Below are 136,577 nucleotides of genomic sequence, written 5' to 3'. Positions count from 1 at the left end.
AGGGGTAAAGTGACTATGCATAGATAATAAACAGTGAGTAGCAGCGTAAAAAAAGGGTGTCAATGAAAATAGTCAGGGTAGCCATTTGATTAACTGTTCAGCAGTCTTATGGCTTAGGGGTAGAAGCTGTTAAGGAGCCTTTTGGACCTAGACTTGGCGCTCCGGTACCGCTTCCCATGTGGTAGCAGAGAGAACACTATGACTTGGGTGGCTGGAGTCTGACAATTTTTAGAGCCTTCCTCTGGCACTGCCTGGTATAAAGGTCCTGGATGGCAGGAAACTACCCTCTGCAGCGCCTTGCGGTCGGATGTCGAGCAGGTGCTGTCACGACTTCAGCCGAAGTCGGCTCCTCTCCTTGTTCGGGCGGCAGTCGGCGGCCGACGTCACCGGCTTTCTGGCCATCGCCGCTCCATTTTTCATGTATCCATTTGTTTTGTCTGGTTCCCTGCACACCTAGTTTTCATTCCCCATTCAATCTACATGTATTTATTCCTCTGTTCCCCATCATGTCTTTGTGAAAGATTGTTTGTGTTACGTGTTTATTGTTGACGCACCAGACTGGTTTGGTTTTTCCGTGATATTTCACAAAGATGTTTATTGTTAAACATAATTCTTGTGACTGTTTTGTGCATTTTGCACTTTTGCCTCAATAAAGTGTGCGCCTGTTCACAAAATCTCTGCTGTCCTGCACTTGACTTCGCTACCAGTACGCACACACCTGACAGGTGCCATACCAGGCGGTGATGCAATCAGTCAGGATGCTCTCAATGGTGCAGCGGTAGGACCTTTTAAGGATCTGAGGACCCATTCCAAATCTTTTCAGTCTCCTGAGGGGGAATAGGCATTGTCGTGCCCTCTTTACAACTGTCTTGGTGTGTTTGGACCATGATAGTTTGTTGGTGATGTGGACACCAAGGAACTGGAAGCTCTCAACCCGCTCCACTACAGGTCCTTAGCTTAGTGATGAGCTTTTTGGGTACTATGTTGTTGAACGTTGAGCTGTAGTACATGAACAGTATTCTCATGTAGGTGTTCCTTTTGTCCAGGTGGGAAAGGGCAGAGTGGAGTACAGTAGAGATGTGTCAAGAAGCAGTGCGTCTTGGTTGGGTCATGTTTTGGAGGACGCATGGCTCTCGACCTCCGCCTGTCCTGAGTCCGTACAGAAGTTGCAGCTATGAGACAAGACTGTAACTACCAATTGGATACCACTACATTTTGGAGAAAAAAGGGTAAAATAATTTTCAATTAAAAAAAGTTAATATGTGGAATGTATTTTCTTCTTAAAATGCGTTTGATCCAATCAGTTGGGTTGTGACAAGGTAGGGGTGCTATACAGAATTTAGCCCTATTTGATAAAAGACCAAGTCCATATAATGGCAAGAACAACTCAAATAAGGAAAAAGAAACAACAGTTCATCCTTACTTTAAGACATGAAGGTCAGTCAATGCAGAAAATGTCAAGAACTTTGAAGGTTTCAGGTGCAGTCAGAAAAAACATCAATCGCTATGATGAAACTGTCTCTCGTGAGGACCGCCACAGGAAAGGAAGACCCAGAGTTACCTCTGCTGCAGAGGAAAAGTTCAGTAGAGTTACCAGCCTCAGAAATTGCAGCCCAATTAAATGCTTCACAGAGTTCAAGTAACAGACACATCTCAACAGCAACTATTCAGAGGAGACTGCGTGAATCAGGCCTTCATGGTCGAATTGCTGCAAAGAAACCACTACTAAAGGACACCAATAAGAAGAAGAGACTTGCTTGGGCCAAGAAACACGAGCAATGGACATTAGACCAGTGTAAATCTGTCCTTTGGTCTGATGAGTCCACCGCCGTGTCTTTCCAATTTGTAAGTCGCTCTGGATAAGAGCGTCTGCTTAATGACTTAAATGTAAAATGTTTGTGAGACACAGAGTAGATGAACGGATTATCTCCACATGTGTGGTTCCCACCGTGACGCATGGAGGAGGAGGTGTGTTGGTGTGGTGTGGCTTTGTTGGTGACACTGTCGGTGATGCATTTCAAATTCAAGGCACACTTAACCAGCATGGCTACCACAGCCATCCCATATGGTTTGCACTTAGTGGGATGATCATTTGTTTTTCAACAGGACAATGACCCAACACACCTCCAGGCTGTGTAAGGGCTATTTGACCAAGAAGGAGAGTGATGGAGTGCTGCATCAGATGACCTGGCCTCCACAATCACCCGACCTCAACCCAATTGAGATGGTTTGGGATGAGTTGGACCGCAGAGTGAAGGAAAAGCAGCCAACAAGTGCTCAGCATATGTGGGAACTCCTTCAAGACTGTTGGAAAAGCATTCCTCATGAAGCTAGTTGAGAGAATGTGAAGAGTGTGCCAAGCTGCCATCACGGCAGTGTCTACTTTGAAGAATCTCAAATATATTTTTTGGTTACTACATGATTCCATATGTGTTATTTCATAGTTTTGATGTCTTCACTATTATTCTACAATGTAGAAAATAGTAAAAATAAAGAAAAACCCTAAAATGAGTAGGTGTGTCCTTTTGACTGGTACTGTATATCTATCGATCATGGTTTACAAGACACCTGTCTGATTCACGCTGAGTGGACTTATCCATTGTGGAGGCCTTGGGAATGGCACAGTCCATCAGTGTAAGACGTGCTACTGAAATTGGATATGGTTATATTACATAAGAACAATAGTGCAACACTAATAAAAATAATATTATTTTATAACAAATGTGCTTTCTCCCTCGGATATCGGTCGCTGTTCACGGTTCTGAAACACATCAGTCCGCTGTTAACTTGGTGCCTTTTCTTAGACCATGTTGCTATATGCATAATAGAAAAGTTAACCAGCATATTGGTGTTGAGAACAATGCTGCGGAGGCAGCAGTAGAAAGAGGAGATGAGAAAACAGCCCTTGCATACGTGTCATGTAAAGAGAGCAAGGGTTGAGGGAATAGGGAATATTTTTCGGTAACAGAACCTTTCAGTCAGAAATAGCTGTAATTATGTTGCAGCTTCAGCAACATGGACAGAACAATAAAAAGTTTTGTCATTCGTGTTCCCTCTCTGGCCTCTAGGTCACCAGGCTGCTCGTTATGGCACACAACTGTCACCATCGTTATGCGCACCTGCGCATCATCAGACACACCTGGACTCCATCACCTTCCTGATTACCCTCCCTATTACCTTCCCTTTGGTTCCTTCCCCAGGCGTTATTGTTTCTGTTCAGTGTCATGCCTGTGCTTGGTTTGTGTTTCTTGTTTTGTATTTAGTTGTGTTTATTTATTAAAACACTCACTCCCTGAACTTGCTTCTTGACTCATCAAAGTTACAACTTTGATGTTCTGTGGTGGTCGCTGCAGCAGGGAGGAGAGAGCGACAACGGGTGCTAGTCACAGTCACTTGCTGTCTTTTTTTTTAACACAGCAAGTCTGACTCCGGCACAATGAAAGAAATTGCTGGTCGGACTCCCTCTAGTAATTTGTGTGTCTTAATTATTTATTCAAACCGTGTGCTTAAAGCATCAGACAAGCTCACTGAATATAGTACATAGGATGTGTCAATATACAGTATAGAAAAATAAAAAATGTAAAACGATTGGTCAAAAGAACAGACTCTTGGCCGACCAAGATTTATTTTAGTTGGAGACAGCCCTACTTCAGTGTTGCTTGCCTTGAAGCGTGCATAGAAGTAATTTAGCTCATCTGGTAGGTTCGTGTTACTGGGCAGCTCGCGGCTGGGCTTCCCTTTGTAAAGCGTAATCGTTTGCAAGCCCTGCCACATCTAACAAGCGTCAGAGCCGGTGTAGTGTGATTCAATCTTAGTCCTGTATTGACGCTTTTCCTGTTTGATGGTTCGTCAGAGGGCAAAGCGGGATTTCTTATAAACTCCGGATTAGTGTCCCACTCCTTAAAAGTGACAGCACTAGCCCTTATACAGCTCGTTGAGTGCGGTGTTAGTGCCAGCATCGGTTTGTGGTGTTAAATAGACAGCTACAAAAAATATAGATGAAAAATCTCTTTGTAAATAGTGTGGTCTACAGCTTATCGTGAGATACTCTACCTCAGATGAGCAAAACCTCGAGACTTCCTTAATATCACAGATCGTGCACCAGCTGTTATTGACAAATAAACGCAGACCACCACCCCTCGTTTTACCGGAAGTAGCTGTTCTGTCTTGCCGATGCACGGAAAACCCAGCCAACTATATATTATCCATGTTGTCGTTCAGCCATGACTCGGTGAAACATAAAATATTACAGTTTTTAATGTCGCGTTTGTAGGATTGTCTCGAACGGAGCTAATCCAGTTTATTCTCCAATTATTGCACGTTGGCCAGTAGGATGGATGTTAGAGGCGGGTTACCCACTTGCCAACGAATTCTCACAAGGCAACCGGATCTGCGGCCCCTGTATCAGTGTGGATTGACGGAATTTGGGCCTGGTCCAGGAGCAGCAGTAAATCCTTTGCGTCCGACTCATTAAATAAAAAATCTTTGTCCAGGTCGAGGCGAGTAATCGCTGTTCTGATATCCAGAAGTTATTTTCATTCATAAGAGACGGTGGCAGAAACATTTTTTACAGAAGAAGTTACAATCAATACGAAAATCTGGACAGAAAATGCATTGTTTGTCATAACACAACCCCACCTTGGACAATGTGACAAGTGGTCCATCAACACCCACTCCTCATGCCTCATTGTTTGTTCTTGTTTCCCAATCAACAGCTACTTACCTGAGGAGTGGGTTTTGAAGGTTTACAAGTATACAACAAGTCTGCACTAGTACATTATTATGACAACGCAGATAAGGTGAGATAAATCTCAGGAACATGGATCCTTCGCAACATGGATCCTGTTTCTCGCTATTTCACTCTCTGTGAACCTTCCATGGTTCAGGAATGGAGGAATGTTCATAGTGACTCCTGCAGGCATCGAGCTCTGGATCAAGAAGCCTTTGTCTGCCAAAATCATGTCTCCAGACGTGAAGATCTTCTCAAACCCCGACTTCTTGGCAATGGCTTTGTCCGACACAGATCCTAAATACAGATCACTGCTGTATGTTATCACTGCATTAGGTGAAACTCCCAGGAGTAGCTTGAAGGAGTGCATTGAATGGTACACAGAATAGGTTTGCTTCTGCAGATCCATCGGACTTGGAGTAGCAACTTCTATATCAGTACAGTCAGCAGTTTCTGCTCAACTCTTGAAAAGACGCAGGCAAGCACGTTTGGTTCTTCACCCGACTTGAAACAGTCTTCATGATGCTAATGAAAAAAAGCTTGTTGATCACGTGAATGAAAGGGATGGTAACATTTATGACAGTGCTTGCACTACAACAGAATTGTTGAGCCAGATGCAAGTTGGTGTAGTTCTGATGCAACTTCAAAAGCACCATAAACACTTGATCCTCAAATGACAGCATCTCGACTCTTCACTTGGCAAAGTAAATGCAGTATTTGTAACGTTCCAAGTATTCAACAACAATGTTGAACATGTCTTTGACTGGAAGTCCTGTTTCCATCCTAAGTACTTTATCAGACAGCTGTGATGCTGAATACCTATTGCAGGTATACAGCTTATTCTCCTGTAGAACCTTCAACTGCGCTAATCTTTCCTCAAAATGCACCTCAGTGAGAACGTTCTGCAATTGTACAGACAACAGCCTCCTACATTCTTCAGTGGCTGAGAGGCCTTGAACTTCATCGTCTGCCATGGTGGATGTGTCTGGATCTCCTTCTTCTGCCATGGTGGATGAGTCTGGATCTCCCTCTTCTGCCATGGTGGATGAGTCTGGATCTTCCTCTTCTGCCATGGTGGATGAGTCTGGATCTTCCTCTTCTGTCATGGTGGATGAGCTACCTTTTCTGGTAAATACAAGGCCATTTTTCTTTCCCAACGGAAAAAGGCAGCTGCAGACCCGAGTGTTGTCACTGGGTTTCCGGTCCGTCCATCTGAAAGAAGAAAAAAAAGTTACTTTTACTAGCTAGTTAGGTTGATTACTGAAATGGTAACATCTATAATTAAATAACCCACAGACTTGACTGTAGTAATGGTAAAATATACTGGGCTTTGGTCTATCTGCACATCTAAAATCCTACTATGTGGATGGGACATTTCTGCTGGGATGGAGGAATTATCTGGAATACTCAACTAGTTGATCAGCACAGTCTAGGGTACTATTTGCCCGAAGAGATGAAATATTGCGATGAGCTATACGACTGTACTTCTGATTCTAAATCTCAAGAGGAAAGTTAAAACCCTCAGCCATAAGGTCACTGATGAGGACCAACAGTGATAGATAGTTAACATTAGCTCACCGTTCATGTAGTCAGACTTTTCTAAGTGGTGACATGCTAGCTAACCAACTATCCTTGCCATGGTGCCGGCCTAACGTTAGCGAGCAAGTCTGACTACATGAACGGTGAGTTAACGTGAACTAGCTAGCTAAATATCCCTTCCCAGGTGGACTAACATTAGCTAGCATGTCACCACTTGTAAAAGCAGATGGCTAGTTCGCTAAAGATTCAATAAAAAGGTCACAACAGTCATTGTTAGCCTATGCTGGTTTTCTTTGTACTTTTAAGGAAGGTAACGTGCATTGTACGTGTAACTACAGTCGGTGGGTATCTAGCTAATTTTCATAAGCACCTAGTTAACCACAGATCTTTGGCCTAACCAAAACTGCTCGTTAGCAGCTAGCAAACAGGGCTTACCTTATCACACGGCTCCAGCAATGCCTCTCGATTACAGATGTTGAAAAAGCGACAATAAGAAATAAGGTCATTTGAAAAATTGAAACAAGTATACACAAGAGAAACACAATATCAATTAATTACCTGAGAAACTAAAAAGGCTATAATATCTAATTGAAAGGTTACATGCTACTTGTCAATGAGTTTGCATTGAGAAATGTGCCTTGAGGGATTAAAAAAAATACAACTAAAAATATTTCACCTTTATTTAACCAGGTAGGCCAGTTCAGAACAAGATAAAGAAAAGCAGTGCGATAAAAACAACACAGAGTTACACATGGGATAAACAAATGTACAGTCAATAACACAATAGAAAAAAGAAAAATCTATATACAGTGTGGGCAAATGTAGTAAGATTAGGGAGGTAAGGAAATAAATAGGCCATAGTGGCGAAATAATTACAATTTAGCATTAACACTGGAGTGATGCGCAGATGATGACGTGCAAGTAGAGATACTGGGGTGCAAAAGAGCAAAAATAAATAACAATATGGGGATGAGGTAGTTGGGTGGGCTATTTACAGATGGGCTGTGTACAGGTGCAGTGATCGGTAAGCTGCTCTGGCAGCTGATGCTTACAGTTAGTGAGGGAGATGTAAGTCTCCAGCTTCAGTGATTTTTGCAATTCATTCCAGTCATTGGCAGCAGAGAACTGGAAGGAAAGGCGGCCAAAGGAGGTGTTGGCTTTGGGGATGACCAGTGAAATATACCTGCTGGATCGCGTGCTACGGGTGGATGTTGCTATGTTGACCAGTGAGCTGAGATAAGGTGAGGATTTACCTAGCAAAGACTTATAGATGACCTGGAGCCAGTGGGTTTGGCAACGAATATGAATCGAGGGCCAGCCAACGAGAGCATACAGGTTGCAGTGGTGGGTAGTATATGGGGCTTTGGTGATAAAACTTATGGTACTCTGATAGACTACATCCAATTTGCTGAGTAGAGTGTTGGAGGCTATTTTGTAAATGACATTGCCGAAGTCGAGGATCGGTAGGATGGTCAGTTTTACGAGGGTATGTTTGGCAACATGAGTGAAGGATGCTTTGTTGCGAAATAGGATGCCGATCCTAGATGTAATTTTGGATTGGAGATGCTTACTTTCAACATAAGTGCTTAAGGAGAGTTTATAGTCTAACCAGACACCTAGCTATTTGTAGTTGTCCACATATTCTAAGTCAGAACTGTCCAGAGTAGTGATGCTAGTCGGGCAGGCGGGTGTGGGCAGCGATCGGTTGAAAAGCATGCATTTAGTTTTACTAGCATTAAAGAGCAGTTGGAGGCCATGGAAGGAGTGTTGTATGGCATTGAAGCTCGTCTGGAGGTTTGTTAACACAGTGTCCAAAGAAGGGCGTAGAGACTGCCAGAGGTCCGGACAACAGGCCCTCTGATTTGACACACTGAACTCTATCTGAGAAGTAGTTGGTGAACCAGGCGAGGCAGTCATTTGAGAAACCAAGGCTGTTGAGTCTGACGATAGGAATGCGGGGATTGACAGAGTCGAAAGCCTTGGCCAGGTCGAATGAGGTACGTCTGCACAGTAATGTCTTTTATCGATGGCTGTTATGATGTCATTTAGGACCTTGAGCGTGGCTGAAATGCACCTATGACCAGTTCGGAAACCAGATTGCATAGCGGAGAAGGTACGGTGGGATTTAAATGGTCGGTGATCTGTTTGTTAACTTGGCTTTCAAAGACTTTAGAAAGGCAGGGCAGGATGGATATCAGATATCAGCTGATGTACGAAGGGCTATATAAATACATTTGATTTGATTTGATTTTTGATTTGATTTGGATATAGGTCTGTAACAGTTTGAGTCTAGAGTGTCTCCCCCTTTGAAGAGGTGGATGACCGCGGCAGCTTTCCAATCTTTAGGGATCTCAGATGATACGAAAGAGAGGTTGAACAGGCTAGTAATAGGGGTTGCAACAATTGCAGTGGATAATTTTAGAAACAGAGGGTCCAGATTGTCTATCCCAGCTGATTTGTAGGGGTCCAGATTTTGCAGCTCTTTCAGAACATCAGCTATCTGGATTTTTGTGAAGGAGAAGCGGTGGGGGGCTTTGGCAAGTTGTTGTGGGGGCTGCAGAGCTGTTGGCCCAGGGTAGGGGTAGCCAGGTGGAAAGCATGGCAAGCAGTAGAGAAATGCTTATTGAAATTTTCGATTATCGTGGATTTATCGGTGGTGACAGTTGTTCCTAGCCTCAGTGCAGTGGGCAGCTGGGAGGAGGTGCTCATATTTTTCATGGACTTGGTTCCTAACTTCCCTGAAAAGTTGCATATCGCGGGGGCTATTCGATGCTAATGCAGAACACCACAGGATGTTTTTGTGCTGGTCAAGGACTGTCAGGTCTGGAGTGAACCTAGGGCTGTATCTGTTCTTAGTTCTACATTTTTTGAATGGGGCATGCTTATTTAGGATGGTGAGGAAAGCATTTTTAAAGAACAACCTGGCATCCTCTACTGACAGGATGAAGTCAATATCTTTCCAGGATATCCGGGTCAGGTCGATTAGAAAGTCCTGCTCACTGAAGTGTTTTCGGGAGCTTTTGACAGTGATGAGGGGTGGTTGTTTGACCGCGGACCCATTACGGACACAGGCAATGAGGCTGTGATCACTAAGATCCTGGTCTAAGACAGCAGACCTGTATTTAGAGGGCAGGTTGGTCAGGATGATATCTATGAGGGTGCCCGTGTTTACGGATTTAGGGTTGTACCTGGTAGGTTCCTTGATAATTTGTGTGAGATTGAGGGCATCTAGCTTAGATTGTAGGATGGCCGGGATGTTAAGCATATCCTGTTTGGGATAGGGGGCAGTATTTTCACGGCCAGATGAAAAAACGTACCCGATTTAAACTGGTTACTACTCTTTTGCGCAGAAACGAGATTTGGATAGGAAACACTCTGAAGTTTCTAAAACTGTTTGAATGGTGTCTGTGAGTATAACAGAACTCATATGGCAGGCAAAAACCTGAGAAAATTCCAAGCAGGAAGTGGCCTGTCTGAGAATTTGTAATTCTTCTTATGATTCTCTATCGAAACTACAGTATCTGTGGGGTTACGTAGCACTTTCTAAGGCTTCCATTGACTCTCTAAAGCCTTCAGAAAGCGGATTGAGGCGTCTTCTGTCTCTGGGCAGAGTATAGCAGCTCTGTTTGTCAGTGGTCTTCCTGGTGACAAAGAGATTGGATATGCGCGTTCACGTGAGCACGCTGTTTTTTCTTTTCCTCTTTGAATGAATACACTATTGTCCGGTTGGAATATTATCGCTATTTTACGAGAAAAATACAAAAATGTTTTATTTTAAACAGCGTTTGACATGCTTCTAAGTACGTTAATGGAACATTTAGAATTTTTTTGTCTCGAAATGCGCTCGTGCGTTACCCTTTGGATAGTGACCTGAACGCACGAACAAAACGGAGGTATTTGGACATGACTGTGGATTATTTTGAACAAAAACAAAATGTATTGTGGAAGTAGCAGTCCTGGGAGTGCATTCTGATGAAGATCAGCAAAGGTAATACCATTTTTGTAATAGTAATTCTGAGTTTAGGTGACCCCGAAGTTGGCGGATGTCAAAATAGCTAGCCGTGATGGCTGAGCTATGTACTCAGAATATTGCAAAATGTGCTTTCGCCGAAAAGCTATTTTAAAATCTGACATAGCGATTGCATAAAGGAGTTTTGTATCTATAATTCTTAAAATAATTCTTATGTATTTTGTCAACGTTTATGATGAGTAATTTAGTAAATTCACCGGAAGTTTTGGGTGGGAATGCATGTTCTGAACATCACATGCCAATGTAAAAATCTGTTTTTGGATATAAATATGAACTTGATTGAACAAAACATGCATGTATTGTATAACATAATGTCCTAGGAGTGTCATCTGATGAAGATCATCAAAGGTTAATGCTTCATTTAGCTGTGTTTTGGGATTTTGTGATATATATGCTTGCTTGGAAAATGGCTGTGTGATTATTTTGGTCTATGTACTCTCCTAACATAATCCAATGTTTTGCTTTCGCTATAAAGCCTTTTTGAAATCGGACAATGTGGTTAGATTAACGAGAGTCTTATCTTTCAAATGGTGTAAAATAGTCGTATGTTTGAAAAATTGAAATTATTGAATTTTTTAGGTTTTTGTATTTCACGCCATGTGATCCCATTGGCTGTTGGCTAGGGGTTCCGCTGGCGGAACGGGGTTCCGCTAGCGGAACGCCTAGATGTAAGAAGATATCCCAGTTTAGGTCACCTAACAGTACGAACTCTGAAGATAAATGGGGGGCAATCAATTTGCATATGGAGTCCAGGGCACAACTGGGGGCTGAGGTGGATCTATAAGTGGCAACAGTGAAATACTTGTTTCTGGAAAGGTGAAAAGTAGAAGCTCGAACTGTTTGGGCACAGACCTGGATAGCATGATAGAACTCTGGAGACTATCTCTGCAGTAGATTGCAACCCCGCCCCTTTGGCAGTTCTATCTTGGCGGAAAATATTGGGGATGGAAATTTCAGAATTTTTGGTGGCATTCCTAAGCTAGGAATCAGATACGGCTAGGACATCAGGTTGGCAGAGTGTGCTAAAGCAGTGAATAAAACAAACTTAGGGAGGAGGCTTCTGATGTTAACATGCATGAAACCAAGGCTTTTACGGTTACAGAACTCAACAAATGAGAGTGCCTGGAGAATAGGTGTGGTACTGGGGTCTACAGGGCCTGGGTTAACCTCTACATCACCAGAGGACAGAGGAGGAGTAGGATAAGGGTATGGCTAAAGGTTAGAAGAATGTAGTGCGTTGGGAACAGAGAATAAAAGGAGCAGATTACTGGCCGTGGTAGAATAGATTTAGGGCATAATGTACAGACAAGGGTATGGTAGGATGTGAGTACAGTGAAGGTAAACCTAGGCATTGAGTGACGATGAGAGAAGTTTTGTCTCTGGTGGGACCAGTTAAGGCAGGTGAGGTCTCCGCATGTGTCGTGGGTGGGGCAAAAGAGCTATCTAAGGCAAGGTGAGTGGGACTGAGGCATCTACAGTGAAATAAAACAATAAGGACTAGCCGAGAGCAGTAGACAAGGCATATTTACATTAGAGAGAGGCATAAAACATTCACAGGTGTTGATCGGGAGAGATAAAACAACAACGGGTGAATGGCGATGAATGGGCAGAGCGAGTCAGTTAGGTACATACATGACCTGAGTTCGAGGCTGGGGCCGACAGATAAACAAAATGAGGTACAATGTTATTGAAACAGTCCAGGGGGCATCAGCTGTGTAGCCGAGTGATCATAGGGTCCAAAGAACAGCAATAGATGAGTCAGTGAGCCGTTCAGTCGTCAGTACTACGCTAGGCGAGTGGTAGACCCGGCGCTTAGAAAGCTTGCGGGCCGGGGTGAGAAGATGGGTCTTCGGCGACATCGCAACGGAAAAGACAGTTGAGACCACATCGAGTGACCACGTCGCAGACCAGTCATGATGGATTGGCGGGGCTCCGTGTCGACAACGAAGGGTCCAGGCCAATTGGCAAAAGAGGTATTGTAGCCCTAGATTTAGCTGGTATATGGGCTTAGCTCGTGGCTAGCTCAAGGCTAACTGGTGCTTGCTTCGGGACAGAGGCGTTAGCTAACAGTAGCCACTCAATAGCAGCTAGCTAGCTGCGATGATCCAGTGTAATGATCCAGAGCGGCAGGAATCCGGTGATGTGGTAGAGAGAAGCAGTCCAATATGCTCTGGGTTGATATCACGCTGTGCAGACTGGCATGTATTGTCCGAGCTAAAGCTGGCGGTGTTTTAGCTAAAAGCTGAAGACCGCTAGCCGTGGCTAACAAAGACTTGTAACTAGTTAGCTGGCTAGCTCCTGACGGAGGTTCCAGTTATAACCTCCTCCCTGACGGAGGTTCCAGGAATAAAAATAGCAGATCCGTACCACATTGGGTGAGGCGGGTTGCAGGAAAGTATATTTAGTTCGTAGATAGAAAGTGAGATTAAAATGTATACGAGAAAAATTTTAAAAACGTCTATTACACGGGATAAGACGAAGACAAACACAACAAACGACCGACTGCTACGCCATCTTGGATGACGTCAAAGCTTGAGACAAGATGTGTAGTTCTGACAGAATGATCTGGATCTGTATGATAGCCACATTAATGGCTAATTAGCATTTCGTTTTTGGGGGATAGTTACAGGCGAATATATGGATAAAAGTTACCTTGACCGAGAGAGATTTGCACAGCTATCAAAACATCATGCCAGGGTAAGCCTACACGAAACACAAACCTTATATGATTTTGGTCGCCAGCTGTACAGTATTTCCTCAGACACATTGGTGCGGCTGGCTTCTGGGTTAAGCAAGCAGAGTGTCAAAAAGCAGTGCGGCTTGGCAGTGTCGTGTTTCGGAGGACGCATGACTCTCGACCTTCACCTCCCCCGAGCCCGTATGGGAGTTGCAGCGATGGGACAATTGGGGAGAAAAAGGGGTAAAAATTACAAAAAAATTAAAAATACTCTTTGCCATGGAGATGTGTCGCGCTGAATGAGGCAATTGCTGGTCACACCAGATACTGACTGGTTTTCTGATCCACACCCATACCTTTTTTTAAGCTATCTGTGACCAACAGATGCTTATCTGTATTCACTGTCATGTGAAATCCATAGATTAGGGCCTAATACATTTATTTAAATTTACTGATTTTCTTATATGAACTGTATGTAACTCGGTAAAATCTTTGAAATTGTTGCATGTCGCATTTATATTTTTGTTCAGTATATGTTTTTTTACTTTCAAATGACACTAGATGACTGTGATATGAACTGTGAGCTGTGAGTTTCTCTGTGGCTCTGATAAGATGCAGACCTACTGGACTTCTAAATGGATTTGAGAAATGGACATATCAGTGTGGCAACTCTGAAGAATCAGAAAGGATAGCTTTTAATGTATTCAAATCAAAATGCCATGGATGGGATGCCTCCACATGAGCCCTGAAAAATATATTTTCCTCACTTTATGGGTTCATATATTAAATGTATGATGAAAACTTTATATCCCTACATTTGACGGCTAGTATAAAGACCCTGTGTGTGTTTGCCAAAATCCTTAAAATATATCCTTATTCATTGTGTTTCGGTAATTACCCCCATTAATCTTACCGTATACTTCCCAATCGAAACAGTTTGCGCATTTATGACGAAATTGGCAAGTTTTTGTTCATTTTGGCCTTTGCAAGGTTTTTTCGGCTGTTTGTGCACAAATTTTTTTCTCGAGGCAAGTCGAAATTCGGTAGCCGAAGTCTACGCCCCTTCGTCTGTGATTGGTCAACAGTAATTACTCCTAGTAGGAGTGGGAACTATTGATGGGAAGTGTTTCCTGTCACGAGAGATGGCTAGTTTTCATGCACATTCTTCCACTTGAGAAATACTGCACCAAACATATTAGTTCGATGCAAAATTGCGTGACTAAGACCTCTTTTGCAAAACCGTGTAACGGTTGTCGTCGGGAATAGAGGACCAAAACGCAGCAGGAATGTGGATGCTCATCTTGTTATTTATTTTAAAATAAAGAGAACACCAAAATAACAAAAATGAAGAACTCACAAACAACAAAATAGTCTTGTCACGCTCACACAGGCAAAACAAGAAACAATCTCCCACAACACCAAACCAAACAATTACCCATATATAGGACTCTCAATCAGAGGCAACGAGAAAGCACCTGCCTCCAATTGAGAGTCCAACCCCCCATCAACCTAAACATAGAAATACAACAAACCAGAAAGAACATAGAAATACAAAACATAGAACATAGATCAAAACCCGGAAATAATAAATCAAACACCCTACTACATAAATCACCACCCCGAACCACATAAACAAAATACCCTCTGCCACGTCCTGACCAAACTACAATAACAAATAACCCTTATACTGGTCAGGACGTGACAAACCGTCAGTTTATGACAGATTTCTTGTTTTATCTCAGATTTATTTTGACTGTTTTGAGGAAGTGTATACTGGCTATAAGAGGGACAAACAATAATATTGTCGCTTCTTTCTAGTATTTCAAGCAAAGTCTTTTAGGGTAGTATGTGAACCACAGATGTTTGCTTCGCCTAGCCGGTATCGGCTAGGAGCAAACCGAACCTATGTATGCGGATGCCTTATCAAACTCAATGGATCCCATTTATGAAGCACCTTTTGTTTAAGAATCTTTTACATATTGGGGTTAACTCACATCTCCCACTACTTAATGTATATGTATGTGGGAGACAACATTTCTGTTCTGCTGCATCAAAATGCTATTTGAGTAGATGTGTAGGGAACATTTAAACTCAAACCACTGTTTGCATCTATTTACTTAAAATTGTTAAATGTCTGTGTTTGAATCACTTTGGTAATATAATAGATTATTTGTCTTTAGGTCCGAAGATCATGGAAACGGTAGGACAACATTTTGAGGGGATGTCGGGCACTGGGAAATCTATATTTTCAGCTGGTACAGATGAGGTTGTTGTTGGAGCAGATAAACTAACCATTACAGGTATGTGGACATTTCACACTATTCAGGAAGACAGTCCAACTTTGTTGAATCATAAAACATCCTATGCTAGTTGTGTCTGATGTAACTAAGGCATGTGGCATACATAATGTATCTGCATACTGATTCACATGTTACCATAAGAACATAATCTAAATTGGGCAGCGCTCCTACATTTATGTTCCACAGGATCTGATGGTGCTCTTTGTGAACATTCCATAGAGACATCCCTGGTCAGGGCAGAGCCTTCCAAGGACTTGAGGTAACTTTGAAACTTTGACACGTAATGGGAGTTTTTCCTGATCATAGGGGAGAGAGGCCTTTGCTTTTCTTGTATTGTTAAATTAGACTTCTGATAATATTGTCATCTCTTTGGTAAACACATACCTTAAGTGATTAAAGAGAATTGGACGTTTTACAATTACCATAAATATCACACAGCAGGGCAACATTTCCAAGATGTCGTCTCTCCTCAATGTAAATGTCCCAGGCTGCAACACAGGTTTAACAGGAACAACAGTCCCCTGCGCTGGGGGTTCTGAGCAGCATGTGCCTCCTGTGCCATTTTTATTTCTCCCTCCAGCTTGGTTCACCCCAGTATGTGGCCCTCAGAATGCACAGTGCTCTGCTCGTTCTCTCCCTCAGCATACAAAGTGTCCTACCTTATAACGATTCTAAATCCTAATGTCACCCACTCCATGTAGTGCCAGTGGGTGGGAGTAAAGACTGTTCTCTTGTGTACATGAGTGGGCAGACCAATAAGTTGGAACTTATGTATTCAGAGGCTTTACTGTTGATGTAAAGAGAACACTTAAAGCTTTTTTAGAAATAAGGGAATCCAATTTACATATTTAATTAAGATAAGAGGTATCAGAGGGGTATTAAGATGGTTTCTTATTTGGAGGGATCCAGGGGTCTCATAGCAACAGCTTGGAGATGCTGGGTATAAATAGCCCTGTCATTAGCTCATATTGTTTGGTGAAAACCCCAGTGAAGTTGCCCACAGTTCTTCCAGCCTCTGCAAACTAATGCAATTCAAATATGTTCTGAATTCTAATTGATAACATACTTGAATTAATTTTCATGTATAATTAATAAATGTTCTAAACTGCCAATGTTTGGATTTGCTGCTACCTAAAGTCTTATTGTTGCACATGCAAATAATTCACAAGTCCTATTCCACCTTGTAAGTGTGAAGTATGCACCAATTGTCCATTCTCTTATTATCATATATTTTATTGTATACCCCATCTTTCTGTGTGGTCAGGCTAGAGGCCCCCACCCGTACCCTCCACCTGGATGCTCCAAAGGGAGTCCATATCAAAGCAGTGACCGGCAGTGCCCAGGCAGTGTCCAGAATGGACATCTCTCTACTCTCTATGGATGGAGTGGTAAGAAAGGCTGGGGGTAACACCACTAAATCTAGGATAGCATACACGGCAACACTTTACTTCAGTGTCCTGATTACAATACTTATTACACTGTAATTATTAATGTATTTGCATTGGAATAAGGACACTGTAAAGCAGTGTTTCCAAATATATGTCTTACTGTTAGAAAAATAAATACATCAACTGTCTTCTTTTAATTCAATGTGCCCAAACAAATAATGAATGGTGCATCATAGTGTGTAGGCTATCAGTTTAAATGATTTCTCCCATCCAAGCATGCACTGACCAACTGGCAAGTATCTTCACTGACATTTTCAACCTGTCCCTGTCTGAGTCTGTAATGCCAATGTGTTTCGAGCAGACCACCATAGTCCCTGTGCCCAAGAACACTCAGGTAACCTGCCTAAATGACTACCGACCCGTGGCTCACAACAACACCATTATCCCAGAAACCCTAGACCCGCTCCAATTTGCATACCGCCCCAACAGATCCACAGATGATGCAATCTCTATTGCACTCCACACTGCCCTTTCACACGTGGACAAAAGGAACACCTATGTGAGAATGCTATTCATTGACTACAGCTCAGCGTTCAACACCATAGTGCCCTCAAAGCTCATCAATAAGCTAAGGACCGTGGGACTAAACACCTCCCTCTGCAACTGGATCCTGGACTTCCTGACGGGCTGCACCCAGGTGGTAAGGGTAGGTAACAACACATCCGCCACGCTGATCCTCATCACGGGGGCCCACTCAGGGTTGCATGCTCAGTCCCCTCCTGTACTCACTGTTCACTCATGATTGCACGGCCAGGCACGACTCCAACACCATCATTAAGTTTGCTGATGACACAACAGTAGTAGGCCTGTTTACTGACAACAACGAGACAGCCTATAGGGAGGAGGTCAGAGACCTGACCGTGTGGTGCAAGGACAACAACCTCTCCCTCAACATGATCAAGACAAAGGAGATGATTGTGGACTACAGGAAAAGGAGGACTGAGCACACCCCCGTTCTCATCGACGGGGCTGTAGTGGAGCAGCTCCTTGGCCTCCACATCACCAACAAACTAACATGGTCCAAGCACACCAAGACAGTCATGAAGAAGGCACAACAAAACCTATTCCCCCTCAGGAGACTGAAAAGACTTGGCATGGGTCCTCAGATCCTCAAAAGGTTCTATATCTGCACCATCGAGAGCATCCTGACGGGTTGCATCACTGCTTGGTATGGCAATTGCTCGGCCTCCGACTGCAAGGCACTTCAGAGTGTAGTGCGTACGGCCCAGTACATCACCGTGGCCAAGCTTCCTGCCATCCAGGACCTCTATACCAGGTGGTGTCAGAGGAAGGCCTAAAAAATTGTCAAAGACTCCAGCCACCCCAGTCATAGACTGTTCTCTCTGCTACCGCACGGCAAGCGGTACCGGAGCACCAAGTCTAGGTCCAAGAGGCTTCTAAACAGCTTCTACCCCCAAGTCATAAGATTCCTGAACAACTAATCAAATGGCTACCTAGACTATTTGCATTGCCCACCCACCCCCCCCATCTACGCTGCTGCCACTCTCTGTTATTACCTATGCATAGTCACTTTAATAACTCTACCTACATGCACATATTACCTCAATTACCTCGACTAACCTGTGCCCCCGCACATTGACTCTGTACAGGTACCCCCTGTACATAGCCTCGCTATTCTTATCTTACTGCTGCTCTGTAATTATTTGTTACTTTTATTTGTTACTTTTTTAGGTATTTTCTTAAAACGGCATTGTTGGTTAAGGGCTTGTAAGTAAGCATTTCACTATAACGTCTACACCTGTTGTATTCGGCTCATGTGACAAATATTATTTGATTTGATTTGATTCTGCAGTTGATTCTGGATGCTGAGATGGTGCGAGGTTACCTCTGTGTGGATAGGGAAAGAAAGGAAGTCCTGGGGAGCAGCTGTATGAAGTGTGTGTGTGCTGATGGGAGACTGTACCGGTCCAAGGCTGGTCACACTTCCATCTGTCATGACAACAGTCACAAGTGTTAACAGAACACACTCCATTATCTACCTGGGATCGGCTTTATAAAGAATATCATCATAGATATACAGTCTTGCCTGAAATGTATGCAAAATGCCTTTTTAGAAAAATGTGAAAGTTCAGAAGTACTTTTTAATAAAGAAGCATTTGTCCATTTCAAGAGTTTTTTCTCAGCGTCGTATCTAAAACAATGTACATGCATGGTGATCGACTCTAGTGGCCACTTAATATGGCAACCCAACTCTGTTGCTTGTTTTGCCTGGGAAAAGTTGAATGAATTTGATCAAGCAGTGTACAGATGTGAAAATCGTTCACAATGTTCAGGGGGATGAATTCGATCATGCAGGGTGTACAGATGTGAAAATCGTTCACAATGTTCAGGGGGATGAATTCGATCATGCAGAGTGTACAGATGTGAACATTGTTCACAATGTTCAGGGGGAACTTGATGTGCTAGTATCTGGTGACGTCAAGGCAGGCAGCAACATAATAATGATGGGACACGATATACTCTAGGAACCCATTATGGAATAAAGGCTGTTGCCTGCATACGTCAGGTCTGACAGATATCTACCTCTTTTTATGTATTATTTTATTTAACCTTTATTTAACTAAGTCATTTAAGAACAAATTCTTATTTACAACGACGGCCTACACCGGCCAAACCCTTGACGACGCTGGGCCAATTGTGCGCCGCCCTATGGGACTCCCAATCATGGCCGGTTGTGATACAGCCTGGAATCGAAGCAGGGTGTCTATAGTGACGCCTCAAGCACTGAGATGCAGTTCCTTAGACCTCTAAGCCACTCGAGAGCCTATGTAGGCCTACTTAATATATCATTGAACATTGGATGTATCAGAAGATGGACCATTTAATCGCATTATTATGAGCGTGGGTGGTATGAAAGTATTAGCCTATTGATTCTGATCCAGGTATTGGCAGAAAAATGAAATTTTTACCTAACTCTGAGACAAAATGGTTAACATGGAGTGGAAGCTAAAAAAGATTCTGTCCCTTTTACTGGAGCTGATTATTTTGTGCTATTTGGAAAGGCATGTTTTTCATTTACACATTTACGAATGGAGTTTTTCATTTGTTGTAGTGCATCTGAAGTTTGAGTGATGCCCTTGGGCAGCTTCATGGAACAGCAGAGGAGGATAGAGAATGCAGTCAATGGGGTCCTGGACAGGAGCTATCTATAATGAGTAGTAAAACTTGATATATTCTGTCAATATTATTGATACAACCAGTTATGCTATTGTATAAAGTGCATTCGGTAAGTATTCAGACCCCTTGACTTTTTCCACATTTTGTTACATTACAGCCTTATTCTAAAATGTATTTTATAAAAATAATCCTCATCAATCAACAGACAATACCGAATAATTTCAAAGCAAAAATAGGAGTTTCTCCCATTCTTCTCTGTAGATCCTCTCAAGCTTTGTCAGGTTGGATGGGGAGCGTTACTGCACATCTATTTTCAGGACTCTCCAGAGATGTTCGACTGGGTTCAAGTCCGGGCTCTGGCTGGGCCACTCAGAGATTTTCTCCGAAACCACTCCAACGTTGTCTTGGCTGTGTGCTTAGGGTCATTGTCCTGTTGGAAGGTGAACCTTTGCCTCAGTCTGAGGTCCTGAGCACTCTGGATCAGGTTTTCATCAAGGATCTCTCTGGACTTTGCTCCGTTCATCTTTATTCATTTGAAAAAATGTAACCCCCTTTTTCTCCCCAATTTTGTGGAATCGAATTAGTAGTTACAGTCTTGTCTCATCGCTGCAACTCCTGTACGGACTCGGGAGAGGTGAAAGTCGAGAGCCGTGCGTCCTCCGAAACACAACCCAAGCAAGCCACACTGCTTCTTGACACAATGCCCACTTAACCCGGAAGCCAGCCGCACCAATATGTCGGAGGAAACACCGTACACCTGGTGACCGTGTCAGCATGCACTGCGCCCGGCCCGCCACAGGAGTCGCTAGTGTGCGATGGGACAAGGACATCACTGCCAGTTAAACTCTCCCCTAACCCGGACGACGCTGGGCCAATTGTGCGCCGCCCCATGGGTCTCCCTGTCGCGGTCGCCTGCGACAGAGCCTGGACTCAAACCCAGAATCTTTAGTGGCACAGGTAGCCCTTAGACTACTGTGCCACTCAGGAGGCCCCTGCTCCATTCATTTTTGCCTCGATCCTGACTAGTCTCCCAGTCCCTGCTCTGAAAAATATCCCGACAGCATGATGCTGCCACCACCATGATTCACCGTAGGGATGGTGCCAGGTTTCCTCCAGATGTGACGCTTGGCATTCAGGCCAAAGAGTTCAATCTTGGTTTCATCAGACCAGAGAATCTTGTTTCTCATGGTCTGAGAGTCTTTAGGTGCCTTTGGAAAAACTCCAAGCGGGCTGTCATGTGCCTTTTACGGATGAGTGTCTTTCGTCTGGCCACTCTTGTCACGCGGAATGACGCTGGAGAGACGAAGCAGGTACGGGGAGTAAACATTTAATGAAGAACGGACATGGCACGAGACAGAACAGCGTCAAAGACTAAAACTAAAGACAAAAAACAATCAATGCAGCAGCAGGGAACAGAGCAAGGGAACAGACAAATATAGGGGAGGAAATTAACATGTGATAAGTGAGTACAGGTGAGTCCAGTAACGCTGATGTGAGTAACGAGGGAGGGCAGGTGTGAGTGATGGATGGCAGGAGCGTGTGATCCAGGGTAATCTGGCACCCTCAAGCGCCAGGAGAAGGGAAGAGCGGGAGCAGACGTGACAGTACCCCTCCCTCTTGGGACACCACCCGGTGTCCCACCTGGGCGGACCGGCCAAGACATAGGCGCTGGGCAAACCGGTATGGGCGTGTGAGCCCAACGAACCGGCAGGAGCATGAGAGCCTGGCGAGCAGTCCGAGGCAAGACGACTGACGATCCCGCTGAGGAAGCCCGAAGATCCAGCGGAGCATGACGTGGGATGGAAACCTGCCAAGCCAACTGAGGCAACGAAACCTCTCCAGCCAGCCAGGGCGTGAAAGCCCGACGGGCTGGCTGAGGTACCCCCGGTTCCATCGGCGGCGGAATCCATCCCGACGTCACAAACAAAACAAACAAAACACTCCTGGACCGGTTGGGCGCACAAAAACTGACGATCCGGCTGAGGCCCGATGTGGGATGGGCATCCTCTGAGCCAACCGGGGCAAGGAAACCTCTCGAACCAGCTAGGGCGTGGAAGCCCGACGAGCTGGCTAGGCATCCCCGCTTCCATCGATGGCGACCCAGAGCCACTGCCACCATTCCAACCGGAACGCCAGTACTCCTCGATGCTTCGTAGGTTGGCTGCTGCATTCTGTCACGTGGAATGACGCTGGAGAGATGAAGCAGGTATGGGGAGTAAACATTTAATGAAGAACGGACATGGCACGAGACAGAACAGCGTCAAAGACTAAATACAAGGACAAAAACAATACAATGAAGCAGCAGGGAACAGAGCAAGGGAACAGACAAATATAGGCTAGGAAATGAACATGTGATAAGTGAGTCCAGGTGAGTCCAATAACGCTGATGCGAGTGACGAGGGAGGGCAGGTGTGAGTGATGGATGGCAGGAGCGTGTGATGCAAGGTAATCTGGCGCCCTCAAGCGCCAGGGGAAGGGAAGAGCGGTGGCAGACGTGACAACTCTACCATAAAGGCCTGATTGGTGGAGTGCTGCAGAGATGGTTGTCCTTCTGGAAGGTTCTCCCATCTCCACAGAGGAGCTCTAAAGCTCTGTCAGAGAGGCCATCAGGTTTTTGGTCACCTCTCTGACTAAGGCCCTTCTCTCCCGATTGCTCAGTTTGGCCGGGCGCGAGCTCTAAGAAGAGTCTTGGTGGTTCCAATGTCACGCTTGTTGAAATGAGTGGACCAAGGCGCAGCGTGCGTAGAGTTCCACATTATATTTAATCGTAAAACTTACAACAAAACAACAAAGAATATAACAAACGTGCAGTCACAGAGCGCACAAAGCACTAACCAAAACAATATCCCACAATGCAGGTGGGAACAGGGACTCCTTAAGTATGATCCCCAATTAGAGACAATGATAATCAGCTGCCTCTAATTGGGAACCATACTCAAACCCAAACATAGAAATATAATTGACTAGAACACACCCTAGTCACGCCCTGACCTACAACACCATAGAGAACCAAGGGCTCTCTATGGTCAGGGTGTGACATCCAAACTTCTTCCATTTAAAAATGATGGAGGCCACTGTGTTCTTGGGGACCTTCAATGCTGCAGAAATGTTCTGGTAACCTTCCCCAGATCTGTGCCTCGAAACAATCCTGTCTCGGAGCTCTACATACAATTCCTTCGACCTCATGGCTTGGTTTTTGCTCTGACATGCACTGTCAGCTGTGGTACCTTATATAGACAGATGTGTGCCTTTCCAAATCATGTCCAATCAACTGAATTTACCACAGGTGGACTCCAAGTTGTAGAAACATACCAAGGATGATCAATGGAAACAGGATGTAACTGAGCTCAATTTCGAGTCTCATAGCAAAGGGTCTGAATACTTACTGTTTTTTATTTTTAATAGATTTGCAAAAATTTCTCAACCTGTTTTTGCTTTGTCATTATGGGGTATTGTGTGTAGATTGCGGAGGAGTATTTTTATTTAATCAATTTTGAATAAGGATGTAACGTAACAAAATGTGGATAAAGTCAAGGGGTCTGAATACTTTCTGAAGGAACTGTAAATATAATGAATGTCTTGTCACGTACTGTGTTGACATGCCACATTTAACCTATCTCATACGTAGTATCCTATTTATGTTTTGAATTAAATATTAATGCATAAGCTACTATATTTGTGCCAAGTATTCAAACTTTCTTACACAGCTGAACACTATGCACTTTCCAATCAGACACAGGTGGTTTAAACTCCTGGCAGTCAGACCAGCACAAAGTAAGTTGCTGTAGCTTCTCAAATGTTGATGGCCATCCGGTTCCATTGACTGCATCTGAGAACCCCCAGAATATGAGAAGGTTTGTAGCATGCCTCTATGCAAGTTGTCTCTCTTTTTCTCACAGCCACTGTCAGGGAATTCCCAACTTCCATATCACCACCTCCCAATCAGCTGGGTCTCCTGTATGTGTGTGGGCTAATCCCCACAGGAATGTGGATTTGGCTACAGGGTGGGTGCCTGCTTTGTGCCCTGTAGACCTGGCAGCTACGAAGAGGAGGCAGGAGGGCAAAAATGCAAGTCGTGTCTATCATGTGCCCACGCTATGTCTTCTCACTACAGCCTCCAGTTGTGATTGAGCGGCATTTCATTCATAGTGACGATTAAAAAACAAAAGCAATTTCTAGGCCAGCACAAGTAAGTTCTTGCATATCCTGAAGTATCTTACCGTAGCTTGTACTTCCAAGCTAACCCCTTGATGATGCCCTGGCGGTATGTACTAAAGGGGTTTTGGCACAGAACAGTGTTAAGATTAGATCAGCATGTGACCTTGTTTCAATAGGTTGTCCTCTATCTGAACTGATGAGCAGGAAGGCTTTGGGGAAACAGAGACAACCAGACTCACGCTGCATCTTTGGCTCCGAGAAGCCACTATTAAAGACAACTTATGAGAGAGCATTCACTGCCTCACCGAAAGACAAAATATACACATGCCAACACACACAGTAGCCTACAAACACATGTAGACACACACATTGAACCCACACTCAATTACAAATCTGACTCATCCCACACTTAAAAAGACATCTGCATGGCATACTTTGAGAAAATGGGTGTCATAACTGTTCTATTATTAAAGGTGTGGGTAGGCAGGATTGCACCTAAGGATAAACAGTGCGTGTGTATTTGCGTGTTTGCTGTTCAGGCAGGAGCAGGGTGAACCTGGTGCCCCTTTCAGCCATGGTTTCGTCCAGCCCCAGGGACACGGTCCTGGCTGTGGTCATCTCTAGTGCCCTGGCCTCTGTCCTGCTGGCCCCTGTGCCATCTACTGAAAGAGACAGTTGGAGAAGAAACTTCATGGTAACCCTGCCTCAATCAAAGATTCTCCCTCATCCCCCTTGTGCTGACAAAGATTGTCATCATGTGAAACAAAGTATAATGTAGATATTATGCTGTTTTTATACCATGCTAAATATGTATTGCTATAAACACTTATTGTGGTACACTTATAGTTTTGCACTAAGGTGGTAGCTGCTAAGACGCTGAGTTCCCCAGCTTTGAGCATATTCAGGCCCATCAGGTATCACATAAAGCACAGCCGTACCATGGCATGGCCGTAACTTTTGCTATTTTGTTCTGTTGTTAGCCTGGGCTTTCAGGGGACATTTCACTGTTATTCTTGACCGATATGGACATGGAGCCAAATCCTAACTTGAGATCAGTGCATAACTTGAATTTCTGCACTTCACATGTCCCCTCGACATCAATAAATCTGCATTTTCCTGTCGCAAGGTCAAATGAAGCTGTTCCCCTATTCTCTGAGGAACCTTGCAGCACTGAGCACAGCAGTGGTTTCTTTCTCCACTGTTCTCAGAACAGCAATGGAATGGCCACATATCCTGCCTGAGAGTCACAGAGAAGACCCCTAATGCCAGTGAGATGAACCATGACCCTTTCCAATCTGACGTGGAAGTGGTAGAGGTGTCTGATGAGGAATTTACCCTAGAGCAGGGCTCTCCAACCCTGTTCCTGCTCACTCCAACCCCAGTTGTAACTAACCTGATTCAGCTTATCAACTAGATCATTATTAGAATCAGGTGCGATAAAATAGGGCTGGAGCGAAAACCTAAAGATCTGGGATTCACTAAACAAACTGTACTGAGTAGGCCTAAAAGCAAGGTCCGTTTCTTCATGAGTATAACATTTGATATGTTGACTGTGTCTTAATAGACTTGTGGTTATGTGACATGACAACTGCTCAACCTGACAGAGACATGACTTGCTGGTTTCAAAAGCCATTAAAACCTGTAATTTTCTGCTTCTGTTATTTTCCTCATACAGTATATTTCATTGACATTACCAAAATGAGCAGGCCGGGGTCTGATATAGTATACGTTTAAAGCTAACATCTGCAAAAGTTGAAACAGCGCCACTGGGCACACAAGGTGCATTTGTTATTGTTTTTTTTAAACGGGGCAGAGGCGCATCCTGCCTCTTGGTAAAAAATTATTATATTACATACTCTGCTGTTCTTTCACGCATGCAATGATATGCAATGACGCCTGTGTTTGTCATTTGAAGTAACGTTTTTGTTGTTGCAATATTGCATGTTTCACCACTACGGATTTCAGCTTTAAATTTGACCAATTATCTTGGAATGTGTCTTTTCGGAATCATCTGTAACGTGTATGTAAATACATTCTAAATCTTGTAATTTAAAAGAATGAATATGACATGTTTATGACATTGTCATGAAGGCATAACGAGCAGGGTGTCAAGTGTTACCCATTGTTTTAATGGTGGTTTTTAGTATGAGGGAAAACCAGAGAATAGAGTAGAGCTCTTGGAGAGGCTAGCACAGTGCCAGATGCCTCTTACTGCTCCAGTGAGTCTCATTTATCTGCAGCCCCTCCAGACCCCCTGACAGACAGACAACCCACACACCTTCCATCCCCTTATCCTCCATGTCAAAACACTGGCAGCCCCACAGCTCTTTCACTTGTTTCAAGAATCCAGCTGCTGTCGGTCTGACTCATAAAAGGAGTATTCAAGAATGATTTATTCAATAGCTTAAACCCTTAGCTAGAGTAATGAGGTGATCTCCTACCACACGAGGACACTAGTTGTTCAGATGGCAAATGACAGTAGACAACACAATATGGGGTTGGCACTGGCAACATGCAGATTTTATAAGGGTTCATTATTCACATTGGGATAAGGATGCATCACAAGTCATAAAATACAATATTATACACACTTCATTCCGTCATGCTCACTAGGACACTGCAGCGGAATTGCACTTAAATTTGTATATTAAATATCAATTTATTTCAGTCCACCATTCAGTCATTACGCACTTCCATTCTCTGCATCTGAGGCTGTTTCTCAATACATCCTTTACTAGTCAGGTAATAATGCAGCCATTATGACTTCCATCATATTACTATCGCCTATCCAGAAAGGGATAGTGTGTCAAAAAAGGCTTCTTGAAAGTATTGAGATGCAAGTCTCCAGATGTGAAGATTAAATAAGGACACTGAGTGATAGGTACGTGTGTGTGGGACGGGTGAATCTCAAAAGTCCTTCCTTAATTCCTTGTGTCCTCTTCTTGCCTGCTTAAACAAGTCAGAGGGAAGTGGAGACAGAGGACGTAAGCATTCGAGGAAGGACTTTTGATATTCGATTTGTGTGTAGGATGAGGTAAGTGGAGAGGGGCACTGCCCCTAATTTCCGGTGGTAATTCGCCATAGGTAAAATACAAAAGTAGGATCCACTCATGAGGAATCATCACAGCAGGTTACAGAGTCTGTGTCCAGGTCAACTACTAGAGCGTCCACTAATTCTTCAATGGTAGGGGACCTCTGAAGCATGCCTACAAACCATGGAACAGGCCAGAAGAGAGGGAGAGATTTAGATACAAAGGACTTACAAGGACTTCTATGAAGAACCTTGTTTGGAGGATAGAAAATCTTAATTTTTTTTGTGTTCTTTATCTATTGTTTTAACTCTGAGTCTTTGTGTTTGAGTTCATTCATATTACAGAAATTAAACTAGATGTAATCATGCTAAATTGGCATGTAATACACCATTGATTAGCTGTGCTTGTTCTGTATTGTAACAGATCTCAGCTTGGGCTATACTCATGTCATGCTGACAGCTACTAAGGGGTTCATTCCCCGTGATGCATGTCAACACTCTCAGAGTCTGATCGAGTAACCACGGCAATTAAAAATGAAAGCGCTGCCATATACAGTGGCAAGAAAAGGTATGTGAACCCTTTGGAATTAACTGGATTTCTGCATAAATTGGTCATCAAATTTGTTCTGATCTTCATCTAAGTCACAACAATAGACAAACATAGTGTGCTTAAACTAATAACACTGTAACGAGTGTCGTGTGTGGAGGACCAAGACGCAACAGGGAAGTGTATACACATCTTCTCTTTTTAATATATAAGAAGGAGAAACAAAATAAACACGTATACAATTAACAGAAACGACACTAACAGTTCTGTCAGGTGACAAGCACAAAACAGAATACAACTACCCACAATCCACAATACAAACACACCCCTAATTTTAGGACCTTCAATCAGAGGCAACGATAGACAGCTGCCTCCAACTGAAGGCCCCAACACCAATTAACTAAACATAGAAATACAAATGACTAGACAGAACATAGAAATAAACTAACATAGAACACTAACCAAAACCCTGGACTAATAAATCAAATACCCCTCTCTACATGGACACATACACACAACCACCCTGAACCACATAAAACAAATACCCCCTGCCACGTCCTGACCAAACTAAACACTAACAAATAACACCTTTACAGGTCAGAACGTGACAAACACACAAATTTGTGTATTTTTCTTGTCTATATTGAATAGATAATTTAAACATTCACAGAGTAGGTTGGAAAAAGTATGTGAACCCCTAGGCTAATGACTTCTCCAAAAGCTAATTGGAGTCAGGTTTGCAAAAGTGCATCTGGACGTTCCACAGTGCTTCTGGCAAAATATTCTGTGGACAGATGAAACTACAGTTGAGTTATTTGGGAGGAACACATTTAAGAATGTGAAATGTCAGAATAATAGAAGAAAGAATAATTTATTTCAGCTTTTATTTATTTCATTGTAACGCTCGTCGTTAGATGGAGAAGTGGACCAAGGCGCAGCGTGGTAAGAGTTCATGATTCTTTATTTCACAACACACTCAGACAAAATAACAAAAGCCGAAAAAACGAAAGCGCACAGTTCTGTCAGGCACAGATGCTAAACCGAAAACAACCTCCCACAAACAAAGGTGGAAAACAGGCTGCCTAAGTATGATTCTCAATCAGAGACAACGATAGACAGCTGCCTCTGTTTGGGAACCACACTGGCCCAAAAACAAAGAAACCCGAGTCACACCCTGACCTAACCAAACATAGAGAATAATAAGGATCTCTACGGTCAGGGCATGACATTCATCACATTCCCAGTGGGTCAGAAGTTTACATACACACAAATAGTTTTTGATAGCATTGCCTTTAAATTCTTTAACTTGGGTCAAATGTTTCGGGTAGCCTTCCACAAGCTTCCCACAATAAGTTGGGTGAATTTTGGCCCATTCCTCCTGACAGAGCTGGTATAACTGAGTCAGGTTTGTAGGCCCCCTTGCTCGCATACGCTTTTTCAGTTCTGCCCACAAATTTTCTATAGGACTGAGGTCAGGGCTTTGTGATGGCCACTCCAATACCTTGACTTTGTTGTCCTTAAGCCATTTTGCCACAACTTTGGAAGTATGCTTGGGGTCATTGTCCATTTGGAAGACCCATTTTCGACCAAGCTTTAACTTCCTGACTGATGTCTTGAGATGTTGCTTCAAAATATCCACATCATTTTCCATCCTCATGATGCCATCTATTTTGTGAAGTGCACCAGTCCCTCCTGCAGCAAAGCACCCCCACAACATGATGCTGCCACCTCCGTGCTACACGGTTGGGATGGTGTTCTTCGGCTTGCAAGCGTCCCCCTTTTTCCTCCAAACATAACGATAGTAATTATGGTCAAACAGTTCTATTTTTGTTTTATCAGACCAGAGGACATTTCTCCAAAAAGTACGATCTTTGTCCCCATGTGCAGTTGCAAACCATAGTCTGGCTTTTTTTATGGCGGTTTTGGAGCAGTGACTTCTTCCTTGCTGAGCAGCCTTTCAGGTTATGTCGATATAGGACTCATTTTACTGTGGATATGTAATGGCTGTCGTCGGAAGGAGTGGACCAAAGTGCAGCATGGTACGTGTTCATGATTTTTATTATCAAAAACACTCAAACAAAAATAACAAAACGAAAAGCCAACAGTTCCGTCAGGTACACTATACAAAACGGAAAACAACTACCCACAAACACAGGTGGGAAAAAGGCTGCCTAAGTATGATTCCCAATCAGAGACAACGATAGACAGCTGCCTCTGATTGGAAACCATACTCGGCCAAAACAAAGAAATAGATAGCATAGAATGCCCACCCCACATCACACCCTGACCTAACCAAACAGAGAAAAACGGATCTCTCATGTCAGGACGTGACAGGATATAGATACTTTTGTACATGTTTTCTCCAGCTTATTCATAAGGTCCTTTGCTGTTGTTCTGGGATTGATTTGCACTTTTTGCACCAAAGTACATTCATCTCTAGGAGACAGAACGCGTCTCCTTCCTGAGCGGTATGACGGCTGCGTGGTCCCATGGTGTTTATAGTTGTGTACTATTGTTTGTACAGATGAACGTGGTACCTTCAGGAGTTTGGAAATTGCTCCCAAGGATGAACCAGACTTGTGGAGGTCTACAATTTTTTGTCAAGCAAAAAGGCACTGAGTTTGAAGGTAGGCCTTGAACTACATCCACAGGTACACCTACAATTGACTCAAATTATGTCCAGTAGCCTATCAGAAGCTTCTAAAGCCATGACATCATTTTCTGGAATTTTCCAAGCTGGTTAAAGGCACAGTCAACTTAGTGTATGTAAACTTCTGACCCACTGGAATTGTGATACAGTAAATTATAAGTGAAATAATCTGGCTGTAAACAATTGTTGGAAAAATTACTTGTGTCATGCACAAAGTAGATGTCCTAACCGACTTGCTATAGTTTGTTAACAAGACATTTGTGGAGTGGTTGAAAAACAAGTTTTAACGACTCCAACCTAAGTGTATGTAAACTTGTTCCGACTTCAACTATATATGCGTATATATATATATATATATATATATATATATACACATATATATATATATATATATATATATATATATATATATATATATATATATATATATATATATATATATATTATATATGCATTCCGGAACCTCAAAGCTCGCAAGGTCACCCCCCCACCTCACTTTTTGTTCTGGCCTCTTACAATTTACAAATTAATCTTTTTTCAGCAGTAGGCTGAATCAGCTAAATCAGGGTCACACAGTGTTTCTTAGTAACAAAAGTATACACCTCACACACATGGTTATGGTCTTAAAAAATAGGACACCTGTACCATGTCAGATATAGAGATGAAATGTATTACATTTTCAGTTTGCATCCCAATATTACACTTATATAAATAACAGATGACTGAAATATAACAAAACCGTTTGACATAGAAACACTGGCTTTTTGGCTGTTAAAAATAAATAAAAAATAATGTGGTTTTATTTATGAAAAATATAAATAGCATTCCAGAAAAGGGTTTAAAGCACTGTTAATAGCCTATGTATTAAGGTTGTATTAAGATTATACCTGCCATTTACTATTGTATTTATTTTGTCCTTTTACGTTCTGAACACCACACACCCTTAAAATGCATTAGCCCATACACTGTGCTGTGCTGTTCCTGCTGTATATGAATCAGCATCATTAAACCATCTCAACTGGAATCGTACCTGTCTGTCATCTGTGCCGTTACAAGCACCTGGGAAAGAACACATTAAGTGCTAAGAAAACCCTGTAGATCTGATATAATTGGATGGTAAGACTTACATCCAGCCAACCAGAAAAAGCATTTCAGGCATTCTTGAAAGTAAGGAAAGAAACATTATACAAATAATGTCAAAAATTAAACAGTTAAATGTTTTTCTTTTCAAAACAGTAGGCATTTAGAATGGAATGTAGAGTGGAGCTGTATAGGTACAGAATGACATCACCTGCCCTGCATACCTTCAAAATTATTTGCCAATCATCATTAATTTGAAAACACAGTTTCATAATTTCTCGCAATAAATAAAGTTTGACAAAAGAAAAATCCACCCCTGTTGAACAGATACCATTTTTGTTGGGGGTGGGGTTGCAATCTACTACAGAGATAGACTGCAGAGTTCTGTCTTACTATCCAGGTCTGTACCCAAACAATTCGAGCTTCTACTTTTAAAAATCCACTTTTCCAGAAACAAGTCTCTCACCATTGCCACTTGCTATAGACCACCCTCTGCCACCCTCTGCCCCCTATCTATCTTCAGAACTCATGCTGCTAGGTGACCTAAACTGTGACATTCTTAACAATCCGGCCATCCTACAATCTAAGCTTGATGCCCTCAATCTCACACAAATTATCAATGGACCCACCAGGTACAACCCCAAATCCGTAAACACGGGCACCCTCATAGATATCGTCCTAACCAACTTGCCCTCCAAATACACCTCTGCTGTCTTCAACCAAGCTCTCAGCGATCACTGCCTCACTGCCTGCATCCGTAATGGGTCTGCGGTCAAACGACCACCCCTCATCACTATCAAACACTCCCTAAAACACTTCAGCGAGCAGGCCTTTCTAATCGACCTGGTCCGGGTATCCTGGAAGGATATTGACCTCATTCCGTCAGTAGAGGATGCCTGGTTATTCTTTAAAAGTGCCTTCCTCACCATCTTAAATAAGCATGCCCCACAATTTTTTTTCTCACCAGGAATAGATATAGCCCTTGGTTCTCTCCAGACCTGACTGGAGCACAAAAACATCCTGTGGCGTTCTGCATTAGCATCAAATAGCCCCCGTGATATGCAACTTTTCAGGGAAGTCAGGAACAAATATATACAGGCAGTTAGGAAAGCTAAGGCTAGCATTTTCAATCAGAAATTTGCATCCTGCAGCACAAACTCAAAAAAGTTCTGGGACACTGTAAAGTCCATGGAGAAAAAGAGCACCTCCTCCCAGCTGCCCACTGCACTGAGGCTAGGAAACACTGTCACCACCGATCAACCCACTATAATTGAGAATTTCAATAAGCATTCTTCTACGGCTGGTCATGCTTTCCACCTGGCTACCCCTACCCCGATTAACAGCCTTCCACCCCCCACAGCAACTCACCCAAGCCCCCCCATTTCTCCTTCACCCAAATCCAGATAGCTGATGTTCTGAAAGAGCTGCAAAATCTGGACCCCTACAAATCAGCCGGGCTAGACAATCTGGAGCCTCTCTTTCTAAAATGATCTGGCAAAATTGTTGCAACCCCTATTACTAGCCTGTTCAACCTCTCTTTTGTATCATCTGAGATTCCCATAGATTGGAAAGCTGCTGCGGTCATCCCCCTCTCCAAACTGCTACAGATCTATATCTATCCTACCCTGCCTTTCTAAGATCTTCAAAAGCCAAGTTAACAAACAGATTACCGACCATTTCGAATCGCACCGTACCTTCTCCGCTATGCAATCTGGTTTCAGAGCTGGTCATGGGTGCACCTCAGCCACGCTCAAGGTCCTAAACGATATCATAACCACCATCGATAAGAAACATTACTGTGCAGCCGTATTCATCGACCTGGCTAAGGCTTTCAACTCTGTAAATTACAACATTCTTATTGGCAGACTCAACAGCCTTGGTTTCTCAAATGATTGCCTCGTCTGGTTCACCAACTACTTCTCTGATAGAGTTCAGTGTGTCAAATCGGAGGGCCTGTTGTCCGGACCTCTGGCAGTCTCTATGGGGGTGCCACAGGGTTCAGTTCTCGGGCCGACTCTCTTCTCTGTGGACGTCAATGATGTCGCTTTTGCTGCTGGTGATTCTTTGATCCACCTCTATGCAGACGACACCATTCTGTATACCTCTGGCTTTCTTTGGACACTGTGTTAACAAACCTCCAGACCAGCTTCAATGCCATACAACTCTCCTTCCGTGGCCTCCAACTGCTCTTAAATGCAAGTAAAACTAAATGCATGCTCTTCAACCGATCGCTGACTGCACCCGCCCGTCCAGCATCACTACTCTGGACGGTTCTGATTTAGAATATGTGGACAACTACAAATACCTAGGTGTCTGGTTAGACAGTAAAATCTCCTTCCAGACTCACATTAAACATCTCCTATCCAAAATTAAATCTAGAATCAGCTTCCTATTTCGCAACAAAGCCTCCTTCACTCATGCTGCCAAACATACCCTCGTAAAACTGACCATCCTACCGATACTCGACTTCGGCGATGTCATTTACAAAATAGCCTCCAACACTCTACTCAACAAATTGGATGCAGTCTATCACAGTGCCATCCGTTTTGTCACCAAAGCCCCATATACTACCCACCAGTGCGACCTGTATGCTCTCGTTAGCTGGCCCTCGCTTCATACTTGTCGTCAAATCCACTGGCTCTAGGTCATCTACAAGTCTTTGCTAGGTAAAGCCCCGCCTTATCTCAGCTCACTGGTCACCATAGCTGCACCCACCCGAAGCACGCGTTCCAGCAGGTATATCTCACTGGTAGCTCTGTAAAGCCAATTCTTCCTTTGGCCGCCTCTCCTTCCAGTTATCTGCTGCCAATGACTGGAACAATTGCAAAAATCACTAAAGCTGGAGACTCTTATCTCCCTCACAAGCTTTAAGCACCAGCTGTCAGAGTAGCTCACAGATCACTGCATCTTTACATAGCCCATCTGTAAATAGCCCATCCAACTACCTCATCCCATACTGTATTTATTTATTTTTCTTGCTCCTTTGCACCCCAGTATCTCTACTTGCACATTCATCTTCTGCACATTCTACCATTCCAGTGTTTAATTGCTATATTGTAATTACTTCGCCACCATGGCCTATTTATTGCCTTACCTCCCGTATCCTACCTCATTTGCACATGCTGTATATAGACCTTTCTACTGTATTATTGATTGTATGTTTGTTTATTCCATGTGTAACTCTGTATTGTTGTATTTGTCGAACTGCTTTGCTTTATCTTGGCCAGGTCGCAGTTGCAAATCAGAACTTGTTCTCAACTAGCCTACCTGGTTAAATAAAGGTGAAATATAAATAAATTAAAAACAGGTCCCCAAGAACATAGTGGCCTCCACCATTCTTGAATGTAAGAAGTTTGGAACCACAAAGACTCTTCCTAGAGCTGGCCACCTGGCCAAACTGAGCAATCGGGGGGAAAGGGAGGTGACCAAAAACCTGTTAATCACTATGACAGAGCTCCACAGTTTCTCTGTGAAGATGGGAGAACATTCCAGAAGGACAACCATCTCTGCAGCACTCCAACAATCAGGCCTTCATGGTAGATTGACCAGACTGAAGCCACTCCTCAGTAAAACGCACATGGCAGCCCGCTTGGAATTTGCCAAAAGTCACCTAAAGGACTCTCAGACCATGTGATCAAGATTATCTGGTCTGATGAAACCAAGATTGAACTCTTTGGCCTGAATGACAAGCGTCACGTCTGGAGGAAACCTGGCACCATCCCTACGGTGAAGCGTGTTGGCGAAAGCATCGTGCTGTGGGGATGTTTTTCAACTGCAAGGACTGGGTGACAGGATCGAGGGAAAGATGAATGGAGCAAAGTACAGAGAGATCCTTGTTGAAAACCTGCTCCAGAGCGCTTAGGACCTCAGACTGGGGCGAAGGTTCATCTTCCAACAGGACAACGGCACTAGACACACAGCCAAGACAACAAAGGAGTGGCTTCGGGACAAGTCTCTGAATGTCCTTGAGTGGCCCAGCCAGAGCCCGGACTTGAACCTGATCTAACATCTTTGGAGAGGCCTGAAAATAGCTGTGCAGCGACACTCCCCATCCAACCTGACAGAGCTTGAGAGGATCTGCAGAGAAGAATGGGAGAAACTCCTCAAATACATGTGTGCCAAGCTTGTAGTGTCATACCCAAGAGACTTGAGGCTGTAATCGCTGCCAAAGGTGCTTCAACAAAGTACTGAGTAAAGGATCTGAATACTTGATATTTCAGTTTTAGATTTTTAATGCATTTGCAAAATGTTCTAAAAACCTGTTTTTGCTTTGTCATTATGGGTTATTGTGTGTAGATTGATGATGAACAAAGAAGAAAACGACTTAATCAATTTTAGAATAAGGCTGTAACGTAACAATGTGGAAAAAGTCAAGGGGTCTGAATACTTTCCGAATGCACTGTATATATTTCCGGATATCTGACACTTCATTAGATATAAGGAGTAAACATGCTCCAGATACGCATGTCCTTAATTTCATATACAGAGCTACGATATTCTCCATAATGGGACAGTTTTTACATGCATCCAATCCGGACCTCAGAAATCTCCCTGCTACCGTGAGTCAAGGCACGCACCTGATGTGTGTACCCCGTCTACATATTTTTAGAATATTTTAAGTCCGGAAAGGGTATGTGTCAGCATACTGACATATCTAAGCCTTTATTCTTTATTCCAAAGTGGTAGGCCACACAAACTCACAGAACAGGACTGCCGAGTGCTGAAGTGCGTAGCGTGTAGCACTACTGTCCTCGGATGCAACACCCACTACCGAGTTCCAAACTGCCTCTGGAAGCAAGGTCAGCACAAGAACTGTTCGTCGGGAGCTTCATGAAATGAGTTTCCATGGCCGAGCAGCAGCACACAAGCCTAAGATCACCATGTGCAATGCCAAGCATCGGCTGGAGTGGTGTAAACTCGACCCCAAGGGACTCTGGAGCAGTGGAAACAAATTCTCTGGAGTGATGAATCACTCTACACCATCTGGCAGTCTAACGGACAAATCTGGGTTTGGCGGATGCCAGGAAAATGCTACTTGCCAGAATGCATAATACCAACTGTAAAGTTTGGTGCAGGAGGAATAATGGTCTGGGGCTGTTTTTTTTTGGTTCGGGCTAAGCCCCTTAGTTCCAGTGAAGGGAAATTTTAACACTACAGTATAAAATGACATTCTAGACACTTCTGTGCTTCCAACTTTGTGGCAACAGTTTTGGGAAGGCCCTTTCCTGTTTCACCATGACAATGCCCACGTGCACAAAGCGAGTTTCATGCAGAAATTGTTTGTCAAAATCGGTGTGGAAGAACTTGACTGACCTCAACCCCATCGAACACCTTTGTTATGAATTGTAATGCCGACTGCGAGCCAGGCATAATCGCCCAACATCAGCGCCCAACCTCACTAATGCTCTTGTGGCTGAATGGAGGCACGTTCCCACAGCAATGTTCCAACATCTAGTAGAAAGCCTTCCCAGAAGAGTGGAGGTTGTTATAGCAGCAAAGGGGGACCATGATTTTGGAGTTTGATGAGCAGGTGTCCACATACCTTTGGGCATGTAGTTTATTTTCCGAAATGTATCACATCTGTAATCATTCCCTGATCATTTATGTATTCGTATTTCAAAAAAAAGTCATAATTTCAATAAAAATCCTTACATGATATGTAATATTCATACTCGTACACTACCAGTGAAAAGTTTGGACACCTACTCATTCAAGGATTTTTCCTTATTTTTCCTATTTTCTACATTGTATGAAATAACACATATGGAATCATGTAGTAACCAAAAGAGTGTTAAAGAAATCAAAATATATTTTATATTTTACATTCTTCAAAGTAGCCACCCTTTTCCTTGATGACAGCGTTGCATACGCTTGGCATTCTCTCAACCAGCTTCACGTGGAATGCTTTTCCAACAGTCTTGAAGGTGTTCCCACCTGAGCACTTGTTGGCTGCTTTTCCTTCACTCTGCGGTCCAACTCGTCCCAAATCATCTCAATTGGGTTGAGGTCAGGTGATTGTGGAGGCCAGGTCATCTGATGCAGCCCTCAATCACTCTCCTTCTTGGTCAAATAGCCTTTACACTGCCTGGAGGTGTGTTGGGTCATTGTCCTGTTGAAAAACAAATTATAGTCCCACTAAGCGCAAACCAGATGGGATGGCGTATAGCTGCAGAATGCTGTGGTAGCCATGCTGGTTAAGTGTGCCTTGAATTCTAAGTGAATCACAGACGGTGTCACCAGCAAAGCACCCCCACACCATCACACCTCCTCCTACATATGTCACGGTGGGAACCACACAAGCGAAGATCATCCGTTCACCTACTCTGCGTCTCACAAAGACACGGCGGTTGGAACCAAAAATGGCAAATTTGGACTCATCAGACCAAAGGACAGATTCCCACCAGTCTAATGTCCATTGCTGGTGTTTCTTGGCCCAAACAAGTCTCTTCTTCTTATTGGTGTACTTTAGTAGCGGTTTCTTTGCAGCAAATCGACCATGAAGGCCTGATTCACGCAGTCTCCACAGTTGATGTTGAGATGTGTCTGTTACTTCAACTCTGGGAAATATTTTTGGGGGTCGTCACTAGTTACCACTTGCCTGGCTACCCAGACTCCTTGCTCCGGCCAAAAGCTACGCCATGCCCACGGACAATAGTTTCTTCTCTGCAATGAGTCTGGATCAAACACATTCGGGGCCGTCTGATAGGTTCAGAAACCGATGGGTTGGGCCAGAGCCAGAAGACACGTGGGTAACACGGCGGTTTGAAAATTCATCATTGGCTTTTATACTTTGATTGGTGAGAGACGATCTAATCGCTGATTACTTTGTTTTGTACAATGGCCCTCGTGGCAGTCTCAGACTAAAGTATGTAGCGAAAGATAGAGAAGCAAAATAATTCAGTGAGTCAACAGGCTAAGTTAACACAGCCACAAAGTACTAATTATGGCTAAACCCCACCTTAACAATTTATCTTCTTAAAATCAGATTTTACAACTAACTCTAACCTTAACCCGTGAAACTTTGAGTGGTTGCTAAAAGGCGTCCGCATACTTAGGTTCCGTTTGCTCCTAGCAGATCTTGGCTAGGCGAACGTCTGTGCTTGCATACTCCCTTAAAAGACCTTTGCTTGAAAATATGGAAAACAGCTTCAATATTACTGTTTGTCCCTCTTGAGACACCGTAGCAACATAGCCAGTACACACTTCCTCAAAATAGTCAGAATTAATCTAAGATAAATCAAGAAATCTGTAATTAATTTTGACGTTTTTGCTGAGGTGGTCTTAGTCGTGCAATTTTACATCTAACTAACATGTTTGGTGCAGTTTTTCTCAAGTAAAACATTTAGCATGAAAACTAGTCATCTCTCATTGAATGACAACAAACACTTAATTGAAGAATCCCATCCATAGTTCCCACTCCTACTAGTAGTACTGTTGACCAATCACTGACAAAAGGGTTACGAAGGGGTGACTTTAGCTACTGAACTTCGACTTTGTACAACTGAAGACCAAAACAAACAACATCACAAAATTTCATCATAATATATGTGCAAACTGTTTTGACTGCGAAGCATGTGACACGCTTCAATTTTCATCTGGAAATAGAAAGTGGCATATCATTTGAAAGCTACATCACTTGTCTTTTTGGAAATCAAGCTGAAATCATACTGCTGGTGATGTCATAAGAATGCCCCCGCCACAGCAAGGGTCATTTTAAGATGTAATGCTTGAAAATCCATTCAGTCATTTTCGCACAGTGTAGTACAACCCAAACCAGATTTTGCACAGTGGTGGCGCTCTAAACATTTGCAAATTCCCATAGGAACACAGCCGTTTGAAATGCGCAGAGCTTGTGCAATGTGCCATGCCTTCCTTTTTTGTCTTACAGGAATGATATACATATGAGGAGAAAGCTGGAGTTGTTAGTGTGGTATGTCGTTGGTGTGTTGGTCCTTATGATGGTTAAAATATCAACAGTAAAGTATCATTAAACCGACTTTTCAGAACTCTGGTACTGCCAGATTGAGATTTCTATCACCTGGCACATGCGCAAAACCATGTAAACTCCTACAAGATTTAAGGTTTGAAAGTGTGAATCGCGTGCATGTGCATACGTCTTGGGCACGTGCCATTGGTTATTATCAAAAAAATGATGAGCCACACACAGACTCGTGTTTTGAAGTCGGTTTAATAATACATTCCTGTGGATATTTTGTCAAAATAAGGACCAACTGCACAGACAACCAGTAGAATGAGTTCAAATGTAATTTTATTCAACATTCTGGCTTAAGACGAAACAGTCACATTTTTTGCAGTGCTTTGTTTCAGAATGATTACCAAGAATTGGTATCACTGTCTGATTTATTAAGCAATGCACAGTGATCAGAGCAGGATGGGCTCCTCTACTCTGAGTCGGAGACTCATGCTTCAGCATAGGTGCTAAATGCAGTGGGTCCCTCTGTAAAACTATACCCCTATGTTTACTGGGGTCCTATACACATAACGACATGGTATAGAGTGAAATCTTCCCTAAATGTTAATCAAAGATAAGTTTAGTTTTTTTTATCTTGCTGTTTAGGTCAGGAAACATGAAAAGTCAAATCCATATCAACTCCTATTTGCAACCGCTGGGAGTATCTAGCTAGATCAGGGTTTCACAAACTTGGTCCTGTGGCCCCCCTGGGTGCACATTTCGGTTTTTGCCCTAGCACTACAAAGCTGATTCAAATAACCAACTCATCATCAAACTTTGATTATTTGAATCAGCTGTGTTGTGCTGAGGCAAAAACCATAACATGCACCTAGGGAAGGCCCCAGGACCGAGTTTGGGAAACCCTGAGCTAGATCAACATGATTTTATACAAAAATATAAATGCAACATGCAACAATTTCAACGATTTTACTGAGTTACAGTTCATATAAGGAAATCTGTCAATTTATCCACTGGGGAGCCAGGCGCAGCCAATCAGAATTAGTTTTTCACCACAAAAGGGCTTTATAACAGACAGAAATACTCCTCAGTATCATCAGCTGTCCGGCTGGCTGGTCTCAGACAATCCCCACAGGTTAAGAAGCCAGATGTGGAGGTCCTGGGCTAGCGTGGTTACACGTGGTCTGTGGTTGTGAGGCTGGTTGGACGTACTGCCAAATTCTCTAAAACTACATTGGAGGTGGCTTATGGTAGAGAAATGAACATTCAATTCTCTGGCAACAGCTCCTGCAGTCAGCAGTTATACCAATTGCATGCTCCTTCAAAACTTGAGACATATGTGGCATTGTGTTGTGTGACAAAACTGCACATTTTAGAGTGGCCTTTAATTGTCCCCAGCACAAGGTGCACCTGTGTAATGATCATGCTGTTTAGTCAGCTTATTGATATGTCACACCTGTCAGGTGGATGGATTATATTGGCAAATGAGAAATGCTCACTAACAGGGATGTAAACTAATTTGTGCACATAATTTGAGAGAAGTAAGCTTTTTCTGCATATGGAACATTTCTGGGATCTTTTATTTCAGCTCATGAGACATGAGACCAACACTTTACATGGTGCGTTCATATTTTTGTTTAGTATATGTGCTAACCTTTTGTTCTAGGCGTGATACACACTTCTTAATGTACTGAATATATGGTGAGTTTCTTTCTTGCAGCCCTACGGTACTAAATGAGCTATATGTCATATGTTTGCATTGTAATTTCAGAAAATGTCCTTAATATACAGTATCTACAGTAATAGTGGAATGATAGTTTCACAATATTTTTCCCAAACAAATGTTTTGGAGCCACACAAAATTGCATTCTAATGGTGCAGCCTTCTTATTGGTCAACAAAAGATGGACCATCTTTTGCTGTCAAATTGACTGGGGCCAGCAATGGGCAAACATCTTTCAGCCCCAGTCCATTTGACAAGAAATTTGCTAGCCCCAGTTAATTTGACAATCTTTTTTTACCAAAAAGAAGGCTGCACCATTAGAATGCACTTTTGGTTGTGCCCAATAACATTTTTGGGGATGAAATGTTGTGAAACACTAATATTCCACTATTTCTGTAGATATGACATTACAATGCAAAGATATTACATACAGCTCCTTTAATGTATTTGTTCTGTGTCTGAGCTCCCTCACAGTGAGTGTCTTCTGGTTTTTATTTTTTCAATTTGTGTCCAATTAAGACCTAAACAACGAGGTGAGGGGAGTAATTACTAATCAGCCACCTCAATTGATCAATCAAGTAAAAGGGTGGAGTGAAAACAATGTGCCCATGGAATGAGTCTGACAGGAGTCTAATAACCAAATCACTTTTTTTTCATGTCAAGGACAGATACTAGCTGTTGCCATGTCAGTCTCAGAACTGGTATTATTTAGCTACTACATTACATATGTGGTCAGAACTAGCATCTAAAATAAGTTAGTTTTTACATGATTATTTGGATTTACAGTGTATTTCCATCACACAGAGAAAAAACAATTACAACCAAATTTTTATTGGTTTGTTTATACCAATCATTACACAGATACATCTATAAACAACTGATAAAAGAACTGTACACTTGTACTTGATACCTAAACCCCACATGAATATTGCTACTGCTGGTTTGTGTATTTGACAGCTCAAATGGATGTAGTTTCTCAGCATCCAAGGAACCATAATCGTCAGTATATTTCACACTTATGTACGTCTTTAGCTTGGCTAAGAACACAATTCCATTTTTACCATACTCACAATGTACCATTACACACTGCATATAGAAAGTTGAAAACCCCTTTTAATAGCAGCTATACAAATTTATTGCAATGCTATCACAGAACAGAGACAACCAATTACACCCAATGCACAGGCCTGATAGGGAGGAACTCCAGTACTAGGGAATAGGTTTATTAAGCAGAATGGTAAAGAAAAACAATGAGTACAAGAGTTATATGGAACACAGCTTAAACATACTAAAATGTTTTCCTCATTATAAACAATAAAACAAATGTGTTCCCCCTTGAGTTAATTCATCCCCACCACACAATGCAGGTTACATATAACGTCCCTCATATAGCCTATGGAATGTTAGTCTCTCAGACAAGCTCTCTGTTGACTTGACCGGATCCTGTAAACGACGTGCTTGCATGTTCTTGGTGTAGTAACCTGTCCCATTCCCACCCCTCCCCCATATCGAAAATAAAAACCGTTGACATTTACAATGACCGTAATTGTTCCAGAGATGTAAAAACATGGGATGCAATGAAATCCCCATCTCCAATTGTATTTTTTATTTCATAAAAAAATGTGTTTCTACAATCAAACTACTAAAAAACCTGCATTTAGAAAATAGTCGATAAAAATATACCCCTGAATTGTACAAGAAAAAGAGGTACAGGGAGCACTGATAAAAGATGTGGTTTGAGAGATGTTATTCGGCCGCCTCTTCCTCCTCTTTCTGTTCAGGTTCTTCTGGTGCCTAAAATTAAAACATAACGGAATAAAACAGTTGCCAATAGTTGAGAGAACTTATTTATAATTTACATTCATTATCTTATGTTTAAAACAGTATACGGTCATAAACTATCAATTTGATTTGTTTTTCTTGTCCTTATAAGACAAAATCCTACATATCCCAGCAGCCCCTTACCTCTTCCTCAGCTTTGGCTTCTCCATTCTCTGCGGGCACCTCCTTCTCCTCCGGCTCGGTCTTCTTCACCTCTTTAGCCTTCTTGGGCTTAGGTGCTGCCTTCTCCTTCTGTAAATAAATATGTTTAATGGGATAAGACACCGTAAGTCCTTAAATGCAATTAATTCACTATTAAATGTACATTTGAAATGTCTGCACTTCCTCACCTTTGGCTTGGGCTCTGCCTTTGCAATCGCAGGTTTCTGCAATGAAAGATTTGTGATTCTTAGCTGAAATTCTGTTTTTGGGTGCATCTTTAATTAAAGTGTCAATAATGGTGTGTAATACTCACATTTACCAATCTCTCAGATCTCCTCTTAGGCTGAAATATTTCAAAAGAAAATACCAATTATTTACTCATAAAATGGGAGCAACGTTTGACATGGGTTGCTGCTGACCCCTGGTGGCAGAACAATGGAATTGTATTTGAACATTTAAATTCTTACAACCAGCGATCACCTCGATTAAATACAACACACATTATATTTGAGTAAGATGTTTATCACTCACCTCTGCTGCCTCAACATCAGCGTTTGCCTATAATAATAATAATAATAATATGTTAGTGACAGCTCAGCAGGGCAACCGTGTTAGGTGGGTTTTACTGGGGGAGGGGCAGTTTAAATGCCAAGAGTATTAGGGGAATTATGTAATCCAAAAAAGGCGTAGGGAGGTAAGGAAAAGTATTGCAGCGTGTTATGGTCACAGTCTCGATATAACTGCTTATTTTTTCCACTTACGTCACCCACGAACTACCTAATAAACGGATAATAGTGTCAACTTGCTCAGATCATGTTCCCATTGCCTATACCATGTTGTCTGTAATCTCTACGGAGAGGAGGGGAATACCGACTCCGCCTACTCCCGACGCATTCATTCACTCGTGATGAATGGGATTTGCCAGGCACCATGACTGTGCTCGCTACTCCGACCAGACAGTCTACTATGCGTTCCCGCCATTCATTCGAATTTCAAACTCCGAGATCCTCAGCGATTCTCCAAATGGTTACAGAATCTACTAGAATCCCCAGCAACAAGAGCGCCTCTGTGATGTCGACGAATCGCCATTGCATAACCCAGAATTGGCTAGAGCCAACAAAAGGGCACACGTTAATGTAATTAAACCAAATATTTTAACGATGCAGCATGTTACATTAGCGCACTTTAACGTATTTTACCTTGCGTAACTATGAACTTTTATATTGCAAAGTAAGAAAAACGTCGTCAGTGTTCGCCTTGCTCACAAGGGCAGCCATGACACAAGTCTTCGTGCCCTTTTCAAAGCGCCCTAGAAGCAGTCCTCTGCATGTGCATACCGCCCACCGTGCGTTGAGCATTATATGCTACCAACAATTAAGCTATTTTAATTATGCAGCATTTTAATAAGTGTAAATGCAATGTAATCTAAATGTTATGTGCAATAGACTTTGCCTAGTAAAAAAAAATCGGTGTCACCAACTTTATTTCTGCAGAATCGCCATCTTACGACGTAGCTAGCGACCTACACCTCTTTGTCCTTTTATAGGTTAATGTATTTGTAAACAACCACCATGAAGACGTGACAAAACCCCAATTTGAAATTGATCTGATAGAGTAAATATTACGCACCAAACATGTAACCAGTCCTATTTTTCGAAGACTAAAATCACAGCGTGAAAAAGTAGAAAACCCGCCACTTCCCAAATCAAAACAGACCGATACATTTTAAAGTCCTGACTGAACACAGCAGTGCAACAATGTTGCAGCGGAGCGGAACAAAACATGGATATGAGGCTACATTTTATATGCAAAAATAAATGCATTTGTTTCATCTATCAAAGGATATATACAACCAATAAAACATATTCCACTTACTTTGCTCCTTTTAGGCATGGCTGTTTTGCGTATTTGTTCAAATAAAGAGGGAACTGTTCCAAAACGGAGCAAGAAAAATACTGTATGTTGGTATAAGATTCAAACACTACGTTCTATTACAGCTTAGCAAACCTTAATGTTCCATTGGAACAAAAACTAGCTCAAACCGGATTGGATTCTCCCCCTCCCTCCCTATTGAATTCATTATAGCGTCAATCGGACGGACAAGCTACTCTCCGCCCCTGGTAGCCATTGATTGGCTTTAGGAGCCGTCAACACATTTTCAAATCATAGCGAGATACCTGTGTGGATAATTTTACATGGCAATCAGATCTATATGTATTTGTCTTTAGATGAGCAGTCATCAGGGGTAACCATGACACATTTTTGTTTTTCTCCTCTCCATATCGTTTTGCCCATATACCTTTTTTGGCAAAAGGTTAAAACTGCAAGCTCCACATATGGATAGTCCCTAAACTTACACACAGTACCCCTTATTATCAGAATAAGAGGCTACCAACAATGCATTATCTTGATACAGGTATTTTAGGAAAATAAAGACAACAGTCCAACTTCACTAGGCAAAAATATTCAGTAAAAATACCCTGTACCGGGTAGAAAGAGAGGGGTGTGTGCTTCCCTAGCGACAGCTATTGTAAATAATCAAAGGAAAATGGCGACCGGGTAGGTCTGGTTGCTACTGCAACCTTGTCAAAAGGTTGTTACCGTCAATTTCCTCCTATGTGAGTATATAATTCAAGCGGTAACGTTTACAAATTGTAGCCAAGTTTTACCGGTAAAGCTGTGTTCAAACTCTGAAGTTGTGTCGACATGTTTCTCTGTAATAGTCTAGCACAGGGACATAATGTTCGTTCTCCTACTGGGAGAGATTGACAAAGACCCGCAAACATTTAATGGCTGGTGATGGTGACTCAGAGTTTATCTCCCTCTCCAAAACTGTCATCTGCTCTTCAACCTTATGACTATATCCTTCCTGACTCTTTTTAGCACCATAAGCGCTGCAGGCTAAAGAGTAAGACATCTCCGCGATATAAGGGTAAATGCCACATTTGGGAATATATAAAAACGTCATTGATTTTACCGAGTTACAGTTCATATGAGAAAATCTGTCAATTGAATTAATTTCATTAGGCCCAAATCTATGGATTTCACATGATTGGGAATACAGATATATGCATCTGTTGGTCACAGATCCCCCCCCCCCCCCCAAAAAAAAACAATGGGCCTCTGGATCTTGTTAGGGGTATTTTTGTGCATTCAAATTGCCATTGATAAAATGCAATTGTGTTCATTGTCTGTAATTTATGCCTGCCCATACCATGGGGCACTCTGTTCAAAACGTTGACATCAGCAAACTGCTCGCCCACACGGCGCCGTACATATGGTCTGCGGTTGTGAGGCCGGTTGGACGTAATGCCAAATTCTCTAATACGATGTTGGAGGTGGCTTATGGTAGAGAAATTAGCATTTAATTTTCTGGCAACAGCACTGGTGGACATTCCTGCAGTCAGCATGCCAATTGCACACTCCATCAAAACTTGAGACATCTGTGGTGTTGTGTGACACAACTGCACATTTTAGAGTGGCCTTTTATTGTCCCCAGCCCAAGGCGCACCTGTGTAATGATCGTGCAGTTGAATGAACTTCTTGATATGCCACACCTGTCAGTTGGATGAATTGTCTTGGCAAAGGAGAAATGCTCACTAACAGGGATGTAAACAAATGTGTGCATTTTAAAGAAATAAGCTTTTTGTGCATATGGAAAATGTCTGGGATCTTTTATTTCAACTCATGAACATGGGACCAACACTTTACATGTCGTGTTTATATTTTTGTTCAGTGTTGTACACAGAAATCTGGTAAACGACGTCACATGTGGAATGGATGGGCAAGCAGTATGCTGTGTATATCTCATGGGTTAAGTGCTATGACAAAGTGATGTTAATCCAAGGGAGTTTTCCCCATAAGTATAATTTAAATCTTCTCAGATCCACAAACACCAAATCCTGTGTTGACCACAGTAGCCAATAGAATACTGTCCATGTATGTTGCCATTAAATCATTAACAGGAGACGACGCTGGGCCAATTGTGCGCCGCCCTATGGGACAACCAATCACGCCCGGTTATGATACAGCCTGGAATCGAACAAGGGTCTGTAGTGACGCCTCTAGGACTGAGATGCAGTGCCTTAGACCGCTGTGCCACTCGTGACCCCAATCTGCCATGGATTGGTGCTAATTCCTTTATTTTGTGCTAGCAACCTGCAGCTTGATAACATAATGCCCTGTGATGATACCTTACTGCACAGTTCACAGTTTGGGCAAGGCCAGAATGTCATTTTCATTTTATCAGTATCCCTGATTTCCAATGTTTTCTCAATGGGAGTCATACGTTGACAGTCGGCAGAGATGACGCGTTCATATCCATACAATTTCCACGGACAGAAAGTTCAGATGTGTTGAACTTTTGACGGGCCGATGGATACGCAACCATCCGTTTAGAAAAGAGAGCATTTTATACAGCTAGGACAGTATACCATATACCAGGGTATTTGGAAATAGCCACTGGATGTTTTTTCAATACCGTTAACTATTTATTTTAAGTTCAGCTACTTATTAATTAAATACCTGCATTCAACTTGAGCAATAGGTTAGGAGATAAAGCAGATTGCGTTTTTCATTTTGAGTTTACCATAGTTCCCCAGAACAGTTGAGCCAGTCATGTTTGTAAATAGCACAAAGTGGGAGCAGGTCCAACTGTGTATTGACAGGGGTCCTGTTTTATACTGAAAGTCAATTGTTATTTTTGCTTCAATAGAGTGATCAGGGACCTGCAACTATAGTTTTCCTTCACAGAAAATACATTCATTTTCATCAGATGACAACAGAAGTGCAACTCTATTTGGCTGGCATCCACACAAGTAGGCTAAATTAGCTTACAATGAAAAAGCATGGTATTTTTTGCAAAAACTATGCATGACCATACTTCTGTTTATAATAGAAAGAATGTAGCCAGCTACATTTCATAACATTTTTCTCAAAGTTAATCTTGCATTTTTCTCAGAGAAAAGTAGGCTGGCTACACAGAAAAGTACCAGAGAAAATTAGCTACACATAAGTCAGAGTGCTGTCTGCTGACGGAATGCTGTTTGTGAATTCTGGAGAGATGCAACTGAAACACCAAATGAGTCTGATGCTGAGTAGAAATTTAAATAAGAAGCATTTCAGATCTGTGTTTACAAAACACAGCAAGATATTTCTTATGCTTTTTCTTTTTTTCCTGCGTGAAAACTAATTGTTCTGCATTAATGCGTACCCCACGTTTAACTTATGACTTATCTAAGTGGCTGAATTAATAAGGTGACTGGACTTTATGCCATGTTTGAGAAGTCAAAGCCATTTTCAATGCGTTATCTGTACAGCTGCCACTGCTATCTTTTTGATATTCTCCAGTTTTTTTTTCTCCTCTCCGTTCTCGGCTGTGTACTTCTCCCCCATCTTCTCTGAGCAGAGCAGGCAGGCAGGCCCGTTGCCCTAGCGACTCCAGACTCCACACAGACACAGCATGTACACATGCTGCTCCAGAGCCAGTACTCTTCCATTTGCACAATGTCTCTCATTCACTTCTAAATGTCCAAACTCACCAAAAATGATATTTGGTTGCTCCTACTTCCTACCTACAGTACATTTGGAAATTATTGAGATCCCTTCCCTTTTTCCACATTTTGTTATATTACAGCCTTATTCTAAAATGGATGAAATATTTTTTTCCCTCATCAATCTACACACTAGCCCATAATGAGAAAGTGAAAACATTTAGATTTATTTTTTTGCAAATGTATTGAAAATTAAAAACGGATACCTTATTTACATAGGTATTCAGACCCTTTGCTATGAGACTCAATTGAGCTCAGGCACATCATGTTTCCATTGATCATCCTTGAGATGTTTCTACAACTGGATTGGAGTCCACTTGTGGTAAATTCAATTGATTGGACATGATTTGGAAAGGCACACACCTGTCTATATATAAGGTCCCACAGTTGAGAGTGCATGTCAGACCAAAAACCAAGCCATGAGGTTGAAGGAATTGTCCGTAGAGCTCCCAGACAGGATTGTGTTGAGGCACAGATCTGGGGAAGTCTACCAAAACATTTCTGCAGCTTTAAAGATCCCCAAGAACACAGTGGCCTCCATCATTCTTAAAAGGAAGAAGTTTGGAACCACGAAGACACTTCCTAGAGCTGGCTGCCCGGCCAAACTGAGCAATCGGAGGGCCTTGATCAGGGGGTTGACCAATAACCCGATGGTCACTCTGACAGAGCTCCAGAGTTCCTCTGTGGAGATGGGAGAACCTTCAAGAAGGACAAACATCTCTGCATCATTCCACCAATCAGGCCAGATGGAAGCTACTCCTCAGTAAAAGGCACATGACAGCCCTCTTGTAGTTTGCCAAAAAAGGACTCTCAGACCATGAGAAACAAAATTCTCTGGTCTGATGAAACCAAGATTGAACTCTTTAGCCTGAATGCCAAGTGTCACGTCCGGAGGAAACCTGGCACCATCCCTATGGTGAAGCATGGTGGTGGCAGCATCGTGCTGTGGGGATGTTTTTCAGCGGCATGGGGCTGTGAGACTAGTCAGTATTGAGGGAAAGATGAACGGAGCAAAGTACGGAGAGATCCTTGATGACAACCTGCTCCAGAGCGCTCAGTAGTGCATTCAAAAGTATTTAGACTCCTTGATTTTGTTACATTACAGCCTCATTCTAAAATTTATTATATTGTTTTTTTCCCCTCATCAGTCTACACACAATACCCAATAATGACAAAGCAAGACCAGGATTTTTTATTTTGGATAGCTGGCCGCTAGACTAACCCACCAATCAAATTGTTTTTGCTGACATGGGCTAATTGAGTGACTCAGTGAATGACATAACGAGGAAAAACTGCTGATGTGTAAAAGTCTTGCTTGCTTCCCTCTCCTAATTGTATTGTTATTTTTTAGTTTTGGTTAGTTGATCTGCGGGCCTAGAAATGGGCCACCAGTTGCCCATCTCTGTTCTAAAGATGTCACAACAAAAAGCCTCATAAAACAAATATTTGTTTTATATCTCAAGTACACATACAAGTATGCATTGTTCCCTTAACTTCTAGAGATTTGTCAAATTAAATGTAGCCTATAGAATATTTACCATTAAAAACACTTCGTATAATGACACATGGTGGAGGTATGGCCTTGATAATATCACCAATTTTTCCTTCCTTTCTCATAGCTGTTTTAGTAGGCGGGGAAACTCTACTGCACAATTTGCTCCATCTTTCTATAGGGGACTCGGTACATGTATGTTAAAAAGGATGTGGGGAATAAAAATAAGAAAAAAACAAAGGGTTGGGAGGGAGTGGTGGGCAGGAGGGTTTCAGATAAGCACTATGAGTGTTCATTTGGGAGGCCTCTGTCACAGCTGCAGCCTGTTGCCATCGGCCTTCTCTTGCCCTCTCTCCATTTTCTCATTTTCCCGCTCGATCTCTTAAGTCCTTGACAGTAACAGAGGAAGGAAAGGGGCTCCCTTTCAAGAACGTGCCATTTAGCAGCACACCACTTCTACAGACCAGTGGTGACCAAATACGGAACCATTATTTTGTCCGAATGGAACTAATATATACTTGTAGATACTATACCCCATACAGATTTATTTTAAGGGAAGAATGTGCTGAATATTTCTGTTTTCACTGGAGTCAAAGATAATTCTGCCACTCCTCTATCATTTCAAATGTGAAACCTGAGCACAATGGCACAGTGAAATAATTTTATGGAAAAGTTTTCATATCTTTAACCCTAAAGATAGCGCCCTTAAATTAATTGTGATGCAGTAAATGCAGCGATCAGTATGAATACATGGAGGGTTTTAAATTAGAAATCTCTCATAATCCTCAGGATAGAGCTTGAGGTGGATGAAGGAAGGTAAAGGTGACCTTGACGTGAGACACTTCCTGTGGCTTGACCAAAGCTTCTTTGAGGGGCAACACTTCTGCTGACGTCTCCACCCCTTCTAACCAGCTGTCGTACAGTCTCACCTGTTGGCCTTACAGTTCCACTGTGATACATTGTCTCTGTGTCAGAAACCACACTCTGTTATCAGTTTGTTGCCTGAAGTTTGTATTTTTCTCTCTTCCCCCAGTTAATTCCAGAAATGGTCAGCAGGCCACAGTCAAGTAAGGTAAGCGATGTAAACCTGAGATATATGGAGTATAAACTCCTAAAATATATATAATTAAAATTCATTGGTATATTTTCATAGTAGCTAGGCTTATTTCACAATCTTGCAATAGGAAACTACAAATATTTAATAGATGTGGGACTATGGATGATGACGGACAGATGCACAGTCCAATGGGAGCAAGTGGCAGAGAGTGACGTCCTCCAGCTGTCTCTCCCAGGCCGTGCTGATGATGTCTCTGATCTGGAAGTACTATGCTGACCCAGTGACGGTTCTGCCCAGTAAGTGGCTTTTCTCCTCTAGAGCGAATGGTGGCCTTCCCATCTGGTGTAGCAGGTAAGCCAGATTACAGTGCCTGCCCTGAGAGGGGCTCTTAACACCAGGCGGGGTTGCATCACCAATGGCTCCCTATGTAGTGCGCTATTGTATTAATGCTCTTCCAGGGCTCCAGACTGTGACCATATAGTTGTATTTTGTTACCCTTTGACTTGGCAAGTTACATTTTTTGTTGGTCACACTGGTGCGAGCTGTACATTCTACCTGGCCACCTCACTCAAAACGTCTTATTTATTTTGCGCATAAAACCATTATTTGGCCTAACAGTGAAGTGCATGATTCCTGTAATGAAAGTGTCTGCCCTGCTGCTGTGCCTGGTTCACACTTTTACAATCGAGATATATGATATGGCTTTGAAATACGGAGCTGTGCGTTGGTCATTACGAGTGCACTAGGCCTCATTGAGTAGTAGTTTGAACTTGGCAGGAAATCAATTGTGATCAATGCATTGAACTCATTAAAACATTTATACATTTTCCCAAGTGTATAATAAGACATTTACAGATTTTTTTAATTTCACCTTTATTTAACCTCTTTTAACCAGGTAGGCCAGTTGAGAATAAGTTTTAATTTACAACTGTGACCTGGCCAAGACAAAGCAAAGCAGTGCGACAAAAACAACAACACAGAGTTACACATAAACAAATGTACAGTCAATAACACAATATAAAAATCTATTTACAGTGTGTGCAAATGTAGTAAGATTAGGGAGGTAAGGAAATAAATAGGCCATAGTGGCAAAATCATTACAATTTAGCATTAACACTGGAGTGATAGATGTGCAGATGATGATGTGCTAGTAGAGATACTGAGGTGCAAAAATAAATAACAGTATGGGGATGAGGTAGTTGGGTGGGCTATTTAGATGGGCTGTGTACAGGTGCAGTGATCGGTAAGCTGCTCTGACAGCTGATGCTTAAAGTTAGTGAGGGAGATGTATGTCTCCAGCTTCAGTGATTTTTGCAATTCGTTCCAGTCATTGGCAGCAGAGAACTGGAAGAAAAGACGGCTAAATGAGGTGTTGGCTTTGGGGATGACCAGTGAACTATACCTGCTGGAGCAGGTGCTACTGGTGGGTGTTGCTATGGTGACCAGTGAGCTGAGATAAGGCGGGGCTTTACCTAGCAAAGATGGCGGTTATGGTATCTTTTAGGACCTTGAGCGTGGCTGAGGTGCAACCATGATCAGATTGGAAACCAGATTGCATAGTGGAGAAGGTACGGTGGGATTTGAAATGGTTGATAATCTGTTTGTTAACTTGGCTTTCGAAGACTTTAGAAAGGCAGGGCAGGATAGATATAGGTTTGTAACAGTTTGGGTCTAGAGTGTCTCCCTTTTTAAAGAGGGGATGACAGCGGCAGCCTAGCTGATTTGTAGGGCTACAGATTTTGCCGCTCTTTCAGAACATCAGCTATCTGGATTTGTGTGAAGGAGAAGCGGGTGGGGGGGGGTGTGCTTGGGCAAGTTGCTGCGGGGGGTGCAGTGCTGTTGGCCGGGGTAGGGGTAGCCAGGTGGAAAGCATGGTCAGCCGTAGAGAAATGCTTATTGAAATTATCATAGATTATCCGTGGTGACAGTGTTTCCTAGCCTCAGTGCAGTGGGCAGCTGGGAGAAGGTGCTCTTATTCTCCATGGACTTTAGTGTCCCAAAGTGTTTTGGAATTTGTGCTACAGGAAGCAAATTTCTGTTTGAAAAAGCTAGCCTTTTCTATCCTAACTGACTGTGTATATTGGTTCCTAACTTCCCCGAAAAGTTATGTATCGTGGGGGCTATTCAATGCTTATGCAGTACGCCACAGGATGTTTTTGTGTTGGTCAAGGTCAGTTAAGTCTGGAGTGAACCTAGGGCTATATTTGTTCTTAGTTCTACATTTTTTGAAAGGGGCATGCTTATTTAAGATGGTGAGGAAAGCACTTTTTAAAGAATAACCAGGCATCCTCTTGTGACGGGATAAGGTCAATATCCTTCCAGGATACTCGGGGCCAGGTCGATTAGAAAGGGCTGCTCGCTGAAGTGTTTTAGGGAGCGTTTGACAGTGATGAGGGGTGGTCGTTTGACTGCGGACCCAATACGGACGCAAGCAATGAGGCAGGGATTGCTGAGATCCAGGTTGAAGACAGCAGAGGTGTATTTAGAGGGCAGGGTGGTCAGGATGATATCTATGAGGGTGCCCGTGTTTACAGATATAGGGTTGTACCTGGTAGGTTCCTTGATAATTTGTGTGAGATTGAGGGCATCTAGCTTAGATTGTAGGACGGCCGGGATGTTAAGCATATCCCAGTTTAGGTCACCTAACAGTTCGATCTCTGAAGATAAATGGGGGGCAATCAATTCACATATGGTGTCCAGGGCACAGCGGAGGGCTGAGGAGGGTCTATAACAAGCGGCAACATTGAGAGACTTATTTCTGGAAAGGTGGATTTTTAAAAGTACTGTTTGGGCACAGACCTGGATAGCATGACAGAACTCTGCAGAACATCTCTGCAGTAGATTGCAACTCTGCCCCCTTTGGCAGTTCTATCTTGGCGGAAAATGTTGTAGTTGGGGATGGAAATTTCAGAATTTTTGGTTGCCTTCCTAAGCCAGGATTCAGACACGGCTAGGACATCAGTGTTGGCGGAGTGTGCTAAAGCAGTGAATAAAACAAACTGGGGAAGGAGGCTTCTGACATGCATGAAACCAAGGCTTTTACGGTTACAGAAGTCAACAAATGATAGCGCCTGGGGAATGGTATTGGGGGCTAAAGGGCCTGGGTTAACCTCTACATCACCAGAGGACAGAGGAGGAGTAGGATAAGGGTACGGCTAAAGGCTATAAGAACTGGTCATCTAGTGCGTGGTAGAATAGATTCAGGGAATAATGTACAGACCAGGGTATGGTAGGATGTGAGTACAGTGGAGGTAAACCTAGGCATTGAGTGACGATGAGAGAGGATTCGTCTCTGGGGGCACCAGTTAAGCCAGGTGAGGTCTCCGCATGTGTGGGGGTTGGGACAAAAGAGCTATCTAAGGCATTTGGAGTGGGACAGGGCTCTTCAGGGAAATAAAACAATAAGAACTAGCCTAAACAGCAGTAGACAAGGCATATTGACATTAGAGAGAGGTATAAAGCAATCACAGGTGTTGATCGGGAGAGCTAAGACAACAACGGGTAAATGGCGATGAATGGGCAGTGCGGGTCAGTTAGAAACATACAGGACCTGAGTTCGAGGCTGGGGCCGACAGATAAAGAAAATGAGGTACCGCGTTATTGAAACAGGCTGGGGGGGGCATCAGCTGTGTTGCCGAGTGATCATAGGGTCCAAAGAACAGCAATAGGTGAGTCAGGGAGCCGTTCGGTAGTCACTACTACACTAGGCGAGCGGGAGACACGACATTAACAGAATGCATCAATGATTCATATTTCCTGCAACTTTCTAAATAGGCAATGACACAGGAATGCCCCTGTCTCGTCTGTTTGTGTGTCTGTGTGTACTGCGCATATGTCTACCACTGTTGCCGTTGATAACCGTCTTCTGGTAGATGGAGAAAGGCTTTCCCAAATACCTTCTAATTTACTAGAAAGTAGTTTTTGCCTGATTATTTGCATCAATCCATTGGATATTTGTTTAGCAAACTCTACCATCACATGTGCACTACAAACCACTGCAAAACAACAGCCTATTGCTAGTTGCCAGTTGAATTAAAGGGTAATGACACACCAAAATCAACATTTCTTATCTTTTTCCAGACCTAATAAATGGTCTGGGAACTTAAAACATCAAATTGTGTTTTTCTACAAAAAAGTGAGATAAAAATCCTGGAACTGTAACGATCGTCTGAAAGAGGGGACCAAGATGCAGCGTGGTTAGTGCTCATCATTAAATTTATTTACTGAGAACACTTTAGACAAAATAACAAAACGACCAACAGTTCCGTCAGGTGCAAAACACTAAACAGAAATAACTACACACTAAAACCCAAAGGAAAACAGGCTGCCTAAGTATGGCTCCCAATCAGCGACAACGATGTACAGCTGTCCCTGATTGAGAGCCATACCAGGCCAAAACAAAGAAATACAAAAACATAGAAAAAAGGACATAGAATGCCCACCCTAGTCACACCCTGGCCTAACCAAAATAGAGAATAAAACCCTCTCTATGGCCAGGGCGTGACAGGAACAAAACCGAGTAAGTTTAGTTTGGAATAAAAGAAAACACATTTTGGCCAAAAATGTAACCATTTTTATGGGGCCCTAGAGTACCCACTTCATGAGGTGGTGAATTAGTGGCAATTTAATTAGGCCTACAGTACCTTAGTTTGGACACGCATACTAATTCCAGGGTTTTTCTTTATTTTTTACTTTTTTCTACATTGTAGAATAATAGTGAAGACATCAAAACTATGAAATAACACATATGGAATCATGTAGTAACCAAAAAGGTGTTGAACAAATCAAAATATATCTTATATTTGAGATTCTTCAAAGTAGCCACCCTTTGCCTTGATGACAGCTTTGCACACTTTTGGCATTCTCTGAACCAGCATTTATATTAACAGGTGTGCCTTATTAAAAGTTAATTTGTGAAATGTATTTCCTTTTGAGCCAATCAGTCGTGTTGTAACAAGGTAGGGGTGGTATACAGAAGATAGCCCTATTTGGTAAAAGACCAAGTCCATATTATGGCAAGAACAGCTCAAAGCGTGAAGGTCAGTCAATCTGAAAAATTTGAAGAACTTTGAAAGTTTCTTTAATTAAGTGCAGTCACAAAAACCATCAAGCACTATGATGGGAAGATGGCACCGATAGAGATGGCAGCTTCGCTTCTAGTCCTTAGAAAACTGTGCAGTATTTTGTTTTTTTATGTATTATTTCTTACATTGTTTACAGATTCCTTACAGATTCCGTTTTAGGACCACTATTGTTTTCACTATATATTTTACCTCTTGGGGATGTCATTCGAAAACATAATGTTCAATTTCACTGCTATGCGGATGACACACAGCTGTACATTTCAATGAAACATGGTGAAGCCCCAAAATTGCACTCGCTAGAAGCCTGTGTTTCAGACATAAGGAAGTGGATGGCTGCAAACTTTCTACTTTTAAACTCGGACAAAACAGAGATGCTTGTTCTAGGTCCCAAGAAACAAAGAGATCTTCTGTTGAATCTGACAATTAATCTTGATGGTTGTACAGTCGTCTCAAATAAAACTGTGAAGGACCTTGGCGTTACTCTGGACCCTGATCTCTCTTTTGAAGAACATATTAAGACTGTTTCAAGGGCAGCTTTTTTCCATCTACGTAACATTGCAAAAATCAGAAACTTTCTGTCCACAAATGATGCAGAAAAATTAATCAATGCTTTTGTTACTTCTAGCTTGGACTACTGCAATTCTCTACTTTCCGGCTACCCGGATAAAGCACTAAATAAACTTCCGTTAGTGCTAAATACGGCTGCTAGAATCCTGACTAGAACCAAAAAATGTGATCATATTACTCCAGTGCTAGCCTCCCTACACTCTCTTCCTGTTAAGGCAAGGGCTGATTTCAAGGTTTTACTGCTAACCTACAAAGCATTACATGGGCTTGCTCCTACCTATCTTTCCGATTTGGTCCTGCCGTACATACCTACACGTACGCTACGGTCACAAGACGCAGGCCTCCTAATTGTCCCTAGAATTTCTAAGCAAACAGCGGGAGGCAGGGCTCCCTGCCTCTAACCCTATTACAGGGGCTGAGTCACTGGCTTATTGGTGTTCTTCCATGCCGTCCCTAGGAGGGGTGCATCACTTGAGTGGGTTGAGTCACTGACGTGGTCTTCCTGTTTGGGTTGGCGCCCCCCCTTGGGTTGTCCCGTGGCGGAGATCTTTGTGGGCTATACTCGACCTTGTCTCAGGATGGTAAGTTGGTGGTTAAAGATATCCCTCTAGTGGTGTGGGGGCTGTGCTTTGGGTGGGGTTATATCCTTCCTGTTTGGCCCTGTCCAGGGGTATTGTCGGATGGGGCCACAGTGTCTCCTGACCCCTCCTGTCTCAGCCTCCAGTATTTATGCTGCAGTAGTTTATGTGTCGGGGGGCTAGGGTCAGTCTGTTATATCTGGAGTATTTCTCCTGTCTTATCCGGTGTCCTGTGTGAATTTAAGTATGCTCTCTCTAATTCTCTCTTTCTCTCTTTCTTTCTTTCTCTCTCGGAGGACCTGAGCCCTAGGACTATGCCTCAGGACTACCTGACATGATGACTCCTTGCTGTCCCCAGTCCACCTGGCCGTGCTGCTGCTCCAGTTTCAACTGTTCTGCCTGCGGCTATGGAACCCTGACCTGTTCACCGGACGTGCTACCTGTCCCAATGCGGTAGACATACTCTCAATGATTGGCTATGAAAAGCCAACTGACATTTACTCTTGAGGTGCTGACTTGTTGCACCCTCGACAACTGTGATTATTATTATTTGACCATGCTGGTCATTTATGAACATTTGAACATCTTGGCCATGTTCTGTTATAATCTCCACCCGGCACAGCCAGAAGAGGACTGGCCACCCTTCATAGCCTGGTTCCTCTCTAGGTTTCTTCCTAGGTTTTGGCCTTTCTAGGGAGTTTTTCCTAGCCACCGTGCTTCTACACCTGCATTGCTTGCTGTTTGGGGTTTTAGGCTGGGTTTCTGTACAGCACTTTGAGATATCAGCTGATGTAAGAAGGGCTATATAAATACATTTGATTTGATTGTTAGCCCAGAAAACCTGAAGTGTTATTACATACAGCCAGGAATAAATATTGGATATCAGAGAGATGTCGTCTTACCAGCGAATATCCAGTCCCTAGTTAACAAAGCCGACGAAATCAGGGCAAGAGTTGCTTTCCAAAGAGATATTCGGGATTGTAACATACTCTGTTTCATGGAAACATGGCTAGCTTGGGACATGCTGTCGGAGTGAGTACAGCAAACTGGATTTTCAGTGCATTGCGCCAGCAGGAATAAACATCTCTCCGGTAAGAAGAAGGGCGGGGGTGTATATTTCATGATTAACGACTCATGGTGTAATTGTAACAATATACAGGAACTCAAGTCCTTTTTTTCACCTGACCTAGAATTCCTCACAATCAAATGCCGACCGTATTATCTCCCAAGAGAACTCTCCTCGGTTATTGTCACAGCGGTGTGTATCCCCCCACAAGCTGATACCAAGACGGCCATCAAGGAACTTCACTGGACTTTAAGCAAACTGGAAACCATATATCCTGAGGCTGCATTTATTGTAGCTGGGGATTTTAACAAAGCTAATTTGAGAACAAGGCTACCTAATTTCTGTCAGCATATCGATTGCAGCACACGAGCGAGCAACACACTCAACCATTGCTACTCTAACTTCCGCGATGCATACAAGGCACTCCCCCGCCCTCCTTTTGGCATATCTGACCATGACTCCATCTTGTTACTCCCTCCCATAGGCAGAAACTAAAACAGGAAGAGCCCGAGTTTAGGTCTATCCAACGCTGGTCTGACCAATTTGGATTCCACACTTCAAGATTGCTTCGATCACATGGACTGGGATATGTTCCCGGTAGCCTCAGAGAACAACATTGACGTATACGCTGACTTGATGAACGAATTTATAAGGAAGTGTATAGGAGATGTTGTACCCACTGTGACTATTAAAACCTTCCCTAACCAGAAACCGTTGATTAATGGCAGCATTCGCACAAAACTGAAAGCAAGTACCACCACATTTAATCATGGCAAGGCGACTGGCAATATGGCCGAATACAAACAGTGTAGTTATTCCCTCCGTAAGGCAATCAAACAAGCAAAGTGTCAGTATAGAGACAAAGTGGAGTCGCAATTCAACGGCTCAAACACGAGACCTGTGTGGCATGGTCTACAGACAATCACGAATTACAAAAAGAAAACCAGCCTCGTTTACGGACATTGACGTCTTTCATCCAGACAAATTAAACAACTTCTTTGAGGACAATACAGTGACACCGACACGGCCCGCTACCAAAGACTGTGGGCTCTCCTTCTCCGTGGCCGACATGAGTAAAACAGTTGGATGTGTTAACCCTTGCAAGGCTGCAAGCCCAGACGGCATCCCTAGCCGAGTCCTCAGAGCATGCCCAGACCAGTTGGCTGGTGTGTTTACGGACATATTCAATCAATCCCAGTCTGCTGTCCCCGCATGCTTCAAGATGGGCACCATTGTTCCTGTTCCCAAGAAAGCCAAGGTAACTGAACTAAATGACTATCGCCCTGTAGAACTCCTGTCATCATTAAATGCTTTGAGAGATTAGTCAAGGATCATATCAACTCCACCCTACCTGTCACCCTAGACCCACTTCAATTTGCTTACCGCCCCAATAGGTCCACAGACGATGCAATCACCATCACACTGCACACTGCCATATCTCATCTGGACAAGAGCAATACCTATTTAAGAATGCTGTTCATAGACTACAGCTCAGTATTCAACACCATAGTACCCTCCAAACTCATCATTAAGCTTGAGTCCCTGGGTCTTGACCCCCTCCCTGTGCAACTGTGTCCAGTACTTCCTGACCGGCCGACCCAGGTGGTGAAGGTAGGAAACAACATCTCCACTCCGCTGATCCTCAACACTGGGGCCCCACAAGGGTGCGTTCTCAGCCCCCTCCTGTACTCCCTGTTCACCCACGACTGCGTGGCCATGCACGCTTCCAACTCAATCATCAAGTTTGCAGATGACACAACAGTGGTAGGCTTAATTACCAACAACGACGAGACAGACTACAGGGAGGAGGTGAGGGCACTCGGAGTGTGGTGTCAGGAAAATAACCTCGCACTCAATGTCACCAAAACAAAAGAGATGATCGTGGACTTCACGAAACAGCAAAGGGAGCACCCCCCCCTTTCCACATCGACGGGACAGCAGTGGAGAAGGTGGAAAGTTTTAAGTTCCGCGGTGTACATATCACCGACAAACTGAAATGGTCCACGCCCAAAGACAGTGTGGTGAAGAAGGCACAACCGCACCTCTTCAACCTCAGGAGGCTGAAAAAATGTGGCTTGTCACCGAAATCCCTCACTAACTTTTACAGGTGCACAATCGAGAGCATCCTGTCGGGCTGTATCACCGCCTGGTACGGCAACTGCAACGCCCACAACCGCAGGGTTCTCCAGAGGGTGGTGCGGTCTGCACAATGCATCACTGATGGCAAACTACCTGCCCTCCAGGACACCTAGAACACCCGATGTCACAGGAAGGCAAAAAAGATAATTAAGGACAAAAACCACGCGAGCCACTGCCTGTTCACCTCACCGCCATCCAGAAGGTGAGGTCAGTACAGGGGCATCAAAGCTGGGACAGAGAAATAGAAGCTGTTTTTCAATCTCAAGGCCAGATTGATAAACAGCCATCGCTAGCACAGAGAGGCGGCTGCCTACATACAGACTTGATATAAATGGCCACTTTAATGGATCAATAGTCACTTTAATAATGCTACTTTAAGAATGTTTACATATCTTGCATTACTTCTCATGTGTATGTACTGTATCCCACACTATCTATTGAATCTTACCCACTCTGTCACTGCTCATCCATATATTTTATATATTCTTATCCCATTCCTTTACTAGATTGTGTGTGTTTAGGTTTTGTTGTGGAATTGTTAGATATTACCTGTTAGATACTGCTGCACTGTTGGATCTATAAGCCTAAGCATTTCGCTACACTCGCAATAACATCTGCTAACCATGTGTATGTGACCAATAAAATGTGATTTGATTTGATGAAACTGGCTCTCATGAGGACCGCTACAGGAAAAGATCCAGAGTTACCTCTGTTGCAGAGGATAAGTTCATTAGAGTTACCAGCCTCAGAAATTGCAGGCCAAATAGTGCACATAAAGATGAAGGCAAAATAAAAAAACATCTGAATCTTCTGGTGCCCTAATTTTGACTCTCAAATCTAAAGAATTATAGCCTATTTGTTAACCTAACAATCATGACAATCACTGGATTAGGTTGCATATCAAAATATTTTCAATCATGCATTCCTGCTTGGACTTGTTAGATGTAACAACTTATTTATTGAATACCAGTAGTTTATTACACATCTTATAAAGCATTATGAATATTTCTATTGCATGACGCTGTAATTAGGGGTGGGGTGCGACCAAATCATGGTCTGGTGCCATCAACTTAAAAAGTTAGTGGCACCAGTGTCACCAGGGGAAAACAGTAGTCTGGAGCGCTGTATTCAATCCATTCAACTCAATGTCTGTTTTGTTTTAAAAGTCTGACTAGAACTGAGCAAGGATTTTAGCTTCATAGGTGGAGGTTTTCATGGGCTCAATGAGAACAGAATTAATACCAGTTCCCCAAGCTTTAAAGTCATATACACTGAGTATACAAAACATTTTGGGTGGTGGACCATTCTTGATACACACAGGAAACTGTTAAATGTGAAAAACCCAGCAGTGTTGCAGTTCTTGACACAAACCGGTGGGCCTGTCAGCTACTACCGTACCCCGTTCAAAGGCACTTAAATATTTTGTCTTGCAAATTCCCCCTCTGAATGGCACACATACACAATCCAAGGCTTTAAAATCATTCTTTAACCTGTATCCTCCCCTTCATCTACACTGATTTGAAGTGGATTTAGCAAGTGACATCAATAAGAGATCATAGCTTTCACCTGGATTCACCTGGTCAGTCTACAGGGGTCTGAATACTTTCCGAATGCACTGTATGTCATGGAAATGTTCTTGTTTTGTACACTCAGTGTATTTTGTAGAAAATGTTTCCTCGGGTATGTTTAAACCCTAAAGTCTCTGTTTCTCTGAGAACAGCAATACCTATGGATCTTCATAAGTCCCTGCCTGGGAATTTGTCACATTTTCATGGTTTGCATTTTTTAGCTTGATCTGTTACTTTCTGAATCTTGAACGCTTACGTTTAGAAATCAGGTTAGATGACATGGATCTGGTCTCTGAGACTGTATATAACTAGTAGTATAATGATTCTTCATTAACCAGCTCTTGTGCCTGTGTTTCAGATGGTGTTGGAATCCCATGGCGGCTCGTTGTTTGTAACAAGGTAGTGGCTATAATGATCCAAGCAGTGGCTTGACAGCCTGAACTTTACTGTCTACGCTGTGAGACCAAATTATGCAATTGTATACTCTGGGCCTTGATATTTTGTTCATTTTTTTGTGTTGAATGTTTTTGAGAAACTGCACTGTTACATTTTGATAAACCATCAGGATTGTTTTGTAGCATTTTCTTTCTTTGCCAATCCATTCCTCTTCATGAAACTACATCAGACTTCTCAAAGATATCTTATGAACTAAGTCTGGCTTAATAATGGTTACAATGTGTTCCTTTTCTAAATTATTCAAGCCATATCACTCTTTTACCTATATGCAACAGTGTTCTGCTGTGCATCTTTGTTTGTCGGTTGCCTACTTTATAACCCTCTTCCAGAATTATTATTATTTTGACATATCAATAAAAACCTGCAAAACATTATTTGTAGCGGCCATGACAGAAGCGAAACGAGAGTTGTCTTGGGGATGTGGTTTGATGTGGGTGTTTCTTTGCCATTCATTAACAACAAACAAGGGCGGTAACATTAATGTAGTGACAGGTCATCACTTGCATCTATAACCCAAAGTCATAAACCCTGCCCATTTCTACAAATTAGATTTTATACCTAACCTTAACCATACTGCTAACCTTATGCTTACCGCTAAATTTAAATGAAGACTGTGGAATCTGCCTTTGTGGCAATAATAATTTATTTAACTGGTGTAGCGCTTTTCATTACAGAAAATTATCTCAAAGCGCATAAAAAGCAAAACAAACAACAAATGTAAATTGAGATGGTAGAGATCAGTGTTGTAGTACAGGATTTGTCGCGGTGTTGGATACATCTGTACTCGGTCTTGTTTTGGACAGTGAGACCAGCGGATTAAAAAACGAATTATCAGCTTCCATTCAGTCATCACATAAAACCGCTTCGCCAGGCCAAATATATACACTTCTTTCTTGAAACATGAATATCTTAACAACCTTTATATCTAATATAGACATGTTTACGCAGTGGCAAACCTATAACCATTCAGTGTGTGTGACAGGTTCGTGATTCTGAAAGGACAACAACCGTAATACCAGCACACTCGTGTAGTAGAGTGCATTTTTTTGTAAAACACAAAGGGCCAGTGTTGTAGTGGAGGGGTATACGCAGGTATTGCTTACTTTTTTCAGTGGGCATTGCTTATAATCACGTTTTAACCCCTACTGATGCGTATCAAAGTAGTGTAGTGGAGAAATCCTGCGCAAAGTAGCCAACAGAACCGCAAAGCACGTGAAATAAATTCACATGCGTGCCGCACACACCCTAGTTTCAACGGAATATTATCTGCAGGCAGCAATTGTGCAGCTCTCAACTATTTTTGGCATGGAGCAGCTCACAGAAGAATGACTTTGGTAGCCGGTAGGGTAGGAAGGACATTTTAAATTTAGGATATCTACCAGTAAATGCTAACAAAGGAAACAATCGGTATGCAAACCAGGTATTTCAAAAGTTAATCCGAAGTGTTAGTAGGCTATTTGTGATGCCCAATTGTCATCATAAACTGTTTGCATCAGGGGCGTAGACATGGATGGGCCTGGGTGGACAGAGGCCCACCCACTGTGGAGCCAGGCCCTGACAGGCCCACCCAATCAGATTGATGTGGTAAAAGCATTGTCTTGGATTTAGGCCTTAAAATATTTTAAATATTTTTTATAAAAAGTGTTGATTTTGAGTGAAAATCAAAAAAATCTATAGGAAAACTCATAAAAACAGGGTGCCTTTCCTTCACTGGGTGGGCCGTTTGGGAACTTTTTGGCAAAATTAGAGTATACCCACTTCTCCAGGCACCACTGCATAGGGCTGATGGAAAGACAGTAGTCACACACAGCATGATGTTAAAGGATAAGCAGTCCATAAACTCTGACATAAGCCAGTAGGTCCCAATCATAATAATACAAAAACGCAACCATTAAGCATTTCCCAGGCAAAATGTAGAACTATTACTTTCCATTGCAAAAAAACATTTCACTTTTAGCACACACAGTAACCGGTAACCTAAAGTTTAAAGTGGAACTGACAGCGTTTTAACTACTTTGCAGATATGAAACAGACAATCATATCAGTCAAAAATATCAAATTCCCAGTTTATGCTACAAAACCAACTTTATAAGAGGTTCTAAAAATAGACTCAATGTTCCATGACGTACAATAAGGCATTGTTGTCAGAATAGATGGATGCAGTTCAATGCATGATTTAATATAATTCACCAATACATTTCTTGGTAGTCCAAAAAATATTGCTATCAGGTTGTAAATCCCAGCTGGCCTGGTACATTGTTTGCTGCCTCCATTCGGGATGCACTGTTTCAGTTTTAATGTCTTAATATTCTGGACAAAACCGGACGAATGTAGCTAATGCTGGGAATGTCAATACAATCCAACTAGCAAGGGCAATGATCAAAAGTCAGTCATAACCTGGCTAATAGACTAGCGTATCTATTTGTATAGTAAGCTAAAAACACAGAGCCTAACGTTAGCTAGTTAGGAGGATGTCATGTTATGCCAGTGGGTGAGTGACGGACTTTTTCCCCTCATATTGTTTTTCGGTGGCTATACACAGGTAGAGATTCGGGTGCCATTTGGTTAACTAGCAAGAACTTGAAAGACTTTTATCCAGTTAGCATATCTATTGCGTTCGCAAATACACTCTGGCTATGTACTCCGATTTAAGAGCACTCTCGTTTGAGTGTACCAGTGTGCAGAACAACTGATGAATTTACGAACGCGCAACACCAACTGAATATGACCGGTATCAGTAAACGTAGGCAAAAAAAAATCATAATTAGTCAAAAACGCTCTAGATAACATGTAAACAGCCTAACCAGCTCTGCTACAGTGAGTAAAATGGCCGGACTGAGATGTTCTCTAATCTGTGTCTGGAAGTAGCAAGCTAGCCAACTTTAGCTAGTTAGCTTGGGTGCTTGGTTGGGACAAGCATGCATTGGCAGACAAGATGCATAAGGATGAGGAGGATACAATTCCCCATCGATTATCAGTGCAATTTTGACGGCCAACTAGATTCAAAGGTTTGAGAGGGTTTATCTAATGTTCCTTCGTTAGATTTTAGCTCTTCTTGCTCTGGCTAGCATTAGTTGTTGATCTTGTTGATGTGCATAACTGAAGAAGAGAGCCTACCTTTTTCATGGTTGTTTGATCAAGACTGATGTTTTTATTTGGTTTTATTTGCTGCAGTGTCTATTAATGGTCCAAACGCATGGCCATTTTCCCACTATATTGCTATAGGGTTTTCACAAATTCCTTAGTATATGTAATTCCTAAACATTGTAACAATTTATGAAAATGTCCATATCTAAGTGGTTGCTTGTCAGAACATTTAACAAAAAGTGTAATTCTTCCTGGGGGTGTATATGAACAGATTTTAATAAGATTTCATGTTGCTAAAATGCTGTCAGTTCCACTTTAAATGCATCAATGTTTCACACACACACAGTATTTTCGGAAAGTATTCAGACTAGGGATGCACAATATATCGGTGAGCATATCGGAATCGGCCGATATTAGATAAAAATGCCATCATCGGTATCAGCCAGATGTCTAGTTTAACACCGACGTTAAAAACCGATGTCAAAGCTACCGTGCATACCTATATAACGTAGGTACATAGCGTAATGACCCAACGTTAAATTTTGCGCTACATGTGCAACACAGCATTCCTAACCTAGCCCACAATGTCTGCTGTGTGGATCGAGCAGTCAAGTCGAGCAGTCATTTGAAAGAGTAAGAACATTTCAGCGAGACAACTCAAAGGCGAAATCCATTAAAGCCAAGATAACGGAATTCATTGACATTGACAGTCAACCTTTCTCTGTCGTGGGTGATGTTGGCTTTCGCTGATTGGTCGAGCACCGGTACACACTACCAAGTCAGCTATTTTTCAGATGTTTACCAGAGTTACACATTAATAGCGTCACAACATGCATACTATGGAACGCCGTTTGGGTCTTTGTGTGTCAAAAAAGATACAGTAGCACTGTCAAAGCTGTACAAAAAATTCTGCAAACATCGGCCACGAACGATGTGTTTAAAATACCGCGTTGGTAATAAAGCATAATTTGTTCAAACGCAACTTCTGTGGTAGCTAGCTTTAGCTTGGTACCTAACCAGCACCAATATAACCAGCCTGAAAACAATGACCAGTAGAAACTGCAGTCATTTTCATTATTCTTAGCAATGATTTAGGAATCCTTGTGAGTAAGTATTAGTTAGGTTGCCACTTGTTGTTTGCCTATTGAAATTGAACTTCAGTTCATGAAAATAAATGGCTAGCCAGCTACTTAACCCTGTTGCCCAAAGCTAACGTTATAAGCAGCCAGCTAGCTTCACCTGGCTAGTGAGGCTCGACCGGACCGGGTTATGTGTTGTGAAGCTAGCCACAATAAGGAGTTGGCACAATAGTGGAATTTGGGGTTTGCCTTCAAAATATAGTATGTCATTGACAGTGGTGCAAATGAATACAAATAGTAGAATCATGCCATACTTTTATTTTGAAGGTTAACTGCAAAGTCCACTATTGTGGCTAATCCTTATTGTGGTTAGCTTCACATAGATGGGTCCAACCACCATTAATCCAATAAGAACTGTCTTATAAAATAGGGTTATTTTTGATGATGACATCTAGATTGTTGTTTTGTTATGTTTTTGGGGAAGAACATTGTTTGCATCCATGAACTAGCTAGCTTTTTTAATGACCAGCACTGTAGGTGTGTGAGACAACTTTACCGGCGTCATAGTATACGTATCGATGAATCGTTGTGACATATGAAATACGAGTGATTGTCTAATAACTACTTTAAAAATTAATGAAGGCGTTAAATTATTATGTGACTTGCAGTCATATTCAGGTCCTGATTGGTCAACAAGCTTATTTGACGCGTCAAATAGTGTTACTTGACTTGTATCTTTTTTTTACACGCGAAGACTCAAACGGCGTTCCATAGAAATCCTGGTTGAGAAGGAAATGACTGAACAAATGAACAATGAAACAGCACAGGAAGTAAGTGAAAGAAATAGGTTTTGATTATGTTTTACTGGTAATGGGACACATGCGTAAATGCCAACAAAATAACTTTTTGGTGTGTGTGTAACCTTTATTAAACTAGGCAATTTAACTTTACAATGACGGCCCGGACGACGCTGGGCCAATTGTGCGCCACCCTATGGGACTCCCAATCATGGCCAAATGTGATACAGCCTGGATTCGAATTTTTTGTTAGATACTTTTTAGACTACAAATGCTATGATCATATGTTATCCATTTGTTTGTCTTTTTGTATGTTTCTTGTATACCATTTTTTTAATATTTCAGTTAACCAATGATATTAGGCCATACTTGGCCATGATTACAAACACCTGTGTGTCTCTTGACACTATATAAATGACTCATCTCCCAGTGTTTGTGATGATACCCTGATGAAGACAGCTTAGCTGTCGAAACGTTGGTTATTAAAATTTTTGCATCTGAGCTCTTAGAGTGTGCGGCTTTCCTTTATTTTCTAGTGTTCTACTCCGCTAGCCAGCACCTCGCCTTTATAGGTGTGCGTTTCTTTTTTCTAGATTGTTTTGTTACCCAGTTAACAGCACCCTATCGACTAAAAAGCTCTAATACGATGCCGAATGACAATTCTTTTCTTGACACTGGTCACAGACCCAAACAAGATTACTTTGAATATAGCCTAAAGGAGCGTGATCAAATCATTGTTTCGGAGTCCCTTTTTGACATGCCGGGAGGTAATTCTGACCTCTCGAAAGAACTGTTACATTTATCTAAGCGCCAGACGAGAACGCATTTACATATAGTCACTCTTAGTGATTACGTACGTCAAGGCATTATTCCACGGGGACTCGGGTGGCAAAAAGAACCATCATTGGGACAGCGCACAGATGATTTCTGTGAGCGTTGGTGTGCCATCCTGAACAAGTGCTCTATTGATTTAATGACATTAATTGTTGACCAGTTGAAGAAGGATTTTAGTGAAATGGATAATACGATTAAAGACAAACGCACAGCTCTACAAATAGCTGTTAATGATGATGGCATATTCAATGAACTGATGAAAACTAACCAAGCACTCCAGGACAAGCTGTCTACAGAAATAAAGGAACTTAAAATCAAGAAATTCAACCAAGACAAAAAAGACAAGGCCGAGGATAAAGTCTATTTTTGGAGAAACCCTGACAAAGGAGGTCCTGCTCCTCTCCATGGCAGACGCAGGAGGGATGACACTTACTTTGATCCACCCCGGTCTGACCAACACTCTACAACCAGCGCCTCATCAGCTTCCAGTGGCAGTTTTTTATTCAACGAGAGACCGGGCCAACGGAAGGGCGCAGGTGGCCGCAGGCACGCGCATCGACGAGATGCCGCACCCGACGGGGTAAGAAGAAACGACTACCAGAGGGGACCGTTCACACGGTCCCAGAACCCACGGGACTGAGTGTCTTTAATTTATCAAGCAAGATATTGAGCCCTGCCCATGTCACCTTGCTTAATAAAGGGTTATCTTTTGTGCCTACAACACAGTGTAACGATTTTGACGTTAAGGTAGACATGTTTAAGTTTTTTAGAAACATCCGTTTAAGGGAATACTTTAGCTCCCCCAATCCTGATACTTCTATTGAACCAGTAGGTTACTTACCTGTACATACTCCGACTCCTTTTAGAAGCAAGAGTTATTTTGTACCTCCAGCCAATCGCAATCACTCTATTGAGACATATTGCAGACTTGTTGAAAAAGATGTTGCTCATCTCCTTAAGAATAAACAGGACTTCAAATCTTTCCATAATTTATCTAAGGATGAAAAAAAAGCTTTGCTTGATTTACAATCTGATACGTCAGTCCTTATTCGTCCTGCTGATAAGGGTGGGTCGGTGGTACTCATGGATAGGACAGATTATGTAAATGAGTGTCATAGACAACTGCTTGACAACACCTTTTACAAGAAACTCAGAAGTGACCCTACTTCCCAATTTCAGAATACTATCTTTACTGTCCTAGATGGTTATTTAAATTCTGGTCAGATAACCAAAAAATAATATGACTTTCTGGCCATCCAACACCCTAAAATTGCCACTTTCTATACTTTGCCGAAATTACACAAGAATGTTACAAACCCTCCAGGGCGCCCTATTGTAGCGGGCATTGATGCAGTAACGGCCCCTCTATCTACTTTTGTTGACTTTTTTATTAGACCACTCGCAGAACAGCTCCCCTCCTTTGTAAAGGACACCAGCAGTATGATCTCTATCATTGAATCTCTTGATCCTCTGCCTGAGAACACCTTGTTAGTTACTTTTGATGTTGAGTCGTTATACACAAATATTCCACATGAGGGCGTTATTGAAGCCATGGAACATTTTCTTCTGCAACGTGACCCTAATGAGCTACCTTCCAGTGCCTGCATTGTAACGTTGGCTGAAATAGTACTCACACACAACTACTTCATGTTTCTAAATGATTTCTTTATTCAGACGAAGGGTACTGCTATGGGATCTCCCATGGCTCCTAACTATGCTAATTTGTATGTGGGTTACATGGAGAAACAATCCATTTTTAACCCTCTCAAAAATGTTTTCTTGCCTAACATCATTATTTGGAAACGGTATATTGACGATATTTTTGTTCTATGGAGGGGTGATGCAGAACTGCTCCAGTCGTTTTATGCTTTTCTTAACTCCTGTTCTGAACATTTGAGATTTACTATGCAATCTGATACACGTCAAATCAGTTTTCTTGATCTTCTGATCTTGTGTGAAGATAATGTTTTATACACTGATCTTTACAGGAAACCTACTGATCGTAACAGTTTGTTGAGGGCTGATAGTTGTCACCCACTTCCCTTGAAAAATAGTTTGCCCTACAGCCAATTCTGTCGAATCAAAAGAATTTGCATTAAACAATCAGATTTCGACAGAAATATGGCTGAGACTCAGGATAAGTTCAAGGAGAGGGGGTACAACAATGATCAGATTAATATTGCCATTGAGAAAATTCAAAACAAAACGAGACATGACCTTTTTCAAGGTCAGTCTCGCAAAAAGACGCATTCATGCGTTCTTACTACCCGCTATTCAAAGTGCTCTGAACAAATTAAAGGAATCGTTCACAAACATTGGCACATTCTGAAATATGATGATAGTCTTGGTAATGTGTTTTCTGATCTTCCCCTGGTCGTATTCTCGCGGGGCAGAAATCTCAGAGACCAATTGGTACACTCTGATTTACCACCCCAAGATATTCCTGAACAACGCCTATTTGCGCCCATACTGGATGGAAATTACAAGTGTAATGGCTGTGCTCAATGCAATGGCACTTACAAATGTAGATCCTTCAAACACCCCCAAACAGGGAAATCTATCCCAATTAAAGGTGTTATTACGTGTTCCACTAAGGCAGTTATTTACCTTATAACTTGTCCCTGTGGTAAAAATTATGTGGGTAAAACAAAGCGTGAATTAAAAGTACGTATCTCAGAGCACCGTAGCACCATTAGGTGCAAAAACCTGACTTACCCAGTTGCGGCCCACTTTTTGGAGGCAGGCCATTCGATTTCGTCTCTGCGTTATATTGGCATCGAACATGTCACCCTCCCGAGGAGAGGGGGTGACCTTGATAATTTATTGTTAAAACGAGAGGCTGCCTGGATCTTTAATTTAAAGACACTTGCTCCCTTCGGTCTCAACATAGACTTTGATCTGAAGCCATTCTTGTGATTATTGTGATTTTGCCATTGTAATTGTTTGTTAGATACTTTTTAGACTACAAATGCTATGATCATATGTTATCCATTTGTTTGTCTTTTTGTATGTTTCTTGTATACCATTTTTTTTTATATTTCAGTTAACCAATGATATTAGGCCATACTTGGCCATGATTACAAACACCTGTGTGTCTCTTGACACTATATAAATGACTCATCTCCCAGTGTTTGTGATGATACCCTGATGAAGACAGCTTAGCTGTCGAAACGTTGGTTATTAAAATTTTTGCATCTGAGCTCTTAGAGTGTGCGGCTTTCCTTTATTTTCTAGTGTTCTGCTCCGCTAGCCAGCACCTCGCCTTTATAGGTGTGCGTTTCTTTTTTCTAGACAGCCTGGATTCGAACCAGGGACTGTAGTGACACCTCTTGCACTGAGATGTAGTGCCTTAGACCGCTGCGTCCATGTGTGTGTTTAACTGTACTCGAATGCTTAAAAGGCCGCCCAAAAATGTCATATCGGTGCTTCACTAATTCAGACCCTTGCCTTTTGTTAGGTTACAGCCTTATTCTAAAATTGGTTAAAAAATAATATTCCCTCATCAATCTACATACAATACCAAATAATGGGATATCAAAAACAGTTTTTGAAAAATGTGTTCAAATTTTTATATATATATATATATGGGTCTGACTGAAAAATTCACATTCAGTCAGACCCTTTACTCAGTACTTTGTTGAAGAACATTTGGCAGCAATTACAGCTTTGAGTCTTCTTGGGTATGACGCTACAAGCTTGCCACACCTGTATTTGGGGAGTTTCTCCCATTCTTCTCTGCAGATCCTCTCAAGCTCTGTCAGGTTGGATGGGGAGCGTCACTGCACATCTATTTTCAGGTCTCTCCAGAGATCTTTGATCGGGTTCAAGTCCGGGCTCTGACTGGGCCACTCAAGGACATTCAGAGACTTGTCCCAAAGCCACTCCTGCGTTGTCTTGGCTGTGTGCTTATGGTCGTTGTCCTGTTGGAAGGTGAACCTTCGCCCCAGTCTGAGGTCCTGAGCGATCTGGAGCAGGTTTTCATCAAGGATCTCTCTGTACTTTGCTCCGTTCATCTTTCCCTCGATCCTAACTAGTCTCCCAGTCCCTGCCACTGAAAACATCCCCACAACATGATGCTGCCACCACCATGCTTAACCATAGGGATGGTGCCAGGTTTCCTCCAGATGTGACACTTGACATTCAGGCTAAAGAGTTTAATATTGGTTTCATCAGACCAGAGAATCTTGTTTTTCATGGTATGAGCTTTAGTTTCCTTTTGGCAAACTCAAAGCAAACTGTCTTGTGCCTTTTACTGAGGAGTGGTACCGTCCGTTCTTTAGACTAGTTGAGTATCTGGAGCATCAGCATTTTTGGGTTCGATTACAGGCTCAAAATGGCAAGAAACAAAGAACTTTCTTCTGAAACTCCTCAGTCTATTCTTGTTCTGAGAAATGAAGGCTATTCCATATGAGAAAATGCCAAGAAACTGAAGATCTCGTACAAGGCTGTGTACTACTCCCTTCACAGAACAGCGCAAACTGGCTCTAACCAGAATAGAAAGAGGAGTGGGAGGACATGGTGCAAAACTGAGCAAGAGCACAAGTACATTAGAGTGTCTAGTTTTAGAAACAGACGCCTCACAAGTCCTTAACTGTCAGCTTCATTAAATAGTACCCGCAAAACACCAGTCTCAACAGTGAAGAGGCGACTCCGGGATGCTGGCCTTCTAAAACAAGGACATTTCGAAGTGACCCCAAACTTTTGAACGGTGTCTGTGTGGAAATTATGCAGAAAATTACATTAATTGTCAACCTGCAATATTAAAGCTGATCTACCCCCCCTGCTGTGTGTGTGCATATGTATGTGTATGTATATATACAGACATGCATGCATGCATGCATACAGTTGAAGAAGGAAGTTTACATACACTTAGGTTGGAGTCATTAAAACTCATTTTTCAACCACTCCACAAATTTCTTGTTAACAAACTATACTTTTGGCAAGTCGGTTAGGACGTCTACTTTGTGCATGACACAAGTAATTTTTCCAACAATTGTTTACAGTCAGATTATTTCACTTATAATTCACTGTATCACAATTCCAGTGGGTCAGAAGTTTACATACATTAAGTTGACTGTGCCTTTAAACAGCTTGGAAAATTCCAGAAAATTATGTCATGGCTTTAGAAGCTTCTGATAGGCTAATTGACACCTGTGGTTGTATTTCAAGGCCTACCTTCAAACTCAGTGCCTCTTTGCTTGACATCATGGGAAAATCAAAAGAAATCAGCCAAGACCTCAGAAAAAGAATTGTAGACCTCCACAAGTCTGGTTCATCCTTCGGAGCAATTTCCAAATGCCTGAAGGTACCACGTTCATCTGTACAAACAATAGTACGCAAGTATAAACACCATTGGACCACGCAGCTGTCATACCGCTCAGGAAGGAGACGCATTCTGTCTCCTAGAGATGAACGTACTTTTATGCGAAAAGTGCAATTAAATCCCAGAACAACAGCAAAGGACCTTGTGAAGATGCTGGAGGAAACGGGTAGAAAAGTATCGTTATCTACAGTAAAACGAGTCCTCTATCACCATAACCTGAAAGGCCTCTCAGCAAGGAAGAAGCCACTGCTCCAAAACCGCCATAAAAAAGCCAGACTACGGTTTGCAACTGCACATGGGCACAAAGATCATACTTTTTGGAGAAATGTCCTCTGTTCTGATGAAACAAAAATAGAACTGTTTGACCATAATGACTATCGTTATGTTTGGAGGAAAAAGGGGGACGCTTGCAAACCGAAGAACACCATCCCAACCGTGAAGCACGGGGGGGGCAGCATCATGTTGTGGGGGTGCTTTGCTGCAGGAGGGACTGGTGCACTTCACAAAATAGATGCCATCATGAGGAATGGAAATGATGTGGATATATTGAAGCAACATCTCAAGACATCAGTCAGGAAGTTAAAGCTAGGTCGCAAATGGGTCTTCCAAATGGACAATGACCCCAAGCATACTTCCAAAGTTGTGGCAAAATGGCTTAAGGACAACAAAGTCAAGGTATTGGAGTGGCCATCACAATGCCCTGACCTCAATCATATAGAAACTTGTGGGCAGAACTGAAAAAGCATGTGCGAGCAAGGATGCCTACAAACCTGACTTCGTTACACCAGCTCTGTCAGGAGGAATGGGCCAAAATTCACCCAACTTATTGTGGGAAGCTTGTAGAAGGCTACCTGAAACGTTTGACCCAAGTTAAACAATTTGAAGGCAATGCTACCAAATACTAATTGAGTGTATGTAAACTTCTGACCCACTGGGAATGTGATGAAATAAATAAAAGCTGAAATAAATCATTCTCTCTAGTATTATTCTGACATTTCACATTCTTAAAATAAAGTGGTGATCCTAACTGACCTAAAACAGTGAATTTTCACTAGGATTAAATGTCAGGAATTGTGAAAAACATTGTTTAAATGTATTTGGCTAAGGTGTATGTAAACTTCCGACTTCAAGTGTGTGTGTGTGTGTGTATGTATATATATATATGTGTGTGTGTATATGTGTGTGTATGTGTATATGTGTGTGTGTGTATATATATATATATATATATATATATATATATATATATACATACACACACACACACGTGTGTGTGTATATATATGTGTTTGTGTGTGTGTGTGCACACACACACGTGTGTGTGTATATATATATATATATATATATACACACACACACACACACACACACACACACACACACACACACACACACATATATATATATATACACACACACACACACACACACACACACACACACACACATATATATATATATATATATATATACACACACACACACACACACACGTGTGTGTATATATGTGTGTGTGTGTGTATATATATATTTGTTGGTCTGTGGTGTGTAATGAGGAGCAAACAGATGCTGCACTTGACACATTTATTAAATTGCTTATCCCAGTTACTAATAAGCATGCATATTTAGAAAATTACTGTGAAAACGATGAAATCCCTGTGGATTGATGAGGAATAAAAAATTGTATCGTTGAGAAGGATGAGGCAAAAGGAATGGCAAATAAGTCTGGCTGCACAACTGATTGGCACACATACTGCAAATTGAGAAATAATGAGACTAAACTGAATAAAAATAATCTACACTTCGAAAACAAAGATAAATTACATAAATAATGATAGTGAAAATATTTTGAGCACTTTAAATTATATTTTGGGAAAAAAGGCAAACTCCGCTCCATCATTCATTGAGTCAGATGGCTCATTCATTGAGTCAGATGGCTCATTCATCTCAAAGCCAACTGAGATTGCCAACTATTTTAAGGATTTTTTCTTTGGCAAGATTAGCTAAAGTAGGCATGACATGACAGCAACAAACACTGACACTACACATCCAAGTATATCTGACCAAATTATGAAAGATAAACGTTTTTTTTTTTTGTCTGTCAACAATGACAAGCCACCGGGGTCTGACAACTTGGATGGAAAATTACTGAGGATAAAAGCGGACGATATTGCCATTCTTATTTTCCATATCTTAAATTTACCCTACTAGAAAGTGTGCACTCAGGCCTGGAGGGAAGCAAAAGTCATTCCACTACCTAAGAATAGTATAGCCCCATTTACTGTCTCAAATAGCTGACCAATCGGCCTGTTACCAGCACTTAGTAAGTTTTTGGAAAAAACAGATAAAAATACACCTTATGGAACAGCGGGACTGTGAAGCAACACAAACATAGGCACAGACACATGCATACACACAATAACATATGCACTACAGACACACACACACACACATGGATTTTGTGTTGTAGATACCTGGTAGTGGAGTAGGGGCCTGAGGGCACACACTTAGTAGGTTGTGAAATCTGTTGTGAATATATTGTAATGTTTTAAAATTGTATAACTGCCTTAATTTTGCTGGACGCCAGGAAGAGTAGCTGCTGCCTTGGCAGCATCTAATGGGGATCCATAATAAATACAAATCCTTGATGAAAACCTGCTCCAGAGCTCTCAGGACCTCAGACTGGGGCGAAGGTTCACCTTTCAACAGGACAACAACCCTAAGCACACAGCTAAGACAAAGCAGGAATGGCTTCAGGACAAGTCCCTGAATGTCCTTGAGTGGCCCGGACTTGAACCTGATCGAATATCTCTGGAGAGACCTGAAAATGGCTGTGCAGCGACGCTCCCCATGTAACCTGACAGAGCTTGAGAGGATCTGCAGAGAAGAACGGCAGAAACTCCCCAAATACAGGTGTGCCAAGCTTGTAGCGTCATGCCCAAGAAGACTCGAGGCTGTAATCACTGCCAGAGGTGCTTCAGTAAAGTACTGAGTAAAGGGTCTGAATACTTATGTAAATGTGACATTTCAGTTTTTTATTTTGAATACATTTGCAAACATTTCTAAAAACCTGTTTTGATTTGTTGTTATGGGGTATTGTGTGTAGATTGATGAGGGGGAAAAAATGATTTAATCCATTTTCGAATAAGGCTGTAACGTAACAAAACCTGGAAAAAGAAGGGGTCTGAATACTTTCTGAACTCACTATGCAAATCTTCCTCTCACTTTACACTTTAGGGAGAGGCTACCCACAAAAATGCTACAGTTTACTATAGAATACTACAGTACTTACTATAGAATCCTGTTGTAAACTGTAGAATACTATACACTGTATCCCTCTCATGTAGTACTTAGTATAGAATTTTGTAGTATACGTAGTAAGTTGTAAGTACTAACATATTATCCACACACAAAAGAACACTGTGGTAAATACTACAGAAATGTCTGCAAAAACACTACACACTGCAAAAAAAACAAAAAACTATAGTAATTACTACTAATTTGCATTTTTTTTATTAAACCTTTATTTAACCTGGCAAGTCAGTTAAGAACAAATTCTTATTTACAATGACAGCCTAGGAACAGTGGGTTAACTGCTTTGCTCAGGGGAAGAACAATGTTTGTTTTTTTACCTTGTCAGCTCGGGGATTCAATCTAGCAATCTTTCGGTTACTGGCCCAACGCTCTAACCACTAGGCTACCTGCATATACCCTGCCCATTCCCCTCCCCCATATCCCAATTTGTGCCACCCGTAAGTGAGAGACCTACATGCCAAGTATAGACCATATATTTTGTTCCCTATGGTTATATGAAGTAGTACAGGCTCTGAATTCTGTTCAGAACCCATTCCTACCTACATGTTATGGAAAGTATTTTTAATATTTCTCTAGTAAGTTCCCTCAAGGAGAAACCCCCCCACTTCTACATTACGTAAAATCTGTAGTACACTTTCCTGCCAAAACGTGGCGCCACAGATTTACAATAACAGACAGATGGGGTTCTTGTTTCTCCTGCCCACAGAGGAGGCAGGATCCACCAAACGTTGGCCTGTGGGTGACTTTATTTGCTTAAACTTCTGTAAAATCACAAGGAAATCATCTCAGTGATTTTACTTTAGGAAACTTTTTGTGAAATACTGTGGTATATATGATAATTATTAGGATGTAGTTAGCTTTCCTAGACATATTGTGAACAGCATGTAGGGATTCAAAATACGGATTATCTGTGTTTGACTTTCCATTTGTACCAGCCAGGACATGGACTATAAATGCTTGGCTAACTTGTCAGGGAATAAATAGTGTTCTACTTTGCTGTGTAATGACCCTATAGTAACAGACAGCTCCTGAGACATAGAACAGTATCTAGTTGACCTTGTCTTTAAACTTGACCAGATCCCTCCCATCAACACTTATCAATTGTCCATCAGTGCTCCACATGCCACCCCAGTAGGAGTGTGACCTCTTCAGATGGCCTCTGGTTATGATGACACCTGCACTGGGGGGACACCTGTCCAGTGTGATATTGACCTACGTGGTCTTTATAGTTGTTGTTTTACCATACATGTTGCTGACTGCTGGTTGAAGATATAATTGACTGTACCGACTGCATTTACTGATATATAATTTTTTATGTTTAACATTTTTCTCTGTGCCTTAATACTCTGTATTTTATAAGATATGTTGTTTCTGTAATTCTTTCCTATTGTTCAGTGTGATTCCCTACATCTGACGGTGGAGGCTGTCATCTGCCAAGGTTACTGTCAAAAGCACCAGGTGAGGGCATTTGTTTCACAACCTACACTCTTAGAAAAAAGGGTTCCAAAAAAGGGTTCTTTGGCGGTACCCATAGGAGAACCCTATTTGGTTCCAGGTAGTGCTACCCGCAACCAAAAAGGGTTCTACCCAGAACCAAAAAAGGGTTCTTCAAAGGGTTCTCCTATGGGACAGCTGAAGAACCCTTTTAGGTTAGGATAGCACTTTTTTTTCTAAGAGTGTAGTCAAAAGGCCTGGAGAACCCACACACACGCAGGCCTGCATACACACAAACCATGCTTGGACAAACAATGGTATGTTTGTGCATGAATGCTTTCTGGAAGAGGGATTTGGTGATGTAGGCTTGTAACAGGTGAGCATAAAGTAGGAAAAAGGAAAATGTCTTTATGGGTCAGGCCACATGTTGGAAAAACTCAGACTTAAAAAATACCTTAAGGAGTGAACGTTATTTATAATTTATAACAAAAATCTTGTTTTCATCAGACCAGAGCATTTTGTTTCTCATAGTCTGAGAGTCCTTTAGGTGCCTTTTGGCATACTCCAAGCGGGCTGTCATGTGCCTTTTACTGTGGAGTGGCTTCCTCTGGCCACTCTACCATAAAGGCCTGATTGGTGGAGTGCTGCAGAGATGGTTGTCTTTCTGGAAGGTTCTCCCATCTTCACAGAGGAACTCTGGAGCTCTGTCAGAGTGACCTTCTCCCCTGATGGCTCAGTTTTGCCGGGCGGCCAGCTCTTGGAAGAGTCTTGGTGGTTCCAAACTTCTTCGATTTAAGAATGATGGAGGCCCCTGTGTTTTTGGGGGCATTCAATGTTGGAGAGATTTTTTGTTACCCTTCCCCAGATCTCTGCCTCGACACATGGCTTGGTTTTTGCTCTGACATGCACTGTGGGACCTTATATAGACAGATGTGTGCCTTTCCAAATCATGTCCAATCAATTAAATTGCCCACTGATGGACTCCAAGTTGTAGAAACATCTCAAGGATGATCAATGGAAACAGGATCCACCTGAGCTAAATTTAGAGTCTCATAGCAAAGCGTCTGAATGCTTATATAAATAAGGTATCTATTTTTAATATATTTACAAAAAATGCTACAAACCTGTTTTCACTTTGTCAATACGGGGTATTGTGTGTAGATTGCTGAGGACATTTTCTTTTTAAGGCTGTAATGTAACAAACTGTGGAAAAAGTCAAAGAGTCTGAATACTTTCCGGCACTGTATATCACTATGGTTGACAGTAGTGTAATGCCTGGCTTGTGCTCTGCAAATCATTAGTACACATTGTAAACCACTTATCTATCTGTAAGCTCAGAGAGTAGATAAGTGGTAACACACTGTAAACTCAGAGCATAGAGAGGGATAACAATCTGCCCACTGGGCACACAACGTCATTTCAACGTGGAAATGTGGGTAAAATTTGGTTGAGAAGTTGATCATTTATTCACCCACTCAAAAAGGACAAACAGAAGTTTAATTCCCAATGTGTTATTATTATGCTTTCAACCATCTAAAAGCACAATGTCTGATTTTTGGTTTAGCTATCATCTAAATGTGTTAGCACTGCACTTTCAAATGTTTAAACGCACAAAAAAATTCAAATGGAAATACAATGTCAAATATTTTGTATTTATACAGCAAATTAATGTGTTATTACTGTGCTTCATCTAATAACCCAATTACTGTACCTGGATTGCAAAATGCATCCATGAATGTGAAACTAATTTTAAGGTTGAATGAATACTATTACATTAGTTTGTAAGGTACAGTGCCTTCAGAAAGTATTTACACTCCTTGACTTTTTCAACATTTTATGTTACAGCTTAAATTTACAATGGATTACATTGAGATTTGTTGGTCAATGGCCAACACACAACAATATACCCCATAATGTCAGTGTGGTTTATTTTTCTAATTAATAAAAAATTATAATTTGAAATGTCTTGAGTCAATAAGTATTCCACACCTTTAATGGTAACCCTAAATAAATTAAGGAGTACAGATTTGCTTAATGAGTTGCATGGACTCAATAATATAGTGTTTACATGATTGACTACCTCATCTCTGTACCCCACACATACAATTATATGTAATGTCCCTCAGTTGAGCAGTGAATTTCAAACACAGATTCAACCACAAAGACCTGGGAGGTTTTCCAATGCCTCACAAAGAAGGGCACTGTCACGATTGTGTATAGGAACGGACCAAGGTGCAGCGTGAATATCGTTCCACAAATGTTATTATAATGTGAAACTATGCAAGACATACAAAAACAACAAACCGTGACGACAGAGGTGCAACATGCACTAACTCAAAATAATCTCCCATAAACAAAGGTGGGTAAAACAACTACTTAAATATGATCCCCAATTAGAGACAACAATGACCAGCTGCCTCTAATTGGGGATCATCCAAAAACCCCACCATAGAAAAACAGAAACTAGAACCAAGCAACATAGAAAAATAAAATGAGAATAAACCCCCCAGTCATGCCCTGACCTACTCTACCATAGAAAATAAGAGCTCTCTATGGTCAGGACGTGACATTACCCCTCCCAAAAGTGTAGACTCCGGCCGCAAAACCTGAAACCAAAAGGGAGGTTTGGGGGGGGTGTCTAGTGTTGGTGGCGGTTCTGGTGCAGGACGAAGAACCTTCTCATCCCGCGGATCCTCCCGCATCGGAGGCGGTTCTGGTGCGGGACGAAGAACCCTCTCATCCTGCGGATCCGCCAGCATAGGAGGCGGCTCTGGTGCAGGACAAAGAACCCTCTCATTCTGCAAACCCGCCAGCATCGGTCGAGGCTCTAGACCGCCGACCGTCGCTGGAGGCTCCGGGCCGCGGGCCGTCTCAGGAGGCTCCGGGCCGCGGGCCGTCTCAGGAGGCTCCGGGCCGCGGGCCGTCTCAGGAGGCTCCGGGCCGCGGGCCGTCTCAGGAGGCTCCTGGCCGCGGGCCGTCTCAGGAGGCTCCGGGCCGCGGGCCGTCTCAGGAGGCTCCGGGCCGCGGGCCGTCTCAGGAGGCTCCGGGCCGCGGGCCGTCTCAGGAGGCTCCGGGCCGCGGGCCGTCTCAGGAGGCTCCGGGCCGCGGGCCGTCTCAGGAGGCTCCGGGCCGCGGGCCGTCTCAGGAGGCTCCGGGCCGCGGGCCGTCTCAGGAGGCTCCGGGCCGCGGGCCGTCTCAGGAGGCTCCGGGCCGCGGGCCTTCTCAGGAGGCTCCGGGCCGCGGGCCTTCTCAGGAGGCTCCGGGCCGCGGGCCGTCTCAGGAGGCTCCGGGCCGCGGGCCGTCTCAGGAGGCTCCGGGCCGCGGGCCGTCTCAGGAGGCTCCGGGCCGCGGGCCGTCTCAGGAGGCTCCGGGCCGCGGGCCGTCTCAGGAGGCTCCGGACTGGGATCTGTCGCCGGAAGCTCCGGACTGGGAACTGTTGCCGGAGCTCTGGAACGGGAAGGCACACTGGAGGCTCTGGACCGCCGACCGTCGCTGGAGACTCCGGACCGCGGACCGTCGCTGGAGACTCCGGACTGTGGACGGTCGCTGGAGGCTCCGGGCCGCGGGCCGTCTCAGGGGGCTCCTGGCCGCGGGCCGTCTCAGTGGGATCCGGGCCGCGGGCCGTCTCAGGGGGCTCCGGGCCGCGGGCCTTCTCTGGAGGCTCCGGACTGGGATCTGTCGCCGGAAGCTCCAGACTGGGAACTGTTGCCGGAGCTCTGGAATGGGAAGGCACACTGGAGGCCTGATGCGTTGGGCTGGCACAGGTGGTGCCAGATTGGTAACACACACCTCAGGGCGAGTGCGGCGAGTAGGCACAGGACGCAACAGACTGGGCAGGCGCACTGGAGGCCTAGTGCATGGAGCCGGGACAGGTGGCACCAGACTGGTGACACACACTTCAGTGCGAGGAGAAGGCACAGGACGTATCTGAATGAGGACACGCACTCCAGGGAGAGTGCGAGGAGGAGGCATAGGACGTACTGGGCTGTGGAGGCGCACTGGAGACCTGGTGCGTAGAACCGGTGCAGGATATACTGGACCGTGGAGGCGCACTGGAGGTCTGGAGCGTAGGGCTGGCACAACCCGTCCTGGCTGAACGCTCACTTTAGCCCGGCAAATGCGGGGTGCTGGCACAGGACGAACTGGGCTGTGAATGCGCACTGGCGACACAGTGCGTAATGCTGGCGCAGGATATCCTGGACCGAGGAGGCATACTGGAAACCAGGAGCGCTGAGCCGGCACAACCTGTCCTAGCTGAATGCTCACTTTAGCCTGGCAAATGCGGGGCGTAGGCACAGTGCACACCAGGCTATGAATGCGCACTGGAGATACAGTGCGCATCACCGCATAACACGGTGCTTGACTGGTCACACGCTCCTCAGGGTAAGCACACCGGCTCTGCAGCGCTCTCAACGCCAACACCTCTCACCGGAATCTTTCGTCGAGTTCCTCACTCGACTCCCTGACTGGCTCTGGTTCACCCCTCGGCTCCGCCGACCACTCCGTGTGCCCTCCCCCATTTTTTTTTTTTGGAGCTGCCTCTCGGGCTTCCGTTGTTGCCGTGCTAATTCCTCGTAGCGTCGCCGTTCTGCTCTCGCTGCCTCTATCTCCTCCTTCGGACAGCGATACTCTCCTTCCTGCCTCCAGGGTCCTTTCCCGTCAAAGATTTCCTCCCAGGTCCATTCCTCTTTACCATGCTGCTTGGTCCTCTGGTGGTGGGAGATTCTGTCACAATTGTGTGTAGGAACGGACCAAGGCGCAGCGTGAATATCGTTCCACATATTTTATTATAATGTGAAACTATGTAAGACATACAATAAACAAAAACAACAAACCATGATGACAGAGGTGCAACATGCACTAACTCAAAATAATCTCCCACAAACAAAGGTGGGAAAAACAACTACTTAAATATGATCCCCAAATAGAGACAACGATGACCAGCTGCCTCTAATTGGGGATCATCCAAAAAACCCAACATAGAAAAACAGAAACTAGAACCAAACAACATAGAAAAATAAAACTAGAATAAACCCCCCCAGTCACGCCCTGACCTACTCTACCGTAGAAAATAAGAGCTCTCTATGGTCAGGATGTGACAGGCACCTATTGGTAGATGGGTAAACATTAAAAAAGCAGACATTGAATATCCCTTTGAGCATGGTGAAGTTATTAATTACACTTTGGATTGTGTATCGATGCACCCAGTCACTACAACGATACAGGCGCCCTTCCTAATTCAGTTGCTGGAGAGGAAGGAAACCACTCAGGGATTTCACTATGATGCCAATGGTGACTTTAAAACAGTTACAGAGTTTAATGGCTGTGGTAGGGGAAAACTGAGGATGGGTGAACAACATTGTAGTTACTCCACAATACTAACCTAATTGACAGAGCCTGTACAGAATAAACATGTTTGCAACAAGGCACTAAAATAATACTGCAGAAAAAAATGGCAAAGCAATTCACTTTTTGTCCTGAATACAAAGTGTTATGTTTGAGGCAAATTCAATACAACACATTACTGAGTACCACTCTCCGTATTTTCAAGCATAGTGGTGGCTGCATCATGTTATGGGTATGCTTGTAATCGTTAAGGATTGGGGAAAATTTCAGGATAAACATAAATGGAATAAAGCAAAGCACAGGCAAAATCCTAGAGGAAAATCTAATTCAGTCTGCTTTCCCCCAGACACTGGGAGATTAATTCACATTTCAGCAGGAAATTAACCTAAAACAGAAGTCAAAATCTACACTGGAGTTGTTTACTATGAAGACAGTGGCCGTGTTACAGTTTTGACCTAAATCTGCTTGAAAATATATGTTAAGACCTGAAAATGGTTGTCTAGCAATGATCAACAACCAATTTGACAGAACTTGACCATTTTTTAAAAAGAATAATTGGCAACTGTTGCACAATCCAGGTATGGAAAGCTCTTAGAGACTTAACCAGAAAGACTCACAGCAGTAATCACTGCCAAAGGGGTTTTTAACATGTATTGATTCAGGGGATTTAATGCTTATCTAATCAAGATATGTTAGTGTAATATTTTTTTCTAATTTGTTGACAATTTTTTGATGTTGTTGACATTACAGAGTTTTGTGTAGATCGTTGACCAAAAATTATAATTAAATCCATTTTAATCCCACTTTGTAACACAACAAAATGTTGGAAAAAGTCAAGGGGTGTGAATACTTTCTGAAGACACTATAGCCTTAACTTTAGACTATTTACTCTATTACAAAAGTAATAATGAATTGTGTTTGGTTGACAGCGCAACCAAATATTAACATTAAAAAGAGTTGTATCAAATGCTTGGATAGTTTCATCTGAGCCACTGAATTTATCCTATTGTTTAACTTTTATTTTTGGTTTAGTTGGAGGCGTGAATTCAACATGTATTTTGTTGACAAGTTAATAAGCTATTTACTGTATTGTAAAAGTGATATTGAGTTGTGTTCAAATCTAATTTTATTTATCACATGCGGCGAATACAACTGGAGTAGACTTTACAGGGAAATGCTTGCTTACAAACCTTTCCCAATGATGCAGAGTACATTGTTTTTCATTAAAATAAGTAAATAACACCAAAGAAATGAAATAAAATAAAATACACAAGAATGGAGCTATATACAAGGAGTACCAGTACCAGATCAATGTGGAACTATATACAGGGAGTACCAGTACCAGATCATTGTGGAACTATATACAGGGAGTACCAGTACCAGATCAATGTGGAGCTAGATACAGGAAGTACCAGTACCAGATCAATGTGGAGCTATATACGGAGATTACCAGTACCAGATCAATGTGGAGCTATATACAGGAACTACCAGTACCAGATCAATGTGGAACTATATACAGGAAGTACCAGTACCAGATCAATGTGGAGCTATATACAGGGATTACCAGTACCAGATCAATGTGGAGCTATATACAGGGAGTACCAGTACCAGATCAATGTGGAGCTATATACAGGAAGTACCAGTACCAGATCAATGTGGAGCTATATACAGGGAGTACCAGTACCAGATCAATGTGGAGCTATATACAGGGAGTATCAGTACCAGATCAATGTGGAGCTATATACAGGGAGTACCAGTACCAGATCAATGTGGAGCTATATACAGGGAGTATCAGTACCAGATCAATGTGGAGCTATATACAGGGAGTACCAGTAATAGATCAATGTGGAGCTATATACAGAGAGTACCAGTACCAGATCAATGTGGAGCTATATACAGGAAGTACCAGTACCAGATCAATGTGCAGAGGACGAGGTACTTGAGGTAAATGTACAAGGCAGGGTAAAGTGACTAGGCATCCGGATAGAATAATACGAGTAAAATAAAGAACAGAGTAGCAGCAGCAAATGGCAAATGAGGAGTGTAAAAGTGTATGTGTGTGTTTGTGTTGTGTCGATATGCGCGTGTGTGTGCGCATCTGTATTGTTTGAATGTGTGAGGGATTTGTGTGGGAGTGACAGTGTAGTGTAGTGTGGGTGTGTAAGTGAGTGTGTATATGGTGTGTAAATAAAGTCTAGTGGTTGTGTGTTGTGTCAGTGCAAGATAGTTTGGGGACCATTAATTGACTATTTAGCAGTCTGGCCATTTAGCAGTCTTATGGCTTGTCTGTAGAAACTGTCTCGGAGCCTGTTCGTCCGAGAACCGATGCTTCGGTACCATCTGCTGGACTGTAGCAGACTATGGCTTGGGTGGCTGGAGTCTGGCAATTCTCCGGGCCTTCCTCTGACACTGCCTGATATAGAGGCCCTGGATGGCAGGGAGCTCAGACCCAATACTGTACAGGGCTGTCCGCACCACCCTTTGTAGCGCTTTGTGGCCAAGGGCGGTGCAATTGCCAAACCAAGCTGTAATGCAGCCAGTCAAGATGCTCTCGATTGTGCAGCTGTAGAACTTTTTGAGGATCTGAGGGCCCATGCCAAATCTTTTCAGCCTCCTGAAGGGGAGGAGGTGCTACCGTGCTCTTTTTCAAACAGAAATTTGCATCTGGTAGCTCTAACTCCAAAAAGTTTTGGGACAGTGTAAAGTCCTTGGAGAAAAAGAGCGCCTCAGTGCAGTGGGCAGCTGGGAGGAAACACTGTCAACACTGATAAATCCACGATAATTGAGAATTTCAATAAGCATTTCTCTACGGCTGGCCATGCTTTCCTCCTGGCTACCCAAACCCCGGCCAACAGCTCTGCACCCCCCGCAGCTACTTGCCCAAGCCTCTTCTGCTTCTCCTTCACCCAAATCCAGACAGCTGATGTTCTGAAAGAGCTGCAAAATCTGGACCCATACAAATCAGCTGGGCTAGACAATCTGGACCCTCTCGTTCTAAAATTATCAGCCGCCATTGTTGCAACCCTATTACCAGTCTGTTCAACCTCTCTTTCGTATCGTCCGAGATCCCTAAAGATTGGAAAGGCTGCCGCGGTCATCCCCCTCTTCAAAGGGGGTGACACTCTAGACCCAAACTGTTACAGACCTATATCCATCCTGCCCTGCCTTTCTAAAGTCTTCGAAAGCCAAGTTAACAAACAGATCACTGACCATTTCGAATCCCACCGTACCTTCTCCGCTGTGCAATCTGGTTCCCAAGCTGGTCACGGGTGCACCTCAGCCACGCTCAAGGTACTAAACGATATCATAACCGCCATCGATAAAAGACAATACTGTGCAGCCGTATTCATCGGCCTGGCCAATGCTTTCGACTCTGTCAATCACCGCATTCTTATTGACAGACTAAATAGCCTTGATTTCTCAAATGACTGCCTCGCCTGGTTCACCAACTACTTCTCCGATAGAGTTCAGTATGTCAAATTGGAGGGCCTGTTGTCCGGACCTCTGTATATATCAACGATGTCGCTCTTGCTGAGGGTGATACCCTGATCCACCTCTACGCAGACGACACCATTCTGTATAACCCCTTCCGTGGCCTCCAACTGCTCTTAAACGCTAGTAAAACTAAATGCATGCTTTTCAACCGATTGCTGCCTGCACTCGCCTGCCCGACTAGCATCACTACTCTGGATGGTTCTGACTTAGAATATGTGGACAACTACAAATACCTAGGTGTCTGGCTAGACTGTAAACTCTCCTTCCAGACTCATTTTAAACATCTCCAATCCAAAATTAAATCTAGAATCAGCTTCCTATTTTGCAACAAAGCCTCTTTTACTCATACTGCCAAAATACTCTCGTAAAACTGACTATCCTACCGATCCTCAACTTTGGCGATGTCATGTACAAAATTGCCTCCAACGCTCTACTCAGCAAACTGGATGCTGTCTATCACAGTGCCATCTGTTTTGTCACCAAAGCCAGAGCCAGTTTCATCATAACGCTTGATGGTTTCTGCGACTGCACTTAAAGAAACTTTCAAAGTTATTACAATTTTCTGCATTGACTGACCTTCATGTCTTAAAGTAATGATGGACTGTTGTTTCTCTTTGCTTATTTCAGCTGTTCTTGCCATAATATGGACTTGGTCATTTACCAAATAGGGCTATCTTCTGTATACCACCCTTACATGGAACCCAAACCGGCTGTGCGCGTGCGCCATCGTGTATAAATGTATTTTGTCTCCCCACACCAAACGCGATCCCGGCACACAAGTTATAATATCAAAAGAAACTCTGAACCAATTACATTAATTTGGGGACAGGTCGAAAAGCATTAACATTTATGGCAATTTAGCTAGCTAGCTTGAACTTGCTAGCTAATTTGTCCTATTTAGCTTGCTTGCTGTTGCTAGCTAATTTGTCCTGGGATATAAACATTGAGTTGTTATTTTACCTGAAATGCACATGGTCCTCTACTCCGACAATTAATCCACACTTAAAACGGTCAACCGAATCGTTTCTATTCATCTCTCCTCCTTCCAGGCTTTTCTTCTCTTGACTTTGTATTGCGATTGGCAACTTTCATAAATTTGGTGCATTACCGCCACCGACCTTGTTCGTCTTTCAGTCACCCACGTGGGTATAACCAATGAGGAGATGGCGCGTGGGTACCTGCTTCTATAAACCAATGAGGAGATGGGAGAGGCAGGACTTGCAGCACGATCTGTGTCACAAATAGAACTGACTTCTATTTTAGCCCTTGGCAACGCAGACGCTCGTTGGCGAGAGCGAGCAGTGTGGGTGCAATAATTGAATAATATAGATTTCTAAATGTATTTTGCAACGCGAGTAGTGTCGTAAGGGTATTACCTTGTCACAACACAACTGATTGACAGCTTTGCACACTCTTGGCACACCTGTTTTAATTGAAGTGCATTTCAGGTGACTACCTCATAAAGCTGGATGAGATAATGCCAAGAGTGTGCAAAGCTGTCATCAAGGCAAAAGATGGCTACTTTAAATAAAATAAAATATATTCTGATTTGTTTAACACTTTTTTTTGGCTACCACATGATTTCGTATGTGTTATATCATAGTATTGATGTCTTAACTATGATTCTACAATGTAGAAAATAGTAAAATAAAGAAAAACCCTTAAATGAGTAGGTGTGTCCAATCTTTTAACTGGTACTGTAGGTCCTGGATTTCAGGAAGCTTGGCCCCAGTGATGTACTGGGCCGTACGCACTACCCTCTGTAGCGCCTTACGGTCAGATGCCGAGCAGTTGCCATACCAGGCTGTGATGGAACCGGTCAGGATGCTCTCGATGGTGCAGCTGTAGAACCTTTTGAGGATCTGGGGACCCATGACAAATCTTTTTCGGTCTCTTGGGGGGGAAAAGATGTTGTCGTGCTCTCTTCACAATTGTCTTGCTGTATTTGGACCATGATAATACGTTGGTGATGTGGAAACCAAGGAACTTTAAACTCTTGACCCGCTCCACTTCAGCCCCGTCTATGTTAATGGGGGCCTGTTGGGCCCTCCTTTTCCTATAGTCCACAATCAGCTCCTTTGTCTTGCTCACATTGAGGGAGAGGTTGTTGTCCTGGCACCACACTGCCAGGTCTCTGACCTCCTCCCTATAGGCTGTCTCATCATTGTCGGTGATCAGGCCTACCACTTTTGTGTTGTCAGCAAACTTAATGATGGTGTTGGAGTAGTGCATGGCCATGCAGTCGTTGGTGTACAGGGAGTACAAGAGGGGACTAAACACGCACCCTTGAGGGTCCCCAGTGTTGTGGATCAGCGTGGCAGATGTGTTGCAGCCTACCCTTATCACCTAGGGTCGGCCCGTCAGGAAGTCCAGGATCCAGTTGCAGAGGGAGGCGTTTAGTCCCAGGATCTTTAGCTTATTGATGAGCTTGGTGGGTACTAGGGTATTCTACACTGAGCTGTAGTCAATGAACAGCATTGTCATATACAGTAGGTGCTATTTTGTCCAGGTGGGAAAGGGCAGTGTGGAGTGCGATTTAGATTGCGTCTGTGGATCTGTTGGGATGGTATGTGAATTGGAGTTGGTCTAGGGTTTCCAGCATGATGGTGTTGATGTGAGCCATGACCAGCTTTTGAAAGCACTTCATGGCTACCGACATGAATGCTACGGGGCTGTAATAATTTAGGCAGGTTACCTTTGCTTTCTTGGGTACAGGGAATATGGTCGTCTGTTTGAAACATGTAGGTATTACAGCCTCGGTCAGGGAAAGGTTGAAAATGTCTGTGAAGACATTTGGCAGTTGGTCCACGCATGCTTTGAGTACACGTCCTGACAATCCGTCTGGCCCCGTGGCTTTGTGAATGTTGACCCTTTTAAAGGTCTTGCTCACATTGGCTACGGAGAGCATGATCACACAGTTGTTCGGAACAGCTGGTGCTCTCATGCATGCTTCAGTGTTGCTTGCATCGGAGCGAGCATAAAAGGAATTTAGCTCATCTGGTAGGCTCGCGTCACTGGGCAGATCGCAGCTGGGTTTCGCTTTGTAGTCCGTAATAGTTTTCAAGCCTTGCCTCATCTGACGAGCATCTAAGCCGGTGTAGTAGGATTCAATCTTAGTCCTGTATTGGCACTTTGCTTGTTTGATGGTTCGTCTGAGGTAATAACGGGATTTATTAAAAGCGTCCGGATTAGTGTCCCGCTCCTTGAAAGCGGCAGCTCTAGCCTTTAGCTCGGTGCTGATGTTGCCTGTAATCCATGGCTGCTGGTTGGTATATTCCTCAATGCCATATTCCTGTCTGTGCTAGCAGAACAGTCCTGTAGCGTAGCATCCACGTCATCTGACCACTTCCATATTGAGTGAGTCATTGGTACTTCCTGCTTTAGTTTTTGCTTTTAAGCAGGAATCAGGAGGTCATAATTATGGTCAGATTTGCCAAATGTAGGGTGAGGGAGAGCTTTGTATGCATCTCTGTGTGTGGAGTAATGGTGGTCTAGAGTTTTTTTTCCTCTGGTTGCACATGTGACATGCTGGCAGAAATGAGGTAAAACAGATTTAACTTTGCCTGCTTTAAAGTCCCCGGCCACTAGGAGCCCCATGCATTTTATTGTTTGCTTAAGACCAAGTAAGGTCTTAATGGCAGCATCAGTTCGTGGTAGTAAGTAGACGGCTACAAATAATATAGATGAGAACTCTCTTGGTAGATAGTGTGGTCTACAACTTATCATGAGGTATTCTACCTCAGGCGAGCAATACTTCGAGACTTCTTTAATATTAGACGTTTCGCACCAGAAGTTATTGACAAAGACACACACCCCCGACCCTCGTCTTACCAGACGTAGCTGCTCTGTCCTGCCAATGCACAGAAAAGCCAGCCAGCTCTATATTATCCGTGTTGTCATTTAGCCACGTCTCTGTGAAACAAGATATCACCGTTTTTAATGTCCCATTGGTAGGATAGTCTTAATTGTACATCGTACAGTTTGATTTCTAATGATTGTTTGTTTTCCAGTTTGTTTTCTGACTGACCGGAATTTTAACCCAGGTCTCCTGTATGCTATAAGACTGTTAGCCTGCTGAGCTAAAGCCTGGGCATTAGCTTTAGTAGATAATGAAAGTCTTTAGGTCTCAAGCAAGGGTACTCATCACATGAGTGTGGTTGTCCCTGGTTGACTCTGTTCTATCTTCTTTGCTCTAGTGCAGGGGTGTCAAACTCATTTTCCCAGGATTGTGTTATAAAATGGATTTTATTTTCTGTTTAGCTGATAGGTAGCTGGACAGAGTGAAGAGACTTGAAATGATGATTTCTACACATTTTTTATTTGCTTTTAGTAATTTTTATGTCGATTGAGATCGTTCTTTCCTGAAAACATTAATACAAAAATCTATCCACCTACGGGCCGGATTGAATGGGCTCATGGGCCAGATCCATAAGTTTGACACGTGCTCTAGTGACTTGGGTGATGGTATGCTATTTACACATTTATGGTACCAATTGACTATCCATCTCAGTGTTCACCATTCCATACTAAACTTGGTTGTAGGCCTTATCTTCTGCTGGCTCTATTGGATTGCCTCAATTGGATATTGATTTGTTCTTGTTCCTATTATGCATGGACGGACTTATCTCATTTCCCTGATTTGGACCCACCTGATTACAAACATTCTCCTCCAGGTATCAATATTCCCAGGCAGCAGTAGTAATATGCAACTGAATGGATGTAGAGATTACATTGATTGTTTATTTACATTGCAGCCAACCCTCAGCTGGGTCCAGTGTTAGGTCAGGACATTCAGAAAACATAGTACATCCACCCTACCAGAACATGGTAGTAACCAGTCTGTAGTTGATCTAACATTTTAACTCTGAGATGAATGGTAAGTCAATGGATTAAAGGAAAACTTGAACCGCCATATTCATTGTTATTCATGATGTTGTCCCTCACGGTTGCTGACTGTTCTCTTCTGTCTGTCCCCATTTGACTGCAGCACTCGTGCTGGCAAAACTCTGGGTCACTGCTACTCTAACTTCTGCGATGCATACAAGGCCCTCCCCCGCCCTCCTTTTGGCAAATCTGACCACGACTCCATTTTGCTCCTCCCTTCCTATAGGCAGAATTCAAACAGGATGTACCCGTGTTAAGAATTATTCTACACTGGTCTGACCAATCAGAATTCACACTCCAAGATTGGTTTGATCCCGTGGACTGGGACATGAACGAGCGAACAAAACGTAGGTATTTGGACATAAATATGGAGTTTATCGAACAAAACAAACATTTCTTGTGGGAGTCCTGGGAGTGCATTCCGACGAAGATCGGCAAAGGTAAGTGAAGATTTATAATACTATTTCTGAGTTTTGTTGACTCCAGAACTTGGCGGGTAACTGTATAGCTTGCTTTGATGGCTGAGCTCTGTACTCAGAATATTGAACAATGTGCTTTCGCCGTAAAGCTATTTTGAAATCTGACACAGCGGTTGCATTAAGGAGAAGTGTATCTATAATTCTTTCAATAACTGTTGTAAATTTTATCACCGTTTATGATGAGTATTTGTATAAATTGACATTTCTGAACATCATGCGCCAATGTAAAATGTTTTTTTTTATAGAAATATGAACTTTATCAAACAAAACATACATGTATTGTGTAACATTGAGTCCTGGGAGTGTCATCTGATGAAGATCATCAAAGGTTAGTGATTCATTTTAGCTGTATTTCTAGTTTTTGTGACGCCTCTCCTTGTTGGAAAATGGCTGTGTCGTTTTTCTTGTCTCGGCGCTGTCCTAACACAATCTAATGTTATGCTTTCGCGGTAAAGCCTTTTTGAAATCGGATAATGTGGTTGGATTAACAAGAAGTGTATCTTTAAAATGGGATATAAAAGTTGTATGTTTGAGAAATTTGAATTATGAGATTTTTGTTGTTTTGAATTTTCCGCCCTGGTATTTCACTGGCTGTTGACTAGTGTGTCCCGCGGGTGGGACGCTAGCGTCCCACATGTCCCAGAGAGGTTTTAACAAGAAATTTGTGGAGTGGTTGAAAAACGAGTTTTAATGACTCCAATGTAAGTTTATGTAAACTTCCGACTTCAACTGTAAGCCTCAGGCTGTCACATGTTCACAGCCTCATTAAAAGTGTACATTAAAAAAATAACATTAAGTGTACATATTCCTCTACCTCTGGTTACTGCAAGTGTCACTCCCAGCAAATTCAACAACAGCGGTTACAGCCAGACAAACTATTCAAACATCTTTGTGGTAATTAATACATCGACACCTTGGCCTCTAGATTTCAAAATGTTTCTGTATGATTTATTTACAGTGTAATTGATTTGTTTTTCATTACAGTAATGAGTCAGGTAAGAAGTATCTCATAAACCTTAACAATTGGAATATTGAAGTCCACAGTAATAAGTAATAACCTAAGAATTTCAGGGTGATTGCATTTTCACCTGAAGATGATTTCTTAGTTCCTGGTCTTTGGAGGGAGGGAGAGGGAGAGAGAAATAGAGTCTCATTACCTCAATGGGAAAAGTAAAACATAAACTGGAAACTTCATGTATCAAATGGGACACATTGAGGGAACAGTATACACTGTAATCTATGTTTTGCTTTTGTTTACCAGATTCCTGACGTTGTCAACAGTAACCAGGCAGCAAATGGTTATGCCAATGCATTCAACACCCTAGGTGGAACTGGTGTTAGAGCCTGTAATCGAACCCACAAATGCTGATACTCCAGATGTCACGACTTCCGCCGATCACTACCGGTGCAGTCTGCTCGAGGACGTCCGTCGGGAGTTGGCCTGCCGAGACACCACCCTCACGTTGGACCAGCTGGTGGACCTGTCCATCCGGCTGGACAACCTGCTGGCTACCACATGTATGTGTTAATGAGTTTTCCCCGCATTCCCAGCATAAGGCACTCGTAGATTCAGGCGTAGCTGGGAATTTTATTGACCGTTCATTTGCTCATAGGTTAGGGATCCCCCTTGTTCCTGTTGATATGCCCTTCCCTGTGCACGCCCTAGATAGTCGACCATTAGGGTCAGGACTGATTAGGGTGGCCACCGCTCCACTAAGTATGGTTACGCAGGAGGGTCACAAGAAGAGAATCAGTCTCTTCCTTATTGATTTTCCTGCGTTTCCCGTGGTGCTGAGCCTACCCTGGTTGGCCTGTCATGACCCCACTATTTCGTGGCAACAGAGGGCTCTCAAGGGGTGGTCACGAGAGTGCTCAGAGAGGTGTGTGGGAGTTTCCATCGGTGCGACTACGGTGGAAAGTCCAGACCAGGTCTCCACCGTGCGCATCCCCTCAGAATATGCCGATTTGACTCTCGCCTTCTGTAAGAAGAAGGCGACTCAATTACCACCCCATCGACGGGGGGATTGTGCGATAAATCTCCTGGTAGATGCAGCACTTCCCAGGAGTCACGTGTATCCTCTGTCACAGGAGGAGACGGCGGCTATGGAAACATATGTCTCTGAATCCCTGGGGCAGGGATACATTCGGCCCTCCACTTCACCTGCCTCCTGGAGTTTCTTTTTGTGAAGAAGAAGGATGGAGGTCTGCGCCCGTGTATTGACTATCGGGGTATCAATCAGATCACATTGAGGTACAGCTACCCGCTGCCGTGCTAGGAGCTGTGCTCGGGCACGCCACCAAAGCTCCGCCCCTGTGCTTTCTTTTCGAAGAAGCTCAGCCCTGCGGAGCGAAACTATGATGTGGGGGACCGGGAGCTGTAGGCTGTTGTCAAGGCTCTGAAGGCGTGGAGACATTGGCTTGAGGGGGCTAAACACCCTTTCCTCATCTGGACTGACCACCGCAATCTGGAGTAGGAGACAGGAGACTGAACCCTCGCCAGGCAAGTTGGGCCATGTTCTTTACCCGTTTTGTTTTCACTCTGTCCTACAGACCAGGTTCCCAGAACACTAAGGCTGACGCACTGTCCCGGATGTATGACACAGAGGAGCGGTCCATGGATCACACTCCCATACTTCCGGCCTCTTGCCTGGTGGCACCGGTGGTGTGGGAGCTGGACGCGGACATCGAGCGGGCGTTACGCACAGAGCCCACTCCCCCTCAGTGTCCAGCTGGGCGCCTGTACATTCCGTCTGCTGTCCGCGACCGTCTCATCTATTGGGCCCACACGTCACCCTCCTCTGGTCATCTTGGCATTGGTCGGACGGTGCGTTGCCTTAGTCGGAAGTACTAGTGGTCCACCTTGGCCAAGGACATGAGGGTTTATGTTTCCTCCTGCTCGGTGTGCGCCCAGTGCAAGGCTCCCAGGCACCTGCCCAGAGGGAAGTTACAACCCCTACCCATTCCACAATGGCCATGGTCGCACCTGTCGGTGGACTTCCTGACGGATCTTCCCCCCTCACAGGGCAACACCACGATCCTTGTCGTTGTGGATCAGTTTTCTAAGTCCTGCCATCTCCTCCCTTTGCCTGGCCTCCCTACAGACTGCAGAGGCCCTGTTCACTCACGTCTTCCGGCACTACGAGGTGCCTGAGGACATAGTCTCTGATCGGGGTCCCTAGTTCACGTCCAGGGTCTGGAGAGCGTTCATGGAACATCTGGGGGTCTCGGTCAGCCTCACCTCAGGTTTTCACCCCGAGAGTAGGTGGAGAGAGTAAACCAGGATGTGGGTAGGTTTCTGCGGTCATATTGCCAGGACCGGCCGGGGGAGTGGGCGTTCATCCCCTGGGCAGAGATGGCCCAAAACTCACTCCTCCACTAACCTCTCTCCCTTCCAGTGCGTACTGGGGTATCAGCCGGTTCTGGCACCTTGGCATCAGAGCCAGATCGAAGCAAATGGACAAATGGTTTAAGCCCTCGGAGGAGACCTGGGACGCGGCCCATGTGCACCTGCAACGGGCCGTGAGGCGGCAGAAGGCGAGCGCCGACCGCCACCGCAGTGAGGCTCCGGTGTTTGCACCGGGGGACCGGGTCTGACTCTCAACCCGAAACCTGCCCCTCTTCCTACCCTGCCGGAAGCTGGGTCCATGGTTTGTGGGGCCATTCAAAGTCCTGAGGAGACTGAACGAGGTATGCTACAGGTTACAGCTTCCCCCAGATTACTGTATTAATCCCTCGTTCCATGTGTCTCTCCTCAGGCCGGTGGTGGCTGGTCCACTCCAGGAGTCTGAGGTGTGGGAGGTTCCTCCACCCCCTCTGGACATCGAGGGGGCCCCGGCGTATGCTGTTCGAGCCATCCTGGACTCGAGGCGTCGGGCGAGGGGCCTTCAGTACCTCGTGGAGTTGGAGGGGTACGGTCCGGAGGAGACGTGCTGGTGGAGGACGTCTTGGACCCTTCATTGCTGCGGGAGTTCCACCGTCTCCATCCGGATTGCCCTGCGCCTCGTCCTCCGGGTCGTCCCTGAGGTCGGTGTCGGCGCGCTGCTGAAGCCGCGCGTCAAGGGGGGGTACTGTCACGACTTCCGCCGAAGTCGGTCCCTCTCCTTGTACGGGCGGCGTTCGGCGGTCGACGTCACCGGCCTTCTAGCCATTGCCGATCCACTTTTCATTTTCCATTTGTTTTGTCTTTGTCTTACACACCTGGTTTTAATTCCCCAATTACTTGTTGTAAGAATTTCAACAAGTGATTGTATGCATCGCAAAAGTTAGAGTAGCAGTGACCCAGAGTTTTGCCAGCACGAGTGCTGCAGTCAAATGGGGACAGACAGAAGAGAACAGTCAGCAACCGTGAGGGACGACATCATGAATAACAATGAATATGGCGGTTCAAGTTTTCCTTTAATCCATTGACTTACCATTTATCTCAGAGTTAAAATGTTAGACCAACTACAGACTGGTTACTACCATGTTCTGGTAGGGTGGATGTACTATGTTTTCTGAATGTCCTGACCTAACACTGGACCCAGCTGAGGGTTGGCTGCAATGTAAATAAACAATCAATGTAATTTCTACATCCATTCAGTTGCATATTACTACTGCTGCCTGGGAGTATTGATAACTGGAGGAGAATGTTTGTAATCAGGTAGGTCCAAATCAGGGAAATGAGATAAGTCCATCCATGCACAATAGGAACAAGAACAAATCAATATCCAATTGAGGCAATCCAATAGAGCCAGCAGGAGCCACCAGGAGATAAGGCCTACATTTGTTTTGTCTTTGTCTTACACACCTGGTTTTAATTCCCCAATAACTTGTTCATTATTTAACCCTCTGTTCCCCCATGTTTGTTTGTGAGTATAATTGTTTATTGTATTGCGGTCCGTATTGTGTGGTCTTGTATTTACGACGTGTATTGTGATATATTTTGAGTAAAATTGCTTTCTTTTCTCTTATCTGCTGTCCTGTGCCTGACTCATCTCACCAGCTACACACAGACACTTTTCCACCAGATACTCAACTAGTCTAAAGAAGGCCAGGTTTATTGCTTCTTTAATCAGAACCACAGTTTTCAGCCGTGCTAACATAATTGCAGAAGGGTTTTCTAATGATCAATTGGCCTTTTGAAATGATAATCTTGGATTAGCAAACACAACGTGTCATTGGAACACAGGAGTGATGGTTACTGATAATGGGCCTCTGTATGCCTATGTAGATATTCCATAAAAAATATGCCGTTTCCAGCTACATAATCATTTACAACATTAACAATGTCTACACTGTATTTCTGATCAATTTGATGTTATTTTAATGTACAACAAATGTGCTTTTCTTTCAAAAACAAGGACATTTCTAAGTGACCCAAAACTTTTGAACGGTAGTATATGTATCCTTTAAATGTTTTGTGGAAAAGTGCCCTAAAGTCTTCCAAAATAACATATTATTTAACTTCTATGGGCTAGGTGGGACGCTAAATATCAGGGCGGAAAATTCAAAAACAACAAAATGTCAAAATTAAACTATCTCAAACATACAACTATTTTACACCATTTTAAAGATAAACTTCTCGTTAATCTAACCACATTGTCCGATTTCAAAAAGGCTTTACAGCGAAAGCAAAACATTAGATTACGTTAGGAGAGTACATAGACAAAAATAATCACACAGCCATTTTCCAAGCAAGGACATGTGTCAATAAAACCCAAAACACAGCTAAATGAAGCACTAACCTTTGACGATCTTCATCAGATGACACTCCTAGGACATTATGTTACACAATACATGTATGTTTTGTTCGATAAAGTTCATATTTATATCCAAAAACATCATTTTACATTGGCGCGTTATGTTCAGAAAATGTATTCCCACCAAAACGTCCGGTGAATGTGCACATCAATTTACAAAAATACTCATCATAAACGTTGACAAAATATATAACAGTTATTTTAAGAATTATAGATAGACTACCCCTGGATGCAACCGCTGTGTCAGATTTTAAAATTGCTTTACGGAGAAAGCACATTTTTCAATATTCTGAGTACATAGCTCAGCCATCACGGTGAGCTATTCAGACACCCGCCAAGTTCGGGGCAACCTAAACTCAGAATTAGTATTAGAAATATTCTCTTACCTTTGCTGATCTTCGTCAGAATGCACTCCCTGGACTGCTACTTCCACAAGAAATGTTGTTTTTGTTCGAAATAATCCATATTTATGTACAAATACCTCCGTTTTGTTCGTGCGTTCAGGTCACTATCCAAAGGGTAACGCGCGAGTGCGGAACGAGAGACGAAAAGTCAAAATGTTCCATTACCGTACTTAGAAGCATGTCAAACGCTGTTTAAAATCAATCTTTATGGTATTTTTAACGTAAAATTGCGATAATATTCCAACCGGACAATACCATATTCATTCAAGAAGATAAAGAAGGAGGGGCGCGCTCGCGGGACCGAGCATATCCAATCCCTTTGTTGCCAGGCAGACCACTCAGTAACTGAGTTCCTATTATCTGCCCAGTGACAGGAAAATGCTCAAACCACTTTCTGAAGGCTTTAGACAGCCAATGGAAGCCTTAGGAAGTGCAACGTCACCCCACAGACACTGTAGCTTCGATTGAGAATCAAAAGAAGAACTACAATTCTCAGACTTTCCACTTCCTGCTTGGAATTTTCTCAGGTTTTTGCCTGCCATATGAGTTCTGTTATACTTACAGACATCATTCAAACAGTTTTAGAAACTTCAGAGTGTTTTCTATCAAAATCTACTAATAATATGCATATTCTAGTTTCTGGGCCAGAGTAACTGGGCCTGTTTAAATTGGGTACGTTTTTCATCCGGCCATGAAAATACTGCCCCCTAGCCCAGACAGGTTAACTTACTTTCATTCTAATTTTCAGTATGTTACATTAAAACACTTAAAACTGTCAAATGGGTGTCCCTTAATGTCTACTAATTACAATTATATAAAATATGATACTGTATTTGGTCAATTTCAAGAAAATTGACAAGAAACCTTCCCTGTACTTACTTCCCTGTACTTACAGTGCCTTCAGAAAGTATTCATACCACTTGACTTATTCCACATTTTGTTGTTACAGCCTGAATTCAAAATAGAAAAATATTCACCCATCTACACCCAATGCCCCATAATGACAAAGTCAAAACAAAGAAATGTTTACAAATTTATGGAAAATGTTACACAAAAATATCTAATTTACATAAGTATTCACACCCCTTAGTCAATACATTAGAATCACCTTTGGCAGTGATTACATCTGTGAGTCGTTCTGAGTAAGTCTAAAAGCTTTGCACACCTGGATTGTACATTATTCTTTAAAAAATTCTTCAAGCTCTGTCAAATTGGTTGCTGATCGTTGCTCGACAGCCATTTTCAAGTCTTGCCATAGATTTTCAAGCCTATTTAAGTCAAACTGTAACTAGGCCACTCAGAAACATTCATTGCTGTCTTGGTAAGCAACTCCAGTGTATATTTGGCCTTGTGTTTTAGGTTATTGTCTTGCTGAAAGATGAATTTGTCTCCCAGTGTCTGTTGGAAAGCAGACTGAACCAGGTTTTCCTCTAGGATTTTTCCTGTGCTTAGGTCTATTCCGGTTCTTTTTAATCAACAACAAAACACTCCCTAGTCATTGCTGATGACAAGCATACACATAACATGATGCAACCACCCCCACGCATGAAAATATGAAGAGCGGTACTCAGTGACGTGTTGTGTTGGATTTGCCCCAAACATAACGCTTTGTATCAAGGACTTTTTGCAAAATAATGCATGTTTTGGAATATTTTTATTCTGTACAGGCTTCCTTCTTTTTACTCTGTCATTTAGGTTAGTATTGTGGAGTAACTACAATGTTGTTGATCCATCCTCAGTTTTCTCATTTAATAGATGCTTATCCAGAGCAATTAGGGTTAAGTGTCTTGCTCAAGGGCACTTCAACAGATATTTCACCTTGCCAGCTCAGGGATTCAAACCAGTGACCTTTTGGTTACTGGTCCAATACTCTTAACCGCTAGGCTACCTGCCACCATTAAATCGCAGCCATTAAACTCTAAATGTTTTAAAGTCACAATTGGCCTCATGGTGAAATTTCCTTCCTCTCCATCAACTGGGTTAGGAAGGACACCTGTATCTTTGTAGTGACTGGGTGTATTGATATACCATCCAAAGTGTAAATAATAACTTCACCATGCTAAAAGGGATATTCAATGTGTGATTTTGTTATTTTTTTTACCCATCTACCAATAGGTGCCCTACTTTGCGAGGCATTGTAAAACCTCCCTGGTCTTTGTGGTTGAATATGTGTTTGAAATTCACTTCTTAAATGAGGGACCTTACAGACAATTGTATGTTTGGGGTACACGGATGAGGTAATCATTCAAAAATCATGTTAAACTCTATTATTGCACTCAGAGTGAGTTCATGCAACTTATTACGTGATTTGTTAAGCACATTTTTACTCCTGAACATATTTAGGCCTGCCATAACAAAGGGGTTGAATACTTATTGACTGAAGACATTTCAGCTTTACATGTTTTATTAATTTGAAAACATTTCTATAAACATAATTCCACTTTCACATAATGGGGTATCGTGTGTAGGCCAGTGACACACCATCTCAATTTAATACATTTTAAATTCAGGCTGTAACACAACAAAATGTGGAAATAGTCAAGGGATGTGACCGTGTGAATGCTTTCTGAAGGCACTGTAGAATGTTGAAAATGAAACCATGGACATGAAGCCATTCCAGTAGAACTCTACCTTTTTGAATGGGATGTATGGGACACGATACTGAGGCTAGCATTACTTATTATACAAGCACTGTTATATAATAATAATAATAATAATATATCATTCTAATCCACAGATATCACACAATACTTTTTTCATTATTAGGAGCATGCTGAAATTTGATTTTCTCAATTGAGGGATCAACATATCAACAAACATCTGTGATTTGGACAGCATTTTGGGCACATTTTTGATTGTATTTTAAAAAACATACAGGATCCATTTGATTGTATTTCTCACAGTACCTTTAACATTTTAAGCCATCATTAGGCTTAACATACTACTTACTAATGAAGTTATGGCCAGTTCAAATTACAGAACAGTAATTCTAGGGGACATTTCCACAACATTTCTGCATGAGGTTTAAAGGACACATACATAAGATATACTTGGTTCATTGTATTGTGTTCTCCACACCACCTCAAACATTTTAAGCCATCATTGGTCTGTATTAATTTTTTTGTGGGGATATGGCTATATGAATCCTGTCCAATTAGAACCTATTATATTCTAAACTATTTTAGAGTATAATAGGTTATTAAAACTTCTACGGGATCGGTGTCCCTGTACCGGGACGGTTGATGATAACGTGCGCTAATGTGACTCGAATGACGTTTATAAGTAACAGCAAACTTTCCAGGACATAGACATGTCTTATTTTATTTATTATTTCACCTTTATTTAACCAGGTAGGCCAGTTGAGAACAATTTCTCATTTACAACTGCGACCTGGCCAAGACAGAGCAAAGCAGTGCGACACAAACAACACAGAGTTACACATGGGATAAACAAACGTACAGTCAATAACACAATAGAAAAGTCTGTATACAGTGTGTGCAAATGTAGTACGATTAGGGAGGTAAGGCAATAAATAGGCCATAGTGGCGAAATAATGAACATTTCGCAATTAAACACTGGAGTGATAGATGTGCAGAAGATGAATGTGCAAGTAGAGATACTGGGGTGCAAAGGAGCAAAAAAACACAAAAAAAACAATATGGGGATGAGGTACTTGGGTGGGCTATTTACAGATGGGCTATGTACAGGTGCAATGATTGGTAAACTGCTCTAACAGCTGATTCTTAAAGTTAGTGAGGGAGATATAAGTCTCCAGCTTCAGTGATTTTTGCAATTCTTTCCAGTCATTGGCAGCAGAGAACTGGAAGGAAAGGCGGCCAAAGGAGAAGTTGGCTTTGGGGGTGACCAGTGAAATATACCTGCTGGAGCGCATGCTACAGGTGGGGGCTGCTATGGTGACCAGTGAGCTGAAATAAGGCGGGGCTTTACCTAGCAAAGACTTATAGATGACCCGGAGCCAGCCAATGAAAGCATATAGGTTGCAGTGGTGGGTAGTATATGGGGCTTTGGTGACAAAACGGATGGCACTGTGATAGACTACATCCAATTTGCTGAATAGGGTGTTGGAGGCTATTTTGTAAATGACATTGTCGAAGTCAAGGAACGGTAGGATAGTCAGTTTTACGAGGGTATGTTTGGCAGCATGAGTGAAGGATGCTTTGTTGTGAAATAGGAAGCCGATTCTAGATTTAATTTTTGATTGGAGATGCTTAATGTGAGTCTGGAAGGAGAGTTTACAGTCTAACCAGACACCTAGGTATTTGTAGTTGTCCACATATTCTTATATGTGCAGAAAGCTTAAATTATTGTTAATCTAACTGCACTGTCCAATTTACAGTAGCTATTACAGTGAAAAAAGACCATGCTATTGTTTGAGGAGAGTGCACAACAAAAACAAAAAATGTATCACGGCAACTGGTGTGATACATTCACCTCTGAAGGTAAATAATGTACTTACATTCAGTAATCAAATCAAAATTAACTCAAATGTATTTATATAGCCCTTCTTACATCAGCTGATATCTCAAAGTGCTGTACAGAAACCCAGCCTAAAACCCCAAACAGCAAGCAATGCAGGTGTAGAAGCACGGTGGCTAGGAAAAACTCCCTAGAAAGGCCAAAACCTAGGAAGAAACCTAGAGAGGAACCAGGCTACGAGGGGTGGCCAGTCCTCTTCTGGCTGTGCCGGGTGGAGATTATAACAGAACATGGCCAAGATGTTCAAATGTTCATAAATGACCAGCATTGTCAAATAATAATAATCACAGTAGTTGTCGAGGGTGCAACAGGCCAGCACCTCAGGAGTAAATGTCAGTTGGCTTTTCATAGCTGATCATTGAGAGTATCTCTACCGCTCCTGCTGTCTCTAGAGAGTTGAAAGCAGCAGGTCTGGGACAGGTAGCACGTCCAGTGAACAGGTCAGGGTTCTATAGCCGCAGGCAGAACAGTTGAAACTGGAGCAGCAGCATGGCCAGGTGGACTGGGGACAGCAAGGAGTCATCATGCCAGGTAGTCCTGAGGCATGGTCCTAGGGCTCAGGTCCTCTCAGGAGTAAATGTAATCTTGCTCTGATTTGTCATCCTGAAGGTACCAGAGATAAAATGTAGCATAGTTTTGTTTGATAAAATCTGGGTTCTACAGTTTGAACCCCTGCTGTCTCTGGCTCCACACCACCCCGCCCGGCCATCTAGATGTGTGAAAGTTAGTGTATAAGCTAATGATCCATCATGTATGATATTCCTGGGAGTGTGGAAATTCACATTTTGTTTTACCATATTATTTATGTATGTTCTCTATAGTTATGCACTTGAAAATGTATCAATTGACCATTTTGGCACATTTAGGCAGACTTGATACAAAATACTGTGCAGTATTGCAATGCTTTACTAGATCAATCTGAAACTTTGCACACACTGCTTCCATCTAGTGGCCAAAATCTAAATTGCACCTAAACTGCAATATATTATGGCCTTTCTCTTGCATTTCAAAGATGATAAAACAAAAATAGAAAACGCATGTTTTTTTGTTTGTTTTATTTTTTTACCAGATCTAATGTGTTATATTCTCCTACATTAACTTCACATTTCCACAAACTTCAAAGTGTTTCCATTGAAATGGTATCAAGAATCTGCATATCCTTGCTTCAGGTCCTGAGCTTCAGGCAGTTAGATTTGGGTATGTCGTTTTAGGCGGAAATTTAAAAAAAGGGTCCGATCCTTAAGAGGTTTTAAATCTGCAATGGCAGTATAGCTAGACATCTTCATGTCGTAGTTTACTGACGTTGTGTAAAGACTGAACGATATCGTCGTAACTGGTTACCTGTCTTTCTGCTGACATTTCGTATTGCTATGGGATTTTACCTAAAGTGATGTGTTTAGGGCAGGTTTTCTGTCACATTTCTTAAAATTTGCACAAAACAGAATATCGTATTATATATCATTGCAATTGGTAGACTTCAGGAAACAGCCATATACTTTTTTAGTGTTTACATGTAAACTATTGGAACTAGTCATGAAAACATTTACAAAAACAATAAGTTGGCACACTCGTTTTTACCCCTTTTCAACTAACATCTTTAAGGATATGTATGTATGGCATCTTTCTACCATTTGATGGTGTATTCCAGACCCCTCTCAAACATTTTAAGCCATCCTTGGGCTGTATGTTATCATTATTTATGGAGATATGGACATGTGAATTGTATTCTTGCAGCTGGTTGGCGGCTGTACAAAAGTCCTAAGAATGGAGCAGCATACTACTGAGATGAACTTGATCAACCAAGTTGATTTCACCTGTTGACTCTCTCAATGCCACACACTTGTCATTAATTATCAGGACTGTCCTGATAGGCTCATTCACACCTTTAGTTTGTATTTAGATCCTGTCAAGCCATTCTAGTTGTGTGTGTCCAAGTTAAGAGTAAGTTTGTGTCCTGTTTTCAATGTATATTTTAGTTGTCATAACGTAAGATGTCCCATAATTTCCTTATTTGAGCTGTATCGGTTTAATAGCTTCACCCTTATCAGCTTTACCTTTTATATTATGCAACCTGCTTATGTCTCTCCTTTGCAGAACGACACACAAATCCAACTTTACTATGTCCAACCAAAAGTCCTTAATAAATGTGAACTTTGGTACTGTCTTTGTCGTCTGCTTGCTCTCACTGGAGCCGAGTACCCCTGGAGACATCTATCTTAGCCTATTTTTCAGCAGCTATATTGGAAATGACAGCTGGGGGTAATGGACAAAATCTGCTATGGCACTATAGCCAAAAATACTTATTTAGACATGCTCTAGCTGGGTGTGAAATTTGGTGGCTCTGTCAGTCTACAATTTTTTTCACCTTGCCACTGGACTATGGTCAACATGACCCCTATTAAGGTCTTAGGAGTACTTTATGATCAGAATTGTCTATATTTGTGGAGTTTAACATTACAAAGTCATTTTTATGTTTGGCATGATTATCCTTTATAAAGCATTGCATGCCTCTAATTGCACTTGCGTGGCATACAGTTGAGCAGACACGTTTTTAGGATTCCACACATGGGGCAACTTTTTAGCACGGTCTGGGGAAAAAATGGCTTTTATAAACTAAATTCTGCGTTTACATTATAAACATTAGCTGAGTATTTTTATTTTATACCACACAAATGGCCCAATGCAGGCTACTGTGTGACTCGCTATTCAGGAAGGATGCAATTTTTAATCAGTGACACAATCTCAATTGAATCTCTTTAATTCAGGCTGTCACACACAATATGGAAAAAGTCAAGGGGTGTGAATACTCTCTGAAGGCACTGTGTATATAGTGTAGGCTACAAAATAAACTGACTCGCCCATTGAAGATGAAGCGAAGGTTACTCACCGGTGATGGCTGATGCGCCCATGCCAATATCTCAAGATAAGCTACTTTGAAAAAGAGTGCTGTTTGCTCAGAATCACTCAAAAGTTGAGGAAAAACAGTATTTTCAGCAGTAGGCATTTGCTTTCCAAATGGTAGGCCTATGTTTTCTCGCGATTGTATTTTGAAATGTGTGAAAGGCAAGGTGACAGCTGCAACCAACCATAGAAATATAATGCATAGATGGCAGTTTCCATTCAAGTCCGGACAGCCAGCCAATGCTAGTGTACCCATGAGTTTAACAGCCTTCTATGGATGATATCTATGGCCACAACACAACAAGCTGGTCTATATTTGGCATGTGTTCTGCCCAAATTGCAGCCTCACCGAGTTCCAACTAAGTGCATGTGATAAAACTTATAAAATGTATTTTTTGAAGCTATTGATCCTCTGTAGCTAAATGATGCTCTCTGGTGTAGTATTTTGAATTCTTTTATGTCTGTTCAGACAGGAGTTATGTCATTTTGGGGGAAAATAAAATGTAAAGCCTAATTTTGGCAAAATTATTTCTGCAGCACCCCTAGCAAATCAAATTTATTTATATAGCCCTTCTTACATCAGCTGATATCTCAAAGTGCTGTACAGAAACCCAGCCTAAAACCCCAAACAGCAAGCAATGCAGGTGTAGAAGCACGGTGGCTAGGAAAAACTCCCTAGAAAGGCCAAAACCAAGGAAGAAACCTAGAGAGGAACCAGGCTATGAGGGGTGGCCAGTCCTCTTCTGGCTGTGCCGGGTGGAGATTATAACAGCACATGGCCTAGATGTTCAAATGTTCATAAATGACCAGCATTGTCAAATAAAATAATCATAGTAGTTGTCGAGGGTGCAACAAGTCAGTAACACAAGAGTAAGTGTCAGTTGGCTTTTTCATAGCCAATCTTTGAGAGTATCTCTACCGCTCCTGCAGGTAGCACGTTCGGTGAATAGGTCAGGGTTCCAGCAGGTCTGGGACAACAGGTCTGGGACGGGTAGCACGTCCGGTGAACAGGTCAGGGTTCCATAGCTGCAGGCAGAACAGTTGGAACTAGAGCAGCAGCACGGCCAGGTGAACTGGGGACAGCAAGGAGTCATCAAGCCAGGTAGTCCTGAGGCATGGTCCTAGGGCTCAGGTCTTCCGAGAGAGAGAAAGAAAGAAAGAGAAAGAGAGAATTAGAGAGAGCATATTTAAATTCACACAGGACACCGGAAAAGACAAGAGAAATACTCCAGATGTGACAGACTGAACCTAGCCCCCCGACACATAAACTACTGCAGCATAAATACTGGAGGCTGAGACAGGAGGGGTCAGGAGACACTGTGGCCCCATTCGATGAAACCCCCGGACAGGGCCAAACAGGTAGGATATAACCCCACCCACTTTGCCAAAGCACAGCCTCCACACCACTGCAGGGATATCTCCAACCACCAACATACCATCCCGGGACAAGGCTGAGTATAGCCCACAAAGCACCCTTACTTCCCATGGCTATGTCTGTCTGGGGAGTTGTGTAAACTTGAATCAGTTGTATTTAACCAGGTTGACCCATTGAGGTATATGGAAGAGGAAGTATTGGCACACTGGGCAAAAATTTCTATATGGTTTTATATTATGGCAAACTGAGTGTGAATTAGTCCACATCCAAACTGTCTTTGGCACTAAGGTTCAACCATGCAAGGTAAATGTGACAAACTCTAACTGATTTATGCACTAAGGCCTGCCTTTCAACAATCCACCATGACCACAGGGCTCCATAACTTTGTTAGGTTAAGAGCTTGTCCACCCACAGCCACAGCACTGCCACATTTAGATCTATTGTGCCAGCTAGCGCTGTTGTTGGCCTCATAAAATCAGCATGATTGAATCAGCGGTTTATGAAAGTGAGCTGAAGTGCTCACAGAGAATCCTCCTCCTTCCTTTAAGGTCATAAAAACAACAGCTGGGTCCTTTGGAACTCTCACTGCTTCAGCCATTCAGTTATCTACCAGGCTGATGGGCTGGGCTTAGGGCTATTCTCACTGCTTCAGCCATTCAGTTATCTACCAGACTGATGGGGTGGGCTTAGGGCTATTCTCACTGCTTCAGCCATTCAGTTATCTACCAGGGTGATGGGCTGGGCTTAGGGCTATTCTCACTGCTTCAGCCTTTCAGTTATCTACCAGGCTGATGGGCTGGGCTTAGGGCTATTCCCACTGCTTCAGCCTTTCAGTTATCTATCAGGCTGATGGGCTGGGCTTAGGGCTATTCTCACTGCTTCAGCCATTCAGTTATCTATCAGGCTGATGGGCTGGGCTTAGGGCTATTCTCACTGCTTCAGCCATTCAGTTATCTACCAGGGTGATGGGCTGGGCTTAGGGCTATTCTCACTGCTTCAGCCATTCAATTATCTACCAGGCTGATGGGCTGGGCTTAGGGCTATTCTCACTGCTTCAGCCATTCAGTTATCTACCAGGGTGATGGGCTGGGCTTAGGGCTATTCTCACTGCTTCAGCCATTCAGTTATCTACCAAGCTGATGGGCTGGGCTTAGGGCTATTCTCACTGCTTCAGCCATTCAGTTATCTACCAGGCTGATGGGCTGGGCTTAGGGCTATTCTCACTGCTTCAGCCATTCAGTTATCTACCAAGCTGATGGGCTGGGCTTAGGGCTATTCTCACTGCTTCAGCCATTCAGTTATCTACCAGGCTGATGGGGTGGGCTTAGGGCTATTCTCACTGCTTCAGCCATTCAGTTATCTACCAGGCTGATGGGCTGGGCTTAGGGCTATATCAATGTTAAAATGTATTCTCTTCTGTGGTGTTACCCCATACAGTAGGTCCATTTATGTAATGGCATGTACATTATGCAATGTGTCTGTGGACAATATTGAGAAGTGTCATTACCCGAGACAGAGGTTTGTCATTTTTTGAAAACATGATGGTACAGCAATTTCCTATAAGAGTCTTCCATCATTATCAGTGTAATATTTACATTATTGTGGGATTTTTTGTTAAAACAGAACTTAATCCTATTAAATAATTGCTGTATTTATATTTAAAAAAAGTACAATTCCAGCCTCCATTCCATTCACCAATTGTTTATTGTAATACGCAGCATCGTGTCATTGTGAAGGTATGGATGTACCAGAGGAAGTATGTCAGATTGTTTTGACAGGGTCAAATCCAGTGAAGTATGATGTAATCAAATAAGCGCTTTCTAATTTCCATACCAAGGACAATACCATGACTAATATGAAGTTTCAGAGCGCAACATAAGCATGGGAAATATTAATGACTATTTCAGAGTTGTAGTTTCCAAAAGCCTTGGGATGTAAAACATATTCAGTATAGTCAGCATGCATCTGTATATCTCAGTGCTTTCTAATCTGAGTTGACATTTCAGCTGCATCTACTAAGCAATGGTGCAGCATAACAATGCTGTTTGGACTAATGAAGCAATTAAACAGGATGGTTGGCATGTTTTCTTTCTTAAAATAAATACACTAATCCACACATACAAGGACGTTTTATCTCCCAACCTAGGTCTCACAGTGTATTTCCTCAATATAATAGCAGAACTATCCTTACATTCACTGTATTATGTTAAAACATTCCAGAACATTCCATATGAGACCTTGATTTTGATGTGAGGACAGATTGCAGTGGATCAGTGTGCAGAGATGTGCAGGCTAATGGTCTCCCCGGAGACTGACTAGAACAGTGGACTAACTAACTAAGGGCCTATGGAACATGTGTTCTCCATCTCAGGGGACTCGGTGGCATTGATAGAAGGCTCCTACAGATGTCAGATCTTAAATCGACCCCTTTTGCTGCAGGACGAATATAATCCTACAGCAGGAGGATTTGAATAGCTAAAGAAAAATGTAGAATCGCTGCCAGGGGGCAGCTGGAAGCGGTGTTTGTTTACAATGTAGTACTGTACCTACCATATGTAGGGCACATGCAGGCTACAGTGCACCATGTGTGAATTCTTATGTGGATTATAATACATCTACATATTTTTAAGCGAAATAGGTATTTTTTGTTTTTTGCAATCAACAGTAGGTTTAGAGGGATACTTCAGGATTTTGGCAATGAGGCCATTCCCCAGAGTCAGATTAACTTGTGGATTAACCATTAACCATTTTTATGCCTCTGTGTCAAGTATGAAGTAAATTGGAGGTAGTTTCGCAAGCCAATGCTAACTAGCGTTAGAACAATGACTGGAAGTCTATGGGTATCTGCTAGCATGTTAGCAGACACCATAGACTTCCAGTCATGATACTAATGTTAGTTATCAATTTTGCTAGCGCTAGTTAGCAACTTCCTTTACACAGAGACATAAAAGGTCATTTGAATGGACCTAGGCCTTAGCGTTTGAGCAAGCGAGCCCTGATCCCAATGACTCAACTGCCCCCGCATGGAGTGAAAGAGAACTGCTCATTTTCAGGGACTCATGAGGCTCATTTGAATTTCCTGATGCAGCAGGAAAATTCTTAGCAACAATGAGTGATCAAGTTATGATAAGACATATGTGAGAGATTTCATAGCTACAACTCAACCCTACATTGGTGGTAAACATAACATAATCAGGAGAAATTATGACAAACAAATATACAGGAATCCCTAGAGCAACATATATCTGAAAAGCTTTACAGATGAGTTGACGGAAGCAAGAATCCTCTGTAGGCACTTGAGGTCTGTAGAGACTGACTGACATTTCAGTGGAAAGTTCAAACCTTTCCAGCTCCTGATGACTCCAGATGGGTAATGAGGAGACATGTTGAGCACAGGGTGGTTGGTCCTGGTGGGAGGGAGGGGCTGTGGAGGGCTGGCCTTAGAGTTGAGGACGAGGCAGCACTAGTTGAGCCCAGATTCCCACCCGGAATCTTGCACAACGACAATCTTGCATAATGTTGTGCTGTCTCTTTTTCTTCTTTTTCTCATTCACCTTCCATTTTCACAGCTAATATTTAATTGCAAACTAATGCATAACTATACAAAAGTATGTGGACATCCCTTCAAATTAGCGACTTTGGCTATTTCAGCCACACCCGTTGATGACAGGTGTATATAATTGAGCAACCATGCAATCTCCATAGACAAACATTGCCAGTAGAATGGCCTTACTAAAGAGCTCAGTGACTTTCAAACGTGGCACCGTCATTGGATGCCACCTTTCCAACAAGTCAATTCGTCAAATGTCTGCCCTGCTAGAGCTGCCCCAGTCAGCTATAAGTGCTGTTATTGTGAAATGGAAACGTCTAGGAGCAACATCGGCTCAGCCGCGAAGTGACAGGCCACACAAGCTCACAGAACGTGACCGTCGAGTGCTGAATCACGTAGTGCGTAAAAATCATCCGTCCTCGGTTCCAACATTCACTACCGAGTTCCAGACTGCCTCTGGAAGCAATGTCAGCACAATAACTCTTTGTCGGGAGCTTCATGAAATGGGTTTCCATGGCCGAGAAGCCGCACAAAAGCCTAAGATCACAATGTGCAATGCCAAGCGTCGGCTGGAGTTGTGTAAAGCTCACCGCTCCAACTTTGTGGCAACAATTTGGGGAAGGCCCTTTGCTGTTTCCGCATGACAATGCCCCCATGCAGAAAGCGAGGTCCATAAAGAAATGGTTTGTTGAGATTGGTGTGGAAGAACTTGACTGGCCTGCACAGAGCCCTGACCTCAACCCAATCGAACACCTTTGGGATGAATTGGAACGCCGACTGCGAGCCAGGCCTAATCGCACAACATCAGTGCCCAACCTTGTGGCTGAATGGAAGCAAGTCCCCGCAGCAATGTTCCAACATCTAGTGGAAAGACTTCCCAGAAGAGTGGAGGCTGTTATAACAGCAAATGAGGGACCAACTCCATATTAATGCCCTTGATTTTGGAATGAGATGTTCGATGGGCAGGTGTCCACTTACTTTTGGTCATGTAGTGTAGCTCTGCATATTTGTATTCTTATCTATAACAGTGAATGGTCAGACTTTGTGGATGTTCCAGTTTGGCTTGTTATGTGTCGTGCCACTGCCTCCTGTCCTTCTCCTCATCCTCACCTCAGGACAGAGCACATCTCACAGCTATCTTCTGACTGAACATCAAAGGGACCGACTTCTGACTGAACATCAAGGGGACAGAAACTAAACAAGTCATATTTCCCCACATATAAATTTGCAAGTTTGATCTTAGTCAGGGGCCGTGCCCTAATACCCATATTTGCGTCCTAAATAGTAGGCCGTTTAAACATGTGGGAAAAAAGACAGTTTAATAGTATGCAACATTTCGAAAATCAAGTATACTTTAAATGCCCAAATGATCAATTAGATATGGGGAGGGGCTACCGAAATCAACAAGTAGTTGGAAACAAAGCAATCGTGAATGAAGCTTATTAGTTTAGTTTTCTTAATTTGGTTTGGTTTTTAACCTTATGGTCCACCTTATGGTCCAACCTTATGGTCTCAGTATGCAAAACACTTCTGTTCTATAGTATGCGAATTTTCTAAAATCGAGTATGGTTTACATGCCAGGATGTTGTACTCATTTTGGCTCTTCATCTAGTAGAATTCTATGCACACTTGCAATGCATTGGAAGAGGTAGGCTGCGAGTGATAGGCTGCAGTGTTGCCAACTTAGCAACTTTGTTGCTATATTTAGCGAGTATTCAGACCCCTCTAGCGACACATTTTCAGAAAATCGACTAGCGACAAATCTAGCAACTTTTTCTGGTGTTATTGGAGACTTTTGGAGACTGACGTGAAAGCACGTATCGTTCTTACTCTTCTCAACGAGCAGTGGGTGCTGCCGTGGGCCCCACCCCTGTACCAAAGCACTCAAAGGCCTCGCGCAGCCGTCCCTCCCAGCTGCAGTCAGAGCAGGAGATGTTCACCCCTCCATGTCCAGACTGCAAATGAATTGCGCATGCAGGAAGCCGCCGCTGGCTGATCCCGCCCTGGCTTACATTCAGGGCAAGATATAAATATAAACTGTTCAGGGGCGGAAATCCCGGGGGGGACTGGGGGGACACGACCCCCCCATCCTGGGAAAAATATGATTTGTCCCCCCCAATATATCACTGAAACATAACTATGTAATTTAAATAATATTAATAATACGCAATGAAAGCAATTGTGCTGATTATAGACACTTAATAGCGCGTTTTTAAGTTTCAAAAGATTGCAACCCCCCCACCCTTTGCCTCACAATGGTTTGATCCACTGCCAGTTCCTTAGCTTGCTACGTAACTGACGTGAGGTTAATCCAGTCAATCGCGCACACACACTAGCTGAATATACAGAGCTAGCGCGCAAATATTAACTATTAAGCTAGCTAGTACCTATTCCATTTATGTGGCATCGTCAAAGATGGAATCAGCATGCAGATGATGTAAGTTAGTGCTTCAAAGTCCCTGTGATAAGGTTAGCGATAAACTGAAATCCAAACTGAACAGAACTACACTCTCTTCTACCATTGTCTTAAATATATTTAATGGTCTCGTTGCAAAAGTTAAATTGTCGCAAGTGAACTTTTATTTATTTATTTTATTTCACCTTTATTTAACCCGGGTAGCAAAGATTATAGCAAACACCACTGAAACTGAATTGGTGCTCGCTAGCTTTGCAAATTCAGCTATTGTTGGAAGCCAGCCAATATGAAACAAACTATTAAAATTACAAAAAGTTGCAGCATATGTTGTGTAAATGGTGAACTCATACAGCTGTCAACTCTTGTCATTTTAATCCGTTTCACATTTGCTAGCTACCTTTTAGATCGAAGCCCAAATAGAATGATTGAAGATGATAGAAGCCCATCTCCTACTGTAAATAACCTACACACTGTGTGTGTAGCCAGCCAGCCAGGTAGAAAAATGGCAGAAAAATAAAAGACGGACATCAGAGTATTTTTCTATACACCAAAACGCATAGTAAGAACCCTAGTAGCCTAATATCTCAAAGACTAGTTGATAAAATGTTCATAAGAAAGAAATGAAATTCTAATGGAAATGTTTCACAATGATGTCATTAGGCAGAGCAGGTAACAGATGGCACACAGACAGCAGAGTTGGGGACAGATATTCAGGGACAGACTGGCAGAGACAGGGAGTCTCAGGTAAGTTTGTTGAGTCTTTGTTTGGCAACATTATGAAAGTATAAGGTTTTTTTTACTTGTAAAATAGGAACATAATTGGAAAATGCCATGGATACCCCCACTCTCAACTTAAACTGGTGACTGAACTAAGATTTGTTAAAGGCAATTGTATTGCTGTTGTGATTAGTTGTGTAGTTTTGGGTACCGGTAGTTAGGAGTACGGCAAACACCTTATTTCTTTGGTTCCTCAATATACATTTACCATATTACAATGTAGGCTATGTGTTACAGCACTACTTTTGGTGTCCCCCTCAGGAATTGCTCTTGAGAAAATTTCATGTAATTGTCCCCTCCAAAGTTGATATCAGATTTTCGCCAATGAAACAGTTCTTTGTCTAAAATAAATCACTGCATTTGACTCACACAGAGTCAGTCACTTACTCACCTTGTCAACTGTGTGTGTACCTCTCTGTGACATAAGCTAAACATCTAGCTGGCTAGCTCATCATGTCTCAGTCTAAACTGTACACTCAAAAATACAGAAAGGAGTGGGAATCAAACCCTGAATTCAAAGGCTGGTTGAAGCCGTTTATTGGAGATGATACACTGGCATACTGCCTGTATTGTAAGTCTGATTTCTATGCCAAACTTAGTGATGTAAAAAAACACTTGACAACTCAAAGCCTTATAACAGTTCCACCCAAAACAAGCTGCCATTTATGGTTAAAAAAATTTACTCTGCAAAAAAGGCTGAGGCCACCATGGCATTAGCTATCGCTGAACACTGTTCCATGCTGCCATGTGATCACATTGGAGAAGCATGTAGGGCTGCTTTCTCAGACTCCACTGCTGCTACCCACTTCAAAATGCACAGGACAAAGTGCACAGAAATGATTAATGGTGTTCTAGCACCATACTTTCTGAAAAAGTTGGTCGCAGATGTGGGTGACCAGCATTTCAGCCTCCTCCTCGATGAGTCCACAGATGTGTTTCTAAGTACCTGGGGGTTGTGATAAGGTACTTTAGTGACACCAAGCAGACAATTGTATCAACATTTCTGGGACTTGCTGAGTTGGAGGGAGGAGATGCCAAATCTATAGCCCGTGCTGTTGTGGCTTTCCTCGAGAAGTGTTGTCTTAAAAAAGAGAAACTCACACCTTGTAGGCTTAGGCTGCATTTCCAGTCACCAAGTCCAGTGAACACTGCTACATGGCTGAGGCTTTATACTCCATGTACAGTGATCCTCAAAACATATTGTATCTGACTTTTTTGAAGTCAGTGCTGAGTGAGGTACAGTTGGCCATCAAGGCTTTTGAGGGAGAGCAAGTAGATCCTCTTAAGCTACTTGACAGCTTGGTTAGCCTGATCAAGTCTGTGAGCAGCAGGGTGCTGAATCCACTGGCAAATGTTGATGTACTCAAAGGGCCAATAGATGGATACATCAGTGCCAAACCTTGGTTATCTTTTCGAGTCAAAGGCAGCTGAGCTCCACCTTGCACCTGAGGATGAAAACAATGTCCGAAAGCGGTGTTTAGCCTTCACCGTCTCCCTCACGAATGAGTTGAGGGTGAGACTGCCGGACAACATCGAAGCATTGCAGTACATGTCAGTTTTCAATGTGGAGGAAACTCTAAAGCGCAATAAGAGCCCTGGAGAAATAGAAAAAATAGCCAAGCTCCTTGGCTACTCCCCTGCAGAGATAGACAAGATTGTCCAGCAATGGCGTGTCATCCATCTTAGTAAATGGAATGAGACAAAAAACACACTGGGCTTCTGGAGTGAGATTTGGAAGTTCAGGGATGCAGCTGATATCAACCCGTTTCAAGAACTTGCCATGGCTGCTGTGTCTGTGTTGTCCTTGCCACACTCGAATGCTGAAGTCAAGAGAGTTTTCAGCCAGATGAGTGTGGTAAAAAGCAAACTGAGAAATCGCATGTCCTTGCAGACCCTTAACTCCATCCTGTACATTCAATATGGACTGAAGCTGTCTGGTGAGGCTTGCTATGAGCACCAGCTGCCTGATAATGTTTTGCAGCTTTTTGGCACATCAGCTGCTTACTCATTTAAGTCAGCTCCCTCAGTTGCTGAACCTGCCATAGAGAGCCTTGACCAAAATGACGATGTCCCAGTCTTTCTGTGAGCCAGCACAGTGTGTGTGTATGGAAGGGGGTCTGGACAAAAATATATAATAACCTGAATTAGGGCCAGACTAGTTACCATAATTTTCTCACATTGCCATTGACAGTTTTTCTATTGTCTCTTTTTGGTCCATGTAGATTGTTAATGTAGATTGTATACAAAAAAAAATACAAAATGTTATGGTTAAAAATGTTCATGTTGGGGTTGTCATAAACTGTCAGGTTTCTGGGAATTCATATTTAAATGTTTCTCTGATATATACTGCTCAAAAAAATAAAGGGAACACTTAAACAACACATCTGAATGAAATAAATAATCTTATTAAATACTTTTTTCTTTACATAGTTGAATGTGCTGACAACAAAATCACACAAAAATAATCAATGGAAATCCAATTTATCAACCCATGGAGTTCTGGATTTGGAGTCACACTCAAAATTAAAGTGGAAAACCACACTACAGGCTGATCCAACTTTGATGTAATGTCCTTAAAACAAGTCAAAATGAGGCTCAGTAGTGTGTGTGGCCTCCACGTGCCTGTATGACCTCCCTACAACGCCTGGGCATGCTCCTGATGAGGTGGCGGATGGTCTCCTGAGGGATCTCCTCCCAGACCTGGACTAAAGCATCCGCCAACTCCTGGACAGTCTGTGGTGCAACGTGGCATTGGTGGATGGAGCGAGACATGATGTCCCAGATGTGCTCAATTAGATTCAGGTCTGGGGAACGGGCGGGCCAGTCCATAGCATCAATGCTTTCCTCTTGCAGGAACTGCTGACACACTCCAGCCACATGAGGTCTAGCATTGTCTTGCATTAGGAGGAACCCAGGGCCAACCGCACCAGCATATGGTCTCACAATGGGTCTGAGGATCTCATCTCGGTACCTAATGGCAGTCAGGCTACCTCTGGCGAGCACATGGAGGGCTGTGCGGCCCCCCAAAGAAATGCCACTCCACACCATGACTGACCCACCGCCAAACCGGTCATGCTGGAGGATGTTGCAGGCAGCAGAACGTTCTCCACGGCGTCTCCAGACTCTGTCACATCTGTCACGTGCTCAGTGTGAACCTGCTTTCATCTGTGAAGAGCACAGGGCGCCAGTGGCGAATTTGCCAATCTTGGTGTTCTCTGGCAAATGCCAAACGTCCTGCACGGTGTTGGGCTGTAAGCACAACCCCCATCTGTGGACGTCGGGCCCTCATACCACCCTCATGGAGTCTGTTTCTGACCGTTTGAGCAGACACATGCACATTTGTGGCCTGCTGGAGGTCATTTTGCAGGGCTCTGGCAGTGCTTCTCCTGCTCCTCCTTGCACAAAGGCGGAGGTAGCGGTCCTGCTGCTGGGTTGTTGCCCTCCTACGGCCTCCTCCATGTCTCCTGATGTACTGGCCTGTTTCCTGGTAGCGCCTCCATGCTCTGGACACTACGCTGACAGACACAGCAAACCTTCTTGCCACAGCTTGCATTGATGTGCCATCCTGGATGAGCTGCACTACCTGAGCCACTTGTGTGGGTTGTAGACTCCGTCTCATGCTACCACTAGAGTGAAAGCACCGCCAGCATTCAAAAGTGACCAAAACATCAGCCAGGAAGCATAGGAACTGAGAAGTGGTCTGTGGTCCCCACCTGCAGAACCACTCCTTTATTGGGGGTGTCTTGCTAATTGCCTATAATTCCCACGTGTTGTCTATTCCATTTGCACAACAGCATGTGAAATTTATTGTCAATCAGTGCTGCTTCCTAAGTGGACAGTTTGATTTCACAGAAGTGTGATTGACTTGGAGTTACATTGTGTTGTTTAAGTGTTCCCTTTATTTTTTTGAGCAGTGTATATGACACTGTTATAGATCCGTCTCCCCTTACAGCCCTTTTTGGAGTACTGCCCATAGGTACCCCCCTGTCAATAATCCAGTTGGACACTGTTTCTTATACAACTCTTTTAGCTGTGGCATAGGACTACTGCATTAGTTTTACTAAACGGTATATGTGCTAAATAGTCTACCTGGCCTCTGGGGTAGACGTAATGTAGTAAACATAAATCCGGGACACTCCAATTAGTATATGTTACGTTTCGTATGGTATGTATTAATTTGTAGATGTCCATCATCATATGATGTTACAAATTCCGTTTTGTACAATATGTTAGGAATTTGCAAAACGTATGATGTTACAAATTCCAATTTGTTGTGGCTAATGTTGGCTAGGTGGCTAACACTAACATTAGCTAGGCTAGGGGTTACTGGTTAAGGTTAGGGTTAAGGTTAGGAGTTAGGTTAACGGGTTAGGCGAAGGGTTAGCTAACATGCCTAGCAGTTGTAAAATATAGTAGTATGCGATGTTGAGTACATAGTATGCAGTTTAAGTAAGTATTGTTTTTTTATCTTATGTATGTTGTGTAGTAAATATTTCTGCTTTTATATTCATAGTTTTTTATTCTTTTTTTCCTGTAAAGCACATTGTGTTGCATTCCATGTCTGAAATGTGCTGTATAGATAAGGCTTGATTTGATGTAGTATGTTACTCTCTCTTAAAAACTCTTAGGCAGGGTGCCAGCCTGGTTTGTGGTAGTGCCGGGGTTCTGACAGCATATGCTTTATTTGAGATTACAATTAAATGAATTCTAATATCTTAATATGGAAATGTATTCCGATACCCACAAGCGATGCAAAGCCTCCACAAGTATTCATTGGAGCAAATTCAGCCTGACTAGTCAGCATGCGGTTGGTTTCCCTTCTGTATAACAGGGTCAGAACCCAGATGACCTGCACTTGGCAGCCCAGGGACCGCCAGCCAAACAATAAACGCTGCGCTTGTGCTCCACAACGTGTCACCAGGGAGTAAATCACCCTGTGTCTGGGCCCAGATCGAACACCAATGCTCTTAGGAGCCTCGATGTTCCACACAAACATGCACACACACACATACACACACTCACGCACATACACAGATGCACACATACACACTTGTGTGATGATAAGATCTCTCTGTTCTTGCGTCAAGTTTGACTGCGTGTTCACAGCAACGTGGCAGGAGAATACATGGCAGGAAAGTAAACTAGACAATGTTGGTAAGTTTAGATATTAATTTCATTAGTTTAATTTAATTTGATTTCTTTCAAATGGCTGCCTTGGGCAGATAACTGCAGAAGTGAGATTTTGGAAGGTCAGACAGTTTATTTTATTTATCCACATGACCATGCTGTATGTCCTGCAGCCTTGGGCTGGCTGTTTGTTGGTGGACAGGGACTGTCTTTTAGGACAGGCTAGACAAGATGATAGGGGTGACCACCAGACAGACACACCACTAGCAATGGCAATGCAAACAAACCTTGCTGCAGAGAAATATGATGATGAACAGGTTAAGCACAGAGTAAGAAACATTTTAGGTTATAAGTAACTGAAGCAAGGAAGTCACATGATAGAAGAGAGAGCTATGAGAAAACAGTATGAGACACACCATGTCATTGACGTCCTGTAGTTTAATGTCTATTCCCCCTCTGTGTCTAAAGATGAAAATCATATTAATAACCACTCGTGAATGCAAATGAATTCATTTCTGAAACATCATTTCTGACATATTTTACGTACTACTTACAAAGCCGTCAGGGCTATGATTAAACATTCAGACTGTGCTTGACTGAGTATCATCAAGTCTACATTTTCTGCAATGCTGTTTAATACATAAATATAGCTGTTGTTTTCTCTAATGTTAATGCTCAGCGATGGAAATAGAGGGTCTACAGAGTACGATTCATCATCAGCCACCAGGGACACTGGGACAACCAGGTCAACTTTTTAGAAGATTTTACAAGTATTGTTTTTGATTGAAACGGTTTGATTCGAATTCGTAGTTGGACTTTTGTTGTTATTTTATCATGCCTCCGGGACACTCTGAACCTGCAAAATGATCCTAGTTATGACCTATTACTGTGGGCCAAGTACCAACTAGGCTTCTAATAAAAAGCTGATGTCTGTGCAAGATAACTGTACAATATCCATCACTGGATCACACTGTGTAATATCTCCAGAGTATTCTGACTATACTTTAGCAAGTAATATTTTTCCCAGGAACATTTCCTTATGATGTGTGCACTCAGAACACCTCCCCATCCCTGTGGTGTGATTGGCAGGAGCAACAGGAGCATCTATAGTTCCGCATCTTAATTGTTCACTCTGTCATTACTCTGAAAGGCTGCATCAGGACACGTATCATGTGATGGACTTCAGTTCACTTTTGTGCAGTGTTGTCTTGACACAAGGAACATCTGACATGACAGAATAGAGAACACATCCCACAATAGGTCGCAGCCAGAAAGAGTCTAGTCGGCTTCATCTAGTAATGTTTTACTGGTGAATACATACAACCCTGTACAACATTGTAAGATAGATGTATAGCACTGAATTAGTATTAGTATAATTAGCCTAATAGCCTCTAATAAGGATTGTTTTTATGAGCTTTCATGCGGTCTTATAAAATGAGAAGACCTATTTGACTTAAAAGCTTTGCACATATGTTGTAGCCTATGACTTAACTGCTCTCCTAGGAGATCTATAAGCACTAGTTAAAGATTTAGAGTCTAGGGGTCAAGCCATTTATAACCATAAATAGTGACTAGCCAATAGACACATGGAGATAGATTGGGGGTAAGGCCCTGCAATAGACTAGCGTCCTGTACAGGGGGTGTACTTGTACATCAAGCTGCCTCACGCTACAGAAACTGGAGTTAGGCTCCTGCTCTTTTGAGACGTTCTGGCTTCAACAAGCCAAGTCAAAGCTTGTGCAAGGCTACAAATAGACACTCAATCTAGTGTCGCCGTCACAAATACAAGTGTATCGTAATAATCTTGGATGATCTTTTGTTAGGTATAAGTCTGCAAAGATCTACACTTCTGTAATTTCCTCTGTTGTGACCCTTTCCCCTGTTTCTGAACAGCGTGTGAGCTCGGTGTGATATTTGTTCTCTGTTGTAACAAATAGGCCTATGTCCCACATGCTGTTTGCCCTCTAGAGGTTACAGAATGTTGTATAATCTTTCATTTTCTCCAGACTACACAGTTTTACAACTAATTACTTCAGACATTGATTGGTCTACAAAAAATGTTAGGGACAAACATTGATGATGAGAAACGCATAGGCACAGTGCATTCGGAAATTATTCAGACCCCTTGACTTTTTCCACATTTTGTTATGTTACAGCCTTATTCTGAAATTGATTTCATTTTTTTCCCCCTCATCAATGTACACACAATACCCCATAATGACAAAGCAAAAACAATTTTTTTGAAAACATTTACATAAATATTCAGACCCTTTACTCAGTAGTTTGTTGAAGCACCTTTGGCAGAGATTACAGCATCGAGTCTTCTTGGGTATGACGCTGCAAGCTTGGCACACCTATATTTGGGGAGTTTCTCCCATTCTTCTCTGCAGATCCTCTCAAGCTCTGTCAGATTGGATGGGGAGTGTCACAGCACAGCTATTTTCAGGTCTCTCCAGAGATGTTCGATTGGGTTCAAGTCCGGGCTCTGGCTGGGCCACTCAAGGGCATTCAGAGACTTGTCCCGAAGCCACTCCTGTGTTGTTTTGGATGTGTGCTTAGGGTCATTGTCCTGTTGGAAGGTGAACCTTTGTCCCAGTCTGAGGTCCCGAGCGTTCTGGAGCAGATTTTCATCAAGGACCTCACTGTACTTTGCTCCGTTCATCTTTCCCTCAACCCTGACTAGTCTCCCAGTCCCTGCCTCTGAAAAACATCCCCACAGCATGATGCTGCCACCACCATGCTTCACCGTTTGGATGGTGCCATGTTTCCTCCAGACGTGGCGCTTGACATTCAGGCCAAAGAGTTCAATCTTGCTTTCATCAGACCAGATAATCTCGTTTTCATGGTCTGAGAGCCCTTTAAGTTCCTTTTGGCAAACTCCAAGTGGGCTGTCATGTGCCTTTCTACCATAAAGCCCTGATTGGTGGAGTGCTGCAGAGATGGTTGTCCTTCTGAAAGGTTCTCCCATCTCCACAGAGGAACTCTCACAGTGACCTCTCTGACCAAGGAACTTCTCCCCCGATTGCTCAGTTTGGCCAAGCAGCCAACTCTAGGAAGAGTCTTGGTGGTTCCAAACTTCTTCCATATAAGAATGATGGAGGCCACTGTGTTCTTGGGGACCCTCAATGCTTCAGAAATGTTTTGGCACCCTTCCCCAGATCTGTGCCTCGACATAATCCTGTCTCGGAGCTCTACAGACAATTCCTTCAACCTCATGGCTTGGTTTTTGCTCTGACGTGCACTGTCAACTGTGTGACCTTGTATAGACAGGTCTGTGCCTTTCCAAATCATGTCTAATACATTGAATTTACCACAGGTGGACTCCAATCAAGTTGTAGAAACATCTCAAAGATGATCAGTGTAAATAGGATGCATCTGTACTCAATTTCGAATCTCATAGCAAAGGGTCTGAATAATTATGTAAATAAGATATTTCTGGTTTTATTTGTAATACATTTGCTAAAATTTCTAAAAACCTGTTTTCACTTTGTCATTATGGAGTATTGTGTGTTGATTGATCAGGATTTTTTTATTTATTTAATCCATTTTAGAATAAGGCTGTAATGTAACAAAATGTGGGAGAAGTCGAGGGGTCTGAATACTTTCAGAATGCACTGTATTTACTAGCCCTGCTTGCTCCAGCATAGGCAATTACAGGGAGAGTGGGAGCGATGGGAAATAATGAAAAGTGCTCTGGTAATGGGTATTGATAGGCCATCAGTAATGTGGCCTCTCAACTCCTCCAGGCTCTCAAAGCCCGGACTGGACTGCCTTGTGAGTGGGTCTGCTTCCCTAAGCAGTTCAGTTCCACCACATAAGGAATGGCCCTGAAAGTAATGATTAAGCAGACTTAATCATGAAATTGACTGCCTGGAGGAGGGAGTTGAGACTGTGTGCCTTGTGCTGGGAGAGATAATAGAACCCATGTTCGTTTGAGTCTTCATTGTGATAGTGCTCTACATGAAGCCATTTTGTAACTGCAAGCAATTATTATATTGACAGTGAAATATAACTGCTTATCAGTCGGTGTATGTCCTGCACAGGAGGTTAGTAACACCTTTATTGGGGAGGATGGGCTTGTGGTAGTGACTGGAGCAGAATCAGTGAAATGGTATCAAATACATCAAACGCATGGTTTCCAGGTGTTTGATGCCATTCCATTTGCTCCGTACATTATTATGAGCCATTCTCCCCTCAGCAGTGTCTACTGATGTCCTGATATATGTTGCAAAAGACTACCACAACTGAGAACTCCACAAACGTTCACCATGAGATGGGTCTTGCATATACATACCTGACCTTAGCAATGGGAGACCAACATTGCTTTTGGGCTTGGTTTCTAATTTCTCAGACTGTTGGTGGATTGCTTGGGGAGACTGGATTGCACAGTGCAGCAGAAGGCATAGCTTGGGGAAATGTATAGGCTCGAGGGTCACCTCCAAGCATACCGTCAAACAGGGTTGAACGGGTTGCCATAGTTTGACGTGTCACACAATTAGTATTTATCAAAAGGAAGTACAGTCTGGTAAATTGATTGCAAAAACTGTGGTGTGTTGTCCCAGTCTCATATTCACTAGGCTATTGTATTTCTGTTCAGCTGACATGTGTGTGTAAATTCTGCGGCAACCCAAGGGCCAGCAGGGAGTTACCAAGGAAGGAGCAGGACCTTGGTCAGCTCCAGAGGGCTAGAGAGGCCAAGGAAAGTCAGCACCATGGACAGCTCTACAGGCACCAACTGGGGCTGGTGATTCAAAACCAACCAACTACCCAGTCCAGGTTCTGCCACCAATTGGCACCTTGAATTGGTTCCACCTTTCCCGACAGCACGCCACCTGGGGCAAGTAGAGTGCATGTATTGAAACCCCAGACTCATCGCTCTCTCTCTCTGTTCTGTTCATTAACACAGGCGGTCCGAGGAGCCACCACGCCGGACACAGAGTGACCCACCCATTATCTGAGAGGCCTTTCAGTTGTATTTCTCCCCTCCCTGTTCTCCCCAACCTTTATTAAAGAACAACATTTGTTTGAGCACTGCAAAACGGTCTCCCGCTGTCTTATTTTATTGTGAGTTTTATTTCTGACTCACCTGGGCTGCCACAATACCAATAGCCACTATATTTTTTAAGTGATTGTAGTAAATCTACCAATAATTACAGATGATCAAATATGAAATACTGTAGATAGTATAACAAATAATGTATTTGTAAGAACAACTCACTACAAAAATTAACCTTTGGACTAGCTGCTTAAAGGCCAATTAAACAGGCTGGTGAATCAGAAGAATTCCGTTATTCGACAAATAGATTTACAGGAATTTGACTCTGAAATGGTGCTGCTAAAGAGTTACAGACAGACAATAACAGACAGACAAAAATGTATTTATTTATTTAAACAGACAGGTGATAGACAGAAAATACAGACACAGTATATAGACACAGAATTTATACACTATGAGCTAAAAACAACTGACTATACTATCAACACTATAAGCAACATTACAACTGTATGTGTAGAGATGGATGAATAAAAAACAAATTAAGAGAACCAATTTAACAGGATGATATGCAATGGGGTAAATATATACAGTTGAAGTCGGAAGTTTACATACACCTTAGCCAAATACATTTAAACTCAGTTTTTCACAATTCCTGACATTTAATCCTAGTAAAAAATCTGTGTCTTAGGTCAGTTAGGATCACCACTTTATTTTAAGAATGTGAAATGCCAGAATAATAGTTGAGAGAATGATTTATTTCAGCTTTAATTTCTTTCATCACATTCCCAGTGGGTCAGAAGTTTACATACACTCAATTAGTATTTGGTAGCATTGTCTTTAAGTTGTTTAACTCGGGTCAAACGTTTCGGGTAGCCTTCCACAAGCTTCCCACAATAAGTTGGGTGAATTTTGTCCCATTCCTCCTGACAGAGCTGGTGTAACTGAGTCAGGTTTGTAGGCCTCCTTGCTCGCACACTCTTTTTCAGTTCTGCCCACACATTTTCTATAGGATTGAGATCAGGGCTTTGTGATGGCCACTCCAATACCTTGACGTTGTTGTCCTTAAGCCATTTTGCCACAAATTTGGAAGTATGCTTGGGGTCATTGTCCATTTAGAAGACCCATATGCGACCAAGCTTTAACTTCTTGACTGATGTCTTGAGATGTTGCTTTAATAGATCCACATAATTTTCCTGCTTCATGATGCCATCTATTTTGTGAAGTGCACCAGTCCCTCCTGCAGCAAAGCACCCCACAACATGATGCTGCCACACACGGTTGGGATGGTGTTCTTCGGCTTGCAAGCCTCCCCCTTTTTCCTCCAAACATAGCGAAGGTCATTATGGCCAAACAGTTCTATTTTTGTTTCATCAGACCAGGGGATATTTCTCCAAAAAGTAAGATTTTTTGTCCCCATGTGCAGTTGCAAACCGTAGTCTGGCTTTTTTATGGCGGTTTTGGAGCAGTGGCTTCTTCCTTGCTGAGCAACCTTTCAGGTTATGGCGATATAGGACTCGTTTTACTATGGATGTAGATACTTATGTACGTGTTTCCTCCAGCATCTTCACAAGGTCCTTTGCTGTTGTTCTGGGATTGATTTGCACTTTTCGCACCAAAGTATGTTCATCTCTAGGAGACAGAATGCGTCTCCTTCCTGAGTGGTATGATGGCTGCGTGGTCTCATGGTGTTTATACTTGTGTACTATTGTTTGTACAGATGAATGTGGTACATTCAGGCGTTTGGAAATTGCTCCCAAGGATGAACCAGACTTGTGGAGGTCTACAATTTTTTTTCTGAGGTCTTGACTGATTTCTTTTGATTTTCCCGTGATGTCAAGCAAAGAGGCACTGAGTTTGAAGGTAGGCCTTGAAATACATCCAATTATGTCAATTAGCCTATCAGAAGATTCTAAAGCCATGATATAATTTTCTGGAATTTTCCAAGCTGTTTAAAGGCACAGTCAACTTAGTGTATGTAAACTTCTAACCCACTGGAATTGTGATACAGTGAATTATAAGTGAAATAATCTGTCTGTAAACAATTGTTGGAAAAATTACTTGTGTCATGCACAATGTAGAAGTCCTAACCGACTTGCCAAAAGTATAGTTTGTTAACAAAAAATGTGTGGAGTGGTTGAAAAACGAGTTTTAAAATGACTTCAACCTAAGTGTACATCAACTTCCTTCTTCAACTGTATGTGGGAGTCGGTCCGTGGCAGAGTGCAGTACAGAGCAATGTGCAGTCTTGTATGAAAGTGCAGGGTACGTAGTTCTTGGATTAATAATGTGGAGTTTAACGACTATAAGTGGGAAGATCAACGTGGACCAGGTGGCCGGTTGGTAAGGGCCAAAGCTGTTCATGTGGTGGGAGATTTTGGTTGTGATTGACCTGAACCGTTTGCCAGTCTTTTGAAGAAGGTGAAAGGGGTCGTGATGATCTTTCCTGCACGCTTCCTTGTCCTGGAGTCGTGCAGGACCTCAAACAACCAGCAGTGCCTGAAATAGGAACCTCTCACATTCTGTCAACAGCCTAACACTCCGTAAAACGCAAGGCTGGCTGGAGAACTTTCCCCGTTTAGGCAGGCAGCCATGCAGGCAGGCAGGCTGTCAACAGGCAGCTGTCTCTGCACACTGGCCACAGGCATAGGAGAGACTACCAGGATTAGATGCCAGTCGCCAGCCTGACACACAAAAACACACAGAGGATCTTTCAGACCTTTCCCTTACTGCTATTTACAGAATGCATTACAGAGGGGAAGGGAAGGAAGAGAGAGGGGGAGGGAGAGAGAGGGAGAGAGGGGAGAGAAGGGAGAGAGAGGGAGAGAAGGGAGAGAGAGGGAGAGAGGGGAGAGAGAGGGAGAGAAGGGAGAGCGAGAGGAGCGAGGGGAGAGGGGAGGGAGAGGGGAGAGAGAGGGGAGAGAGAGGGAGAGAGAGAGAAGAGAGGGGAGAAAGAGGGAGAGAGAGGAGAGAGAGGATGGATATTATGAGTCTGATATGTAGGGAATGAGACAGGGACAGACAGAAATAGGTGTTTCTGTTATAGGTAGAGTAAGAGTGTGTTTGTGTGTGTGCATGAGAATCAGGGTGTGTTTGTATGAGTGCATGAGTATCAGGGTGTGTTTGTATGAGTGCGATAGGAGACTCAGTGTGTGAGTAAGTGTGGAGAATGAACACAATAGAGAGAGAGAGAGAGAGAGAGTAGAGAGCCAGATGACCTGGAGCTGAATGGAAGGCCAAGTGTTGGTAATATGGGCAGGGACTCAGACACACTAACCCAGCAGTGTCTCTCTCGGGTGAGGTGAGCGGAGTCATAGGAGAGGGCCAGTGCTTGGCAGAGTATAATAGCCTTTAATTAAGGATCCGCTCAATTTTCGCCTAACATGACATACCCAAATCTAACTGCCTGTAGCTCAGGACCTTGTCATGACGTTGCCCTTTTTGGGTTTTCTATGCACCATCCCCGTACCTCTGTCTCCCACACCCAGGCTGCTGTGGTCAGAAGAGGTCGTAAATTCCTATGAGAAGATCCTGCCTCATGGCCCCAGTATAGAGAGAGAGTGAGTTTTCATAGACCAAACAAAGGAATTCTTCTACCTCACAGAACTTGACAACCCGAACAATATTCAGGTTCTGGAGAAGGTATAAAAAATCGGTGAAGAATCCAGCTACAAACTGGTCCGTTTGGTACAATTTTGTGAAACTCATGAGAGACAATACGGCCATATTACCATTGCGCTGTTTATATAATAGCCTCAGTTATGAGACTTACATCTAATGGTTGTATAAAATGAAAGAATAAGGATGTAGCTATTTGGGATATGATGAGATGCTATGTAATGATGTTAATGTGAGAGAATTGTATTTCTGTTTAAAGTTTCACTAAGTCATGGGCACGCCCCCATGAACAGACAGGACCTTGCGTCATGAGACAGCCTTTTTCTATGTCCCGAATAAAACCCCCACCTTGGTTTTCTATCACCAGACCGAGCTTACCTCAATTACGAGATGGCTGAAGGTTGGAGACCGAGCTTACCTCAATTACGAGATGGCTAAAGGTTGGAGACCAGCTTACCTCGATAACGAGAGGGCCAAGGTTTGACCATGCATTTCTCTGGCTGAACGTTTAACCATACCACGTGGTTAAACTGTTAGACTATCGATACTGACAGAATAAGAACAAGTCTTTGATATTAATTACTAGTCTGCAGCTAGGAATTCGGTATCATTGAACGCGAAGACCGACAACCGCCATTCTATAACGACATGAATGAATGTCACTCTGAACTATCCATCCTAACCACGAGAGAGAGAGAGAGAGAGAGAGCGGACAAATTCTCCAACAGAAACAAACTTTTCAACAAAGATCCCGACGACACACTGAGCGTAAATATATATATTGATTGCAATTATTCCCGAATGAGTGAGCGTTCATGTGCAAAGGATTAGCATTTCACTTGTTATAATAATCAACTCTGTAGTGTCTTCTCAGCCTCCCCCACTCCCCTTTTGTCTAACAAGCCGCCATGCCGGTTTAGCCCACTAGAGCACATTCCTCTATCATTTCTTGTAATGATATCTACTGTTTGTTATGCATTTCTGTGAATTACTTAGTTAGTAAATAAATGATTTTAAGACAATTGATGTATGGATGACTCATAGTGAAGACTGGGTTCGTGCAGATAACCAACAATTTACAACGTTTGGAATGAGACTGACGTGAGGTAACTAATACGTCATTAATCAGAAGACTAATAGATCAGATATTATAATATCTGAAAGTTATATTAGGAAAATTATAACTTTGTAATCTGAATATTTTCCTTGGTGCCCTGACCTCCTAGTTAATTACAGTTACACAATTAATCAGTTTAATTGCGTAATAATAATTACAGAGAGTTATTTGATAAATATGTCTTCAGTTTTAATGCCAAAGATGCCAAAGACACGACAACCTGAAGCAAGGATATGCATATTCTTGATACCATTTGAAAGGAAACACTTTGAAGTTTGTGGAAATTTTAAATTAATGTAGGAGAATATAGCACATTAGATATGGTTAAAGATAATACAAACAAAAAAACATGTTTGCTTGTTTTTGTACTGTCATCTTTGAAATGCAAGAGAAAGGCCATAATGTATTATTCTAACCCAGGTGCAATTTAGACTTTGGCCATTCGATGGCAGCAGTGTATGTGCAAAGTATTAGACTGATCCAATGAACCATTGCATATCTGTTCAAAATATTGTATCAACACTGCCCAAATGTGCCTAATTGGTTTATTAATACATTTTCAGGTTCATAATTGTGCACTCTCCTCAAACAATAGCATGGCATTCTTTCACTGTAATAGCTACTGTAAATCGGACATTGCCGTTAGATTAATAAGAATTTAAGCTTTCTGCCCATATCAGATATGTCTATGTCCTGGGAAATGTTCATGTTACTTACAACCTCATGCTAATCACATTAGCCAACGTTAGCTTAACCGTCCTGTGGGGGGGGGGGGGGGGGGGGGGGGGACTGATCCTGTAGAGGTTAAAACAAGGCTGAGGTGAGGTTAGCTGTCTTTTGCCTACACATACAAAGCCATGCATGTACATGCTGAATACCAAGCCTGGTCTTCATTAACAGTGTCCTGATGACAGACAGACATTCTAGACAGCACCACGGTCTACCCTCCCCTGCACTGCCAGACCAAGAGTCACTAGCCTGGGCTGGGAGGTGGTTAGGAGTAGGGGGTGTCACAGACTGCTATTTAATTGCCCTCTCCAATTAAGACACCTCTATTAAAAGCAATAATGTGACATGAAAAAGGAGAGCAGAGCGGTGACTCACAGCCTGACTTTAGCTGTCTGTGCTATTCCAAAGGCTAGATCCACCATGAGACAGACAGACAGACAGACAGGACAGTACAATGAAACAGCCAATCAGGCAGAAATCCTCCCTCTGTTTACACCACTGTTTTTAGGCGGCTATTTTAGTGCCTTGTTTCATCAGAGAGTCTATTCAAATATTCCCCACATCAAAGAGGTTTATTTTGCAGCATCTTGTTGGTCGGGGAGCGAATGTAACTCAATGACAGGGCTATTCACGTGTTGCCTCTTACCTCACACTAAGATATTTAGAGGTTATCAATTCGGGCTGTTTCAAGAGCACAATGATGGCATCCTGCCTGCATATGTAGTTTTGCAGAGTAAATGTTGTTCTTTTTTTTTTTTTACATTTTTCTCCCCAATTGGTAGTTATAGTCTTGTCCCATCGCTGTAACTCCCCTATGGACTCGGGAGAGGTGAAGGTCAAGAGCCATGCGTCGTCCGAAACACGACCCTGCCAAACTGCACTGCTTCTTGACACCACGCTGCTCGCTTAACCCGGACACCAGCCACACCAATGTAACGGAGGAAACACCGTCCAGCTGGCGACCAAAGTCAGCTTGCAGGTGCCCGGCCCGGCACAAGGAGTTGCTAGAGTGCTAAGGGACAAGGAAATCCCCACCGACCAAACACTCCCCAAACCCGGATGACGCTGGGCCAATTGTGCACCGCCTCATGGGTCTCCCGGTCACGGCCAGCTGTAACACAGCCTGGGATCGAACCCAGGTGTGTAGTTACCACTCAAACACTGCGATGCAGTGCCTTAGACTGCTGCTCCACTCTTGAGGCCCTGTAGATGTTGTTCTTGAATTAACTTCTACAGTATGCAGGCCTGCACCACTTCTTCCCACCAAACACCATTGGAGCTACTTAATCACCAGGAACTCACATTGTAAATTGTAACATTAATTAATCTCACATCGATTGCTCGTCATCTTGCTCTCCAAGTTTTAACTGTGTGTGTGTGTGTGTGTGTGTGTGTGTGTGTGTGTGTGTGTGTGTGTGTGTGTGTGTGTGTGTGTGTGTGTGTGTGTGTGTGTGTGTGTGTGTGTGTGTGTGTGTGTGTGTGTATAATAGTAGAGTAGCAGGGCTTACTAATTTAATTCCTGGAGCTAGGAAGATTGGGTATGCTGTGTCCATAAGCAATCCAGTTAAATCCATGAGCAGAGTGACTGATGATCAATGGAAGGTAAAGCATATAGTGCTATTCCCCAATTCCCCCTGCCTGGCCCAGAAGGAGAAGGTGGGTCTGCTGGTTCTGATGCAGCTGGGTGCTCCAACTGGCTGTGATGGGGAACAGTGACTGATTGAGAGTTGCCAGTCATACCCTGATTCATTTATAGTACAAACACATACACACACGTGAGATGGCTTTTAATCAGAATAATCGATTATGGACTGAGCTACTATGCAAAGAAAAACATTAATCCTGGTAGCTCTCAAGGAAAAATAAATTCTGTATCCCATTTTACAGATAAGGACAACCAAAGTCGCCAAAATGGCTGCACTATGGAAGCTATATACCTCTAGACCTCAACAAACAACAAAGCAGGTCAGGGGACTTCAACCCCCTCAGAGACAGGAATCATCCACAATACTATTCCATGCTGCACAGACAGGAAAACCCATTCATTTGTGGTAGTGGGTGATCCGGTACTACTGCAGTGAATCACTTCGACTGTGTTTCTTGAAACAGGAAAAAATATGGACGTCTGGCTAATACTCTAACAGTGGACCAGCTTCACTCTGCTCTTGTATTAAATATGAGATTGATTTCAAACTGCACTTAAATGTGCTCCAAGAGCAGCTGCAGTCAATGGACTCTCTTGAGAGAGAGAGAGAGAGAGAGAGAGAGAGAGAGAGAGAGAGAGAGAGCCCTACTCATTGAATCAAAACTCATCAATCTACACACAATACCCCATAATTAAAAAGTGAAAACAGGTTTTAGAAATTTTTGCAAATTTATTAAAAAAGAAAAACAGAAATACCTTATTTACATAAGTATTCAGACCCTTTGCTATGAGACTCAAAATTGAGCTCAGGTACATCCTGTTTCCATTGATCATCCTTGAGATGTTTCTACAACTTGTTTGTAGTCCACCTGTGGTAAATTCAAATGATTGGGCATGATTTGGAAAGATACACACCTGTCTATGTAAGCTCCCACAGCTCAGTGCATGTCAGAGCTAAATCCAAGACATGAGGTCGAAGTAATTGTCCGTAGAGCTCCGAGACAGGATTGTGTCGAGGCACAGATCTAGGCATGGGTACCAAACATTTCTGCAGCCTTGAATGTCCCCGAGAACACAGTGGCCTCCATTTTTAAATGGAAGAAGTTTGGAACCACCAAGACTCTTCCTAGAGCTGGCCGCTCGGCCAAAATGAGCAATCGGGGGAGAAGGGCCTTGGTCAGGGAGGTGACCAACAACCCAATGGTCACTCTGACAGAGCTCCAGAGTTCCTCTGTGAAGATGAGAGAACCTTCCAGAAGGACAACCATCTCTTCAATGGTCCATCAATCAGCCCTTTATGGTAGAGTCGCCAGACGGAAGCCACTCCTCAGTAAAAGGTACATGACAGCCCACTTGGAGTTTGCCAAAAGGCACCTAAAGGACTCTCAGACCATGAGAAATAAGATTCTCTGGTCTGATGAAACTAAGATTGAACTCTTTGGCCTGAATACCAAGCGTCACATCTGGAGGCAACCTGGCACAATCCCTACAGTGAAACATGGTGGTGGCAGCATCATGCTGGGTGGAGTTTTTCAGTGTCTGGGAGACTAGTCAGGATCGAGGGAAAGAAGAACGGAGCAAAGTACAGAGAGATCCTTGATGAAAACCTTCTCCAGAGTGCTCAGGATCTCAGACTGGGGCGACAGTTCACCTTCCAACAGGACAATGACCCTAAGCACATAGCCAAGACAAAGCAGGAGTGGCTTTGGGACAAATCTCTGAATGTCCTTGAGTGGGCCAGCCAGAGCCCGGACTTGAACCAGCCAGAGCTCGGACTTGAACCCTCTCTCCATGGCGGAGATTTTGTGGGCTATACTGGGCCTTGTCTTCGGACGGTAAGTTGGTGGTTGTAGACATCCCTCTAGTGGTGTGGGGGCTGTGCTTTGGCAAAGTGGGTGGGGTTATATCCTGCCTGTTTGGCCCTGTCCGGGGGTATCATCGGATGGGGCCACAGTGTCTTCTGATCCCTCCTGTCTCAGCCTCCAGTATTTATGCTGCAGTAGTTTATGTGCCGGGGGGCTAGGGTCAGTCTGTTTCATCTGGAGTATTCTCTTGTCTTATCCGGTGTCCTGTGTGAATTTAAATATGCTCTCTCTAATTCTCTCTCTCTTTCTCTCTTTCTTTCTTTCTCTCGGAGGACCTGAGCCCTAGGACCATGCCTCGGGACTACCTGGCATGATGACTCCTTGCTGTCCCCAGTCCACCTGGCCATGCTGCTGCTCCAGTTTCAACTGTTCTGCCTGCGGCTACGGAACCCTGACCTGTTCACCAGACGTGCTTGTTGCACCCTCGACAACTACAATGATTATTATTATTTGACCATGCTGGTCATTTATGAACATTTTAACATCTTGACCATGTTCTGTTATAATATCCACCCGGCACAGCCAGAAGAGGACTGGCCACCCCTCATAGCCTGGTTCCTCTCTAGGTTTCTTCCTAGGTTTTTGGCCTTTCTAGGGAGTTTTTTCCTAGGGAGTTTTTCCTAGCCACCGTGCCTCTTTCACATGCATTGCTTGCTGTTTGGGGTTTTAGGCTGGGTTTCTGTACAGCACTTTGAGATTTCAGCTGATATACGAAGGGCTATATAAATACATTTGATTTGATTTGATTTGATTTGAGATCTAACTTCTCTGGAGAGACCTGAAAATAGCTGTACAGCGACGCTCCCAATCCAACCTGACAGAGCTTGAGAGGATCTGCAGAGAATGGGAGAAACTCCCCAAATACAAGTGTGCCAAGCTTGTAATGTCATACCCAAGAAGACTCAAGGCTGTAATCTCTGCCAAAGGTGCTTCAACAAAGTACTGAGTAAAGGGTCTGAATACTTATGTAAATTTTATTTTTCTGGTATTGTTTTTTTGTTGTTGTAAAAATGTCTTAAAACCTGTTTTCCTTTGTCATTATGGGGTATTGTGTGTAGATTGATGAGGGGAAAAAACTATTTAATTCATTTCAGAATAAGGCTGTAACGTAACACAATGTGGAAAAAGTCAAGGCGTCTGAATTCTTTCCGAATTCACTGTATACTGTACATTGTCTATTCATCTTGCAGTGCCAATTAACATTGGATGACATTATCCCACTGGGCACACCACGTCATTTCAATGTGGATAATTGGGTAATATTTGGATAATTGGGTAATATTTGGATAATTGGGTAATATTTGGTTGGGATGTTGATAAATGAGATTACAAGCTATGGTATGTTCACCTACTCAAAAAGACAGCCAAAAGTTAATTGAATTTCCAAAGTGTTATCACTTTGCTTTCAACCTTTTAAAAGCACAACCATATTCCAATGTAAAAACAATGTCTGATTTTTGTTTAGTTGTCACCCAAATGTCTATGACTGCGCTTTCAACCATTTAAAAGTACAGCAAAGTTAAAATGGGAATACAAATTTTCCATTTTAGCAAAGGTGTAAAGTACTTAAGTAACAATTCTTTAAAGTACTACTTAAGTAATTTTTTTAACTTTTACTTCACTACATTCCTAAAGAAAATAAGGTACTTTTTACTCTATACATTTTCCCTGACACCCAAAAGTACTCGTTATATTTTGACAGGAAAATGGTCCAATTTACACACTTATCAAGAGAACATCCCTGGTCATCCCTACTGCCTCTGATCCGGTGGACTCACTAAACACAAATGCTTTGTTTGTAAATTATGTCTGAGTGTTGGAGTGTGCCCCTGGCTATCCGTCAATAAAAAATAAACAAGAAAATTGTGCTGTCTGGTTTGCTTAATATAAGGAATTTGGACTGGTTTATACTTGTACTTTTACTTTTGATTCTTAAGTACATTTTAGGAATTCCATTGACTTTTAATACTTAAGTATATTTAAAACCAAACACTTTTACTCAAGTATTATTTTACTGGGTGACTTTCACTTTTCTCTGAAGGTATCTTTACTTTTACTCAAGCATGACAATTTAGTTATTTTCCACCACTGCATGTTAGTCATTTAGCAGACTCTATTATCCAGAGTGACTTACAGTAAAGTAATGAGTGCATAAATGTTCATACTGGTCCCCCATGGGAATCAAACCCACAACCCTGGTGTTGCACACACCATGCACTACCAACTGAGCCATGCAGATGTTGTGGCTTAGTACTACATTAAGAATAGACAAGTATCCACTCATTCCAGCTCAGCCATGCATTTGGTGTGGGCTAGTAGGTGAAGGGAAGGTCTTGATTGAATGGATTACTTTACACACAGTTTTTTTAGGATTGTTGTCAGAAGTGTTCTCCCAGGTATGAACAGCAGGGGGCTGATTTATCACTGCACTTCATCTAATAGCAAAACCAGATGACCTGTATTACAGTTCAGTTTACATTATAAGTACATTGTGCTTTCAATGTAGTTCGAGATTCTGCAAAGATTATTATAGCAATTGTGAACATATATGTTAAAGAGTAGGACTAAATCAAATCAAACTTTAAATGCACTAAAGTTTGATTTGATTTAGTCCTACTCTTTAAACAACATTTTTTGGTTGAGATGGAGACGTGAATCCCACATATCAATTATTAAATTGTAGACAAGCTGGAATTAAAGCCAGACTAAGTCAGTGGTACCGATGGAACTATTCAAGCAGAAGATATCTCCTTCAAATGTTGATAATTGGTTGTGTTGACAATCAAACACAATTCAATATCACATAATTCAATTTGAAATCATCCACAGTTTAAAACCCTAGGTATTGTCTATTTTTAGTTTAATTATGGTTTAAATTGAAACAATTGCTGATCATGACCTTGCAAATGCTATATCATCATCATTGATGATATATGAGTGATAAAGTATGGTCACATTTCATTTGCTCTGGTAAACCTACCCTTTGGAATGACTTCAATAGCAACAGTGAATCTATTTAATTTATAAGTGGAGATCACTCAACAATCATTGTCACAATATTACATTGGTTATGGTCAGTGACAAATATCATAGCTAAGCTGGGCTTCGTTAAAACCATGGATGGGCGTCCAAATGGTACCTGTAGATACACCAATTATCCTGTAGAAGGTCCTGCCCAGCCTACATTTTTTTTCTGATAGTGGATATAACATGGAAAATCTGACCTTGTTGTAA

General features: G+C 42.7%; 2 protein-coding genes and 1 long non-coding RNA gene across 5 annotated transcripts; 2 read left to right on the top strand and 1 right to left on the bottom strand.

Annotated features, from left to right (window-relative positions):
• Positions 1 to 41,794: 41,794 nt before the first annotated feature.
• Positions 41,795 to 45,020, bottom strand: LOC115154381 (non-histone chromosomal protein HMG-14). The gene is made up of 6 exons (XM_029700551.1): positions 44,838 to 45,020; positions 43,494 to 43,520; positions 43,276 to 43,305; positions 43,151 to 43,186; positions 42,945 to 43,052; positions 41,795 to 42,773 (listed from the first exon to the last, which is right to left on the bottom strand). The coding sequence occupies exons 1-6, from the start codon at positions 44,853 to 44,855 to the stop codon at positions 42,726 to 42,728; spliced, it is 267 nt and encodes an 88-aa protein (XP_029556411.1). The 5' UTR covers positions 44,856 to 45,020; the 3' UTR covers positions 41,795 to 42,725.
• A 485-nt stretch (positions 45,021 to 45,505) lies between these two features.
• On the top strand, positions 45,506 to 62,911 carry LOC115154382 (uncharacterized). Of its 3 annotated transcripts, none has more exons than XR_003867881.1 (4): positions 45,506 to 45,580; positions 51,040 to 51,078; positions 51,191 to 51,359; positions 62,424 to 62,911. It is a non-coding gene; the product is annotated as an uncharacterized LOC115154382 (long non-coding RNA). The 3 variants fall into 3 exon arrangements; XR_003867883.1 differs by lacking the exon at positions 62,424 to 62,911 and adding an exon at positions 57,589 to 57,626; XR_003867882.1 differs by lacking the exon at positions 62,424 to 62,911 and adding an exon at positions 57,589 to 57,617 and having other exon boundaries at positions 51,191 to 51,414.
• A 5,123-nt stretch (positions 62,912 to 68,034) lies between these two features.
• LOC115153739 (uncharacterized) lies at positions 68,035 to 110,279 on the top strand. The gene is made up of 4 exons (XM_029699327.1): positions 68,035 to 68,898; positions 78,349 to 78,411; positions 93,853 to 93,955; positions 110,275 to 110,279. The coding sequence occupies exons 1-4, from the start codon at positions 68,131 to 68,133 to the stop codon at positions 110,277 to 110,279; spliced, it is 939 nt and encodes a 312-aa protein (XP_029555187.1). The 5' UTR covers positions 68,035 to 68,130.
• Positions 110,280 to 136,577: the final 26,298 nt, after the last annotated feature.

Source organism: Salmo trutta, chromosome 19 (assembly GCF_901001165.1).
Source record: "Salmo trutta chromosome 19, fSalTru1.1, whole genome shotgun sequence".
In the NCBI taxonomy this organism is placed as follows: Eukaryota; Metazoa; Chordata; class Actinopteri; order Salmoniformes; family Salmonidae; genus Salmo; species Salmo trutta.
Note: the sequence above shows the minus strand (reverse complement) of the source record. Positions and strands in the feature narration are given on the sequence as shown.

Bases quoted from the DNA above. Each gene is read 5' to 3' on its own strand.
- LOC115154381 (XM_029700551.1), bottom strand. The intron at 43,306-43,493 runs GTGAGTGATAAA...GAAATATTTCAG, and splicing joins CTGATGTTGAGGCAGCAGAG to CCTAAGAGGAGATCTGAGAG. The intron at 43,187-43,275 runs GTGAGTATTACA...CTTTCATTGCAG, and splicing joins GATCTGAGAGATTGGTAAAT to AAACCTGCGATTGCAAAGGC.
- LOC115153739 (XM_029699327.1), top strand. From the start codon at position 68,131: ATGCCGAATGACAATTCTTTTCTTGACACTGGTCACAGACCCAAACAA. The intron at 68,899-78,348 runs GTAAGAAGAAAC...CCTATTGTTCAG, and splicing joins GAGATGCCGCACCCGACGGG to TGTGATTCCCTACATCTGAC. The intron at 78,412-93,852 runs GTGAGGGCATTT...TTTGTTTACCAG, and splicing joins GTTACTGTCAAAAGCACCAG to ATTCCTGACGTTGTCAACAG.